We start from the raw sequence: 140,519 nt of genomic DNA on the forward strand, positions 1-140,519 counted from the left end.
TCAGAGCCCGCACTCTATTGAGCAGCAACGGAGTGTATAGCAGGAATGTTTAGACCGGGCTAAAACAGCAGAAGAGCCTTGCAAAAAAGCTCCTGCTTTTCATGTTTAGCGCACAGTGAGCATTAAACTGAGACACAAACATTGCTGTCATTCACTTTATCTCCTAAAAGTGCATTTGAACCCATCGTTTCTGGTGCGCTCTCTCGTTTCGAGAGGAGTTTTGACAGGGGAGGACGAGCGCTTGGACTCTAATCGCACAGCCGAAGGGCCAGCAGGGAAACTCCTGCTGGGCATCTTCAGCACACAGTGAGCTTTGCAACTCTGAAACACATATAGCTGTCACCTCTCACTTTCCTACCTGAAAGTCCAATTGAATCCTACATCTCCTGTGCTTGCTCCTTGTGAGCAGTAGCAGAATATAGCACTTACGTTTGCACTCTGCTGAAACAGCAGAAGACACAGTCCAGAAAGTTCCCACTGATCATCTTCAGCGCACAGCGAGCTTTGCAACTGTGCAACACACATTGCTGTCACTCCTCCCTTTCCTGCATGAATGAAAAGCTGAAACCACCATCTCTGTGCCCGCTCTCTGCTTAGCAGCAACACGGAGTGTATAGCAGGAATGTTTACACTGGGCTAAAACAGCAGAAGAGCCTTGCAAAAAAGCTCCTGCTGATCATGTTTAGCACACAGTGAGCTTTGAAGCTGTGACACAAACATTGCTGTCACTCCTCACTTTATCTCCTAAAAGTGCATTTGAGTCCAACGTTTTTGGTGCCCCCTCTCCTTTCAAGAGCAGATGTGACAGGGGAGGACGAGCGCTTGGACTCTAATCCCACAGCCGAAGGGCGTGCAGGGAAACTCCTGCTGGGCATCTTCAGCACACAGTGAGCTTTGCAACTCTGAAACACATATAGCTGTCACCTCTCACTTTCCTACCTGAAAGTCCAATTGAATCCTTCTTCTCCTGTGCTTGCTCTTTGTGAGCAGTAGCAGAATATAGCACTTACGTTCAGATTCTGCCGAAACAGCAGAAGAGACAGTCCAGAAAGTTAACACTGATCATCTTCAGCGCACAGCGAGCTTTGCAGCTCTGCAGCACACATTGCTGTCACACCTCCCTTTCCTGCCTGAAAGACCAATTGATTCCACCATCTCTGTGCCCGAACTCTATTGAGCAGCAACAGGGAGAGTATAGCAGGAATGTTTAGACTGGGCTAAAACAGCAGAAGAGCCTTGCAAAAAAGCTCCAGCTTTTCATGTTTAGCGCACAGTGAGCTTTACACAGCGACACAAACATTGCTGCCACTCACTTTATCTCCTAAAAGTGCATTTGAATCTATCGTTTCTGGGGCGCTCTCTCGTTTCAAGAGCAGATGTGACAGGGGAGGACGAGCGCTTGGACTCTAATCCCACAGCCGAAGGGCGTGCAGGGAAACTCCTGCTGGGCATCTTCAGCACACAGTGAGCTTTGCAACTCTGAAACACATATAGCTGTCACCTCTCACTTTCCTACCTGAAAGTCCAATTGAATCCTACTTCTCCCGTGCTTTGCTCCTTGTGAGCAGTAGCAGAATATAGCCCATACGTTTGCACTCTGCTGAAACAGCAGAAGAGACAGTCCTGAAAGTTCCCACTGATCATCTTCAGCGCACAGCGAGTTTGCAACTCTGCAGCACACATTGCTGTCACTCCTCCCTTTCCTGCCTCAAAGACCAACTGATTCCACCATCTCTGAGCCCGCACTCTATTGAGCAGCAACAGGGAGTGTATAGCAGGAATGTTTAGACTGGGCTAAAACAGCAGAAGAGCCTTGCAAAAAAGCTCCTGCTTTTCATGTTTAGCGCACAGTGAGCATTAAACTGAGACACAAACATTGCTGTCATTCACTTTATCTCCTAAAAGTGCATTTGAACCCATCGTTTCTGGTGCGCTCTCTCGTTTCGAGAGGAGTTGTGACAGGGGAGGACGAGCGCTTGGACTCTAATCGCACAGCCGAAGGGCGTGCAGGGAAACTCCTGCTGGGCATCTTCAGCACACAGTGAGCTTTGCAACTCTGAAACACATATAGCTGTCACCTCTCACTTTCCTACCTGAAAGTCCAATTGAATCCTACATCTCCTGTGCTTGCTCCTTGTGAGCAGTAGCAGAATATAGCACTTACGTTTGCACTCTGCTGAAACAGCAGAAGACACAGTCCAGAAAGTTCCCACTGATCATCTTCAGCGCACACCGAGCTTTGCAACTGTGCAACACACATTGCTGTCACTCCTCCCTTTCCTGCATGAATGACCAGCTGAAACCACCATCTCTGTGCCCGCTCTCTGCTTAGCAGCAACACGGAGAGTATAGCAGGAATGTTTACACTGGGCTAAAACAGCAGAAGAGCCTTGCAAAAAAGCTCCTACTGATCATGTTTAGCACACAGTGAGCGTTGAGGCTGTGACACAAACATTGCTGTCACTCCTCACTTTATATCCTAAAAGTGCATTTGAGTCCAACGTTTTTGGTGCCCTCTCTCGTTTCAAGAGCATATGTGACAGGGGAGATCGAGCGCTTGGACTCTAATCCCACAGCCGAAGGGCCAGCAGGGAAACTCCTGCTGGGCATCTTCAGCACACAGTGAGCTTTGCAACTCGGAAACACACATTGCTGTCACCTCTCACTTTCCTACCTGAAAGTCCAATTGAATCCTACTTCTCCTGTGCTTTGCTCCTTGTGAGCAGTAGCAGAATATAGCCCATACGTTTGCACTCTGCTGAAACAGCAGAAGATACAGTCCAGAAAGTTAACACTGATCATCTTCAGCGCACAGCGAGCTTTGCAACTCTGCACCACACACATTGCTGTCACTCCTCCCTTTCCTGCCTGAAAGACCAACTGATTCCACCATCTCTGAGCCCGCACTCTATTAAGCAGCAACAGGGAGTGTATAGCAGGAATGTTTAGACCGGGCTAAAACAGCAGAAGAGCCTTGCAAAAAAGCTCCTGCTTTTCATGTTTAGCGCACAGTGTGCATTAAACTGAGACACAAACATTGCTGTCATTCACTTTATCTCCTAAAAGTGCATATGAACCCATCGTTTATGGTGCGCTCTCTCGTTTCGAGAGGAGTTGTGACAGGGGAGGACGAGCGCTTGGACTCTAATCGCACAGCCGAAGGGCGTGCAGGGAAACTCCTGCTGGCCATCTTCAGCACACAGTGATCTTTGCAACCCTGAACACATATAGCTGTCACCTCTCCCTTTCTTACCTGAAAGTCCAATTGAATCCTACTTCTCCTGTGCTTTGCTCCTCGTGAGCAGTAGCAGAATATAGCCCATACGTTTGCACTCTGCTGAAACAGCAGAAGAGAAAGTTTAGAAAGTTCCCACTGGTCATCTTCAGAACACTGAGAGCTTTGCAACTCTGCAACACACATTGCTGTCACTCCTCCTTTTCCTGCCTGAAAGACCAAAAGATTCCACCATCTCTGTGTCTGCTCTCTGCTGAGCAGCAACAGGGAGAGATGAGCAATAATGTTTAGACTGAGCTAAAACAGCAGAAGAGCCTTGCAAAAAAGCTCCTGCTGATCATGATTAGCACACAGTGAGCTTTGAGGCTGTGACACAAACATTGCTGTCACTCCTCACTTCATCTCCTAAAAGTGCTTTTGAGTCCAACGTTTTTGGTGCCCTCTCTCGTTTCAAGAGCAGATGTGACAGGGGAGGACGAGCGCTTGGACTCTAATCCCACAGCCGAAGGGCGTGCAGGGAAACTCCTGCTGGGCATCTTCAGCACACAGTGAGCTTTGCAACTCGGAAACACACATTGCTGTCACCTCTCTCTTTCCTACCTGAAAGTCCAATTGAATCCTACTTCTCCTGTGCTTTGCTCCTTGTGAGCAGTAGCAGAATATAGCCCATACGTTTGCACTCTGCTGAAACAGCAGAAGAGACAGTCATGAAAGTTCCCACTGATCATCTTCAGAGCACAGCGAGTTTGCAACTCTGCAGCACACATTGCTGTCACTCCTCCCTTTCCTGCCTGAAAGACCAACTGATTCCACCATCTCAGAGCCCGCACTCTATTGAGCAGCAACGGAGTGTATAGCAGGAATGTTTAGACCGGGCTAAAACAGCAGAAGAGCCTTGCAAAAAAGCTCCTGCTTTTCATGTTTAGCGCACAGTGAGCATTAAACTGAGACACAAACATTGCTGTCATTCACTTTATCTCCTAAAAGTGCATTTGAACCCATCGTTTCTGGTGCGCTCTCTCGTTTCGAGAGGAGTTTTGACAGGGGAGGACGAGCGCTTGGACTCTAATCGCACAGCCGAAGGGCCAGCAGGGAAACTCCTGCTGGGCATCTTCAGCACACAGTGAGCTTTGCAACTCTGAAACACATATAGCTGTCACCTCTCACTTTCCTACCTGAAAGTCCAATTGAATCCTACATCTCCTGTGCTTGCTCCTTGTGAGCAGTAGCAGAATATAGCACTTACGTTTGCACTCTGCTGAAACAGCAGAAGACACAGTCCAGAAAGTTCCCACTGATCATCTTCAGCGCACAGCGAGCTTTGCAACTGTGCAACACACATTGCTGTCACTCCTCCCTTTCCTGCATGAATGAAAAGCTGAAACCACCATCTCTGTGCCCGCTCTCTGCTTAGCAGCAACACGGAGTGTATAGCAGGAATGTTTACACTGGGCTAAAACAGCAGAAGAGCCTTGCAAAAAAGCTCCTGCTGATCATGTTTAGCACACAGTGAGCTTTGAAGCTGTGACACAAACATTGCTGTCACTCCTCACTTTATCTCCTAAAAGTGCATTTGAGTCCAACGTTTTTGGTGCCCTCTCTCCTTTCAAGAGCAGATGTGACAGGGGAGGACGAGCGCTTGGACTCTAATCCCACAGCCGAAGGGCGTGCAGGGAAACTCCTGCTGGGCATCTTCAGCACACAGTGAGCTTTGCAACTCTGAAACACATATAGCTGTCACCTCTCACTTTCCTACCTGAAAGTCCAATTGAATCCTTCTTCTCCTGTGCTTGCTCTTTGTGAGCAGTAGCAGAATATAGCACTTACGTTCAGATTCTGCCGAAACAGCAGAAGAGACAGTCCAGAAAGTTAACACTGATCATCTTCAGCGCACAGCGAGCTTTGCAGCTCTGCAGCACACATTGCTGTCACACCTCCCTTTCCTGCCTGAAAGACCAATTGATTCCACCATCTCTGTGCCCGAACTCTATTGAGCAGCAACAGGGAGAGTATAGCAGGAATGTTTAGACTGGGCTAAAACAGCAGAAGAGCCTTGCAAAAAAGCTCCAGCTTTTCATGTTTAGCGCACAGTGAGCTTTACACAGCGACACAAACATTGCTGCCACTCACTTTATCTCCTAAAAGTGCATTTGAATCTATCGTTTCTGGGGCGCTCTCTCGTTTCAAGAGCAGATGTGACAGGGGAGGACGAGCGCTTGGACTCTAATCCCACAGCCGAAGGGCGTGCAGGGAAAGTCCTGCTGGGCATCTTCAGCACACAGTGAGCTTTGCAACTCGGAAACACATATAGCTGTCACCTCTGACTTTCCTAGTTGAAAGTCCAATTGAATCATACATCTCCAGTGCTTGCTCCTTGTGAGCAGTAGCAGAATATAGCACTTACGTTTGCACTCTGCTGAAACAGCAGAAGAGACAGTCCAGAAAGTTACCACTGATCATCTTCAGCGCACAGCGAGCTTTGCAACTCTGCAACACACATTGCTGTCACTCCTCCCTTTCCTGCCTGAATGACCAACTGAATCCACCATCTCTGTGCCCGCTCTCTGATGAGCAGCAACAGGGAGAGTATAGCAGGAATGTTTAGACTGTGCAAAAACAGCAGAAGAGCCTTGCAAAAAAGCTCCTGCTGATCATGATTAGCACACAGTGAGCTTTGAGGCTGTGACACAAACATTGCTGTCACTCCTCACTTTATCTCCTAAAAGTGCATATGAGTCCAACGTTTTTGGTGCCCTCTCTCGTTTCAAGAGCAGATGTGACAGGGGAGGACGAGCGCTTGTTCTCTAATCCCACAGCCGAAGGGCTAGCAGGGAGACTCCTGCTGGGCATCTTCAGCACAGAGTGAGCTTTGCAACTCTGAAACACACATTGCTGTCACCTCTCACTTTCCTACCTGAAAGTCCAATTGAATCCTACTTCTCCTGTGCTTTGCTCCTTGTGAGCAGTAGCAGAATATAGCCCATACGTTTGCACTCTGCTGAAACAGCAGAAGAGACAGTCCTGAAAGTTCCCACTGATCATCTTCAGCGCACAGCGAGTTTGCAACTCTGCAGCACACATTGCTGTCACTCTTCCCTTTCCTGCCTGAAAGACCAACTGATTCCACCATCTCAGAGCCCGCACTCTATTGAGCAGCAACAGGGAGTGTATAGCAGGAATGTTTAGACCGGGCTAAAACAGCAGAAGAGCCTTGCAAAAAAGCTCCTGCTTTTCATGTTTAGCGCACAGTGAGCATTAAACTGAGACACAAACATTGCTGTCATTCACTTTATCTCCTAAAAGTGCATTTGAACCCAACGTTTCTGGTGCGCTCTCTCGTTTCGAGAGGAGTTGTGACAGGGGAGGACGAGCGCTTGGACTCTAATCCCACAGCCGAAGGGCGTGCAGGGAAAGTCCTGCTGGGCATCTTCAGCACACAGTGAGCTTTGCAACTCTGAAACACATATAGCTGTCACCTCTCACTTTCCTACCTGAAAGTCCAATTGAATCCTACATCTCCTGTGCTTGCTCCTTGTGAGCAGCAGCAGAATATAGCACTTACGTTTGCACTCTGCTGAAACAGCAGAAGACACAGTCCAGAAAGTTCCCACTGATCATCTTCAGCACACAGCGAGCTTTGCAACTGTGCAACACACATTTCTGTCACTCCTCCCTTTCCTGCATGAATGAAAAGCTGAAACCACCATCTCTGTGCCCGTTCTCTGCTTAGCAGCAACACGGAGAGTATAGCAGGAATGTTTACACTGGGCTAAAACAGCAGAAGAGCCTTGCAAAAAAGCTCCTGCTGATCATGTTTAGCACACAGTGAGCTTTGAAGCTGTGACACAAACATTGCTGTCACTCCTCACTTTATCTCCTAAAAGTGCATTTGAGTCCAACGTTTTTGGTGCCCTCTCTCGTTTCAAGAGCAGATGTGACAGGGGAGGACGAGCGCTTGGACTCTAATCCCACAGCCGAAGAACTAGCAGGGAAACTCCTGCTGGGCATCTTCAGCACACAGTGAGCTTTGCAACTCTGAAACACATATAGCTGTCACCTCTCACTTTCCTACCTGAAAGTCCAATTGAATCCTTCTTCTCCTGTGCTTGCTCTTTGTGAGCAGTAGCAGAATATAGCACTTACGTTCAGATTCTGCCGAAACAGCAGAAGAGACAGTCCAGAAAGTTAACACTGATCATCTTCAGCGCACAGCGAGCTTTGCAGCTCTGCAGCACACATTGCTGTCACACCTCCCTTTCCTGCCTGAAAGACCAATTGATTCCACCATCTCTGTGCCCGAACTCTATTGAGCAGCAACAGGGAGAGTATAGCAGGAATGTTTAGACTAGGCTAAAACAGCAGAAGAGCCTTGCAAAAAAACTCCAGCTTTTCATGTTTAGCGCACAGTGAGCTTTACACAGCGACACAAACATTGCTGCCACTCACTTTATCTCCTAAAAGTGCATTTGAATCTATCGTTTCTGTTGCGCTCTCTCGTTTCGAGAGGAGTTGTGACAGGGGAGGACGAGCGCTTGGACTCTAATCCCACAGCCGAAGGGCGTGCAGGGAAAGTCCTGCTGGGCATCTTCAGCACACAGTGAGCTTTGCAACTCTGAAACACATATAGCTGTCACCTCTCACTTTCCTACCTGAAAGTCCAATTGAATCATACATCTCCAGTGCTTGCTCCTTGTGAGCAGTAGCAGAATATAGCACTTACGTTTGCACTCTGCTGAAACAGCAGAAGAGACAGTCCAGAAAGTTACCACTGATCATCTTCAGCGCACAGCGAGCTTTGCAACTCTGCAACACACATAGCTGTCACTCCTCCCTTTCCTGCCTGAATGACCAACTGAATCCACCATCTCTGTGCCCGCTCTCTGATGAGCAGCAACAGGGAGAGTATAGCAGGAATGTTTAGACTGTGCAAAAACAGCAGAAGAGCCTTGCAAAAAAGCTCCTGCTGATCATGATTAGCACACAGTGAGCTTTGAGGCTGTGACACAAACATTGCTGTCACTCCTCACTTTATATCCTAAAAGTGCATTTGAGTCCAACGTTTTTGGTGCCCTCTCTCGTTTCAAGAGCAGATGTGACAGGGGAGGACGAGCGCTTGGACTCTAATCCCACAGCCGAAGGGCGTGCAGGGAAACTCCTGCTGGGCATCTTCAGCACACAGTGAGCTTTGCAACTCGGAAACACACATTGCTGTCACCTCTCACTTTCCTACCTGAAAGTCCAATTGAATCCTACTTCTCCCGTGCTTTGCTCCTTGTGAGCAGTAGCAGAATATAGCCCATACGTTTGCACTCTGCTGAAACAGCAGAAGAGACAGTCCTGAAAGTTCCCACTGATCATCTTCAGCGCACAGCGAGTTTGCAACTCTGCAGCACACATTGCTGTCACTCCTCCCTTTCCTGCCTCAAAGACCAACTGAATCCACCATCTCTGAGCCCGCACTCTATTGAGCAGCAACAGGGAGTGTATAGCAGGAATGTTTAGACTGGGCTAAAACAGCAGAAGAGCCTTGCAAAAAAGCTCCTGCTTTTCATGTTTAGCGCACAGTGAGCATTAAACTGAGACACAAACATTGCTGTCATTCACTTTATCTCCTAAAAGTGCATTTGAACCCATCGTTTCTGGTGCGCTCTCTCGTTTCGAGAGGAGTTGTGACAGGGGAGGACGAGCGCTTGGACTCTAATCGCACAGCCGAAGGGCGTGCAGGGAAACTCCTGCTGGGCATCTTCAGCACACAGTGAGCTTTGCAACTCTGAAACACATATAGCTGTCACCTCTCACTTTCCTACCTGAAAGTCCAATTGAATCCTACATCTCCTGTGCTTGCTCCTTGTGAGCAGTAGCAGAATATAGCACTTACGTTTGCACTCTGCTGAAACAGCAGAAGACACAGTCCAGAAAGTTCCCACTGATCATCTTCAGCGCACAGCGAGCTTTGCAACTGTGCAACACACATTGCTGTCACTCCTCCCTTTCCTGCATGAATGACCAGCTGAAACCACCATCTCTGTGCCCGCTCTCTGCTTAGCAGCAACACGGAGAGTATAGCAGGAATGTTTACACTGGGCTAAAACAGCAGAAGAGCCTTGCAAAAAAGCTCCTACTGATCATGTTTAGCACACAGTGAGCTTTGAGGCTGTGACACAAACATTGCTGTCACTCCTCACTTTATATCCTAAAAGTGCATTTGAGTCCAACGTTTTTGGTGCCCTCTCTCGTTTCAAGAGCAGATGTGACAGGGGAGGACGAGCGCTTGGACTCTAATCCCACAGCCGAAGGGCCAGCAGGGAAACTCCTGCTGGGCATCTTCAGCACACAGTGAGCTTTGCAACTCTGAAACACATATAGCTGTCACCTCTCACTTTGCTACCTGAAAGTCCAATTGAATCCTTCTTCTCCTGTGCTTGCTCTTTGTGAGCAGTAGCAGAATATAGCACTTAGGTTCAGATTCTGCTGAAACAGCAGAAGAGACAGTCCAGAAAGTTAACACTGATCATCTTCAGCGCACAGCGAGCTTTGCAGCTCTGCAGCACACATTGCTGTCACTCCTCCCTTTCCTGCCTGAAAGACCAATTGATTCAAGCAGGAGATTTTTTGCAAGGCTCTTCTGCTGTTTTAGGCAGGTCTAAAAATTCCTGCTCTACTCTCTCTGTTGCTGCTCAGCAGAGAGCGGGCACAGAGATGGTGGATTCAGCTGGTCTTTCAGGCAAAAAGGGAGGAGTGACAGCAATGTGTGTTGCAGAGTTGCAAAGCTCGCTGTGCGCTGAAGATGATCAGTGGGAACTTTCTGGACTGTCTCTTCTGCTCTTTTAGCATTGGCTAAAGGTTCCTGCTCTACTCTCTCTGCTTCTGCCCAGCAGAGAAAGGGCACAGAGATTTTGGATTCAATTGGACTTTGAGGTAGGAAAGTGCGGAGCGAGAGCAATATATGTGTCACAGTTGCAAAGCTGACTGCGTGCTGAAGATGCCCTGCCGGAGCTTTCACTCCGGGCTCTTCGGCTGTGGGAGCAGAGGCCAAGAGATCGTGTTCACCTGTCACTGCTGCTGTTCAAACGAGAGAGGGCGGGAGAGACCATGGATTCAAACGGATTATTAGGAGATGAAGTGAGGAGTGACAGCAATGTGTGTTTCAGAGTTGCAAAGCTCACTGTGCGCTGAAGATGATCTGCAAGGACTTTCCCTCCCTGCCCTTCGGAACTGGGAGCGGATTCCAAGCGCTCGTGCTCACCTTCCTCTGCTGCTCTTGAAACGAGAGTGGAGACCAGAAACGCTGGATTCAAATGCACTTTTAGGAGCTACAATGAGGAGTGACAACAGTGTGTGTGTCAAAGTTGTAAAGCTCAGTGTGTTGAAGAAGCACAAGAGCAGCCTTCAGGCCTGTCTCTTCCACTGCCTTACAGATTGCAGACATTCCTGCTCACTCTGCTGCTCAGCAGAGTGCTGGCAACGGAGTTCTTGGATTGAAATGGTCTTTTAGGAGAAAGAGTGAAGAGTGACAGCAATGTTTGTGTCACAGTTTAAAGCTCACTGTGTGCTAAACATGATCAGGAGGAGCTTTTTTGCAAGGCTCTTCTGCTGTTTTAGCCCAGTCTAAACATTCCTTCTCTCTGTTGCTGCTCAGCAGAGAGTGGGCACAGAGATGTTGGAATCAATTGGTCTTTCAGGCAGGAAAAGGAGGAGTGACAGCAATGTGTGTTGCAGAATTGCAAAGCTCACTGTGTGCTGAAGATGCCCTGCAGGAGTTTCCCTGCTGGCCCTTCGTCTGTGGGATTAGAGCCCAAGCGCTGCTCCTCCCTTTCACAACTCCTCTCGAAACGAGAGGGCGCACCAGAAACGTTGGCTTCAAATGCACTTTTAGGAGATAAAGTGAGGAGTGACAGCAATGTTTGTGTCACAGTTTAAAGATCACTGTGTGCTAAAATGATTAGCAGGAGCTTTTTTTGCAATGCTCTTCTGCTGTTTTAGCCCAGGCTAAACATTCCTGCTCTACTCTCTCTGTTGCTGCTCAGTAGAGAGCGGGCACAGAGATGGTGGATTCAGTTGGTCTTTCTTTCAGGCAGGAAAGGGAGGAGTGACAGCAATGCGTGTTGCTGAGTTGCAAAGCTCGCTGTGCGCTGAAGATGATCAGTGGGAACTTTCTGGACTGTCTCTTCTGCTGTTTCAGCAGAGTCCAAACGTAAGTGCTATATTCTGCTACTGCTCACAAAGAGCAAGCACAGGAGAAGTAGGATTCAATTGGACTTTCAGGTAGGAAAGTGAGAGGCGACAGCAATATGTGTTTCAGAGTTGCGAATCTCAATGTGTGCTGAAGATGCCCAGCAGGAGTTTCCATGCTGGCCCTTCGGCTGTGAAATTAGAATCCAAGCGCTCGTCCTCCCCTGTCACAACTGCTCTCGAAGCGAGAGAGCGCACCAGAAACGTTGGCTTCAAATGGACTTTTAGGAGATAAAGTGAGGAGTGACAGCAATGTTTGTGTCACAGTTTAAAGATCACTGTGTGCAAAACATGATTAGCAGGAGCTTTTTTGCAAGGCTCTTCTGCTGTTTTAGCCCAGTCTAAACATTCCTGCTCTACTCTCTCTGTTGCTGCTCAGCAGAGAGTGGGCGCAGAGATGTTGGAATCAATTGGTCTTCCAGGCAGGAAAATGAGGAGTTACAGCAATGTGTTTTGCAGAGTTGCAAAGCTCACTGTGCGCTGAAGATGCCCTGCAGGAGTTTCCCTGCTGGCCCTTCGTCTGTGGGATTAGAGTCCAAGCGCTCCTCCTCCCCTGTCACAACTCCTCTCGAAACGAGAGAGAGCACCAGAAACTTTGGATTCAAATGCACTTTTAGGAGATAAAGTGAGGAGTGACAGCAATGTTTGTGTCACAGTTTCAAAGCTCACTGTGTGCTAAACATGATTAGCAGGAGCTTTTTTGCAAAGCTCTTCTGCTGTTTTAGCCCAGGCTAAACATTCCTGCTCTACTCTCTCTGTTGCTGCTCAGCAGAGAGCGGGCACAGAGATGGTGGAATCAGTTGGTCTTTCAGGTAGGAAAGGGAGGAGTGACAGCAATGTGTGTTGCAGAGTTGCAAAGCTCGCTGTGCGCTGAAGATGAACAGTGGGAACTTTCTGGACTGTCTCTTCTGCTCTTTTAGCATTGGCTTAAGGTTCCTGCTCTACTCTCTCTGCTTCTGCCCAGCAGAGAAAGGGCACAGAGATTTTGGATTCAATTGGACTTTGAGGTAGGAAAGTGCGGAGCGAGAGCAATATATGTGTCACAGTTGCAAAGCTGACTGCGTGCTTAAGATGCCCTGCCGGAGCTTTCACTCCGGGCTCTTCGGCTGTGGGAGCAGAGGCCAAGAGATCGTGTTCACCTGTCACTGCTGCTGTTCAAACGAGAGAGGGCGGGAGAGAGCATGGATTCAAATGGATTATGAGGAGATGAAGTGAGGAGTGACAGCAATGTGTGTTTCAGTGTTGCTAAGCTCACTGTGCACTGAAGATGATCTGCAAGGACTTTCCCTCCCTGCCCTTCGGAACTGGGAGCGGATTCCAAGCGCTCGTGCTCACCTTCCTCTGCTGCTCTTGAAACGAGAGTGGAGACCAGAAACGCTGGATTCAAATGCACTTTTAGGAGCTACAATGAGGAGTGACAACAGTGTGTGTGTCAAAGTTGTAAAGCTCAGTGTGTTGAAGAAGCACAAGAGCAGCCTTCAGGCCTGTCTCTTCCACTGCCTTACAGATTGCAGACATTCCTGCCCACTCTGCTGCTCAGCAGAGTGCTGGCAACGGAGTTCTTGGATTGAAATGGTCTTTTAGGAGAAAGAGTGAAGAGTGACAGCAATGTTTGTGTCACAGTTTAAAGCTCACTGTGTGCTAAACATGATCAGGAGGAGCTTTTTTGCAAGGCTCTTCTGCTGTTTTAGCCCAGTCTAAACATTCCTTCTCTCTGTTGCTGCTCAGCAGAGAGGGGGCACAGAGATGTTGGAATCACTTGGTCTTTCAGGCAGGAAAAGGAGGAGTGACAGCAATGTGTGTTACTGAGTTGCAAAGCTCACTGTGTGCTGAAGATGATCAGTGGGAACTTTCTGGACTGTCTCTTCTGCTGTTTCTGCAGAGTCCAAACGTAGAGTGCTATATTCTGCTACTGCTTACAAAGAGCAAGCACAGGAGCTGTATTATTCAATTGGACTTTCAGGTAGGAAAGTGAGAGGTGACAGCAATATGTGTTTCAGAGTTGCGAATCTCAATGTGTGCTGAAGATGCCCAGCAGGAGTTTCCATGCTGGCCCTTCGGCTGTGAAATTAGAATCCATGCGCTCGTCCTCCCCTGTCACAACTGCTCTCGAAGCGAGAGAGCGCGCCAGAAACTTTGGCTTCAAATGGACTTTTAGGAGATAAAGTGAGGAGTGACAGCAATGTTTGTGTCACAGTTTCAAAGCTCACTGTGTGCTAAACATGATTAGCAGGAGCTTTTTTGCAAGGCTCTTCTGCTGTTTTAGGCCAGGCTAAACATTCCTGCTCTACTCTCTCTGTTGCTGCTCAGCAGAGAGTGGGCACAGAGATGTTGGAATCAATTGGTCTTCCAGGCAAAAAGGGAGGAGTGACAGTAATGTGTGTTGCAGAGTTGCAAAGCTCGCTGTGTGCTGAAGATGCCCTGCAGGAGTTTCCATGCTGGCCCTTCGTCTGTGGGATTAGAGTCCAAGCGCTCCTCCTCCCCTGTCTCAACTCCTCTCGAAACGAGACAGAGCACCAGAAACTTTGGATTCAAATGCACTTTTAGGAGATAAAGTGAGGAGTGACAGCAATGTTTGTGTCACAGTTTCAAAGCTCACTGTGTGCTAAACATGATTAGCAGGAGCTTTTTTGCAAGGCTCTTCTGCTGTTTTAGCCCAGGCTAAACATTCCTGCTCTACTCTCTCTGTTGCTGCTCAGCAGAGAGGGGGCACAGAGATGGTGGAATCAATTGGTCTTTCAGGCAAAAAGGGAGGAGTGACAGCAATGTGTGTTGCAGAGTTGCAAAGCTCGCTGTGCGCTGAAGATGATCAGTGGGAACTTTCTGGACTGTCTCTTCTGCTGTTTCTGCAGAGTCCAAACGTAGAGTGCTATATTCTGCTACTGCTCACAAAGAGCAAGCACAGGAGCTGTATTATTCAATTGGACTTTCAGATAGGAAAGTGAGAGGTGACAGCTATATGTGTTTCAGAGTTGCAAAGCTCGCTGTGTGCTGAAGATGCCCTGCAGGAGTTTCCATGCTGGCCCTTCGGCTGTGAAATTAGAATCTATGCGCTGCTCCTCCCCTGTCACAACTCCTCTCGAAACGTGAGAGCGCACCAGAAACTTTGGATTCAAATGCACTTTTAGGAGATAAAGTGAGGAGTGACAGCAATGTTTGTGTCACAGTTTAAAGCTCACTGTGTGCAAAACATGATCAAGCAGGAGATTTTTTGCAAGGCTCTTCTGCTGTTTTAGCCCAGGCTAAACATTCCTGCTCTACTCTCTCTGTTGCTGCTCAGCAGAGAGTGGGCACAGAGATGTTGGAATCAATAGGTCTTCCAGGCAGGAAAAGGAGGAGTGACAGCAATGTGTTTTGCAGAGTTGCAAAGCTCACTGTGTGCTGAAGATGCCCTGCAGGAGTTTCCCTGCTGGCCCTTCATCTGTTGGATTAGAGTCCAAGCGCTGCTCCTCCCCTGTCACAACTCCTCTCCAAACGAGTGTGCGTACCAGAAACTTTGGATTCAAATGCACTTTTAGGAGATAAAGTGAGGAGTGACAGCAATGTTTGTGTCACAGTTTAAAGCTCACTGTGTGCAAAACATGATCAAGCAGGAGATTTTTTGCAAGGCTCTTCTGCTGTTTTAGCCCAGGCTAAACATTCCTGCTCAACTCTCTGTTGCTGCTCAGCAGAGAGCGGGCACAGAGATGTTGGAATCAATTGGTCTTTCAGGCAGGAAAAGAAGTGACAGCAATGTGTGTTGCAGAGTTGCAAAGCTCGCTGTTCGCTGAAGATGATCAGTGGGAACTTTCTGGACTGTCTCTTCTGCTGTTTCTTCAGAGTCCAAATGTAAGTGCTATATTCTGCTACTGCTCACAAAGAGCAAGCACAGGAGATGTAGGATTCAATTGGACCTTCAGGTAGGAAAGTGAGAGGTGACAGCTATTTGTGTTTCAGAGTTGCGAAGCTCACTGGGTGCTGAAGATGCCCTGCAGGAGTTTCCATGCTGGCAATTCGTCTGTGAAATTAGAGTCCAAAAGCTCGTCCTCCCCTGCGACATCTGCTCTCGAAACGAGAGAGCGCACCATAAACTTTGCATTCAAATTCACTTTTAGGAGATAAAGTGAGGAGTGACAGCAATGTTTGTGTCACAGTTTGAAGCTCACTGAGTGCAAAACATGATCAAGCAGGAGATTTTTTGCAAGGCTCTTCTGCTGTTTTAGCCCAGGCTAAACATTCCTGCTCTGCTCTCTCTGTTGTTGCTCAGCAGAGAGCGGGCACAGAGATGGTGGATTCAGTTGGTCTTTCAGGCAGGAAAGGGAGGAGCGACAGCAATGTGTGTTGCAGAGTTGCAAAGCTCACTGTGTGCTGAAGATGATCAGTGGGAACTTTCTGGACTGTCTCTTCTGCTGTTTCAGCAGAGTCCAAACGTAAGTGCTATATTCTGCTACTGCTCACAAAGAGCAAGCACAGGAGATGTATTATTCAATTGGACTTTCAGGTAGGAAAGTGAGAGGTGACAGCAATATGTGTTTCAGAGTTGTGAATCTCAATGTGTGCTGAAGATGCCCAGCAGTAGTTTCCATGCTGGCCCTTCGGCTGTGGGATTAGAATCCAAGCGCTCGTCCTCCCCTGTCACAACTGCTCTCGAAGCGAGAGAGCGCACCAGAAACGTTGGCTTGAAATGCACTTTTAGGAGATAAAGTGAGGAGTGACAGCAATGTGTGTTTCAGAGTTGCAAAGCTCACTGTGCGCTGAAGATGATCTGCAAGGACTTTCCCTCCCTGCCCTTCGGAACTGGGAGCGGATTCCAAGCGCTCGTGCTCACCTGCCTCTGGTGCACTGGAAACGAGAGTGGAGACCAGAAACGCTGGATTCAAATGCACTTTTAGGAGCTACAATGAGGAGTGACAACAGTGTGTGTGTCACAGTTGTAAAGCTCAGTGTGTTGAAGAAGCACAAGAGCAGCCTTCAGGCCTGTCTCTTCCACTGCCTTACAGATTGCAGACATCCCTGCTCACTCTGCTGCTCAGCAGAGTGCTGGCAACGGAGTTCTTGGATTGAAATGGTCTTTTAGGAGAAAGAGTGAAGAGTGACAGCAATGTTTGTGTCACAGTTTAAAGCTCACTGTGTGCTAAACATGATCAGGAGGAGCTTTTTTGCAAGGCTCTTCTGCTGTTTTAGCCCAGTCTAAACATTCCTTCTCTCTGTTGCTGCTCAGCAGAGAGTGGGCACAGAGATGTTGGAATCAATTGGTCTTCCAGGCAGGAAAAGGAGTTACAGCAATGTGTGTTGCAGAATTGCAAAGCTCACTGTGTGCTGAAGATGCCCTGCAGGAGTTTCCCTGCTGGCCCTTCGTCTGTGGGATTAGAGTCCAAGCGCTGCTCCTCCCCTGTCACAACTCCTCTCGAAACGTGAGAGCGCACCAGAAACTTTGGATTCAAATGCACTTTTATTAGATAAAGTGAGGAGTGACAGCAATGTTTGTGTCACAGTTTAAAGCTCACTGTGTGCAAAACATGATCAAGCAGGAGATTTTTTGCAAGGCTCTTCTGCTGTTTTAGCCCAGGCTAAACATTCCTGCTCTACTCTCTCTGTTGCTGCTCAGCAGAGAGCGGGCACAGAGGTGTTGGAATCAATTGGTCTTTCAGGCAGGAAAAGAAGAGACAGCAATGTGTGTTGCAGAGTTGCAAAGCTCACTGTGTGCTGAAGATGATCAGTGGGAACTTTCTGGACTGTCTCTTCTGCTGTTTCAGCAGAGTCCAAACGTAAGTGCTATATTCTGCTACTGCTCACAAAGAGCAAGCACAGGAGATGTATTATTCAATTGGACTTTCAGGTAGGAAAGTGAGAGGTGACAGCAATATGTGTTTCAGAGTTGTGAATCTCAATGTGTGCTGAAGATGCCCAGCAGTAGTTTCCATGCTGGCCCTTCGGCTGTGAAATTAGAATCCAAGCGCTCGTCCTCCCCTGTCACAACTGCTCTCGAAGCGAGAGAGCGCACCAGAAACGTTGGCTTGAAATGCACTTTTAGGAGATAAAGTGAGGAGTGACAGCAATGTTTGTGTCACAGTTTAAAGCTCACTGTGTGAAAAACATGATCAAGCAGGAGATTTTTTTCAAGGCTCTTCTGCTGTTTTAGGCAGGTCTAAAAATTCCTGCTCTACTCTCTCTGTTGCTGCTCAGCAGAGAGCGGGCACAGAGATGGTGGATTCAGCTGGTCTTTCAGGCAAAAAGGGAGGAGTGACTGCAATGTGTGTTGCAGAGTTGCAAAGCTCGCTGTGCGCTGAAGATGATCAGTGGGAACTTTCTGGACTGTCTCTTCTGCTCTTTTAGCATTGGCTAAAGGTTCCTGCTCTACTCTCTCTGCTTCTGCCCAGCAGAGAAAGGGCACAGAGATTTTGGATTCAATTGGACTTTGAGGTAGGAAAGTGCGGAGCGAGAGCAATATATGTGTCACAGTTGCAAAGCTGACTGCGTGCTGAAGATGCCCTGCCGGAGCTTTCACTCCGGGCTCTTCGGCTGTGGGAGCAGAGGCCAAGAGATCGTGTTCACCTGTCACTGCTGCTGTTCAAACGAGAGAGGGCGGGAGAGACCATGGATTCAAACGGATTATTAGGAGATGAAGTGAGGAGTGACAGCAATGTGTGTTTCAGAGTTGCAAAGCTCACTGTGCGCTGAAGATGATCTGCAAGGACTTTCCCTCCCTGCCCTTCGGAACTGGGAGCGGATTCCAAGCGCTCGTGCTCACCTTCCTCTGCTGCTCTTGAAACGAGAGTGGAGACCAGAAACGCTGGATTCAAATGCACTTTTAGGAGCTACAATGAGGAGTGACAACAGTGTGTGTGTCACAGTTGTAAAGCTCAGTGTGTTGAAGAAGCACAAGAGCAGCCTTCAGGCCTGTCTCTTCCACTGCCTTACAGATTGCAGACATTCCTGCTCACTCTGCTGCTCAGCAGAGTGCTGGCAACGGAGTTCTTGGATTGAAATGGTCTTTTAGGAGAAAGAGTGAAGAGTGACAGCAATGTTTGTGTCACAGTTTAAAGCTCACTGTGTGCTAAACATGATCAGGAGGAGCTTTTTTGCAAGGCTCTTCTGCTGTTTTAGCCCAGTCTAAACATTCCTTCTCTCTGTTGCTGCTCAGCAGAGAGTGGGCACAGAGATGTTGGAATCAATTGGTCTTCCAGGCAGGAAAAGGAGTTACAGCAATGTGTGTTGCAGAATTGCAAAGCTCACTGTGTGCTGAAGATGCCCTGCAGGAGTTTCCCTGCTGGCCCTTCGTCTGTGGGATTAGAGTCCAAGCGCTGCTCCTCCCCTGTCACAACTCCTCTCGAAACGTGAGAGCGCACCAGAAACTTTGGATTCAAATGCACTTTTAGGAGATAAAGTGAGGAGTGACATCAATGTTTGTGTCACAGTTTAAAGCTCACTGTGTGCAAAACATGATCAAGCAGGAGATTTTTTGCAAGGCTCTTCTGCTGTTTTAGCCCAGGCTAAACATTCCTGCTCTACTCTCTCTGTTGCTGCTCAGCAGAGAGTGGGCACAAAGATGTTGGAATCAATAGGTCTTCCAGGCAGGAAAAGGAGGAGTGACAGCAATGTGTTTTGCAGAGTTGCAAAGCTCACTGTGTGCTGAAGATGCCCAGCAGTAGTTTCCATGCTGGCCCTTCGGCTGTGAAATTAGAATCCAAGCGCTCGTCCTCCCCTGTCACAACTGCTCTCGAAGCGAGAGAGCGCACCAGAAACGTTGGCTTGAAATGCACTTTTAGGAGATAAAGTGAGGAGTGACAGCAATGTTTGTGTCACAGTTTAAAGCTCACTGTGTGAAAAACATGATCAAGCAGGAGATTTTTTTCAAGGCTCTTCTGCTGTTTTAGGCAGGTCTAAAAATTCCTGCTCTACTCTCTCTGTTGCTGCTCAGCAGAGAGCGGGCACAGAGATGGTGGATTCAGCTGGTCTTTCAGGCAAAAAGGGAGGAGTGACTGCAATGTGTGTTGCAGAGTTGCAAAGCTCGCTGTGCGCTGAAGATGATCAGTGGGAACTTTCTGGACTGTCTCTTCTGCTCTTTTAGCATTGGCTAAAGGTTCCTGCTCTACTCTCTCTGCTTCTGCCCAGCAGAGAAAGGGCACAGAGATTTTGGATTCAATTGGACTTTGAGGTAGGAAAGTGCGGAGCGAGAGCAATGTATGTGTCACAGTTGCAAAGCTGACTGCGTGCTGAAGATGCCCTGCCGGAGCTTTCACTCCGGGCTCTTCGGCTGTGGGAGCAGAGGCCAAGAGATCGTGTTCACCTGTCACTGCTGCTGTTCAAACGAGAGAGGGCGGGAGAGACCATGGATTCAAACGGATTATTAGGAGATGAAGTGAGGAGTGACAGCAATGTGTGTTTCAGAGTTGCAAAGCTCACTGTGCGCTGAAGATGATCTGCAAGGACTTTCCCTCCCTGCCCTTCGGAACTGGGAGCGGATTCCAAGCGCTCGTGCTCACCTTCCTCTGCTGCTCTTGAAACGAGAGTGGAGACCAGAAACGTTGGATTCAAATGCACTTTTAGGAGCTACAATGAGGAGTGACAACAGTGTGTGTGTCACAGTTGTAAAGCTCAGTGTGTTGAAGAAGCACAAGAGCAGCCTTCAGGCCTGTCTCTTCCACTGCCTTACAGATTGCAGACATTCCTGCTCACTCTGCTGCTCAGCAGAGTGCTGGCAACGGAGTTCTTGGATTGAAATGGTCTTTTAGGAGAAAGAGTGAAGAGTGACAGCAATGTTTGTGTCACAGTTTAAAGCTCACTGTGTGCTAAACATGATCAGGAGGAGCTTTTTTGCAAGGCTCTTCTGCTGTTTTAGCCCAGTCTAAACATTCCTTCTCTCTGTTGCTGCTCAGCAGAGAGTGGGCACAGAGATGTTGGAATCAATTGGTCTTCCAGGCAGGAAAAGGAGTTACAGCAATGTGTGTTGCAGAATTGCAAAGCTCACTGTGTGCTGAAGATGCCCTGCAGGAGTTTCCCTGCTGGCCCTTCGTCTGTGGGATTAGAGTCCAAGCGCTGCTCCTCCCCTGTCACAACTCCTCTCGAAACGTGAGAGCGCACCAGAAACTTTGGATTCAAATGCACTTTTAGGAGATAAAGTGAGGAGTGACATCAATGTTTGTGTCACAGTTTAAAGCTCACTGTGTGCAAAACATGATCAAGCAGGAGATTTTTTGCAAGGCTCTTCTGCTGTTTTAGCCCAGGCTAAACATTCCTGCTCTACTCTCTCTGTTGCTGCTCAGCAGAGAGTGGGCACAAAGATGTTGGAATCAATAGGTCTTCCAGGCAGGAAAAGGAGGAGTGACAGCAATGTGTTTTGCAGAGTTGCAAAGCTCACTGTGTGCTGAAGATGCCCAGCAGTAGTTTCCATGCTGGCCCTTCGGCTGTGAAATTAGAATCCAAGCGCTCGTCCTCCCCTGTCACAACTGCTCTCGAAGCGAGAGAGCGCACCAGAAACGTTGGCTTGAAATGCACTTTTAGGAGATAAAGTGAGGAGTGACAGCAATGTTTGTGTCACAGTTTAAAGCTCACTGTGTGAAAAACATGATCAAGCAGGAGATTTTTTTCAAGGCTCTTCTGCTGTTTTAGGCAGGTCTAAAAATTCCTGCTCTACTCTCTCTGTTGCTGCTCAGCAGAGAGCGGGCACAGAGATGGTGGATTCAGCTGGTCTTTCAGGCAAAAAGGGAGGAGTGACTGCAATGTGTGTTGCAGAGTTGCAAAGCTCGCTGTGCGCTGAAGATGATCAGTGGGAACTTTCTGGACTGTCTCTTCTGCTCTTTTAGCATTGGCTAAAGGTTCCTGCTCTACTCTCTCTGCTTCTGCCCAGCAGAGAAAGGGCACAGAGATTTTGGATTCAATTGGACTTTGAGGTAGGAAAGTGCGGAGCGAGAGCAATGTATGTGTCACAGTTGCAAAGCTGACTGCGTGCTGAAGATGCCCTGCCGGAGCTTTCACTCCGGGCTCTTCGGCTGTGGGAGCAGAGGCCAAGAGATCGTGTTCACCTGTCACTGCTGCTGTTCAAACGAGAGAGGGCGGGAGAGACCATGGATTCAAACGGATTATTAGGAGATGAAGTGAGGAGTGACAGCAATGTGTGTTTCAGAGTTGCAAAGCTCACTGTGCGCTGAAGATGATCTGCAAGGACTTTCCCTCCCTGCCCTTCGGAACTGGGAGCGGATTCCAAGCGCTCGTGCTCACCTTCCTCTGCTGCTCTTGAAACGAGAGTGGAGACCAGAAACGTTGGATTCAAATGCACTTTTAGGAGCTACAATGAGGAGTGACAACAGTGTGTGTGTCACAGTTGTAAAGCTCAGTGTGTTGAAGAAGCACAAGAGCAGCCTTCAGGCCTGTCTCTTCCACTGCCTTACAGATTGCAGACATTCCTGCTCACTCTGCTGCTCAGCAGAGTGCTGGCAACGGAGTTCTTGGATTGAAATGGTCTTTTAGGAGAAAGAGTGAAGAGTGACAGCAATGTTTGTGTCACAGTTTAAAGCTCACTGTGTGCTAAACATGATCAGGAGGAGCTTTTTTGCAAGGCTCTTCTGCTGTTTTAGCCCAGTCTAAACATTCCTTCTCTCTGTTGCTGCTCAGCAGAGAGTGGGCACAGAGATGTTGGAATCAATTGGTCTTGCAGGCAGGAAAAGGAGTTACAGCAATGTGTGTTGCAGAATTGCAAAGCTCACTGTGTGCTGAAGATGCCCTGCAGGAGTTTCCCTGCTGGCCCTTCGTCTGTGGGATTAGAGTCCAAGCGCTGCTCCTCCCCTGTCACAACTCCTCTCGAAACGTGAGAGCGCACCAGAAACTTTGGATTCAAATGCACTTTTATTAGATAAAGTGAGGAGTGACAGCAATGTTTGTGTCACAGTTTAAAGCTCACTGTGCGCAAAACATGATCAAGCAGGAGATTTTTTGCAAGGCTCTTCTGCTGTTTTAGCCCAGGCTAAACATTCCTGCTCTACTCTCTCTGTTGCTGCTCAGCAGAGAGCGGGCACAGAGGTGTTGGAATCAATTGGTCTTTCAGGCAGGAAAAGAAGAGACAGCAATGTGTGTTGCAGAGTTGCAAAGCTCACTGTGTGCTGAAGATGATCAGTGGGAACTTTCTGGACTGTCTCTTCTGCTGTTTCAGCAGAGTCCAAACATAAGTGCTATATTCTGCTACTGCTCACAAAGAGCAAGCACAGGAGATGTATTATTCAATTGGACTTTCAGGTAGGAAAGTGAGAGGTGACAGCAATATGTGTTTCAGAGTTGTGAATCTCAATGTGTGCTGAAGATGCCCAGCAGTAGTTTCCATGCTGGCCCTTCGGCTGTGAAATTAGAATCCAAGCGCTCGTCCTTCCTTGTCACAACTGCTCTCGAAGCGAGAGAGCGCACCAGAAACATTGGCTTGAAATGCACTTTTAGGAGATAAAGTGAGGAGTGACAGCAATGTGTGTTTCAGAGTTGCAAAGCTCACTGTGCGCTGAAGATGATCTGCAAGGACTTTCCCTCCCTGCCCTTCGGAACTGGGAGCGGATTCCAAGCGCTCGTGCTCACCTTCCTCTGCTGCTCTTGAAACGAGAGTGGAGACCAGAAACGCTGGATTCAAATGCAATTTAGGAGCTACAATGAGGAGTGACAACAGTGTGTGTGTCAAAGTTGTAAAGCTAAGTGTGTTGAAGAAGCACAAGAGCAGCCTTCAGGCCTGTCTCTTCCACTGCCTTACAGATTGCAGACATCCCTGCTCACTCTGCTGCTCAGCAGAGTGCTGGCAACGGAGTTCTGGGATTGAAATGGTCTTTTAGGAGAAAGAGTGAAGAGTGACAGCAATGTTTGTGTCACAGTTTAAAGCTCACTGTGTGCTAAACATGATCAGGAGGAGCTTTTTTGCAAGGCTCTTCTGCTGTTTTAGCCCAGTCTAAACATTCCTGCTCTACTCTCTCTGTTGCTGCTCAGCAGAGAGTGGGCACAGAGATGTTGGAATCAATTGGTCTTTCAGGCAAGAAAAGGAGGAGTGACAGCAATGTGTGTTTCAGAATTGTAAAGCTCACTGTGCGCTGAAGATGCCCTGCAGGAGTTTCCCTGCTGGCCCTTCGTCTGTGGGATTAGAGTCCAAGCGCTGCTCCTCCCCTGTCACAACTCCTCTCGAAACGAGAGAGCGCACCAGAAACTTTGGATTCAAATGCACTTTTAGGAGAAAAAGTGAGGAGTGACAGCAATGTTTGTGTCACAGTTTAAAGCTCACTGTGTGCAAAACATGATCAAGCAGGAGATTTTTTGCAAGGCTCTTCTGCTGTTTTAGGCAGGTCTAAAAATTCCTGCTCTACTCTCTCTGTTGCTGCTCAGCAGAGAGCGGGCACAGAGATGGTGGATTCAGCTGGTCTTTCAGGCAAAAAGGGAGGAGTGACAGCAATGTGTGTTGCAGAGTTGCAAAGCTCGCTGTGCGCTGAAGATGATCAGTGGGAACTTTCTGGACTGTCTCTTCTGCTCTTTTAGCATTGGCTAAAGGTTCCTGCTCTACTCTCTCTGCTTCTGCCCAGCAGAGAAAGGGCACAGAGATTTTGGATTCAATTGGACTTTGAGGTAGGAAAGTGCGGAGCGAGAGCAATATATGTGTCACAGTTGCAAAGCTGACTGCGTGCTGAAGATGCCCTGCCGGAGCTTTCACTCCGGGCTCTTCGGCTGTGGGAGCAGAGGCCAACAGATCGTGTTCACCTGTCACTGCTGCTGTTCAAACGAGAGAGGGCGGGAGAGACCATGGATTCAAACGGATTATTAGGAGATGAAGTGAGGAGTGACAGCAATGTGTGTTTCAGAGTTGCAAAGCTCACTGTGCGCTGAAGATGATCTGCAAGGACTTTCCCTCCCTGCCCTTCGGAACTGGGAGCGGATTCCAAGCGCTCGTGCTCACCTTCCTCTGCTGCTCTTGAAACGAGAGTGGAGACCAGAAACGCTGGATTCAAATGCACTTTTAGGAGCTACAATGAGGAGTGACAACAGTGTGTGTGTCACAGTTGTAAAGCTCAGTGTGTTGAAGAAGCACAAGAGCAGCCTTCAGGCCTGTCTCTTCCACTGCCTTACAGATTGCAGACATTCCTGCTCACTCTGCTGCTCAGCAGAGTGCTGGCAACGGAGTTCTTGGATTGAAATGGTCTTTTAGGAGAAAGAGTGAAGAGTGACAGCAATGTTTGTGTCACAGTTTAAAGCTCACTGTGTGCTAAACATGATCAGGAGGAGCTTTTTTGCAAGGCTCTTCTGCTGTTTTAGCCCAATCTAAACATTCCTTCTCTCTGTTGCTGCTCAGCAGAGAGTGGGCACAGAGATGTTGGAATCAATTGGTCTTCCAGGCAGGAAAAGGAGTTACAGCAATGTGTGTTGCAGAATTGCAAAGCTCACTGTGTGCTGAAGATGCCCTGCAGGAGTTTCCCTGCTGGCCCTTCGTCTGTGGGATTAGAGTCCAAGCGCTGCTCCTCCCCTGTCACAACTCCTCTCGAAACGTGAGAGCGCACCAGAAACTTTGGATTCAAATGCACTTTTAGGAGATAAAGTGAGGAGTGACAGCAATGTTTGTGTCACAGTTTAAAGCTCACTGTGTGCAAAACATGATCAAGCAGAAGATTTTTTGCAAGGCTCTTCTGCTGTTTTAGCCCAGGCTAAACATTCCTGCTCTACTCTCTCTGTTGCTGCTCAGCAGAGAGCGGGCACAGAGGTGTTGGAATCAATTGGTCTTTCAGGCAGGAAAAGAAGAGACAGCAATGTGTGTTGCAGAGTTGCAAAGCTCACTGTGTGCTGAAGATGATCAGTGGGAACTTTCTGGACTGTCTCTTCTGCTGTTTCAGCAGAGTCCAAACGTAAGTGCTATATTCTGCTACTGCTCACAAAGAGCAAGCACAGGAGATGTATTATTCAATTGGACTTTCAGGTAGGAAAGTGAGAGGTGACAGCAATATGTGTTTCAGAGTTGTGAATCTCAATGTGTGCTGAAGATGCCCAGCAGTAGTTTCCATGCTGGCCCTTCGGCTGTGAAATTAGAATCCAAGCGCTCGTCCTCCCCTGTCACAACTGCTCTCGAAGCGAGAGAGCGCACCAGAAACGTTGGCTTGAAATGCACTTTTAGGAGATAAAGTGAGGAGTGACAGCAATGTTTGTGTCACAGTTTAAAGCTTACTGTGTGCAAAACATGATCAAGCAGGAGATTTTTTTCAAGGCTCTTCTGCTGTTTTAGGCAGGTCTAAAAATTCCTGCTCTACTCTCTCTGTTGCTGCTCAGCAGAGAGCGGGCACAGAGATGGTGGATTCAGCTGGTCTTTCAGGCAAAAAGGGAGGAGTGACAGCAATGTGTGTTGCAGAGTTGCAAAGCTCGCTGTGCGCTGAAGATGATCAGTGGGAACTTTCTGGACTGTCTCTTCTGCTCTTTTAGCATTGGCTAAAGGTTCCTGCTCTACTCTCTCTGCTTCTGCCCAGCAGAGAAAGGGCACAGAGATTTTGGATTCAATTGGACTTTGAGGTAGGAAAGTGCGGAGCGAGAGCAATATATGTGTCACAGTTGCAAAGCTGACTGCGTGCTGAAGATGCCCTGCCGGAGCTTTCACTCCGGGCTCTTCGGCTGTGGGAGCAGAGGCCAAGAGATCGTGTTCACCTGTCACTGCTGCTGTTCAAACGAGAGAGGGCGGGAGAGACCATGGATTCAAACGGATTATTAGGAGATGAAGTGAGGAGTGACAGCAATGTGTGTTTCAGAGTTGCAAAGCTCACTGTGCGCTGAAGATGATCTGCAAGGACTTTCCCTCCCTGCCCTTCGGAACTGGGAGCGGATTCCAAGCGCTCGTGCTCACCTTCCTCTGCTGCTCTTGAAACGAGAGTGGAGACCAGAAACGCTGGATTCAAATGCACTTTTAGGAGCTACAATGAGGAGTGACAACAGTGTGTGTGTCACAGTTGTAAAGCTCAGTGTGTTGAAGAAGCACAAGAGCAGCCTTCAGGCCTGTCTCTTCCACTGCCTTACAGATTGCAGACATCCCTGCTCACTCTGCTGCTCAGCAGAGTGCTGGCAACGGAGTTCTTGGATTGAAATGGTCTTTTAGGAGAAAGAGTGAAGAGTGACAGCAATGTTTGTGTCACAGTTTAAAGCTCACTGTGTGCTAAAAATGATCAGGAGGAGCTTTTTTGCAAGGCTCTTCTGCTGTTTTAGCCCAATCTAAACATTCCTTCTCTCTGTTGCTGCTCAGCAGAGAGTGGGCACAGAGATGTTGGAATCAATTGGTCTTCCAGGCAGGAAAAGGAGTTACAGCAATGTGTGTTGCAGAATTGCAAAGCTCACTGTGTGCTGAAGATGCCCTGCAGGAGTTTCCCTGCTGGCCCTTCGTCTGTGGGATTAGAGTCCAAGCGCTGCTCCTCCCCTGTCACAACTCCTCTCGAAACGTGAGAGCGCACCAGAAACTTTGGATTCAAATGCACTTTTAGGAGATAAAGTGAGGAGTGACATCAATGTTTGTGTCACAGTTTAAAGCTCACTGTGTGCAAAACATGATCAAGCAGGAGATTTTTTGCAAGGCTCTTCTGCTGTTTTAGCCCAGGCTAAACATTCCTGCTCTACTCTCTCTGTTGCTGCTCAGCAGAGAGCGGGCACAGAGGTGTTGGAATCAATTGGTCTTTCAGGCAGGAAAAGAAGAGACAGCAATGTGTGTTGCAGAGTTGCAAAGCTCGCTGTTCGCTGAAGATGATCAGTGGGAATTTTCTGGACTGTCTCTTCTGCTGTTTCTTCAGAGTCCAAACGTAAGTGCTATATTCTGCTACTGCTCACAAAGAGCAAGCACAGGAGATGTAGGATTCAATTGTACTTTCAGGTAGGAAAGTGAGAGGTGACAGCAATGTGTGTTTCAGAGTTGCAAAGCTCACTGGGTGCTGAAGATGCCCAGCTGGATTTTCCATGCTGGCAATTCGTCTGTGAAATTAGAATCCAAGCGCTCGTCCTCCCCTGTCACAACTGCTCTCGAAGCGAGAGAGCGCACCAGAAACGTTGGCTTGAAATGCACTTTTAGGAGATAAAGTGAGGAGTGACAGCAATGTGTGTTTCAGAGTTGCAAAGCTCACTGTGCGCTGAAGATGATCTGCAAGGACTTTCCCTCCCTGCCCTTCGGAACTGGGAGCGGATTCCAAGCGCTCGTGCTCACCTGCCTCTGCTGCACTGGAAACGAGAGTGGAGACCAGAAACGCTGGATTCAAATGCACTTTTAGGAGCTACAATGAGGAGTGACAACAGTGTGTGTGTCACAGTTGTAAAGCTCAGTGTGTTGAAGAAGCACAAGAGCAGCCTTCAGGCCTGTCTCTTCCACTGCCTTACAGATTGCAGACATTCCTGCTCACTCTGCTGCTCAGCAGAGTGCTGGCAACGGAGTTCTTGGATTGAAATGGTCTTTTAGGAGAAAGAGTGAAGAGTGACAGCAATGTTTGTGTCACAGTTTAAAGCTCACTGTGTGCTAAACATGATCAGGAGGAGCTTTTTTGCAAGGCTCTTCTGCTGTTTTAGCCCAGGCTAAACATTCCTGCTCTACTCTCTCTGTTGCTGCTCAGCAGAGAGCGGGCACAGAGGTGTTGGAATCAATTGGTCTTTCAGGCAGGAAAAGAAGAGACAGCAATGTGTGTTGCAGAGTTGCAAAGCTCACTGTGTGCTGAAGATGATCAGTGGGAACTTTCTGGACTGTCTCTTCTGCTGTTTCAGCAGAGTCCAAACGTAAGTGCTATATTCTGCTACTGCTCACAAAGAGCAAGCACAGGAGATGTATTATTCAATTGGACTTTCAGGTAGGAAAGTGAGAGGTGACAGCAATATGTGTTTCAGAGTTGTGAATCTCAATGTGTGCTGAAGATGCCCAGCAGTAGTTTCCATGCTGGCCCTTCGGCTGTGAAATTAGAATCCAAGCGCTCGTCCTCCCCTGTCACAACTGCTCTCGAAGCGAGAGAGCGCACCAGAAACGTTGGCTTGAAATGCACTTTTAGGAGATAAAGTGAGGAGTGACAGCAATGTGTGTTTCAGAGTTGCAAAGCTCACTGTGCGCTGAAGATGATCTGCAAGGACTTTCCCTCCCTGCCCTTCGGAACTGGGAGCGGATTCCAAGCGCTCGTGCTCACCTGCCTCTGCTGCACTGGAAACGAGAGTGGAGACCAGAAACGCTGGATTCAAATGCACTTTTAGGAGCTACAATGAGGAGTGACAACAGTGTGTGTGTCAAAGTTGTAAAGCTCAGTGTGTTGAAGAAGCACAAGAGCAGCCTTCAGGCCTGTCTCTTCCACTGCCTTACAGATTGCAGACATCCCTGCTCACTCTGCTGCTCAGCAGAGTGCTGGCAACGGAGTTCTGGGATTGAAATGGTCTTTTAGGAGAAAGAGTGAAGAGTGACACCAATGTTTGTGTCACAGTTTAAAGCTCACTGTGTGCTAAACATGATCAGGAGGAGCTTTTTTGCAAGGCTCTTCTGCTGTTTTAGCCCAATCTAAACATTCCTTCTCTCTGTTGCTGCTCAGCAGAGAGTGGGCACAGAGATGTTGGAATCAATTGGTCTTCCAGGCAGGAAAAGGAGTTACAGCAATGTGTGTTGCAGAATTGCAAAGCTCACTGTGTGCTGAAGATGCCCTGCAGGAGTTTCCCTGCTGGCCCTTCGTCTGTGGGATTAGAGTCCAAGCGCTGCTCCTCCCCTGTCACAACTCCTCTCCAAACGTGAGAGCGCACCAGAAACTTTGGATTCAAATGCACTTTTAGGAGATAAAGTGAGGAGTGACAGCAATGTTTGTGTCACAGTTTAAAGCTCACTGTGTGCAAAACATGATCAAGCAGGAGATTTTTTGCAAGGCTCTTCTGCTGTTTTAGCCCAGGCTAAACATTCCTGCTCTACTCTCTCTGTTGCTGCTCAGCAGAGAGCGGGCACAGAGGTGTTGGAATCAATTGGTCTTTCAGGCAGGAAAAGAAGAGGCAGCAATGTGTGTTGCAGAGTTGCAAAGCTCACTGTGTGCTGAAGATGATCAGTGGGAACTTTCTGGACTGTCTCTTCTGCTGTTTCAGCAGAGTCCAAACGTAAGTGCTATATTCTGCTACTGCTCACAAAGAGCAAGCACAGGAGATGTATTATTCAATTGGACTTTCAGGTAGGAAAGTGAGAGGTGACAGCAATATGTGTTTCAGAGTTGTGAATCTCAATGTGTGCTGAAGATGCCCAGCAGTAGTTTCCATGCTGGCCCTTCGGCTGTGAAATTAGAATCCAAGCGCTCGTCCTCCCCTGTCACAACTGCTCTCGAAGCGAGAGAGCGCACCAGAAACGTTGGCTTGAAATGCACTTTTAGGAGATAAAGTGAGGAGTGACAGCAATGTGTGTTTCAGAGTTGCAAAGCTCACTGTGCGCTGAAGATGATCTGCAAGGACTTTCCCTCCCTGCCCTTCGGAACTGGGAGCGGATTCCAAGCGCTCGTGCTCACCTGCCTCTGCTGCACTGGAAACGAGAGTGGAGACCAGAAACGCTGGATTCAAATGCACTTTTAGGAGCTACAATGAGGAGTGACAACAGTGTGTGTGTCAAAGTTGTAAAGCTCAGTGTGTTGAAGAAGCACAAGAGCAGCCTTCAGGCCTGTCTCTTCCACTGCCTTACAGATTGCAGACATCCCTGCTCACTCTGCTGCTCAGCAGAGTGCTGGCAACGGAGTTCTGGGATTGAAATGGTCTTTTAGGAGAAAGAGTGAAGAGTGACACCAATGTTTGTGTCACAGTTTAAAGCTCACTGTGTGCTAAACATGATCAGGAGGAGCTTTTTTGCAAGGCTCTTCTGCTGTTTTAGCCCAATCTAAACATTCCTTCTCTCTGTTGCTGCTCAGCAGAGAGTGGGCACAGAGATGTTGGAATCAATTGGTCTTCCAGGCAGGAAAAGGAGTTACAGCAATGTGTGTTGCAGAATTGCAAAGCTCACTGTGTGCTGAAGATGCCCTGCAGGAGTTTCCCTGCTGGCCCTTCGTCTGTGGGATTAGAGTCCAAGCGCTGCTCCTCCCCTGTCACAACTCCTCTCGAAACGTGAGAGCGCACCAGAAACTTTGGATTCAAATGCACTTTTATTAGATAAAGTGAGGAGTGACAGCAATGTTTGTGTCACAGTTTAAAGCTCACTGTGTGCAAAACATGATCAAGCAGGAGATTTTTTGCAAGGCTCTTCTGCTGTTTTAGCCCAGGCTAAACATTCCTGCTCTACTCTCTCTGTTGCTGCTCAGCAGAGAGCGGGCACAGAGGTGTTGGAATCAATTGGTCTTTCAGGCAGGAAAAGAAGAGGCAGCAATGTGTGTTGCAGAGTTGCAAAGCTCACTGTGTGCTGAAGATGATCAGTGGGAACTTTCTGGACTGTCTCTTCTGCTGTTTCAGCAGAGTCCAAACGTAAGTGCTATATTCTGCTACTGCTCACAAAGAGCAAGCACAGGAGATGTATTATTCAATTGGACTTTCAGGTAGGAAAGTGAGAGGTGACAGCAATATGTGTTTCAGAGTTGTGAATCTCAATGTGTGCTGAAGATGCCCAGCAGTAGTTTCCATGCTGGCCCTTCGGCTGTGAAATTAGAATCCAAGCGCTCGTCCTCCCCTGTCACAACTGCTCTCGAAGCGACAGAGCGCACCAGAAACGTTGGCTTGAAATGCACTTTTAGGAGATAAAGTGAGGAGTGACAGCAATGTGTGTTTCAGAGTTGCAAAGCTCACTGTGCGCTGAAGATGATCTGCAAGGACTTTCCCTCCCTGCCCTTCGGAACTGGGAGCGGATTCCAAGCGCTCGTGCTCACCTGCCTCTGCTGCACTGGAAACGAGAGTGGAGACCAGAAACGCTGGATTCAAATGCACTTTTAGGAGCTACAATGAGGAGTGACAACAGTGTGTGTGTCAAAGTTGTAAAGCTCAGTGTGTTGAAGAAGCACAAGAGCAGCCTTCAGGCCTGTCTCTTCCACTGCCTTACAGATTGCAGACATCCCTGCTCACTCTGCTGCTCAGCAGAGTGCTGGCAACGGAGTTCTGGGATTGAAATGGTCTTTTAGGAGAAAGAGTGAAGAGTGACAGCAATGTTTGTGTCACAGTTTAAAGCTCACTGTGTGCTAAACATGATCAGGAGGAGCTTTTCTGCAAGGCTCTTCTGCTGTTTTAGCCCAGTCTAAACATTCCTGCTCTACTCTCTCTGTTGCTGCTCAGCAGAGAGTGGGCACAGAGATGTTGGAATCAATTGGTCTTTCAGGCAAGAAAAGGAGGAGTGACAGCAATGTGTGTTTCAGAATTGTAAAGCTCACTGTGCGCTGAAGATGCCCTGCAGGAGTTTCCCTGCTGGCCCTTCCTCTGTGGGATTAGAGTCCAAGAGCTGCTCCTCCCCTGTCACAACTCCTCTCGAAACGAGAGAGCGCACCAGAAACTTTGGATTCAAATGCACTTTTAGGAGATAAAGTGAGGAGTGACAGCAATGTTTGTGTCACAGTTTAAAGCTCACTGTGTGCAAAACATGATCAAGCAGGAGATTTTTTTCAAGGCTCTTCTGCTGTTTTAGGCAGGTCTAAAAATTCCTGCTCTACTCTCTCTGTTGCTGCTCAGCAGAGAGCGGGCACAGAGATGGTGGATTCAGCTGGTCTTTCAGGCAAAAAGGGAGGAGTGACAGCAATGTGTGTTGCAGAGTTGCAAAGCTCGCTGTGCGCTGAAGATGATCAGTGGGAACTTTCTGGACTGTCTCTTCTGCTCTTTTAGCATTGGCTAAAGGTTCCTGCTCTACTCTCTCTGCTTCTGCCCAGCAGAGAAAGGGCACAGAGATTTTGGATTCAATTGGACTTTGAGGTAGGAAAGTGCGGAGCGAGAGCAATATATGTGTCACAGTTGCAAAGCTGACTGCGTGCTGAAGATGCCCTGCCGGAGCTTTCACTCCGGGCTCTTCGGCTGTGGGAGCAGAGGCCAAGAGATCGTGTTCACCTGTCACTGCTGCTGTTCAAACGAGAGAGGGCGGGAGAGACCATGGATTCAAACGGATTATTAGGAGATGAAGTGAGGAGTGACAGCAATGTGTGTTTCAGAGTTGCAAAGCTCACTGTGCGCTGAAGATGATCTGCAAGGACTTTCCCTCCCTGCCCTTCGGAACTGGGAGCGGATTCCAAGCGCTCGTGCTCACCTTCCTCTGCTGCTCTTGAAACGAGAGTGGAGACCAGAAACGCTGGATTCAAATGCACTTTTAGGAGCTACAATGAGGAGTGACAACAGTGTGTGTGTCACAGTTGTAAAGCTCAGTGTGTTGAAGAAGCACAAGTGCAGCCTTCAGGCCTGTCTCTTCCACTGCCTTACAGATTGCAGACATTCCTGCTCACTCTGCTGCTCAGCAGAGTGCTGGCAACGGAGTTCTTGGATTGAAATGGTCTTTTAGGAGAAAGAGTGAAGAGTGACAGCAATGTTTGTGTCACAGTTTAAAGCTCACTGTGTGCTAAACATGATCAGGAGGAGCTTTTTTGCAAGGCTCTTCTGCTGTTTTAGCCCAATCTAAACATTCCTTCTCTCTGTTGCTGCTCAGCAGAGAGTGGGCACAGAGATGTTGGAATCAATTGGTCTTCCAGGCAGGAAAAGGAGTTACAGCAATGTGTGTTGCAGAATTGCAAAGCTCACTGTGTGCTGAAGATGCCCTGCAGGAGTTTCCCTGCTGGCCCTTCGTCTGTGGGATTAGAGTCCAAGCGCTGCTCCTCCCCTGTCACAACTCCTCTCGAAACGTGAGAGCGCACCAGAAACTTTGGATTCAAATGCACTTTTAGGAGATAAAGTGAGGAGTGACAGCAATGTTTGTGTCACAGTTTAAAGCTCACTGTGTGCAAAACATGATCAAGCAGGAGATTTTTTGCAAGGCTCTTCTGCTGTTTTAGCCCAGGCTAAACATTCCTGCTCTACTCTCTCTGTTGCTGCTCAGCAGAGAGCGGGCACAGAGATGGTGGATTCAGCTGGTCTTTCAGGCAGGAAAAGAAGAGACAGCAATGTGTGTTGCAGAGTTGCAAAGCTCACTGTGTGCTAAAGATGATCAGTGGGAACTTTCTGGACTGTCTCTTCTGCTGTTTCAGCAGAGTCCAAACGTAAGTGCTATATTCTGCTACTGCTCACAAAGAGCAAGCACAGGAGATGTATTATTCAATTGGACTTTCAGGTAGGAAAGTGAGAGGTGACAGCAATATGTGTTTCAGAGTTGTGAATCTCAATGTGTGCTGAAGATGCCCAGCAGTAGTTTCCATGCTGGCCCTTCGGCTGTGAAATTAGAATCCAAGCGCTCGTCCTCCCCTGTCACAACTGCTCTCGAAGCGAGAGAGCGCACCAGAAACGTTGGCTTGAAATGCACTTTTAGGAGATAAAGTGAGGAGTGACAGCAATGTGTGTTTCAGAGTTGCAAAGCTCACTGTGCGCTGAAGATGATCTGCAAGGACTTTCCCTCCCTGTCCTTCGGAACTGGGAGCGGATTCCAAGCGCTCGTGCTCACCTGCCTCTGCTGCACTGGAAACGAGAGTGGAGACCAGAAACGCTGGATTCAAATGCACTTTTAGGAGCTACAATGAGGAGTGACAACAGTGTGTGTGTCAAAGTTGTAAAGCTCAGTGTGTTGAAGAAGCACAAGAGCAGCCTTCAGGCCTGTCTCTTCCACTGCCTTACAGATTGCAGACATCCCTGCTCACTCTGCTGCTCAGCAGAGTGCTGGCAACGGAGTTCTGGGATTGAAATGGTCTTTTAGGAGAAAGAGTGAAGACTGACACCAATGTTTGTGTCACAGTTTAAAGCTCACTGTGTGCTAAACATGATCAGGAGGAGCTTTTCTGCAAGGCTCTTCTGCTGTTTAAGCCCAGTCTAAACATTCCTGCTCTACTCTCTCTGTTGCTGCTCAGCAGAGAGTGGGCACAGAGATGTTGGAATCAATTGGTCTTTCAGGCAAGAAAAGGAGGAGTGACAGCAATATGTGTTTCAGAATTGTAAAGCTCACTGTGCGCTGAAGATGCCCTGCAGGAGTTTCCCTGCTGGCCCTTCCTCTGTGGGATTAGAGTCCAAGAGCTGCTCCTCCCCTGTCACAACTCCTCTCGAAACGAGAGAGCGCACCAGAAACTTTGGATTCAAATGCACTTTTAGGAGATAAAGTGAGGAGTGACAGCAATGTTTGTGTCACAGTTTAAAGCTCACTGTGTGCAAAACATGATCAAGCAGGAGATTTTTTTCAAGGCTCTTCTGCTGTTTTAGGCAGGTCTAAAAATTCCTGCTCTACTCTCTCTGTTGCTGCTCAGCAGAGAGCGGGCACAGAGATGGTGGATTCAGCTGGTCTTTCAGGCAAAAAGGGAGGAGTGACAGCAATGTGTGTTGCAGAGTTGCAAAGCTCGCTGTGCGCTGAAGATGATCAGTGGGAACTTTCTGGACTGTCTCTTCTGCTCTTTTAGCATTGGCTAAAGGTTCCTGCTCTACTCTCTCTGCTTCTGCCCAGCAGAGAAAGGGCACAGAGATTTTGGATTCAATTGGACTTTGAGGTAGGAAAGTGCGGAGCGAGAGCAATATATGTGTCACAGTTGCAAAGCTGACTGCGTGCTGAAGATGCCCTGCCGGAGCTTTCACTCCGGGCTCTTCGGCTGTGGGAGCAGAGGCCAAGAGATCGTGTTCACCTGTCACTGCTGCTGTTCAAACGAGAGAGGGCGGGAGAGACCATGGATTCAAACGGATTATTAGGAGATGAAGTGAGGAGTGACAGCAATGTGTGTTTCAGAGTTGCAAAGCTCACTGTGCGCTGAAGATGATCTGCAAGGACTTTCCCTCCCTGCCCTTCGGAACTGGGAGCGGATTCCAAGCGCTCGTGCTCACCTTCCTCTGCTGCTCTTGAAACGAGAGTGGAGACCAGAAACGCTGGATTCAAATGCACTTTTAGGAGCTACAATGAGGAGTGACAACAGTGTGTGTGTCACAGTTGTAAAGCTCAGTGTGTTGAAGAAGCACAAGAGCAGCCTTCAGGCCTGTCTCTTCCACTGCCTTACAGATTGCAGACATTCCTGCTCACTCTGCTGCTCAGCAGAGTGCTGGCAACGGAGTTCTTGGATTGAAATGGTCTTTTAGGAGAAAGAGTGAAGAGTGACAGCAATGTTTGTGTCACAGTTTAAAGCTCACTGTGTGCTAAACATGATCAGGAGGAGCTTTTTTGCAAGGCTCTTCTGCTGTTTTAGCCCAATCTAAACATTCCTTCTCTCTGTTGCTGCTCAGCAGAGAGTGGGCACAGAGATGTTGGAATCAATTGGTCTTCCAGTCAGGAAAAGGAGTGACAGCAATGTGTGTTGCAGAATTGCAAAGCTCACTGTGTGCTGAAGATGCCCTGCAGGAGTTTCCCTGCTGGCCCTTCGTCTGTGGGATTAGAGTCCAAGCGCTGCTCCTCCCCTGTCACAACTCCTCTCGAAACGTGAGAGCGCACCAGAAACTTTGGATTCAAATGCACTTTTAGGAGATAAAGTGAGGAGTGACAGCAATGTTTGTGTCACAGTTTAAAGCTCACTGTGTGCAAAACATGATCAAGCAGGAGATTTTTTGCAAGGCTCTTCTGCTGTTTTAGCCCAGGCTAAACATTCCTGCTCTACTCTCTCTGTTGCTGCTCAGCAGAGAGCGGGCACAGAGATGGTGGATTCAGCTGGTCTTTCAGGCAGGAAAAGAAGAGACAGCAATGTGTGTTGCAGAGTTGCAAAGCTCACTGTGTGCTAAAGATGATCAGTGGGAACTTTCTGGACTGTCTCTTCTGCTCTTTTAGCATTGGCTAAAGGTTCCTGCTCTACTCTCTCTGCTTCTGCCCAGCAGAGAAAGGGCACAGAGATTTTGGATTCAATTGGACTTTGAGGTAGGAAAGTGCGGAGCGAGAGCAATATATGTGTCACAGTTGCAAAGCTGACTGCGTGCTGAAGATGCCCTGCCGGAGCTTTCACTCCGGGCTCTTCGGCTGTGGGAGCAGAGGCCAAGAGATCGTGTTCACCTGTCACTGCTGCTGTTCAAACGAGAGAGGGCGGGAGAGACCATGGATTCAAACGGATTATTAGGAGATGAAGTGAGGAGTGACAGCAATGTGTGTTTCAGAGTTGCAAAGCTCACTGTGCGCTGAAGATGATCTGCAAGGACTTTCCCTCCCTGCCCTTCGGAACTGGGAGCGGATTCCAAGCGCTCGTGCTCACCTTCCTCTGCTGCTCTTGAAACGAGAGTGGAGACCAGAAACGCTGGATTCAAATGCACTTTTAGGAGCTACAATGAGGAGTGACAACAGTGTGTGTGTCACAGTTGTAAAGCTCAGTGTGTTGAAGAAGCACAAGAGCAGCCTTCAGGCCTGTCTCTTCCACTGCCTTACAGATTGCAGACATTCCTGCTCACTCTGCTGCTCAGCAGAGTGCTGGCAACGGAGTTCTTGGATTGAAATGGTCTTTTAGGAGAAAGAGTGAAGAGTGACAGCAATGTTTGTGTCACAGTTTAAAGCTCACTGTGTGCTAAACATGATCAGGAGGAGCTTTTTTGCAAGGCTCTTCTGCTGTTTTAGCCCAGTCTAAACATTCCTTCTCTCTGTTGCTGCTCAGCAGAGAGTGGGCACAGAGATGTTGGAATCAATTGGTCTTCCAGGCAGGAAAAGGAGTTACAGCAATGTGTGTTGCAGAATTGCAAAGCTCACTGTGTGCTGAAGATGCCCTGCAGGAGTTTCCCTGCTGGCCCTTCGTCTGTGGGATTAGAGTCCAAGCGCTGCTCCTCCCCTGTCACAACTCCTCTTGAAACGTGAGAGCGCACAAGAAACTTTGGATTCAAATGCACTTTTAGGAGATAAAGTGAGGAGTGACAGCAATGTTTGTGTCACAGTTTAAAGCTCACTGTGTGCAAAACATGATCAAGCAGGAGATTTTTTGCAAGGCTCTTCTGCTGTTTTAGCCCAGGCTAAACATTCCTGCTCTACTCTCTCTGTTGCTGCTCAGCAGAGAGTGGGCACAGAGATGTTGGAATCAATAGGTCTTCCAGGCAGGAAAAGGAGGAGTGACAGCAATGTGTTTTGCAGAGTTGCAAAGCTCACTGTGTGCTGAAGATGCCCTGCAGGAGTTTCCCTGCTGGCCCTTCATCTGTTGGATTAGAGTCCGAGCGCTGCTCCTCCCCTGTCACAACTCCTCTCCAAACGAGAGTGCGTACCAGAAACTTTGGATTCAAATGCACTTTTAGGAGATAAAGTGAGGAGTGACATCAATGTTTGTGTCACAGTTTAAAGCTCACTGTGTGCAAAACATGATCAAGCAGGAGATTTTTTGCAAGGCTCTTCTGCTGTTTTAGCCCAGGCTAAACATTCCTGCTCAACTCTCTGTTGCTGCTCAGCAGAGAGCGGGCACAGAGATGTTGGAATCAATTGGTCTTTCAGGCAGGAAAAGAAGTGACAGCAATGTGTGTTGCAGAGTTGCAAAGCTCGCTGTTCGCTGAAGATGATCAGTGGGAACTTTCTGGACTGTCTCTTCTGCTGTTTCTTCAGAGTCCAAACGTAAGTGCTATATTCTGCTACTGCTCACAAAGAGCAAGCACAGGAGATGTATTATTCAATTGGACTTTCAGGTAGGAAAGTGAGAGGTGACAGCAATATGTGTTTCAGAGTTGTGAATCTCAATGTGTGCTGAAGATGCCCAGCAGTAGTTTCCATGCTGGCCCTTCGGCTGTGAAATTAGAATCCAAGCGCTCGTCCTCCCCTGTCACAACTGCTCTCGAAGCGAGAGAGCGCACCAGAAACGTTGGCTTGAAATGCACTTTTAGGAGATAAAGTGAGGAGTGACAGCAATGTGTGTTTCAGAGTTGCAAAGCTCACTGTGCGCTGAAGATGATCTGCAAGGACTTTCCCTCCCTGCCCTTCGGAACTGGGAGCGGATTCCAAGCGCTCGTGCTCACCTGCCTCTGCTGCACTGGAAACGAGAGTGGAGACCAGAAACGCTGGATTCAAATGCACTTTTAGGAGCTACAATGAGGAGTGACAACAGTGTGTGTGTCAAAGTTGTAAAGCTCAGTGTGTTGAAGAAGCACAAGAGCAGCCTTCAGCCGGTCTCTTCCACTGCCTTACAGATTGCAGACATCCCTGCTCACTCTGCTGCTCAGCAGAGTGCTGGCAACGGAGTTCTTGGATTGAAATGGTCTTTTAGGAGAAAGAGTGAAGAGTGACAGCAATGTTTGCGTCACAGTTTAAAGCACACTGTGTGCTAAACATGATCAGGAGGAGCTTTTTTGCTAGGCTCTTCTGCTGTTTTAGCCCAGTCTAAACATTCCTGCTCTACTCTCTCTGTTGCTGCTCAGCAGAGAGTGGGCACAGAGATGTTGGAATCAATTGGTCTTCCAGGCAGGAAAAGGAGTTACAGCAATGTGTGTTGCAGAATTGCAAAGCTCACTGTGTGCTGAAGATGCCCTGCAGGAGTTTCCCTGCTGGCCCTTCGTCTGTGGGATTAGAGTCCAAGCGCTGCTCCTCCCCTGTCACAACTCCTCTCGAAACGTGAGAGCGCACCAGAAACTTTGGATTCAAATGCACTTTTAGGAGATAAAGTGAGGAGTGACAGCAATGTTTGTGTCACAGTTTAAAGCTCACTGTGTGCAAAACATGATCAAGCAGGAGATTTTTTGCAAGGCTCTTCTGCTGTTTTAGCCCAGGCTAAACATTCCTGCTCTACTCTCTCTGTTGCTGCTCAGCAGAGAGCGGGCACAGAGGTGTTGGAATCAATTGGTCTTTCAGGCAGGAAAAGAAGAGGCAGCAATGTGTGTTGCAGAGTTGCAAAGCTCACTGTGTGCTGAAGATGATCAGTGGGAACTTTCTGGACTGTCTCTTCTGCTGTTTCAGCAGAGTCCAAACGTAAGTGCTATATTCTGCTACTGCTCACAAAGAGCAAGCACAGGAGATGTATTATTCAATTGGACTTTCAGGTAGGAAAGTGAGAGGTGACAGCAATATGTGTTTCAGAGTTGTGAATCTCAATGTGTGCTGAAGATGCCCAGCAGTAGTTTCCATGCTGGCCCTTCGGCTGTGAAATTAGAATCCAAGCGCTCGTCCTCCCCTGTCACAACTGCTCTCGAAGCGAGAGAGCGCACCAGAAACGTTGGCTTGAAATGCACTTTTAGGAGATAAAGTGAGGAGTGACAGCAATGTGTGTTTCAGAGTTGCAAAGCTCACTGTGCGCTGAAGATGATCTGCAAGGACTTTCCCTCCCTGCCCTTCGGAACTGGGAGCGGATTCCAAGCGCTCGTGCTCACCTGCCTCTGCTGCACTGGAAACGAGAGTGGAGACCAGAAACGCTGGATTCAAATGCACTTTTAGGAGCTACAATGAGGAGTGACAACAGTGTGTGTGTCACAGTTGTAAAGCTCAGTGTGTTGAAGAAGCACAAGAGCAGCCTTCAGGCCTGTCTCTTCCACTGCCTTACAGATTGCAGACATCCCTGCTCACTCTGCTGATCAGCAGAGTGCTGACAACGGAGTTCTTGGATTGAAATGGTCTTTTAGGAGAAAGAGTGAAGAGTGACAGCAATGTTTGTGTCACCGTTTAAAGCTCACTGTGTGCTAAACATGATCAGGAGGAGCTTTTTTGCAAGGCTCATCTGCTGTTTTAGCCCAGTCTGAACATTCCTGCTCTACTCTCTCTGTTGCTGCTCAGCAGAGAGTGGGCACAGAGATGTTGGAATCAATTGGTCTTTCAGTCAAGAAAAGGAGGAGTGACAGCAATGTGTGTTGCAGAATTGCAAAGCTCACTGTGTGCTGAAGATGCCCTGCAGGAGTTTCCCTGCTGGCCCTTCGTCTGTGGGATTAGAGTCCAAGCGCTGCTCCTCCCCTGTCACAACTGCTCTCGAAGCGAGAGAGCGCACCAGAAACGTTGGCTTGAAATGCACTTTTAGGAGATAAAGTGAGGAGTGACAGCAATGTTTGTGTCACAGTTTAAAGCTCACTGTGTGCAAAACATGATCAAGCAGGAGATTTTTTTCAAGGCTCTTCTGCTGTTTTAGGCAGGTCTAAAAATTCCTGCTCTACTCTCTCTGTTGCTGCTCAGCAGAGAGCGGGCACAGAGATGGTGGATTCAGCTGGTCTTTCAGGCAAAAAGGGAGGAGTGACAGCAATGTGTGTTGCAGAGTTGCAAAGCTCGCTGTGCGCTGAAGATGATCAGTGGGAACTTTCTGGACTGTCTCTTCTGCTCTTTTAGCATTGGCTAAAGGTTCCTGCTCTACTCTCTCTGCTTCTGCCCAGCAGAGAAAGGGCACAGAGATTTTGGATTCAATTGGACTTTGAGGTAGGAAAGTGCGGAGCGAGAGCAATATATGTGTCACAGTTGCAAAGCTGACTGCGTGCTGAAGATGCCCTGCCGGAGCTTTCACTCCGGGCTCTTCGGCTGTGGGAGCAGAGGCCAAGAGATCGTGTTCACCTGTCACTGCTGCTGTTCAAACGAGAGAGGGCGGGAGAGACCATGGATTCAAACGGATTATTAGGAGATGAAGTGAGGAGTGACAGCAATGTGTGTTTCAGAGTTGCAAAGCTCACTGTGCGCTGAAGATGATCTGCAAGGACTTTCCCTCCCTGCCCTTCGGAACTGGGAGCGGATTCCAAGCGCTCGTGCTCACCTTCCTCTGCTGCTCTTGAAATGAGAGTGGAGACCAGAAACGCTGGATTCAAATGCACTTTTAGGAGCTACAATGAGGAGTGACAACAGTGTGTGTGTCACAGTTGTAAAGCTCAGTGTGTTGAAGAAGCACAAGAGCAGCCTTCAGGCCTGTCTCTTCCACTGCCTTACAGATTGCAGACATTCCTGCTCACTCTGCTGCTCAGCAGAGTGCTGGCAACGGAGTTCTTGGATTGAAATGGTCTTTTAGGAGAAAGAGTGAAGAGTGACAGCAATGTTTGTGTCACAGTTTAAAGCTCACTGTGTGCTAAACATGATCAGGAGGAGCTTTTTGCAAGGCTCTTCTGCTGTTTTAGCCCAGTCTAAACATTCCTTCTCTCTGTTGCTGCTCAGCAGAGAGTGGGCACAGAGATGTTGGAATCAATTGGTCTTCCAGGCAGGAAAAGGAGTTACAGCAATGTGTGTTGCAGAATTGCAAAGCTCACTGTGTGCTGAAGATGCCCTGCAGGAGTTTCCCTGCTGGCCCTTCGTCTGTGGGATTAGAGTCCAAGCGCTGCTCCTCCCCTGTCACAACTCCTCTCGAAACGTGAGAGCGCACCAGAAACTTTGGATTCAAATGCACTTTTAGGAGATAAAGTGAGGAGTGACATCAATGTTTGTGTCACAGTTTAAAGCTCACTGTGTGCAAAACATGATCAAGCAGGAGATTTTTTGCAAGGCTCTTCTGCTGTTTTAGCCCAGGCTAAACATTCCTGCTCTACTCTCTCTGTTGCTGCTCAGCAGAGAGCGGGCACAGAGGTGTTGGAATCAATTGGTCTTTCAGGCAGGAAAAGAAGAGACAGCAATGTGTGTTGCAGAGTTGCAAAGCTCACTGTGTGCTGAAGATGATCAGTGGGAACTTTCTGGACTGTCTCTTCTGCTGTTTCAGCAGAGTCCAAACGTAAGTGCTATATTCTGCTACTGCTCACAAAGAGCAAGCACAGGAGATGTATTATTCAATTGGACTTTCAGGTAGGAAAGTGAGAGGTGACAGCAATATGTGTTTCAGAGTTGTGAATCTCAATGTGCGCTGAAGATGCCCAGCAGTAGTTTCCATGCTGGCCCTTCGGCTGTGAAATTAGAATCCAAGCGCTCGTCCTCCCCTGTCACAACTGCTCTCGAAGCGAGAGAGCGCACCAGAAACGTTGGCTTGAAATGCACTTTTAGGAGATAAAGTGAGGAGTGACAGCAATGTGTGTTTCAGAGTTGCAAAGCTCACTGTGCGCTGAAGATGATCTGCAAGGACTTTCCCTCCCTGCCCTTCGGAACTGGGAGCGGATTCCAAGCGCTCGTGCTCACCTGCCTCTGCTGCACTGGAAACGAGAGTGGAGACCAGAAACGCTGGATTCAAATGCACTTTTAGGAGCTACAATGAGGAGTGACAACAGTGTGTGTGTCACAGTTGTAAAGCTCAGTGTGTTGAAGAAGCACAAGAGCAGCCTTCAGGCCTGTCTCTTCCACTGCCTTACAGATTGCAGACATCCCTGCTCACTCTGCTGATCAGCAGAGTGCTGACAACGGAGTTCTTGGATTGAAATGGTCTTTTAGGAGAAAGAGTGAAGAGTGACAGCAATGTTTGTGTCACCGTTTAAAGCTCACTGTGTGCTAAACATGATCAGGAGGAGCTTTTTTGCAAGGCTCATCTGCTGTTTTAGCCCAGTCTGAACATTCCTGCTCTACTCTCTCTGTTGCTGCTCAGCAGAGAGTGGGCACAGAGATGTTGGAATCAATTGGTCTTTCAGTCAAGAAAAGGAGGAGTGACAGCAATGTGTGTTGCAGAATTGCAAAGCTCACTGTGTGCTGAAGATGCCCTGCAGGAGTTTCCCTGCTGGCCCTTCGTCTGTGGGATTAGAGTCCAAGCGCTGCTCCTCCCCTGTCACAACTGCTCTCGAAGCGAGAGAGCGCACCAGAAACGTTGGCTTGAAATGCACTTTTAGGAGATAAAGTGAGGAGTGACAGCAATGTTTGTGTCACAGTTTAAAGCTCACTGTGTGCAAAACATGATCAAGCAGGAGATTTTTTTCAAGGCTCTTCTGCTGTTTTAGGCAGGTCTAAAAATTCCTGCTCTACTCTCTCTGTTGCTGCTCAGCAGAGAGCGGGCACAGAGATGGTGGATTCAGCTGATCTTTCAGGCAAAAAGGGAGGAGTGACAGCAATGTGTGTTGCAGAGTTGCAAAGCTCGCTGTGCGCTGAAGATGATCAGTGGGAACTTTCTGGACTGTCTCTTCTGCTCTTTTAGCATTGGCTAAAGGTTCCTGCTCTACTCTCTCTGCTTCTGCCCAGCAGAGAAAGGGCACAGAGATTTTGGATTCAATTGGACTTTGAGGTAGGAAAGTGCGGAGCGAGAGCAATATATGTGTCACAGTTGCAAAGCTGACTGCGTGCTGAAGATGCCCTGCCGGAGCTTTCACTCCGGGCTCTTCGGCTGTGGGAGCAGAGGCCAAGAGATCGTGTTCACCTGTCACTGCTGCTGTTCAAACGAGAGAGGGCGGGAGAGACCATGGATTCAAACGGATTATTAGGAGATGAAGTGAGGAGTGACAGCAATGTGTGTTTCAGAGTTGCAAAGCTCACTGTGCGCTGAAGATGATCTGCAAGGACTTTCCCTCCCTGCCCTTCGGAACTGGGAGCGGATTCCAAGCGCTCGTGCTCACCTTCCTCTGCTGCTCTTGAAACGAGAGTGGAGACCAGAAACGCTGGATTCAAATGCACTTTTAGGAGCTACAATGAGGAGTGACAACAGTGTTTGTGTCACAGTTGTAAAGCTCAGTGTGTTGAAGAAGCACAAGAGCAGCCTTCAGGCCTGTCTCTTCCACTGCCTTACAGATTGCAGACATTCCTGCTCACTCTGCTGCTCAGCAGAGTGCTGGCAACGGAGTTCTTGGATTGAAATGGTCTTTTAGGAGAAAGAGTGAAGAGTGACAGCAATGTTTGTGTCACAGTTTAAAGCTCACTGTGTGCTAAACATGATCAGGAGGAGCTTTTTTGCAAGGCTCTTCTGCTGTTTTAGCCCAATCTAAACATTCCTTCTCTCTGTTGCTGCTCAGCAGAGAGTGGGCACAGAGATGTTGGAATCAATTGGTCTTCCAGGCAGGAAAAGGAGTTACAGCAATGTGTGTTGCAGAATTGCAAAGCTCACTGTGTGCTGAAGATGCCCTGCAGGAGTTTCCCTGCTGGCCCTTCGTCTGTGGGATTAGAGTCCAAGCGCTGCTCCTCCCCTGTCACAACTCCTCTCGAAACGTGAGAGCGCACCAGAAACTTTGGATTCAAATGCACTTTTAGGAGATAAAGTGAGGAGTGACATCAATGTTTGTGTCACAGTTTAAAGGTCACTGTGTGCAAAACATGATCAAGCAGGAGATTTTTTGCAAGGCTCTTCTGCTGTTTTAGCCCAGGCTAAACATTCCTGCTCTACTCTCTCTGTTGCTGCTCAGCAGAGAGCGGGCACAGAGGTGTTGGAATCAATTGGTCTTTCAGGCAGGAAAAGAAGAGACAGCAATGTGTGTTGCAGAGTTGCAAAGCTCACTGTGTGCTGAAGATGATCAGTGGGAACTTTCTGGACTGTCTCTTCTGCTGTTTCAGCAGAGTCCAAACGTAAGTGCTATATTCTGCTACTGCTCACAAAGAGCAAGCACAGGAGATGTATTATTCAATTGGACTTTCAGGTAGGAAAGTGAGAGGTGACAGCAATATGTGTTTCAGAGTTGTGAATCTCAATGTGTGCTGAAGATGCCCAGCAGTAGTTTCCATGCTGGCCCTTCGGCTGTGAAATTAAAATCCAAGCGCTCGTCCTCCCCTGTCACAACTGCTCTCGAAGCGAGAGAGCGCACCAGAAACGTTGGCTTGAAATGCACTTTTAGGAGATAAAGTGAGGAGTGACAGCAATGTTTGTGTCACAGTTTAAAGCTCACTGTGTGCAAAACATGATCAAGCAGGAGATTTTTTTCAAGGCTCTTCTGCTGTTTTAGGCAGGTCTAAAAATTCCTGCTCTACTCTCTCTGTTGCTGCTCAGCAGAGAGCGGGCACAGAGATGGTGGATTCAGCTGGTCTTTCAGGCAAAAAGGGAGGAGTGACAGCAATGTGTGTTGCAGAGTTGCAAAGCTCGCTGTGCGCTGAAGATGATCAGTGGGAACTTTCTGGACTGTCTCTTCTGCTCTTTTAGCATTGGCTAAAAGTTCCTGCTCTACTCTCTCTGCTTCTGCCCAGCAGAGAAAGGGCACAGAGATTTTGGATTCAATTGGACTTTGAGGTAGGAAAGTGCGGAGCGAGAGCAATATATGTGTCACAGTTGCAAAGCTGACTGCGTGCTGAAGATGCCCTGCCGGAGCTTTCACTCCGGGCTCTTCGGCTGTGGGAGCAGAGGCCAAGAGATCGTGTTCACCTGTCACTGCTGCTGTTCAAACGAGAGAGGGCGGGAGAGACCATGGATTCAAACGGATTATTAGGAGATGAAGTGAGGAGTGACAGCAATGTGTGTTTCAGAGTTGCAAAGCTCACTGTGCGCTGAAGATGATCTGCAAGGACTTTCCCTCCCTGCCCTTCGGAACTGGGAGCGGATTCCAAGCGCTCGTGCTCACCTTCCTCTGCTGCTCTTGAAACGAGAGTGGAGACCAGAAACGCTGGATTCAAATGCACTTTTAGGAGCTACAATGAGGAGTGACAACAGTGTGTGTGTCACAGTTGTAAAGCTCAGTGTGTTGAAGAAGCACAAGAGCAGCCTCCAGGCCTGTCTCTTCCACTGCCTTACAGATTGCAGACATTCCTGCTCACTCTGCTGCTCAGCAGAGTGCTGGCAACGGAGTTCTTGGATTGAAATGGTCTTTTAGGAGAAAGAGTGAAGAGTGACAGCAATGTTTGTGTCACAGTTTAAAGCTCACTGTGTGCTAAACATGATCAGGAGGAGCTTTTTTGCAAGGCTCTTCTGCTGTTTTAGCCCAGTCTAAACATTCCTTCTCTCTGTTGCTGCTCAGCAGAGAGTGGGCACAGAGATGTTGGAATCAATTGGTCTTCCAGGCAGGAAAAGGAGTTACAGCAATGTGTGTTGCAGAATTGCAAAGCTCACTGTGTGCTGAAGATGCCCTGCAGGAGTTTCCCTGCTGGCCCTTCGTCTGTGGGATTAGAGTCCAAGCGCTGCTCCTCCCCTGTCACAACTCCTCTCCAAACGTGAGAGCGCACCAGAAACTTTGGATTCAAATGCACTTTTAGGAGATAAAGTGAGGAGTGACATCAATGTTTGTGTCACAGTTTAAAGCTCACTGTGTGCAAAACATGATCAAGCAGGAGATTTTTTGCAAGGCTCTTCTGCTGTTTTAGCCCAGGCTAAACATTCCTGCTCTACTCTCTCTGTTGCTGCTCAGCAGAGAGTGGGCACAGAGATGTTGGAATCAATAGGTCTTCCAGGCAGGAAAAGGAGGAGTGACAGCAATGTGTTTTGCAGAGTTGCAAAGCTCACTGTGTGCTGAAGATGCCCTGCAGGAGTTTCCCTGCTGGCCCTTCATCTGTTGGATTAGAGTCCAAGCGCTGCTCCTCCCCTGTCACAACTCCTCTCCAAACGAGAGTGCGTACCAGAAACTTTGGATTCAAATGCACTTTTAGGAGATAAAGTGAGGAGTGACAGCAATGTTTGTGTCACAGTTTAAAGCTCACTGTGTGCAAAACATGATCAAGCAGGAGATTTTTTGCAAGGCACTTCTGCTGTTTTAGCCCAGGCTAAACATTCCTGCTCAACTCTCTGTTGCTGCTCAGCAGAGAGCGGGCACAGAGATGTTGGAATCAATTGGTCTTTCAGGCAGGAAAAGAAGTGACAGCAATGTGTGTTGCAGAGTTGCAAAGCTCGCTGTTCGCTGAAGATGATCAGTGGGAACTTTCTGGACTGTCTCTTCTGCTGTTTCTTCAGAGTCCAAACGTAAGTGCTATATTCTGCTACTGCTCACAAAGAGCAAGCACAGGAGATGTAGGATTCAAATGGACTTTCAGGTAGGAAAGTGAGAGGTGACAGCTATTTGTGTTTCAGAGTTGCGAAGCTCACTGGGTGCTGAAGATGCCCTGCAGGAGTTTCCATGCTGGCAATTCGTCTGTGAAATTAGAGCCCAAAAGCTCGTCCTCCCCTGCGACATCTGCTCTCGAAACGAGAGAGCGCACCATAAACTTTGCATTCAAATTCACTTTTAGGAGATAAAGTGAGGAGTGACAGCAATGTTTGTGTCACAGTTTGAAGCTCACTGAGTGCAAAACATGATCAAGCAGGAGATTTTTTGCAAGGCTCTTCTGCTGTTTTAGCCCAGGCTAAACATTCCTGCTCTACTCTCTCTGTTGCTGCTCAGCAGAGAGCGGGCACAGAGGTGTTGGAATCAATTGGTCTTTCAGGCAGGAAAAGAAGAGACAGCAATGTGTGTTGCAGAGTTGCAAAGCTCACTGTGTGCTGAAGTTGATCAGTGGGAACTTTCTGGACTGTCTCTTCTGCTGTTTCAGCAGAGTCCAAACGTAAGTGCTATATTCTGCTACTGCTCACAAGGAGCAAGCACAGGAGATGTATTATTCAATTGGACTTTCAGGTAGGAAAGTGAGAGGTGACAGCAATATGTGTTTCAGAGTTGTGAATCTCAATGTGTGCTGAAGATGCCCAGCAGTAGTTTCCATGCTGGCCCTTCGGCTGTGAAATTAGAATCCAAGCGCTCGTCCTCCCCTGTCACAACTGCTCTCGAAGCGAGAGAGCGCACCAGAAACGTTGGCTTGAAATGCACTTTTAGGAGATAAAGTGAGGAGTGACAGCAATGTTTGTGTCACAGTTTAAAGCTCACTGTGTGCAAAACATGATCAAGCAGGAGATTTTTTTCAAGGCTCTTCTGCTGTTTTAGGCAGGTCTAAAAATTCCTGCTCTACTCTCTCTGTTGCTGCTCAGCAGAGAGCGGGCACAGAGATGGTGGATTCAGCTGGTCTTTCAGGCAAAAAGGGAGGAGTGACAGCAATGTGTGTTGCAGAGTTGCAAAGCTCGCTGTGCGCTGAAGATGATCAGTGGGAACTTTCTGGACTGTCTCTTCTGCTCTTTTAGCATTGGCTAAAGGTTCCTGCTCTACTCTCTCTGCTTCTGCCCAGCAGAGAAAGGGCACAGAGATTTTGGATTCAATTGGACTTTGAGGTAGGAAAGTGCGGAGCGAGAGCAATATATGTGTCACAGTTGCAAAGCTGACTGCGTGCTGAAGATGCCCTGCCGGAGCTTTCACTCCGGGCTCTTCGGCTGTGGGAGCAGAGGCCAAGAGATCGTGTTCACCTGTCACTGCTGCTGTTCAAACGAGAGAGGGCGGGAGAGACCATGGATTCAAACGGATTATTAGGAGATGAAGTGAGGAGTGACAGCAATGTGTGTTTCAGAGTTGCAAAGCTCACTGTGCGCTGAAGATGATCTGCAAGGACTTTCCCTCCCTGCCCTTCGGAACTGGGAGCGGATTCCAAGCGCTCGTGCTCACCTGCCTCTGCTGCTCTTGAAACGAGAGTGGAGACCAGAAACGCTGGATTCAAATGCACTTTTAGGAGCTACAATGAGGAGTGACAACAGTGTGTGTGTCAGAGTTGTAAAGCTCAGTGTGTTGAAGAAGCACAAGAGCAGCCTTCAGGCCTGTCTCTTCCACTGCCTTACAGATTGCAGACATTCCTGCTCACTCTGCTGCTCAGCAGAGTGCTGGCAACGGAGTTCTTGGATTGAAATGGTCTTTTAGGAGAAAGAGTGAAGAGTGACAGCAATGTTTGTGTCACAGTTTAAAGCTCACTGTGTGCTAAACATGATCAGGAGGAGCTTTTTTGCAAGGCTCTTCTGCTGTTTTAGCCCAGTCTAAACATTCCTTCTCTCTGTTGCTGCTCAGCAGAGAGTGGGCACAGAGATGTTGGAATCAATTGGTCTTCCAGGCAGGAAAAGGAGTTACAGCAATGTGTGTTGCAGAATTGCAAAGCTCACTGTGTGCTGAAGATGCCCTGCAGGAGTTTCCCTGCTGGCCCTTCGTCTGTGGGATTAGAGTCCAAGCGCTGCTCCTCCCCTGTCACAACTCCTCTCCAAACGTGAGAGCGCACCAGAAACTTTGGATTCAAATGCACTTTTAGGAGATAAAGTGAGGAGTGACAGCAATGTTTGTGTCACAGTTTAAAGCTCACTGTGTGCAAAACATGATCAAGCAGGAGATTTTTTGCAAGGCTCTTCTGCTGTTTTAGCCCAGGCTAAACATTCCTGCTCTACTCTCTCTGTTGCTGCTCAGCAGAGAGTGGGCACAGAGATGTTGGAATCAATAGGTCTTCCAGGCAGGAAAAGGAGGAGTGACAGCAATGTGTTTTGCAGAGTTGCAAAGCTCACTGTGTGCTGAAGATGCCCTGCAGGAGTTTCCCTGCTGGCCCTTCATCTGTTGGATTAGAGTCCAAGCGCTGCTCCTCCCCTGTCACAACTCCTCTCCAAACGAGAGTGCGTACCAGAAACTTTGGATTCAAATGCACTTTTAGGAGATAAAGTGAGGAGTGACAGCAATGTTTGTGTCACAGTTTAAAGCTCACTGTGTGCAAAACATGATCAAGCAGGAGATTTTTTGCAAGGCACTTCTGCTGTTTTAGCCCAGGCTAAACATTCCTGCTCAACTCTCTGTTGCTGCTCAGCAGAGAGCGGGCACAGAGATGTTGGAATCAATTGGTCTTTCAGGCAGGAAAAGAAGTGACAGCAATGTGTGTTGCAGAGTTGCAAAGCTCGCTGTTCGCTGAAGATGATCAGTGGGAACTTTCTGGACTGTCTCTTCTGCTGTTTCTTCAGAGTCCAAACGTAAGTGCTATATTCTGCTACTGCTCACAAAGAGCAAGCACAGGAGATGTAGGATTCAATTGGACTTTCAGGTAGGAAAGTGAGAGGTGACAGCTATTTGTGTTTCAGAGTTGCGAAGCTCACTGGGTGCTGAAGATGCCCTGCAGGAGTTTCCATGCTGGCAATTCGTCTGTGAAATTAGAGCCCAAAAGCTCGTCCTCCCCTGCGACATCTGCTCTCGAAACGAGAGAGCGCACCATAAACTTTGCATTCAAATTCACTTTTAGGAGATAAAGTGAGGAGTGACAGCAATGTTTGTGTCACAGTTTGAAGCTCACTGAGTGCAAAACATGATCAAGCAGGAGATTTTTTGCAAGGCTCTTCTGCTGTTTTAGCCCAGGCTAAACATTCCTGCTCTACTCTCTCTGTTGCTGCTCAGCAGAGAGCGGGCACAGAGGTGTTGGAATCAATTGGTCTTTCAGGCAGGAAAAGAAGAGACAGCAATGTGTGTTGCAGAGTTGCAAAGCTCACTGTGTGCTGAAGATGATCAGTGGGAACTTTCTGGACTGTCTCTTCTCCTGTTTCAGCAGAGTCCAAACGTAAGTGCTATATTCTGCTACTGCTCACAAAGAGCAAGCACAGGAGATGTATTATTCAATTGGACTTTCAGGTAGGAAAGTGAGAGGTGACAGCAATATGTGTTTCAGAGTTGTGAATCTCAATGTGTGCTGAAGATGCCCAGCAGTAGTTTCCATGCTGGCCCTTCGGCTGTGAAATTAGAATCCAAGCGCTCGTCCTCCCCTGTCACAACTGCTCTCGAAGCGAGAGAGCGCACCAAAAACGTTGGACTCATATGCACTTTTAGGAGATAAAGTGAGGAGTGACAGCAATGTTTGTGTCACAGTTTAAAGCTCACTGTGTGCAAAACATGATCAAGCAGGAGATTTTTTTCAAGGCTCTTCTGCTGTTTTAGGCAGGTCTAAAAATTCCTGCTCTACTCTCTCTGATGCTGCTCAGCAGAGAGCGGGCACAGAGATGGTGGATTCAGCTGGTCTTTCAGGCAAAAAGGGAGGAGTGGCAGCAATGTGTGTTGCAGAGTTGCAAAGCTCGCTGTGCGCTGAAGATGATCAGTGGGAACTTTCTGGACTGTCTCTTCTGCTCTTTTAGCATTGGCTAAAGGTTCCTGCTCTACTCTCTCTGCTTCTGCCCAGCAGAGAAAGGGCACAGAGATTTTGGATTCAATTGGACTTTGAGGTAGGAAAGTGCGGAGCGAGAGCAATATATGTGTCACAGTTGCAAAGCTGACTGCGTGCTGAAGATGCCCTGCCGGAGCTTTCACTCCGGGCTCTTCGGCTGTGGGAGCAGAGGCCAAGAGATCGTGTTCACCTGTCACTGCTGCTGTTCAAACGAGAGAGGGCGGGAGAGACCATGGATTCAAACGGATTATTAGGAGATGAAGTGAGGAGTGACAGCAATGTGTGTTTCAGAGTTGCAAAGCTCACTGTGCGCTGAAGATGATCTGCAAGGACTTTCCCTCCCTGCCCTTCGGAACTGGGAGCGGATTCCAAGCGCTCGTGCTCACCTGCCTCTGCTGCTCTTGAAACGAGAGTGGAGACCAGAAACGCTGGATTCAAATGCACTTTTAGGAGCTACAATGAGGAGTGACAACAGTGTGTGTGTCACAGTTGTAAAGCTCAGTGTGTTGAAGAAGCACAAGAGCAGCCTTCAGGCCTGTCTCTTCCACTGCCTTACAGATTGCAGACATTCCTGCTCACTCTGCTGCTCAGCAGAGTGCTGGCAACGGAGTTCTTGGATTGAAATGGTCTTTTAGGAGAAAGAGTGAAGAGTGACAGCAATGTTTGTGTCACAGTTTAAAGCTCACTGTGTGCTAAACATGATCAGGAGGAGCTTTTTTGCAAGGCTCTTCTGCTGTTTTAGCCCAGTCTAAACATTCCTTCTCTCTGTTGCTGCTCAGCAGAGAGTGGGCACAGAGATGTTGGAATCAATTGGTCTTCCAGGCAGGAAAAGGAGTTACAGCAATGTGTGTTGCAGAATTGCAAAGCTCACTGTGTGCTGAAGATGCCCTGCAGGAGTTTCCCTGCTGGCCCTTCGTCTGTGGGATTAGAGTCCAAGCGCTGCTCCTCCCCTGTCACAACTCCTCTCGAAACGTGAGAGCGCACCAGAAACTTTGGATTCAAATGCACTTTTAGGAGATAAAGTGAGGAGTGACATCAATGTTTGTGTCACAGCTTAAAGCTCACTGTGTGCAAAACATGATCAAGCAGGAGATTTTTTGCAAGGCTCTTCTGCTGTTTTAGCCCAGGCTAAACATTCCTGCTCTACTCTCTCTGTTGCTGCTCAGCAGAGAGTGGGCACAGAGATGTTGGAATCAATAGGTCTTCCAGGCAGGAAAAGGAGGAGTGACAGCAATGTGTTTTGCAGAGTTGCAAAGCTCACTGTGTGCTGAAGATGCCCTGCAGGAGTTTCCCTGCTGGCCCTTCATCTGTTGGATTAGAGTCCAAGCGCTGCTCCTCCCCTGTCACAACTCCTCTCCAAACGAGAGTGCGTACCAGAAACTTTGGATTCAAATGCACTTTTAGGAGATAAAGTGAGGAGTGACAGCAATGTTTGTGTCACAGTTTAAAGCTCACTGGGTGCAAAACATGATCAAGCAGGAGATTTTTTGCAAGGCTCTTCTGCTGTTTTAGCCCAGGCTAAACATTCCTGCTCAACTCTCTGTTCCTGCTCAGCAGAGAGCGGGCGCAGAGATGTTGGAATCAATTGGTCTTTCAGGCAGGAAAAGAAGTGACAGCAATGTGTGTTGCAGAGTTGCAAAGCTCGCTGTTCTCTGAAGATGATCAGTGGGAACTTTCTGGACTGTCTCTTCTGCTGTTTCTTCAGAGTCCAAACGTAAGTGCTATATTCTGCTACTGCTCACAAAGAGCAAGCACAGGAGATGTAGGATTCAATTGGACTTTCAGGTAGGAAAGTGAGAGGTGACAGCTATTTGTGTTTCAGAGTTGCGAAGCTCACTGGGTGCTGAAGATGCCCTGCAGGAGTTTCCATGCTGGCAATTCGTCTGTGAAATTAGAGTCCAAAAGCTCGTCCTCCCCTGCGACATCTGCTCTCGAAACGAGAGAGCGCACCATAAACTTTGCATTCAAATTCACTTTTAGGAGATAAAGTGAGGAGTGACAGCAATGTTTGTGTCACAGTTTGAAGCTCACTGAGTGCAAAACATGATCAAGCAGGAGATTTTTTGCAAGGCTCTTCTGCTGTTTTAGCCCAGTCTAAACATTCCTGCTCTGCTCTCTCTGTTGTTGCTCAGCAGAGAGCGGGCACAGAGGTGTTGGAATCAATTGGTCTTTCAGGCAGGAAAGGGAGGAGCGACAGCAATGTGTGTTGCAGAGTTGCAAAGCTCACTGTGTGCTGAAGATGATCAGTGGGAACTTTCTGGACTGTCTCTTCTGCTGTTTCAGCAGAGTCCAAACGTAAGTGCTATATTCTGCTACTGCTCACAAAGAGCAAGCACAGGAGATGTATTATTCAATTGGACTTTCAGGTAGGAAAGTGAGAGGTGACAGCAATATGTGTTTCAGAGTTGTGAATCTCAATGTGTGCTGAAGATGCCCAGCAGTAGTTTCCATGCTGGCCCTTCGGCTGTGAAATTAGAATCCAAGCGCTCGTCCTCCCCTGTCACAACTGCTCTCGAAGCGAGAGAGCGCACCAGAAACGTTGGCTTGAAATGCACTTTTAGGAGATGAAGTGAGGAGTGACAGCAATGTGTGTTTCAGAGTTGCAAAGCTCACTGTGCGCTGAAGATGATCTGCAAGGACTTTCCCTCCCTGCCCTTCGGAACTGGGAGCGGATTCCAAGCGCTCGTGCTCACCTGCCTCTGCTGCACTGGAAACGAGAGTGGAGACCAGAAACGCTGGATTCAAATGCACTTTTAGGAGCTACAATGAGGAGTGACAACAGTGTGTGTGTCACAGTTGTAAAGCTCAGTGTGTTGAAGAAGCACAAGAGCAGCCTTCAGGCCTGTCTCTTCCACTGCCTTACAGATTGCAGACATTCCTGCTCACTCTGCTGCTCAGCAGAGTGCTGGCAACGGAGTTCTTGGATTGAAATGGTCTTTTAGGAGAAAGAGTGAAGAGTGACAGCAATGTTTGTGTCACAGTTTAAAGCTCACTGTGTGCTAAACATGATCAGGAGGAGCTTTTTGCAAGGCTCTTCTGCTGTTTTAGCCCAGTCTAAACATTCCTTCTCTCTGTTGCTGCTCAGCAGAGAGTGGGCACAGAGATGTTGGAATCAATTGGTCTTCCAGGCAGGAAAAGGAGTTACAGCAATGTGTGTTGCAGAATTGCAAAGCTCACTGTGCGCTGAAGATGCCCTGCAGGAGTTTCCCTGCTGGCCCTTCGTCTGTGGGATTAGAGTCCAAGCGCTGCTCCTCCCCTGTCACAACTCCTCTCGAAACGTGAGAGCGCACCAGAAACTTTGGATTCAAATGCACTTTTAGGAGATAAAGTGAGGAGTGACATCAATGTTTGTGTCACAGTTTAAAGCTCACTGTGTGCAAAACATGATCAAGCAGGAGATTTTTTGCAAGGCTCTTCTGCTGTTTTAGCCCAGGCTAAACATTCCTGCTCTACTCTCTCTGTTGCTGCTCAGCAGAGAGCGGGCACAGAGGTGTTGGAATCAATTGGTCTTTCAGACAGGAAAAGAAGAGACAGCAATGTGTGTTGCAGAGTTGCAAAGCTCACTGTGTGCTGAAGATGATCTGTGGGAACTTTCTGGACTGTCTCTTCTGCTGTTTCAGCAGAGTCCAAACATAAGTGCTATATTCTGCTACTGCTCACAAAGAGCAAGCACAGGAGATGTATTATTCAATTGGACTTTCAGGTAGGAAAGTGAGAGGTGACAGCAATATGTGTTTCAGAGTTGTGAATCTCAATGTGTGCTGAAGATGCCCAGCAGTAGTTTCCATGCTGGCCCTTCGGCTGTGAAATTAGAATCCAAGCGCTCGTCCTCCCCTGTCACAACTGCTCTCGAAGCGAGAGAGCGCACCAGAAACGTTGGCTTGAAATGCACTTTTAGGAGATAAAGTGAGGAGTGACAGCAATGTGTGTTTCAGAGTTGCAAAGCTCACTGTGCGCTGAAGATGATCTGCAAGGACTTTCCCTCCCTGCCCTTCGGAACTGGGAGCGGATTCCAAGCGCTCGTGCTCACCTGCCTCTGCTGCACTGGAAACGAGAGTGGAGACCAGAAACGCTGGATTCAAATGCACTTTTAGGAGCTACAATGAGGAGTGACAACAGTGTGTGTGTCAAAGTTGTAAAGCTCAGTGTGTTGAAGAAGCACAAGAGCAGCCTTCAGCCTGTCTCTTCCACTGCCTTACAGATTGCAGACATCCCTGCTCACTCTGCTGCTCAGCAGAGTGCTGGCAACGGAGTTCTTGGATTGAAATGGTCTTTTAGGAGAAAGAGTGAAGAGTGACAGCAATGTTTGTGTCACAGTTTAAAGCACACTGTGTGCTAAACATGATCAGGAGGAGCTTTTTTGCTAGGCTCTTCTGCTGTTTTAGCCCAGTCTAAACATTCCTGCTCTACTCTCTCTGTTGCTGCTCAGCAGAGAGTGGGCACAGAGATGTTGGAATCAATTGGTCTTCCAGGCAGGAGAAGGAGGAGTGACAGCAATGTGTGTTGCAGAATTGTAAAGCTCACTGTGTGCTGAAGATGCCCTGCAGGAGTTTCCCTGCTGGCCCTTCGTCTGTGGGATTAGAGTCCAAGCGCTGCTCCTCCCCTGTCACAACTCCTCTCGAAACGTGAGAGCGCACCAGAAACTTTGGATTCAAATGCACTTTTAGGAGATAAAGTGAGGAGTGACATCAATGTTTGTGTCACAGCTTAAAGCTCACTGTGTGCAAAACATGATCAAGCAGGAGATTTTTTGCAAGGCTCTTCTGCTGTTTTAGCCCAGGCTAAACATTCCTGCTCTACTCTCTCTGTTGCTGCTCAGCAGAGAGCGGGCACAGAGGTGTTGGAATCAATTGGTCTTTCAGGCAGGAAAAGAAGAGACAGCAATGTGTGTTGCAGAGTTGCAAAGCTCACTGTGTGCTGAAGATGATCAGTGGGAACTTTCTGGACTGTCTCTTCTGCTGTTTCAGCAGAGTCCAAACGTAAGTGCTATATTCTGCTACTGCTCACAAAGAGCAAGCACAGGAGATGTATTATTCAATTGGACTTTCAGGTAGGAAAGTGAGAGGTGACAGCAATATGTGTTTCAGAGTTGTGAATCTCAATGTGTGCTGAAGATGCCCAGCAGTAGTTTCCATGCTGGCCCTTCGGCTGTGAAATTAGAATCCAAGCGCTCGTCCTCCCCTGTCACAACTGCTCTCGAAGCGAGAGAGCGCACCAGAAACGTTGGCTTGAAATGCACTTTTAGGAGATAAAGTGAGGAGTGACAGCAATGTGTGTTTCAGAGTTGCAAAGCTCACTGTGCGCTGAAGATGATCTGCAAGGACTTTCCCTCCCTGCCCTTCGGAACTGGGAGCGGATTCCAAGCGCTCGTGCTCACCTTCCTCTGCTGCTCTTGAAACGAGAGTGGAGACCAGAAACGCTGGATTCAAATGCACTTTTAGGAGCTACAATGAGGAGTGACAACAGTGTGTGTGTCACAGTTGTAAAGCTCAGTGTGTTGAAGAAGCACAAGAGCAGCCTTCAGGCCTGTCTCTTCCACTGCCTTACAGATTGCAGACATTCCTGCTCACTCTGCTGCTCAGCAGAGTGCTGGCAACGGAGTTCTTGGATTGAAATGGTCTTTTAGGAGAAAGAGTGAAGAGTGACAGCAATGTTTGTGTCACAGTTTAAAGCTCACTGTGTGCTAAACATGATCAGGAGGAGCTTTTTTGCAAGGCTCTTCTGCTGTTTTAGCCCAGTCTAAACATTCCTTCTCTCTGTTGCTGCTCAGCAGAGAGTGGGCACAGAGATGTTGGAATCAATTGGTCTTCCAGGCAGGAAAAGGAGTTACAGCAATGTGTGTTGCAGAATTGCAAAGCTCACTGTGTGCTAAAGATGCCCTGCTGGAGTTTCCCTGCTGGCCCTTCGTCTGTGGGATTAGAGTCCAAGCGCTGCTCCTCCCCTGTCACAACTCCTCTCGAAACGAGAGAGAGCACCAGAAACTTTGGATTCAAATGCACTTTTAGGAGATAAAGTGAGGAGTGACATCAATGTTTGTGTCACAGTTTAAAGCTCACTGTGTGCAAAACATGATCAAGCAGGAGATTTTTTGCAAGGCTCTTCTGCTGTTTTAGCCCAGGCTAAACATTACTGCTCTACTCTCTCTGTTGCTGCTCAGCAGAGAGCGGGCACAGAGGTGTTGGAATCAATTGGTCTTTCAGGCAGGAAAAGAAGAGACAGCAATGTGTGTTGCAGAGTTGCAAAGCTCACTGTGTGCTGAAGATGATCAGTGGGAACTTTCTGGACTGTCTCTTCTGCTGTTTCAGCAGAGTCCAAACGTAAGTGCTATATTCTGCTACTGCTCACAAAGAGCAAGCACAGGAGATGTATTATTCAATTGGACTTTCAGGTAGGAAAGTGAGAGGTGACAGCAATATGTGTTTCAGAGTTGTGAATCTCAATGTGTGCTGAAGATGCCCAGCAGTAGTTTCCATGCTGGCCCTTCGGCTGTGAAATTAGAATCCAAGCGCTCGTCCTCCCCTGTCACAACTGCTCTCGAAGCGAGAGAGCGCACCAGAAACGTTGGCTTGAAATGCACTTTTAGGAGATAAAGTGAGGAGTGACAGCAATGTGTGTTTCAGAGTTGCAAAGCTCACTGTGCGCTGAAGATGATCTGCAAGGACTTTCCCTCCCTGCCCTTCGGAACTGGGAGCGGATTCCAAGCGCTCGTGCTCACCTGCCTCTGCTGCACTGGAAACGAGAGTGGAGACCAGAAACGCTGGATTCAAATGCACTTTTAGGAGCTACAATGAGGAGTGACAACAGTGTGTGTGTCAAAGTTGTAAAGCTCAGTGTGTTGAAGAAGCACAAGAGCAGCCTTCAGCCTGTCTCTTCCACTGCCTTACAGATTGCAGACATCCCTGCTCACTCTGCTGCTCAGCAGAGTGCTGGCAACGGAGTTCTTGGATTGAAATGGTCTTTTAGGAGAAAGAGTGAAGAGTGACAGCAATGTTTGTGTCACAGTTTAAAGCACACTGTGTGCTAAACATGATCAGGAGGAGCTTTTTTGCTAGGCTCTTCTGCTGTTTTAGCCCAGTCTAAACATTCCTGCTCTACTCTCTCTGTTGCTGCTCAGCAGAGAGTGGGCACAGAGATGTTGGAATCAATTGGTCTTCCAGGCAGGAGAAGGAGGAGTGACAGCAATGTGTGTTGCAGAATTGTAAAGCTCACTGTGTGCTGAAGATGCCCTGCAGGAGTTTCCCTGCTGGCCCTTCGTCTGTGGGATTAGAGTCCAAGCGCTGCTCCTCCCCTGTCACAACTCCTCTCGAAACGTGAGAGCGCACCAGAAACTTTGGATTCAAATGCACTTTTAGGAGATAAAGTGAGGAGTGACATCAATGTTTGTGTCACAGCTTAAAGCTCACTGTGTGCAAAACATGATCAAGCAGGAGATTTTTTGCAAGGCTCTTCTGCTGTTTTAGCCCAGGCTAAACATTCCTGCTCTACTCTCTCTGTTGCTGCTCAGCAGAGAGCGGGCACAGAGGTGTTGGAATCAATTGGTCTTTCAGGCAGGAAAAGAAGAGACAGCAATGTGTGTTGCAGAGTTGCAAAGCTCACTGTGTGCTGAAGATGATCAGTGGGAACTTTCTGGACTGTCTCTTCTGCTGTTTCAGCAGAGTCCAAACGTAAGTGCTATATTCTGCTACTGCTCACAAAGAGCAAGCACAGGAGATGTATTATTCAATTGGACTTTCAGGTAGGAAAGTGAGAGGTGACAGCAATATGTGTTTCAGAGTTGTGAATCTCAATGTGTGCTGAAGATGCCCAGCAGTAGTTTCCATGCTGGCCCTTCGGCTGTGAAATTAGAATCCAAGCGCTCGTCCTCCCCTGTCACAACTGCTCTCGAAGCGAGAGAGCGCACCAGAAACGTTGGCTTGAAATGCACTTTTAGGAGATAAAGTGAGGAGTGACAGCAATGTGTGTTTCAGAGTTGCAAAGCTCACTGTGCGCTGAAGATGATCTGCAAGGACTTTCCCTCCCTGCCCTTCGGAACTGGGAGCGGATTCCAAGCGCTCGTGCTCACCTTCCTCTGCTGCTCTTGAAACGAGAGTGGAGACCAGAAACGCTGGATTCAAATGCACTTTTAGGAGCTACAATGAGGAGTGACAACAGTGTGTGTGTCACAGTTGTAAAGCTCAGTGTGTTGAAGAAGCACAAGAGCAGCCTTCAGGCCTGTCTCTTCCACTGCCTTACAGATTGCAGACATTCCTGCTCACTCTGCTGCTCAGCAGAGTGCTGGCAACGGAGTTCTTGGATTGAAATGGTCTTTTAGGAGAAAGAGTGAAGAGTGACAGCAATGTTTGTGTCACAGTTTAAAGCTCACTGTGTGCTAAACATGATCAGGAGGAGCTTTTTTGCAAGGCTCTTCTGCTGTTTTAGCCCAGTCTAAACATTCCTTCTCTCTGTTGCTGCTCAGCAGAGAGTGGGCACAGAGATGTTGGAATCAATTGGTCTTCCAGGCAGGAAAAGGAGTTACAGCAATGTGTGTTGCAGAATTGCAAAGCTCACTGTGTGCTAAAGATGCCCTGCTGGAGTTTCCCTGCTGGCCCTTCGTCTGTGGGATTAGAGTCCAAGCGCTGCTCCTCCCCTGTCACAACTCCTCTCGAAACGAGAGAGAGCACCAGAAACTTTGGATTCAAATGCACTTTTAGGAGATAAAGTGAGGAGTGACATCAATGTTTGTGTCACAGTTTAAAGCTCACTGTGTGCAAAACATGATCAAGCAGGAGATTTTTTGCAAGGCTCTTCTGCTGTTTTAGCCCAGGCTAAACATTACTGCTCTACTCTCTCTGTTGCTGCTCAGCAGAGAGCGGGCACAGAGGTGTTGGAATCAATTGGTCTTTCAGGCAGGAAAAGAAGAGACAGCAATGTGTGTTGCAGAGTTGCAAAGCTCACTGTGTGCTGAAGATGATCAGTGGGAACTTTCTGGACTGTCTCTTCTGCTGTTTCAGCAGAGTCCAAACGTAAGTGCTATATTCTGCTACTGCTCACAAAGAGCAAGCACAGGAGATGTATTATTCAATTGGACTTTCAGGTAGGAAAGTGAGAGGTGACAGCAATATGTGTTTCAGAGTTGTGAATCTCAATGTGTGCTGAAGATGCCCAGCAGTAGTTTCCATGCTGGCCCTTCGGCTGTGAAATTAGAATCCAAGCGCTCGTCCTCCCCTGTCACAACTGCTCTCGAAGCGAGAGAGCGCACCAGAAACGTTGGCTTGAAATGCACTTTTAGGAGATAAAGTGAGGAGTGACAGCAATGTGTGTTTCAGAGTTGCAAAGCTCACTGTGCGCTGAAGATGATCTGCAAGGACTTTCCCTCCCTGCCCTTCGGAACTGGGAGCGGATTCCAAGCGCTCGTGCTCACCTTCCTCTGCTGCTCTTGAAACGAGAGTGGAGACCAGAAACGCTGGATTCAAATGCACTTTTAGGAGCTACAATGAGGAGTGACAACAGTGTGTGTGTCACAGTTGTAAAGCTCAGTGTGTTGAAGAAGCACAAGAGCAGCCTTCAGGCCTGTCTCTTCCACTGCCTTACAGATTGCAGACATTCCTGCTCACTCTGCTGCTCAGCAGAGTGCTGGCAACGGAGTTCTTGGATTGAAATGGTCTTTTAGGAGAAAGAGTGAAGAGTGACAGCAATGTTTGTGTCACAGTTTAAAGCTCACTGTGTGCTAAACATGATCAGGAGGAGCTTTTTTGCAAGGCTCTTCTGCTGTTTTAGCCCAGTCTAAACATTCCTTCTCTCTGTTGCTGCTCAGCAGAGAGTGGGCACAGAGATGTTGGAATCAATTGGTCTTCCAGGCAGGAAAAGGAGTTACAGCAATGTGTGTTGCAGAATTGCAAAGCTCACTGTGTGCTAAAGATGCCCTGCTGGAGTTTCCCTGCTGGCCCTTCGTCTGTGGGATTAGAGTCCAAGCGCTGCTCCTCCCCTGTCACAACTCCTCTCGAAACGAGAGAGAGCACCAGAAACTTTGGATTCAAATGCACTTTTAGGAGATAAAGTGAGGAGTGACATCAATGTTTGTGTCACAGTTTAAAGCTCACTGTGTGCAAAACATGATCAAGCAGGAGATTTTTTGCAAGGCTCTTCTGCTGTTTTAGCCCAGGCTAAACATTACTGCTCTACTCTCTCTGTTGCTGCTCAGCAGAGAGCGGGCACAGAGGTGTTGGAATCAATTGGTCTTTCAGGCAGGAAAAGAAGAGACAGCAATGTGTGTTGCAGAGTTGCAAAGCTCACTGTGTGCTGAAGATGATCAGTGGGAACTTTCTGGACTGTCTCTTCTGCTGTTTCAGCAGAGTCCAAACGTAAGTGCTATATTCTGCTACTGCTCACAAAGAGCAAGCACAGGAGATGTATTATTCAATTGGACTTTCAGGTAGGAAAGTGAGAGGTGACAGCAATATGTGTTTCAGAGTTGTGAATCTCAATGTGTGCTGAAGATGCCCAGCAGTAGTTTCCATGCTGGCCCTTCGGCTGTGAAATTAGAATCCAAGCGCTCGTCCTCCCCTGTCACAACTGCTCTCGAAGCGAGAGAGCGCACCAGAAACGTTGGCTTGAAATGCACTTTTAGGAGATAAAGTGAGGAGTGACAGCAATGTTTGTGTCACAGTTTAAAGCTCACTGTGTGCAAAACATGATCAAGCAGGAGATTTTTTTCAAGGCTCTTCTGCTGTTTTAGGCAGGTCTAAAAATTCCTGCTCTACTCTCTCTGTTGCTGCTCAGCAGAGAGCGGGCACAGAGATGGTGGATTCAGCTGGTCTTTCAGGCAAAAAGGGAGGAGTGACAGCAATGTGTGTTGCAGAGTTGCAAAGCTCGCTGTGCGCTGAAGATGATCAGTGGGAACTTTCTGGACTGTCTCTTCTGCTCTTTTAGCATTGGCTAAAGGTTCCTGCTCTACTCTCTCTGCTTCTGCCCAGCAGAGAAAGGGCACAGAGATTTTGGATTCAATTGGACTTTGAGGTAGGAAAGTGCGGAGCGAGAGCAATATATGTGTCACAGTTGCAAAGCTGACTGCGTGCTGAAGATGCCCTGCCGGAGCTTTCACTCCGGGCTCTTCGGCTGTGGGAGCAGAGGCCAAGAGATCGTGTTCACCTGTCACTGCTGCTGTTCAAACGAGAGAGGGCGGGAGAGACCATGGATTCAAACGGATTATTAGGAGATGAAGTGAGGAGTGACAGCAATGTGTGTTTCAGAGTTGCAAAGCTCACTGTGCGCTGAAGATGATCTGCAAGGACTTTCCCTCCCTGCCCTTCGGAACTGGGAGCGGATTCCAAGCGCTCGTGCTCACCTTCCTCTGCTGCTCTTGAAACGAGAGTGGAGACCAGAAACGCTGGATTCAAATGCACTTTTAGGAGCTACAATGAGGAGTGACAACAGTGTGTGTGTCACAGTTGTAAAGCTCAGTTTGTTGAAGAAGCACAAGAGCAGCCTTCAGGCCTGTCTCTTCCACTGCCTTACAGATTGCAGACATTCCTGCTCACTCTGCTGCTCAGCAGAGTGCTGGCAACGGAGTTCTTGGATTGAAATGGTCTTTTAGGAGAAAGAGTGAAGAGTGACACCAATGTTTGTGTCACAGTTTAAAGCTCACTGTGTGCTAAACATGATCAGGAGGAGCTTTTTGCAAGGCTCTTCTGCTGTTTTAGCCCAGTCTAAACATTCCTTCTCTCTGTTGCTGCTCAGCAGAGAGTGGGCACAGAGATGTTGGAATCAATTGGTCTTCCAGGCAGGAAAAGGAGTTACAGCAATGTGTGTTGCAGAATTGCAAAGCTCACTGTGTGCTGAAGATGCCCTGCAGGAGTTTCCCTGCTGGCCCTTCATCTGTGGGATTAGAGTCCAAGCGCTGCTCCTCCCCTGTCACAACTCCTCTCCAAACGTGAGAGCGCACCAGAAACTTTGGATTCAAATGCACTTTTAGGAGATAAAGTGAGGAGTGACAGCAATGTTTGTGTCACAGTTTAAAGCTCACTGTGTGCAAAACATGATCAAGCAGGAGATTTTTTGCAAGGCTCTTCTGCTGTTTTAGCCCAGGCTAAACATTCCTGCTCTACTCTCTCTGTTGCTGCTCAGCAGAGAGCGGGCACAGAGGTGTTGGAATCAATTGGTCTTTCAGGCAGGAAAAGAAGAGACAGCAATGTGTGTTGCAGAGTTGCAAAGCTCACTGTGTGCTGAAGATGATCAGTGGGAACTTTCTGGACTGTCTCTTCTGCTGTTTCAGCAGAGTCCAAACGTAAGTGCTATATTCTGCTACTGCTCACAAAGAGCAAGCACAGGAGATGTATTATTCAATTGGACTTTCAGGTAGGAAAGTGAGAGGTGACAGCAATATGTGTTTCAGAGTTGTGAATCTCAATGTGTGCTGAAGATGCCCAGCAGTAGTTTCCATGCTGGCCCTTCGGCTGTGAAATTAGAATCCAAGCGCTCGTCCTCCCCTGTCACAACTGCTCTCGAAGCGAGAGAGCGCACCAGAAACGTTGGCTTGAAATGCACTTTTAGGAGATAAAGTGAGGAGTGACAGCAATGTGTGTTTCAGAGTTGCAAAGCTCACTGTGCGCTGAAGATGATCTGCAAGGACTTTCCCTCCCTGCCCTTCGGAACTGGGAGCGGATTCCAAGCGCTCGTGCTCACCTTCCTCTGCTGCTCTTGAAACGAGAGTGGAGACCAGAAACGCTGGATTCAAATGCACTTTTAGGAGCTACAATGAGGAGTGACAACAGTGTGTGTGTCACAGTTGTAAAGCTCAGTGTGTTGAAGAAGCACAAGAGCAGCCTTCAGGCCTGTCTCTTCCACTGCCTTACAGATTGCAGACATTCCTGCTCACTCTGCTGCTCAGCAGAGTGCTGGCAACGGAGTTCTTGGATTGAAATGGTCTTTTAGGAGAAAGAGTGAAGAGTGACAGCAATGTTTGTGTCACAGTTTAAAGCTCACTGTGTGCTAAACATGATCAGGAGGAGCTTTTTTGCAAGGCTCTTCTGCTGTTTTAGCCCAGTCTAAACATTCCTTCTCTCTGTTGCTGCTCAGCAGAGAGTGGGCACAGAGATGTTGGAATCAATTGGTCTTCCAGGCAGGAAAAGGAGTTACAGCAATGTGTGTTGCAGAATTGCAAAGCTCACTGTGTGCTGAAGATGCCCTGCTGGAGTTTCCCTGCTGGCCCTTCGTCTGTGGGATTAGAGTCCAAGCGCTGCTCCTCCCCTGTCACAACTCCTCTCGAAACGTGAGAGCGCACCAGAAACTTTGGATTCAAATGCACTTTTAGGAGATAAAGTGAGGAGTGACAGCAATGTTTGTGTCACAGTTTAAAGCTCACTGTGTGCAAAACATGATCAAGCAGGAGATTTTTTGCAAGGCTCTTCTGCTGTTTTAGCCCAGGCTAAACATTCCTGCTCTACTCTCTCTGTTGCTGCTCAGCAGAGAGCGGGCACAGAGGTGTTGGAATCAATTGGTCTTTCAGGCAGGAAAAGAAGAGACAGCAATGTGTGTTGCAGAGTTGCAAAGCTCACTGTGTGCTGAAGATGATCAGTGGGAACTTTCTGGACTGTCTCTTCTGCTGTTTCAGCAGAGTCCAAACGTAAGTGCTATATTCTGCTACTGCTCACAAAGAGCAAGCACAGGAGATGTATTATTCAATTGGACTTTCAGGTAGGAAAGTGAGAGGTGACAGCAATATGTGTTTCAGAGTTGTGAATCTCAATGTGTGCTGAAGATGCCCAGCTGTAGTTTCCATGCTGGCCCTTCGGCTGTGAAATTAGAATCCAAGCGCTCGTCCTCCCCTGTCACAACTGCTCTCGAAGCGAGAGAGCGCACCAGAAACGTTGGCTTGAAATGCACTTTTAGGAGATCAAGTGAGGAGTGACAGCAATGTTTGTGTCACAGTTTAAAGCTCACTGTGTGCAAAACATGATCAAGCAGGAGATTTTTTTCAAGGCTCTTCTGCTGTTTTAGGCAGGTCTAAAAATTCCTGCTCTACTCTCTCTGTTGCTGCTCAGCAGAGAGCGGGCACAGAGATGGTCGATTCAGCTGGTCTTTCAGGCAAAAAGGGAGGAGTGACAGCAATGTGTGTTGCAGAGTAGCAAAGCTCGCTGTGCGCTGAAGATGATCAGTGGGAACTTTCTGGACTGTCTCTTCTGCTCTTTTAGCATTGGCTAAAGGTTCCTGCTCTACTCTCTCTGCTTCTGCCCAGCAGAGAAAGGGCACAGAGATTTTGGATTCAAATGGACTTTGAGGTAGGAAAGTGCGGAGCGAGAGCAATATATGTGTCACAGTTGCAAAGCTGACTGCGTGCTGAAGATGCCCTGCCGGAGCTATCACTCCGGCCTCTTCGGCTGTGGGAGCAGAGGCCAAGAGATCGTGTTCACCTGTCACTGCTGCTGTTCAAACGAGAGAGGGCGGGAGAGACCATGGATTCAAACGGATTATTAGGAGATGAAGTGAGGAGTGACAGCAATGTGTGTTTCAGAGTTGCAAAGCTCACTGTGCGCTGAAGATGATCTGCAAGGACTTTCCCTCCCTGCCCTTCGGAACTGGGAGCGGATTCCAAGCGCTCGTGCTCACCTTCCTCTGCTGCTCTTGAAACGAGAGTGGAGACCAGAAACGCTGGATTCAAATGCACTTTTAGGAGCTACAATGAGGAGTGACAACAGTGTGTGTGTCACAGTTGTAAAGCTCAGTGTGTTGAAGAAGCACAAGAGCAGCCTTCAGGCCTGTCTCTTCCACTGCCTTACAGATTGCAGACATTCCTGCTCACTCTGCTGCTCAGCAGAGTGCTGGCAACGGAGTTCTTGGATTGAAATGGTCTTTTAGGAGAAAGAGTGAAGAGTGACAGCAATGTTTGTGTCACAGTTTAAAGCTCACTGTGTGCTAAACATGATCAGGAGGAGCTTTTTGCAAGGCTCTTCTGCTGTTTTAGCCCAGTCTAAACATTCCTTCTCTCTGTTGCTGCTCAGCAGAGAGTGGGCACAGAGATGTCGGAATCAATTGGTCTTCCAGGCAGGAAAAGGAGTTACAGCAATGTGTGTTGCAGAATTGCAAAGCTCACTGTGTGCTGAAGATGCCCTGCAGGAGTTTCCCTGCTGGCCCTTCGTCTGTGGGATTAGAGTCCAAGCGCTGCTCCTCCCCTGTCACAACTCCTCTCCAAACGTGAGAGCGCACCAGAAACTTTGGATTCAAATGCACTTTTAGGAGATAAAGTGAGGAGTGACATCAATGTTTGTGTCACAGTTTAAAGCTCACTGTGTGCAAAACATGATCAAGCAGGAGATTTTTTGCAAGGCTCTTCTGCTGTTTTAGCCCAGGCTAAACATTCCTGCTCTACTCTCTCTGTTGCTGCTCAGCAGAGAGTGGGCACAGAGATGTTGGAATCAATAGGTCTTCCAGGCAGGAAAAGGAGGAGTGACAGCAATGTGTTTTGCAGAGTTGCAAAGCTCACTGTGTGCTGAAGATGCCCTGCAGGAGTTTCCCTGCTGGCCCTTCATCTGTTGGATTAGAGTCCAAGCGCTGCTCCTCCCCTGTCACAACTCCTCTCCAAACGAGAGTGCGTACCAGAAACTTTGGATTCAAATGCACTTTTAGGAGATAAAGTGAGGAGTGACAGCAATGTTTGTGTCACAGTTTAAAGCTCACTGTGTGCAAAACATGATCAAGCAGGAGATTTTTTGCAAGGCTCTTCTGCTGTTTTAGCCCAGGCTAAACATTCCTGCTCAACTCTCTGTTGCTGCTCAGCAGAGAGCGGGCACAGAGATGTTGGAATCAATTGGTCTTTCAGGCAGGAAAAGAAGTGACAGCAATGTGTGTTGCAGAGTTGCAAAGCTCGCTGTTCGCTGAAGATGATCAGTGGGAACTTTCTGGACTGTCTCTTCTGCTGTTTCTTCAGAGTCCAAACGTAAGTGCTATATTCTGCTACTGCTCACAAAGAGCAAGCACAGGAGATGTAGGATTCAATTGGACTTTCAGGAAGGAAAGTGAGAGGTGACAGCTATTTGTGTTTCAGAGTTGCGAAGCTCACTGGGTGCTGAAGATGCCCTGCAGGAGTTTCCATGCTGGCAATTCGTCTGTGAAATTAGAGTCCAAAAGCTCGTCCTCCCCTGCGACATCTGCTCTCGAAACGAGAGAGCGCACCATAAACTTTGCATTCAAATTCACTTTTAGGAGATAAAGTGAGGAGTGACAGCAATGTTTGTGTCACAGTTTGAAGCTCACTGAGTGCAAAACATGATCAAGCAGGAGATTTTTTGCAAGGCTCTTCTGCTGTTTTAGCCCAGGCTAAACATTCCTGCTCTGCTCTCTCTGTTGTTGCTCAGCAGAGAGCGGGCACAGAGATGGTGGATTCAGTTAGTCCTTCAGGCAGGAAAGGGAGGAGCGACAGCAATGTGTGTTGCAGAGTTGCAAAGCTCACTGTGTGCTGAAGATGATCAGTGGGAACTTTCTGGACTGTCTCTTCTGCTGTTTCAGCAGAGTCCAAACGTAAGTGCTATATTCTGCTACTGCTCACAAAGAGCAAGCACAGGAGATGTATTATTCAATTGGACTTTCAGGTAGGAAAGTGAGAGGTGACAGCAATATGTGTTTCAGAGTTGTGAATCTCAATGTGTGCTGAAGATGCCCAGCAGTAGTTTCCATGCTGGCCCTTCGGCTGTGAAATTAGAATCCAAGCGCTCGTCCTCCCCTGTCACAACTGCTCTCGAAGCGAGAGAGCGCACCAGAAACGTTGGCTTGAAATGCACTTTTAGGAGATAAAGTGAGGAGTGACAGCAGTGTGTGTTTCAGAGTTGCAAAGCTCACTGTGCGCTGAAGATGATCTGCAAGGACTTTCCCTCCCTGCCCTTCGGAACTGGGAGCGGATTCCAAGCGCTCGAGCTCACCTGCCTCTGGTGCACTGGAAACGAGAGTGGAGACCAGAAACGCTGGATTCAAATGCACTTTTAGGAGCTACAATGAGGAGTGACAACAGTGTGTGTGTCAAAGTTGTAAAGCTCAGTGTGTTGAAGAATCACAGAATCCCAAGGGTTGGAAGGGACCTAAAAAGATCATCTAGTCCAACCCCCCTGCAAGAGCAGGGTAACCTACAGTACATCACACAGGAACCTGTCCAGGCGGGCCTTGAATATCTCCAGTGTAGGAGACTCCACAACCCCCCTGGGCAGCCTGTTCCAGTGCTCTGTCACTCTTACAGTAAAGAAGTTCTTCCTGATGTTAACGTGGAACTTCCTATGTTCCAGTTTACACCCATTGCCCCTTGCCCTATCACTAGATATCACTGAAAAAAGCCTAGCTCCATCATCCTGACACCTACCCTTCACATATTTGTAAACATTGATGAGGTCACCCCTCAGTCTCCTCTTCTCCAAGCTAAAGAGACCCAGCTCCCTCAGCCTCTCCTCATAAGGGAGATGTTCCACTCCCTTAATCATCTTTGTGGCTCTGCGCTGGACTCCTTCAAGCAATTCCCTGTCCTTCTTGAACAGAGGGGCCCAGAACTGGACGCAATATTCCAGATGCGGCCTCACCAAGGCTGAGTAGAGGGGGAGGAGAACCTCTCTTGACCTACTAACCACTCCCTTTCTAATGCACCCTAAGATGCCATTTGCCTTCTTGGCCACAAGAGCACATTGCTGGCTCATGGTCATCCTCCTATCCACCAGGACCCCCAGGTCCCTTTCCCCTTCACTACTTTCCAGCAGGTCAACCCCCAACCTGTACTGGTACATGGGGTTGTTCTTCCCCAGATGCAAGACTCTACACTTGCCCTTGTTAAATTTCATCAAGTTTCTCCCCGCCCAACTCTCCAGCCTGTCCAGGTCTCGCTGAATGGCAGCACAGTCCAGCCTTCAGGCCTGTCTCTTCCACTGCCTTACAGATTGCAGACATCCCTGCTCACTCTGCTGCTCAGCAGAGTGCTGGCAACGGAGTTCTGGGATTGAAATGGTCTTTTAGGAGAAAGAGTGAAGAGTGACAGCAATGTTTGTGTCACAGTTTAAAGCTCACTGTGTGCTAAACATGATCAGGAGGAGCTTTTTTGCAAGGCTCTTCTGCTGTTTTAGCCCAGTCTAAACATTCCTGCTCTACTCTCTCTGTTGCTGCTCAGCAGAGAGTGGGCACAGAGATGTTGGAATCAATTGGTCTTTCAGGCAAGAAAAGGAGGAGTGACAGCAATGTGTGTTTCAGAATTGTAAAGCTCACTGTGTGCTGAAGATGCCCTGCAGGAGTTTCCCTGCTGGCCCTTCGTCTGTGGGATTAGAGTCCAAGCGCTGCTCCTCCCCTGTCACAACTCCTATCGAAACGAGAGAGTGCACCAGTAACTTTGGATTCAAATGCACTTTTAGGAGATAAAGTGAGGAGTGACATCAATGTTTGTGTCACAGATTAAAGCTCACTGTGTGCAAAACATGATCAAGCAGGAGATTTTTTTCAAGGCTCTTCTGCTGTTTTAGCCCAGGCTAAACATTCCTGCTCTACTCTCTCTGTTGCTGCTCAGCAGAGAGCGGGCACAGAGATGGTGGATTCAGCTGGTCTTTCAGGCAGGAAAATAAGAGACAGCAATGTGTGTTGCAGAGTTGCAAAGCTCACTGTGTGCTGAAGATGATCAGTGGGAACTTTCTGGACTGTCTCTTCTGCTGTTTCAGCAGAGTCCAAACGTAAGTGCTATATTCTGCTACTGCTCAGAAAGAGCAAGCACAGGAGATGTATTATTCAATTGGACTTTCAGGTAGGAAAGTGAGAGGTGACAGCAATATGTGTTTCAGAGTTGCGAATCTCAATGTGTGCTGAAGATGCCCAGCAGTAGTTTCCATGCTGGCCCTTCGGCTGTGAAATTAGAATCCAAGCGCTCGTCCTCCCCTGTCACAACTGCTCTCGAAGCGAGAGAGCGCACCAGAAACGTTGGCTTGAAATGCACTTTTAGGAGATAAAGTGAGGAGTGACAGCAATGTGTGTTTCAGAGTTGCAAAGCTCACTGTGCGCTGAAGATGATCTGCAAGGACTTTCCCTCCCTGCCCTTCGGAACTGGGAGCGGATTCCAAGCGCTCGTGCTCACCTGCCTCTGCTGCACTGGAAACGAGAGTGGAGACCAGAAACGCTGGATTCAAATGCACTTTTAGGAGCTACAATGAGGAGTGACAACAGTGTGTGTGTCACAGTTGTAAAGCTCAGTGTGTTGAAGAAGCACAAGAGCAGCCTTCAGGCCTGTTTCTTCCACTGCCTTACAGATTGCAGACATCCCTGCTCACTCTGCTGCTCAGCAGAGTGCTGGCAACGGAGTTCTTGGATTGAAATGGTCTTTTAGGAGAAAGAGTGAAGAGTGACAGCAATGTTTGTGTCACAGTTTAAAGCTCACTGTGTGCTAAACATGATCAGGAGGAGCTTTTTTGCAAGGCTCTTCTGCTGTTTTAGCCCAGTCTAAACATTCCTTCTCTCTGTTGCTGCTCAGCAGAGAGTGGGCACAGAGATGTTGGAATCAATTGGTCTTCCAGGCAGGAAAAGGAGTTACAGCAATGTGTGTTGCAGAATTGCAAAGCTCACTGTGTGCTGAAGATGCCCTGCTGGAGTTTCCCTGCTGGCCCTTCGTCTGTGGGATTAGAGTCCAAGCGCTGCTCCTCCCCTGTCACAACTCCTCTCGAAACGTGAGAGCGCACCAGAAACTTTGGATTCAAATGCACTTTTAGGAGATAAAGTGAGGAGTGACAGCAATGTTTGTGTCACAGTTTAAAGCTCACTGTGTGCAAAACATGATCAAGCAGGAGATTTTTTGCAAGGCTCTTCTGCTGTTTTAGCCCAGGCTAAACATTCCTGCTCTACTCTCTCTGTTGCTGCTCAGCAGAGAGCGGGCACAGAGGTGTTGGAATCAATTGGTCTTTCAGGCAGGAAAAGAAGAGACAGCAATGTGTGTTGCAGAGTTGCAAAGCTCACTGTGTGCTGAAGATGATCAGTGGGAACTTTCTGGACTGTCTCTTCTGCTGTTTCAGCAGAGTCCAAACGTAAGTGCTATATTCTGCTACTGCTCACAAAGAGCAAGCACAGGAGATGTATTATTCAATTGGACTTTCAGGTAGGAAAGTGAGAGGTGACAGCAATATGTGTTTCAGAGTTGTGAATCTCAATGTGTGCTGAAGATGCCCAGCTGTAGTTTCCATGCTGGCCCTTCGGCTGTGAAATTAGAATCCAAGCGCTCGTCCTCCCCTGTCACAACTGCTCTCGAAGCGAGAGAGCGCACCAGAAACGTTGGCTTGAAATGCACTTTTAGGAGATCAAGTGAGGAGTGACAGCAATGTTTGTGTCACAGTTTAAAGCTCACTGTGTGCAAAACATGATCAAGCAGGAGATTTTTTTCAAGGCTCTTCTGCTGTTTTAGGCAGGTCTAAAAATTCCTGCTCTACTCTCTCTGTTGCTGCTCAGCAGAGAGCGGGCACAGAGATGGTCGATTCAGCTGGTCTTTCAGGCAAAAAGGGAGGAGTGACAGCAATGTGTGTTGCAGAGTAGCAAAGCTCGCTGTGCGCTGAAGATGATCAGTGGGAACTTTCTGGACTGTCTCTTCTGCTCTTTTAGCATTGGCTAAAGGTTCCTGCTCTACTCTCTCTGCTTCTGCCCAGCAGAGAAAGGGCACAGAGATTTTGGATTCAAATGGACTTTGAGGTAGGAAAGTGCGGAGCGAGAGCAATATATGTGTCACAGTTGCAAAGCTGACTGCGTGCTGAAGATGCCCTGCCGGAGCTATCACTCCGGCCTCTTCGGCTGTGGGAGCAGAGGCCAAGAGATCGTGTTCACCTGTCACTGCTGCTGTTCAAACGAGAGAGGGCGGGAGAGACCATGGATTCAAACGGATTATTAGGAGATGAAGTGAGGAGTGACAGCAATGTGTGTTTCAGAGTTGCAAAGCTCACTGTGCGCTGAAGATGATCTGCAAGGACTTTCCCTCCCTGCCCTTCGGAACTGGGAGCGGATTCCAAGCGCTCGTGCTCACCTTCCTCTGCTGCTCTTGAAACGAGAGTGGAGACCAGAAACGCTGGATTCAAATGCACTTTTAGGAGCTACAATGAGGAGTGACAACAGTGTGTGTGTCACAGTTGTAAAGCTCAGTGTGTTGAAGAAGCACAAGAGCAGCCTTCAGGCCTGTCTCTTCCACTGCCTTACAGATTGCAGACATTCCTGCTCACTCTGCTGCTCAGCAGAGTGCTGGCAACGGAGTTCTTGGATTGAAATGGTCTTTTAGGAGAAAGAGTGAAGAGTGACAGCAATGTTTGTGTCACAGTTTAAAGCTCACTGTGTGCTAAACATGATCAGGAGGAGCTTTTTGCAAGGCTCTTCTGCTGTTTTAGCCCAGTCTAAACATTCCTTCTCTCTGTTGCTGCTCAGCAGAGAGTGGGCACAGAGATGTCGGAATCAATTGGTCTTCCAGGCAGGAAAAGGAGTTACAGCAATGTGTGTTGCAGAATTGCAAAGCTCACTGTGTGCTGAAGATGCCCTGCAGGAGTTTCCCTGCTGGCCCTTCGTCTGTGGGATTAGAGTCCAAGCGCTGCTCCTCCCCTGTCACAACTCCTCTCCAAACGTGAGAGCGCACCAGAAACTTTGGATTCAAATGCACTTTTAGGAGATAAAGTGAGGAGTGACATCAATGTTTGTGTCACAGTTTAAAGCTCACTGTGTGCAAAACATGATCAAGCAGGAGATTTTTTGCAAGGCTCTTCTGCTGTTTTAGCCCAGGCTAAACATTCCTGCTCTACTCTCTCTGTTGCTGCTCAGCAGAGAGTGGGCACAGAGATGTTGGAATCAATAGGTCTTCCAGGCAGGAAAAGGAGGAGTGACAGCAATGTGTTTTGCAGAGTTGCAAAGCTCACTGTGTGCTGAAGATGCCCTGCAGGAGTTTCCCTGCTGGCCCTTCATCTGTTGGATTAGAGTCCAAGCGCTGCTCCTCCCCTGTCACAACTCCTCTCCAAACGAGAGTGCGTACCAGAAACTTTGGATTCAAATGCACTTTTAGGAGATAAAGTGAGGAGTGACAGCAATGTTTGTGTCACAGTTTAAAGCTCACTGTGTGCAAAACATGATCAAGCAGGAGATTTTTTGCAAGGCTCTTCTGCTGTTTTAGCCCAGGCTAAACATTCCTGCTCAACTCTCTGTTGCTGCTCAGCAGAGAGCGGGCACAGAGATGTTGGAATCAATTGGTCTTTCAGGCAGGAAAAGAAGTGACAGCAATGTGTGTTGCAGAGTTGCAAAGCTCGCTGTTCGCTGAAGATGATCAGTGGGAACTTTCTGGACTGTCTCTTCTGCTGTTTCTTCAGAGTCCAAACGTAAGTGCTATATTCTGCTACTGCTCACAAAGAGCAAGCACAGGAGATGTAGGATTCAATTGGACTTTCAGGAAGGAAAGTGAGAGGTGACAGCTATTTGTGTTTCAGAGTTGCGAAGCTCACTGGGTGCTGAAGATGCCCTGCAGGAGTTTCCATGCTGGCAATTCGTCTGTGAAATTAGAGTCCAAAAGCTCGTCCTCCCCTGCGACATCTGCTCTCGAAACGAGAGAGCGCACCATAAACTTTGCATTCAAATTCACTTTTAGGAGATAAAGTGAGGAGTGACAGCAATGTTTGTGTCACAGTTTGAAGCTCACTGAGTGCAAAACATGATCAAGCAGGAGATTTTTTGCAAGGCTCTTCTGCTGTTTTAGCCCAGGCTAAACATTCCTGCTCTGCTCTCTCTGTTGTTGCTCAGCAGAGAGCGGGCACAGAGATGGTGGATTCAGTTAGTCCTTCAGGCAGGAAAGGGAGGAGCGACAGCAATGTGTGTTGCAGAGTTGCAAAGCTCACTGTGTGCTGAAGATGATCAGTGGGAACTTTCTGGACTGTCTCTTCTGCTGTTTCAGCAGAGTCCAAACGTAAGTGCTATATTCTGCTACTGCTCACAAAGAGCAAGCACAGGAGATGTATTATTCAATTGGACTTTCAGGTAGGAAAGTGAGAGGTGACAGCAATATGTGTTTCAGAGTTGTGAATCTCAATGTGTGCTGAAGATGCCCAGCAGTAGTTTCCATGCTGGCCCTTCGGCTGTGAAATTAGAATCCAAGCGCTCGTCCTCCCCTGTCACAACTGCTCTCGAAGCGAGAGAGCGCACCAGAAACGTTGGCTTGAAATGCACTTTTAGGAGATAAAGTGAGGAGTGACAGCAGTGTGTGTTTCAGAGTTGCAAAGCTCACTGTGCGCTGAAGATGATCTGCAAGGACTTTCCCTCCCTGCCCTTCGGAACTGGGAGCGGATTCCAAGCGCTCGAGCTCACCTGCCTCTGGTGCACTGGAAACGAGAGTGGAGACCAGAAACGCTGGATTCAAATGCACTTTTAGGAGCTACAATGAGGAGTGACAACAGTGTGTGTGTCAAAGTTGTAAAGCTCAGTGTGTTGAAGAATCACAGAATCCCAAGGGTTGGAAGGGACCTAAAAAGATCATCTAGTCCAACCCCCCTGCAAGAGCAGGGTAACCTACAGTACATCACACAGGAACCTGTCCAGGCGGGCCTTGAATATCTCCAGTGTAGGAGACTCCACAACCCCCCTGGGCAGCCTGTTCCAGTGCTCTGTCACTCTTACAGTAAAGAAGTTCTTCCTGATGTTAACGTGGAACTTCCTATGTTCCAGTTTACACCCATTGCCCCTTGCCCTATCACTAGATATCACTGAAAAAAGCCTAGCTCCATCATCCTGACACCTACCCTTCACATATTTGTAAACATTGATGAGGTCACCCCTCAGTCTCCTCTTCTCCAAGCTAAAGAGACCCAGCTCCCTCAGCCTCTCCTCATAAGGGAGATGTTCCACTCCCTTAATCATCTTTGTGGCTCTGCGCTGGACTCCTTCAAGCAATTCCCTGTCCTTCTTGAACAGAGGGGCCCAGAACTGGACGCAATATTCCAGATGCGGCCTCACCAAGGCTGAGTAGAGGGGGAGGAGAACCTCTCTTGACCTACTAACCACTCCCTTTCTAATGCACCCTAAGATGCCATTTGCCTTCTTGGCCACAAGAGCACATTGCTGGCTCATGGTCATCCTCCTATCCACCAGGACCCCCAGGTCCCTTTCCCCTTCACTACTTTCCAGCAGGTCAACCCCCAACCTGTACTGGTACATGGGGTTGTTCTTCCCCAGATGCAAGACTCTACACTTGCCCTTGTTAAATTTCATCAAGTTTCTCCCCGCCCAACTCTCCAGCCTGTCCAGGTCTCGCTGAATGGCAGCACAGTCCAGCCTTCAGGCCTGTCTCTTCCACTGCCTTACAGATTGCAGACATCCCTGCTCACTCTGCTGCTCAGCAGAGTGCTGGCAACGGAGTTCTGGGATTGAAATGGTCTTTTAGGAGAAAGAGTGAAGAGTGACAGCAATGTTTGTGTCACAGTTTAAAGCTCACTGTGTGCTAAACATGATCAGGAGGAGCTTTTTTGCAAGGCTCTTCTGCTGTTTTAGCCCAGTCTAAACATTCCTGCTCTACTCTCTCTGTTGCTGCTCAGCAGAGAGTGGGCACAGAGATGTTGGAATCAATTGGTCTTTCAGGCAAGAAAAGGAGGAGTGACAGCAATGTGTGTTTCAGAATTGTAAAGCTCACTGTGTGCTGAAGATGCCCTGCAGGAGTTTCCCTGCTGGCCCTTCGTCTGTGGGATTAGAGTCCAAGCGCTGCTCCTCCCCTGTCACAACTCCTATCGAAACGAGAGAGTGCACCAGTAACTTTGGATTCAAATGCACTTTTAGGAGATAAAGTGAGGAGTGACATCAATGTTTGTGTCACAGATTAAAGCTCACTGTGTGCAAAACATGATCAAGCAGGAGATTTTTTTCAAGGCTCTTCTGCTGTTTTAGCCCAGGCTAAACATTCCTGCTCTACTCTCTCTGTTGCTGCTCAGCAGAGAGCGGGCACAGAGATGGTGGATTCAGCTGGTCTTTCAGGCAGGAAAATAAGAGACAGCAATGTGTGTTGCAGAGTTGCAAAGCTCACTGTGTGCTGAAGATGATCAGTGGGAACTTTCTGGACTGTCTCTTCTGCTGTTTCAGCAGAGTCCAAACGTAAGTGCTATATTCTGCTACTGCTCAGAAAGAGCAAGCACAGGAGATGTATTATTCAATTGGACTTTCAGGTAGGAAAGTGAGAGGTGACAGCAATATGTGTTTCAGAGTTGCGAATCTCAATGTGTGCTGAAGATGCCCAGCAGTAGTTTCCATGCTGGCCCTTCGGCTGTGAAATTAGAATCCAAGCGCTCGTCCTCCCCTGTCACAACTGCTCTCGAAGCGAGAGAGCGCACCAGAAACGTTGGCTTGAAATGCACTTTTAGGAGATAAAGTGAGGAGTGACAGCAATGTGTGTTTCAGAGTTGCAAAGCTCACTGTGCGCTGAAGATGATCTGCAAGGACTTTCCCTCCCTGCCCTTCGGAACTGGGAGCGGATTCCAAGCGCTCGTGCTCACCTGCCTCTGCTGCACTGGAAACGAGAGTGGAGACCAGAAACGCTGGATTCAAATGCACTTTTAGGAGCTACAATGAGGAGTGACAACAGTGTGTGTGTCACAGTTGTAAAGCTCAGTGTGTTGAAGAAGCACAAGAGCAGCCTTCAGGCCTGTTTCTTCCACTGCCTTACAGATTGCAGACATCCCTGCTCACTCTGCTGCTCAGCAGAGTGCTGGCAACGGAGTTCTTGGATTGAAATGGTCTTTTAGGAGAAAGAGTGAAGAGTGACAGCAATGTTTGTGTCACAGTTTAAAGCTCACTGTGTGCTAAACATGATCAGGAGGAGCTTTTTTGCAAGGCTCTTCTGCTGTTTTAGCCCAGTCTAAACATTCCTGCTCTACTCTCTCTGTTGCTGCTCAGCAGAGAGTGGGCACAGAGATGTTGGAATCAATTGGTCTTTCAGGCAAGAAAAGGAGGAGTGACAGCAATCTGAGTTGCAGAATTGTAAAGCTCACTGTGTGCTGAAGATGCCCTGCAGGAGTTTCCCTGCTGGCCCTTCGTCTGTGGGATTAGAGTCCAAGCGCTGCTCCTCCCCTGTCACAACTCCTCTCGAAACGTGAGAGCGCACCAGAAACTTTGGATTCAAATGCACTTTTAGGAGATAAAGTGAGGAGTGATATCAATGTTTGTGTCACAGTTTAAAGCTCACTGTGTGCAAAACATGATCAAGCAGGAGATTTTTTGCAAGGCTCTTCTGCTGTTTTAGCCCAGGCTAAACATTCCTGCTCTACTCTCTCTGTTGCTGCTCAGCAGAGAGTGGGCACAAAGATGTTGGAATCAATAGGTCTTCCAGGCAGGAAAAGGAGGAGTGACAGCAATGTGTTTTGCAGAGTTGCAAAGCTCACTGTGTGCTGAAGATGCCCTGCAGGAGTTTCCCTGCTGGCCCTTCATCTGTGGGATTAGAGTCCAAGCGCTGCTCCTCCCCTGTCACAACTCCTCTCCAAAAGAGAGTGCGTACCAGAAACTTTGGATTCAAATGCACTTTTAGGAGAAAAAGTGAGGAGTGACAGCAATGTTTGTGTCACAGTTTAAAGCTCACTGTGTGCAAAACATGATCAAGCAGGAGATTTTTTGCAAGGCTCTTCTGCTGTTTTAGGCAGGTCTAAAAATTCCTGCTCTACTCTCTCTGTTGCTGCTCAGCAGAGAGCGGGCACAGAGATGGTGGATTCAGCTGGTCTTTCAGGCAAAAAGGGAGGAGTGACAGCAATGTGTGTTGCAGAGTTGCAAAGCTCGCTGTGCGCTGAAGATGATCAGTGGGAACTTTCTGGACTGTCTCTTCTGCTCTTTTAGCATTGGCTAAAGGTTCCTGCTCTACTCTCTCTGCTTCTGCCCAGCAGAGAAAGGGCACAGAGATTTTGGATTCAATTGGACTTTGAGGTAGGAAAGTGCGGAGCGAGAGCAATATATGTGTCACAGTTGCAAAGCTGACTGCGTGCTGAAGATGCCCTGCCGGAGCTTTCACTCCGGGCTCTTCGGCTGTGGGAGCAGAGGCCAAGAGATCGTGTTCACCTGTCACTGCTGCAGTTCAAACGAGAGAGGGCGGGAGAGACCATGGATTCAAACGGATTATTAGGAGATGAAGTGAGGAGTGACAGCAATGTGTGTTTCAGAGTTGCAAAGCTCACTGTGCGCTGAAGATGATCTGCAAGGACTTTCCCTCCCTGCCCTTCGGAACTGGGAGCGGATTCCAAGCGCTCGTGCTCACCTTCCTCTGCTGCTCTTGAAACGAGAGTGGAGACCAGAAACGCTGGATTCAAATGCACTTTTAGGAGCTACAATGAGGAGTGACAACAGTGTGTGTGTCACAGTTGTAAAGCTCAGTGTGTTGAAGAAGCACAAGAGCAGCCTTCAGGCCTGTTTCTTCCACTGCCTTACAGATTGCAGACATTCCTGCTCACTCTGCTGCTCAGCAGAGTGCTGGCAACGGAGTTCTTGGATTGAAATGGTCTTTTAGGAGAAAGAGTGAAGAGTGACAGCAATGTTTGTGTCACAGTTTAAAGCTCACTGTGTGCTAAACATGATCAGGAGGAGCTTTTTTGCAAGGCTCTTCTGCTGTTTTAGCCCAATCTAAACATTCCTTCTCTCTGTTGCTGCTCAGCAGAGAGTGGGCACAGAGATGTTGGAATCAATTGGTCTTCCAGGCAGGAAAAGGAGTTACAGCAATGTGTGTTGCAGAATTGCAAAGCTCACTGTGTGCTGAAGATGCCCTGCAGGAGTTTCCCTGCTGGCCCTTCGTCTGTGGGATTAGAGTCCAAGCGCTGCTCCTCCCCTGTCACAACTCCTCTCCAAACGAGAGAGCGCACCAGAAACTTTGGATTCAAATGCACTTTTAGGAGATAAAGTGAGGAGTGACATCAATGTTTGTGTCACAGTTTAAAGCTCACTGTGTGCAAAACATGATCAAGCAGGAGATTTTTTGCAAGGCTCTTCTGCTGTTTTAGCCCAGGCTAAACATTCCTGCTCTACTCTCTCTGTTGCTGCTCAGCAGAGAGCGGGCACAGAGGTGTTGGAATCAATTGGTCTTTCAGGCAGGAAAAGAAGAGACAGCAATGTGTGTTGCAGAGTTGCAAAGCTCACTGTGTGCTGAAGATGATCAGTGGGAACTTTCTGGACTGTCTCTTCTCCTGTTTCAGCAGAGTCCAAACGTAAGTGCTATATTCTGCTACTGCTCACAAAGAGCAAGCACAGGAGATGTATTATTCAATTGGACTTTCAGGTAGGAAAGTGAGAGGTGACAGCAATATGTGTTTCAGAGTTGTGAATCTCAATGTGTGCTGAAGATGCCCAGCAGTAGTTTCCATGCTGGCCCTTCGTCTGTGAAATTAGAATCCAAGCGCTCGTCCTCCCCTGTCACAACTGCTCTCGAAGCGAGAGAGCGCACCAGAAACGTTGGCTTGAAATGCACTTTTAGGAGATAAAGTGAGGAGTGACAGCAATGTGTGTTTCAGAGTTGCAAAGCTCACTGTGCGCTGAAGATGATCTGCAAGGACTTTCCCTCCCTGCCCTTCGGAACTGGGAGCGGATTCCAAGCGCTCGTGCTCACCTGCCTCTGCTGCACTGGAAACGAGAGTGGAGACCAGAAACGCTGGATTCAAATGCACTTTTAGGAGCTACAATGAGGAGTGACAACAGTGTGTGTGTCAAAGTTGTAAAGCTCAGTGTGTTGAAGAAGCACAAGAGCAGCCTTCAGCCTGTCTCTTCCACTGCCTTACAGATTGCAGACATCCCTGCTCACTCTGCTGCTCAGCAGAGTGCTGGCAACGGAGTTCTTGGATTGAAATGGTCTTTTAGGAGAAAGAGTGAAGAGTGACAGCAATGTTTGTGTCACAGTTTAAAGCTCACTGTGTGCTAAACATGATCAGGAGGAGCTTTTTTGCAAGGCTCTTCTGCTGTTTTAGCCCAGTCTAAACATTCCTGCTCTACTCTCTCTGTTGCTGCTCAGCAGAGAGTGGGCACAGAGATGTTGGAATCAATAGGTCTTCCAGGCAGGAAAAGGAGGAGTTACAGCAATGTGTTTTGCAGAGTTGCAAAGCTCACTGTGTGCTGAAGATGCCCTGCAGGCGTTTCCCTGCTGGCCCTTCGTCTGTGGGATTAGAGTCCAAGCGCTGCTCCTCCCCTGTCACAACTCCTCTCGAAACGAGAGAGCGCACCAGAAACTTTGGATTCAAATGCACTTTTAGGAGATAAAGTGAGGAGTGACAGCAATGTTTGTGTCACAGTTTAAAGCTCACTGTGTGCAAAACATGATCAAGCAGGAGATTTTTTTCAAGGCTCTTCTGCTGTTTTAGGCAGGTCTAAAAATTCCTGCTCTACTCTCTCTGTTGCTGCTCAGCAGAGAGCGGGCACAGAGATGGTGGATTCAGCTGGTCTTTCAGGCAAAAAGGGAGGAGTGACAGCAATGTGCGTTGCAGTGTTGCAAAGCTCGCTGTGCGCTGAAGATGATCAGTGGGAACTTTCTGGACTGTCTCTTCTGCTCTTTTAGCATTGGCTAAAGGTTCCTGCTCTACTCTGCTTCTGCCCAGCAGAGAAAGGGCACAGAGATTTTGGATTCAATTGGACTTTGAGGTATGAAAGTGCGGAGCGAGAGCAATATATGTGTCACAGTTGCAAAGCTGACTGCGTGCTGAAGATGCCCTGCCGGAGCTTTCACTCCGGGCTCTTCGGCTGTGGGAGCAGAGGCCAAGAGATCGTGTTCACCTGTCACTGCTGCTGTTCAAACGAGAGAGGGCGGGAGAGACCATGGATTCAAACGGATTATTAGGAGATGAAGTGAGGAGTGACAGCAATGTGTGTTTCAGAGTTGCAAAGCTCACTGTGCGCTGAAGATGATCTGCAAGGACTTTCCCTCCCTGCCCTTCGGAACTGGGAGCGGATTCCAAGCGCTCGTGCTCACCTGCCTCTGCTGCTCTTGAAACGAGAGTGGAGACCAGAAACGCTGGATTCAAATGCACTTTTAGGAGCTACAATGAGGAGTGACAACAGTGTGTGTGTCACAGTTGTAAAGCTCAGTGTGTTGAAGAAGCACAAGAGCAGCCTTCAGGCCTGTCTCTTCCACTGCCTTACAGATTGCAGACATTCCTGCTCACTCTGCTGCTCAGCAGAGTGCTGGCAACGGAGTTCTTGGATTGAAATGGTCTTTTAGGAGAAAGAGTGAAGAGTGACAGCAATGTTTGTGTCACAGTTTAAAGCTCACTGTGTGCTAAACATGATCAGGAGGAGCTTTTTTGCAAGGCTCTTCTGCTGTTTTAGCCCAGTCTAAACATTCCTGCTCTCTGTTGCTGCTCAGCAGAGAGTGGGCAGAGAGATGTTGGAATCAATTGGTCTTCCAGGCAGGAAAAGGAGGAGTTACAGCAATGTGTGTTGCAGAATTGCAAAGCTCACTGTGTGCTGAAGATGCCCTGCAGGAGTTTCCCTGCTGGCCCTTCGTCTGTGGGATTAGAGTCCAAGCGCTGCTCCTCCCCTGTCACAACTCCTCTCGAAACGTGAGAGCGCACCAGAAACTTTGGATTCAAATGCACTTTTAGGAGATAAAGTGAGGAGTGACAGCAATGTTTGTGTCACAGTTTAAAGCTCACTGTGTGCAAAACATGATCAAGCAGGAGATTTTTTTCAAGGCTCTTCTGCTGTTTTAGGCAGGTCTAAAAATTCCTGCTCTACTCTCTCTGTTGCTGCTCAGCAGAGAGCGGGCACAGAGGTGTTGGAATCAATTGGTCTTTCAGGCAAAAAGGGAGGAGTGACAGCAATGTGTGTTGCAGAGTTGCAAAGCTCGCTGTGCGCTGAAGATGATCAGTGGGAACTTTCTGGACTGTCTCTTCTGCTCTTTTAGCATTGGCTAAAGGTTCCTGCTCTACTCTCTCTGCTTCTGCCCAGCAGAGAAAGGGCACAGAGATTTTGGATTCAATTGGACTTTGAGGTAGGAAAGTGCGGAGCGAGAGCAATATATGTGTCACAGTTGCAAAGCTGACTGCGTGCTGAAGATGCCCTGCCGGAGCTTTCACTCCGGGCTCTTCGGCTGTGGGAGCAGAGGCCAAGAGATCGTGTTCACCTGTCACTGCTGCTGTTCAAACGAGAGAGGGCGGGAGAGACCATGGATTCAAACGGATTATTAGGAGATGAAGTGAGGAGTGACAGCAATGTGTGTTTCAGAGTTGCAAAGCTCACTGTGCGCTGAAGATGATCTGCAAGGACTTTCCCTCCCTGCCCTTCGGAACTGGGAGCGGATTCCAAGCGCTCGTGCTCACCTGCCTCTGCTGCACTGGAAACGAGAGTGGAGACCAGAAACGCTGGATTCAAATGCACTTTTAGGAGCTACAATGAGGAGTGACAACAGTGTGTGTGTCAAAGTTGTAAAGCTCAGTGTGTTGAAGAAGCACAAGAGCAGCCTTCAGCCTGTCTCTTCCACTGCCTTACAGATTGCAGACATCCCTGCTCACTCTGCTGCTCAGCAGAGTGCTGGCAACGGAGTTCTTGGATTGAAATGGTCTTTTAGGAGAAAGAGTGAAGAGTGACAGCAATGTTTGTGTCACAGTTTAAAGCACACTGTGTGCTAAACATGATCAGGAGGAGCTTTTTTGCAAGGCTCTTCTGCTGTTTTAGCCCAGTCTAAACATTCCTGCTCTACTCTCTCTGTTGCTGCTCAGCAGAGAGTGGGCACAGAGATGTTGGAATCAATTGGTCTTCCAGGCAGGAGAAGGAGGAGTTACAGCAATGTGTGTTGCAGAATTGTAAAGCTCACTGTGTGCTGAAGATGCCCTGCAGGAGTTTCCCTGCTGGCCCTTCGTCTGTGGGATTAGAGTCCAAGCGCTGCTCCTCCCCTGTCACAACTCCTCTCGAAACGCGAGAGCGCACCAGAAACTTTGGATTCAAATGCACTTTTAGGAGATAAAGTGAGGAGTGACAGCAATGTTTGTGTCACAGTTTAAAGCTCACTGTGTGCAAAACATGATCAAGCAGGAGATTTTTTGCAAGGCTCTTCTGCTGTTTTAGCCCAGGCTAAACATTCCTGCTCTACTCTCTCTGTTGCTGCTCAGCAGAGAGCGGGCACAGAGGTGTTGGAATCAATTGGTCTTTCAGGCAGGAAAAGAAGAGACAGCAATGTGTGTTGCAGAGTTGCAAAGCTCACTGTGTGCTGAAGATGATCAGTGGGAACTTTCTGGACTGTCTCTTCTGCTGTTTCAGCAGAGTCCAAACGTAAGTGCTATATTCTGCTACTGCTCACAAAGAGCAAGCACAGGAGATGTATTATTCAATTGGACTTTCAGGTAGGAAAGTGAGAGGTGACAGCAATATGTGTTTCAGAGTTGTGAATCTCAATGTGTGCTGAAGATGCCCAGCAGTAGTTTCCATGCTGGCCCTTCGGCTGTGAAATTAGAATCCAAGCGCTCATCCTCCCCTGTCACAACTGCTCTCGAAGCGAGAGAGCGCACCAGAAACGTTGGCTTGAAATGCACTTTTAGGAGATAAAGTGAGGAGTGACAGCAATGTGTGTTTCAGAGTTGCAAAGCTCACTGTGCGCTGAAGATGATCTGCAAGGACTTTCCCTCCCTGCCCTTCGGAACTGGGAGCGGATTCCAAGCGCTCGTGCTCACCTGCCTCTGCTGCACTGGAAACGAGAGTGGAGACCAGAAACGCTGGATTCAAATGCACTTTTAGGAGCTACAATGAGGAGTGACAACAGTGTGTGTGTCAAAGTTGTAAAGCTCAGTGTGTTGAAGAAGCACAAGAGCAGCCTTCAGGCCTGTCTCTTCCACTGCCTTACAGATTGCAGACATCCCTGCTCACTCTGCTGCTCAGCAGAGTGCTGGCAACGGAGTTCTGGGATTGAAATGGTCTTTTAGGAGAAAGAGTGAAGAGTGACAGCAATGTTTGTGTCACAGTTTAAAGCTCACTGTGTGCTAAACATGATCAGGAGGAGCTTTTTTGCAAGGCTCTTCTGCTGTTTTAGCCCAGTCTAAACATTCCTGCTCTACTCTCTCTGTTGCTGCTCAGCAGAGAGTGGGCACAGAGATGTTGGAATCAATTGGTCTTTCAGGCAAGAAAAGGAGGAGTGACAGCAATGTGTGTTTCAGAATTGTAAAGCTCACTGTGTGCTGAAGATGCCCTGCAGGAGTTTTCCTGCTGGCCCTTCGTCTGTGGTATTAGAGTCCAAGCGCTGCTCCTCCCCTGTCACAACTCCTCTCGAAACGAGAGAGCGCACCAGAAACTTTGGATTCAAATGCACTTTTAGGAGATAAAGTGAGGAGTGACAGCAATGTTTGTGTCACAGTTTAAAGCTCACTGTGTGCAAAACATGATCAAGCAGGAGATTTTTTTCAAGGCTCTTCTGCTGTTTTAGGCAGGTCTAAAAATTCCTGCTCTACTATCTCTGTTGCTGCTCAGCAGAGAGCGGGCACAGAGATGGTGGATTCAGCTGGTCTTTCAGGCAAAAAGGGAGGAGTGACAGCAATGTGTGTTGCAGAGTTGCAAAGCTCGCTGTGCGCTGAAGATGATCAGTGGGAACTTTCTGGACTGTCTCTTCTGCTCTTTTAGCATTGGCTAAAGGTTCCTGCTCTACTCTGCTTCTGCCCAGCAGAGAAAGGGCACAGAGATTTTGGATTCAATTGGACTTTGAGGTAGGAAAGTGCGGAGCGAGAGCAATATATGTGTCACAGTTGCAAAGCTGACTGCGTGCTGAAGATGCCCTGCCGGAGCTTTCACTCCGGGCTCTTCGGCTGTGGGAGCAGAGGCCAAGAGATCGTGTTCACCTGTCACTGCTGCTGTTCAAACGAGAGAGGGCGGGAGAGACCATGGATTCAAACGGATTATTAGGAGATGAAGTGAGGAGTGACAGCAATGTGTGTTTCAGAGTTGCAAAGCTCACTGTGCGCTGAAGATGATCTGCAAGGACTTTCCCTCCCTGCCCTTCGGAACTGGGAGCGGATTCCAAGCGCTCGTGCTCACCTGCCTCTGCTGCACTGGAAACGAGAGTGGAGACCAGAAACGCTGGATTCAAATGCACTTTTAGGAGCTACAATGAGGAGTGACAACAGTGTGTGTGTCAAAGTTGTAAAGCTCAGTGTGTTGAAGAAGCACAAGAGCAGCCTTCAGCCTGTCTCTTCCACTGCCTTACAGATTGCAGACATTCCTGCTCACTCTGCTGCTCAGCAGAGTGCTGGCAACGGAGTTCTTGGATTGAAATGGTCTTTTAGGAGAAAGAGTGAAGAGTGACAGCAATGTTTGTGTCACAGTTTAAAGCTCACTGTGTGCTAAACATGATCAGGAGGAGCTTTTTTGCAAGGCTCTTCTGCTGTTTTAGCCCAGTCTAAACATTCCTGCTCTACTCTCTCTGATGCTGCTCAGCAGAGAGTGGGCACAGAGATGTTGGAATCAATTGGTCTTCCAGGCAGGAGAAGGAGGAGTTACAGCAATGTGTTTTGCAGAGTTGCAAAGCTCACTGTGTGCTGAAGATGCCCTGCAGGCGTTTCCCTGCTGGCCCTTCGTCTGTGGGATTAGAGTCCAAGCGCTGCTCCTCCCCTGTCACAACTGCTCTCGAAACGAGAGAGCGCACCAGAAACTTTGGATTCAAATGCACTTTTAGGAGATAAAGTGAGGAGTGACAGCAATGTTTGTGTCACAGTTTAAAGCTCACTGTGTGCAAAACATGATCAAGCAGGAGATTTTTTTCAAGGCTCTTCTGCTGTTTTAGGCAGGTCTAAAAATTCCTGCTCTACTCTCTCTGTTGCTGCTCAGCAGAGAGCGGGCACAGAGATGGTGGATTCAGCTGGTCTTTCAGGCAAAAAGGGAGGAGTGACAGCAATGTGTGTTGCAGAGTTGCAAAGCTCGCTGTGCGCTGAAGATGATCACTGGGAACTTTCTGGACTGTCTCTTCTGCTCTTTTAGCATTGGCTAAAGGTTCCTGCTCTACTCTGCTTCTGCCCAGCAGAGAAAGGGCACAGAGATTTTGGATTCAATTGGACTTTGAGGTAGGAAAGTGCGGAGCGAGAGCAATATATGTGTCACAGTTGCAAAGCTGACTGCGTGCTGAAGATGCCCTGCCGGAGCTTTCACTCCGGGCTCTTCGGCTGTGGGAGCAGAGGCCAAGAGATCGTGTTCACCTGTCACTGCTGCTGTTCAAACGAGAGAGGGCGGGAGAGACCATGGATTCAAACGGATTATTAGGAGATGAAGTGAGGAGTGACAGCAATGTGTGTTTCAGAGTTGCAAAGCTCACTGTGCGCTGAAGATGATCTGCAAGGACTTTCCCTCCCTGCCCTTCGGAACTGGGAGCGGATTCCAAGCGCTCGTGCTCACCTGCCTCTGCTGCACTGGAAACGAGAGTGGAGACCAGAAACGCTGGATTCAAATGCACTTTTAGGAGCTACAATGAGGAGTGACAACAGTGTGTGTGTCAAAGTTGTAAAGCTCAGTGTGTTGAAGAAGCACAAGAGCAGCCTTCAGCCTGTCTCTTCCACTGCCTTACAGATTGCAGACATTCCTGCTCACTCTGCTGCTCAGCAGAGTGCTGGCAACGGAGTTCTTGGATTGAAATGGTCTTTTAGGAGAAAGAGTGAAGAGTGACAGCAATGTTTGTGTCACAGTTTAAAGCTCACTGTGTGCTAAACATGATCAGGAGGAGCTTTTTTGCAAGGCTCTTCTGCTGTTTTAGCCCAGTCTAAACATTCCTGCTCTACTCTCTCTGATGCTGCTCAGCAGAGAGTGGGCACAGAGATGTTGGAATCAATTGGTCTTCCAGGCAGGAGAAGGAGGAGTTACAGCAATGTGTTTTGCAGAGTTGCAAAGCTCACTGTGTGCTGAAGATGCCCTGCAGGAGTTTCCCTGCTGGCCCTTCGTCTGTGGGATTAGAGTCCAAGCGCTGCTCCTCCCCTGTCACAACTCCTCTCGAAACGAGAGAGCGCACAAGAAACTTTGGATTCAAATGCACTTTTAGGAGATAAAGTGAGGAGTGACAGCAATGTTTGTGTCACAGTTTAAAGCTCACTGTGTGCAAAACATGATCAAGCAGGAGATTTTTTTCAAGGCTCTTCTGCTGTTTTAGGCAGGTCTAAAAATTCCTGCTCTACTATCTCTGTTGCTGCTCAGCAGAGAGCGGGCACAGAGATGGTGGATTCAGCTGGTCTTTCAGGCAAAAAGGGAGGAGTGACAGCAATGTGTGTTGCAGAGTTGCAAAGCTCGCTGTGCGCTGAAGATGATCAGTGGGAACTTTCTGGACTGTCTCTTCTGCTCTTTTAGCATTGGCTAAAGGTTCCTGCTCTACTCTGCTTCTGCCCAGCAGAGAAAGGGCACAGAGATTTTGGATTCAATTGGACTTTGAGGTAGGAAAGTGCGGAGCGAGAGCAATATATGTGTCACAGTTGCAAAGCTGACTGCGTGCTGAAGATGCCCTGCCGGAGCTTTCACTCCGGGCTCTTCGGCTGTGGGAGCAGAGGCCAAGAGATCGTGTTCACCTGTCACTGCTGCTGTTCAAACGAGAGAGGGCGGGAGAGACCATGGATTCAAACGGATTATTAGGAGATGAAGTGAGGAGTGACAGCAATGTGTGTTTCAGAGTTGCAAAGCTCACTGTGCGCTGAAGATGATCTGCAAGGACTTTCCCTCCCTGCCCTTCGGAACTGGGAGCGGATTCCAAGCGCTCGTGCTCACCTGCCTCTGCTGCACTGGAAACGAGAGTGGAGACCAGAAACGCTGGATTCAAATGCACTTTTAGGAGCTACAATGAGGAGTGACAACAGTGTGTGTGTCAAAGTTGTAAAGCTCAGTGTGTTGAAGAAGCACAAGAGCAGCCTTCAGCCTGTCTCTTCCACTGCCTTACAGATTGCAGACATTCCTGCTCACTCTGCTGCTCAGCAGAGTGCTGGCAACGGAGTTCTTGGATTGAAATGGTCTTTTAGGAGAAAGAGTGAAGAGTGACAGCAATGTTTGTGTCACAGTTTAAAGCTCACTGTGTGCTAAACATGATCAGGAGGAGCTTTTTTGCAAGGCTCTTCTGCTGTTTTAGCCCAGTCTAAACATTCCTGCTCTACTCTCTCTGATGCTGCTCAGCAGAGAGTGGGCACAGAGATGTTGGAATCAATTGGTCTTCCAGGCAGGAGAAGGAGGAGTTACAGCAATGTGTTTTGCAGAGTTGCAAAGCTCACTGTGTGCTGAAGATGCCCTGCAGGAGTTTCCCTGCTGGCCCTTCGTCTGTGGTATTAGAGTCCAAGCGCTGCTCCTCCCCTGTCACAACTCCTCTCGAAACGAGAGAGCGCACCAGAAACGTTGGATTCAAATGCACTTTTAGGAGATAAAGTGAGGAGTGACAGCAATGTTTGTGTCACAGTTTAAAGCTCACTGTGTGCAAAACATGATCAAGCAGGAGATTTTTTTCAAGGCTCTTCTGCTGTTTTAGGCAGGTCTAAAAATTCCTGCTCTACTCTCTCTGTTGCTGCTCAGCAGAGAGCGGGCACAGAGATGGTGGATTCAGCTGGTCTTTCAGGCAAAAAGGGAGGAGTGACAGCAATGTGTGTTGCAGAGTTGCAAAGCTCGCTGTGCGCTGAAGATGATCAGTGGGAACTTTCTGGACTGTCTCTTCTGCTCTTTTAGCATTGGCTAAAGGTTCCTGCTCTACTCTGCTTCTGCCCAGCAGAGAAAGGGCACAGAGATTTTGGATTCAATTGGACTTTGAGGTAGGAAAGTGCGGAGCGAGAGCAATATATGTGTCACAGTTGCAAAGCTGACTGCGTGCTGAAGATGCCCTGCCGGAGCTTTCACTCCGGGCTCTTCGGCTGTGGGAGCAGAGGCCAAGAGATCGTGTTCACCTGTCACTGCTGCTGTTCAAACGAGAGAGGGCGGGAGAGACCATGGATTCAAACGGATTATTAGGAGATGAAGTGAGGAGTGACAGCAATGTGTGTTTCAGAGTTGCAAAGCTCACTGTGCGCTGAAGATGATCTGCAAGGACTTTCCCTCCCTGCCCTTCGGAACTGGGAGCGGATTCCAAGCGCTCGTGCTCACCTGCCTCTGCTGCACTGGAAACGAGAGTGGAGACCAGAAACGCTGGATTCAAATGCACTTTTAGGAGCTACAATGAGGAGTGACAACAGTGTGTGTGTCAAAGTTGTAAAGCTCAGTGTGTTGAAGAAGCACAAGAGCAGCCTTCAGCCTGTCTCTTCCACTGCCTTACAGATTGCAGACATTCCTGCTCACTCTGCTGCTCAGCAGAGTGCTGGCAACGGAGTTCTTGGATTGAAATGGTCTTTTAGGAGAAAGAGTGAAGAGTGACAGCAATGTTTGTGTCACAGTTTAAAGCTCACTGTGTGCTAAACATGATCAGGAGGAGCTTTTTTGCAAGGCTCTTCTGCTGTTTTAGCCCAGTCTAAACATTCCTGCTCTACTCTCTCTGATGCTGCTCAGCAGAGAGTGGGCACAGAGATGTTGGAATCAATTGGTCTTCCAGGCAGGAGAAGGAGGAGTTACAGCAATGTGTTTTGCAGAGTTGCAAAGCTCACTGTGTGCTGAAGATGCCCTGCAGGAGTTTCCCTGCTGGCCCTTCGTCTGTGGTATTAGAGTCCAAGCGCTGCTCCTCCCCTGTCACAACTCCTCTCGAAACGAGAGAGCGCACCAGAAACGTTGGATTCAAATGCACTTTTAGGAGATAAAGTGAGGAGTGACAGCAATGTTTGTGTCACAGTTTAAAGCTCACTGTGTGCAAAACATGATCAAGCAGGAGATTTTTTTCAAGGCTCTTCTGCTGTTTTAGGCAGGTCTAAAAATTCCTGCTCTACTATCTCTGTTGCTGCTCAGCAGAGAGCGGGCACAGAGATGGTGGATTCAGCTGGTCTTTCAGGCAAAAAGGGAGGAGTGACAGCAATGTGTGTTGCAGAGTTGCAAAGCTCGCTGTGCGCTGAAGATGATCAGTGGGAACTTTCTGGACTGTCTCTTCTGCTCTTTTAGCATTGGCTAAAGGTTCCTGCTCTACTCTGCTTCTGCCCAGCAGAGAAAGGGCACAGAGATTTTGGATTCAATTGGACTTTGAGGTAGGAAAGTGCGGAGCGAGAGCAATATATGTGTCACAGTTGCAAAGCTGACTGCGTGCTGAAGATGCCCTGCCGGAGCTTTCACTCCGGGCTCTTCGGCTGTGGGAGCAGAGGCCAAGAGATCGTGTTCACCTGTCACTGCTGCTGTTCAAACGAGAGAGGGCGGGAGAGACCATGGATTCAAACGGATTATTAGGAGATGAAGTGAGGAGTGACAGCAATGTGTGTTTCAGAGTTGCAAAGCTCACTGTGCGCTGAAGATGATCTGCAAGGACTTTCCCTCCCTGCCCTTCGGAACTGGGAGCGGATTCCAAGCGCTCGTGCTCACCTGCCTCTGCTGCACTGGAAACGAGAGTGGAGACCAGAAACGCTGGATTCAAATGCACTTTTAGGAGCTACAATGAGGAGTGACAACAGTGTGTGTGTCAAAGTTGTAAAGCTCAGTGTGTTGAAGAAGCACAAGAGCAGCCTTCAGCCTGTCTCTTCCACTGCCTTACAGATTGCAGACATTCCTGCTCACTCTGCTGCTCAGCAGAGTGCTGGCAACGGAGTTCTTGGATTGAAATGGTCTTTTAGGAGAAAGAGTGAAGAGTGACAGCAATGTTTGTGTCACAGTTTAAAGCTCACTGTGTGCTAAACATGATCAGGAGGAGCTTTTTTGCAAGGCTCTTCTGCTGTTTTAGCCCAGTCTAAACATTCCTGCTCTACTCTCTCTGATGCTGCTCAGCAGAGAGTGGGCACAGAGATGTTGGAATCAATTGGTCTTCCAGGCAGGAGAAGGAGGAGTTACAGCAATGTGTTTTGCAGAGTTGCAAAGCTCACTGTGTGCTGAAGATGCCCTGCAGGAGTTTCCCTGCTGGCCCTTCGTCTGTGGGATTAGAGTCCAAGCGCTGCTCCTCCCCTGTCACAACTCCTCTCGAAACGAGAGAGCGCACAAGAAACTTTGGATTCAAATGCACTTTTAGGAGATAAAGTGAGGAGTGACAGCAATGTTTGTGTCACAGTTTAAAGCTCACTGTGTGCAAAACATGATCAAGCAGGAGATTTTTTTCAAGGCTCTTCTGCTGTTTTAGGCAGGTCTAAAAATTCCTGCTCTACTCTCTCTGTTGCTGCTCAGCAGAGAGCGGGCACAGAGATGGTGGATTCAGCTGGTCTTTCAGGCAAAAAGGGAGGAGTGACAGCAATGTGTGTTGCAGAGTTGCAAAGCTCGCTGTGCGCTGAAGATGATCAGTGGGAACTTTCTGGACTGTCTCTTCTGCTCTTTTAGCATTGGCTAAAGGTTCCTGCTCTACTCTGCTTCTGCCCAGCAGAGAAAGGGCACAGAGATTTTGGATTCAATTGGACTTTGAGGTAGGAAAGTGCGGAGCGAGAGCAATATATGTGTCACAGTTGCAAAGCTGACTGCGTGCTGAAGATGCCCTGCCGGAGCTTTCACTCCGGGCTCTTCGGCTGTGGGAGCAGAGGCCAAGAGATCGTGTTCACCTGTCACTGCTGCTGTTCAAACGAGAGAGGGCGGGAGAGACCATGGATTCAAACGGATTATTAGGAGATGAAGTGAGGAGTGACAGCAATGTGTGTTTCAGAGTTGCAAAGCTCACTGTGCGCTGAAGATGATCTGCAAGGACTTTCCCTCCCTGCCCTTCGGAACTGGGAGCGGATTCCAAGCGCTCGTGCTCACCTGCCTCTGCTGCACTGGAAACGAGAGTGGAGACCAGAAACGCTGGATTCAAATGCACTTTTAGGAGCTACAATGAGGAGTGACAACAGTGTGTGTGTCAAAGTTGTAAAGCTCAGTGTGTTGAAGAAGCACAAGAGCAGCCTTCAGCCTGTCTCTTCCACTGCCTTACAGATTGCAGACATTCCTGCTCACTCTGCTGCTCAGCAGAGTGCTGGCAACGGAGTTCTTGGATTGAAATGGTCTTTTAGGAGAAAGAGTGAAGAGTGACAGCAATGTTTGTGTCACAGTTTAAAGCTCACTGTGTGCTAAACATGATCAGGAGGAGCTTTTTTGCAAGGCTCTTCTGCTGTTTTAGCCCAGTCTAAACATTCCTGCTCTACTCTCTCTGATGCTGCTCAGCAGAGAGTGGGCACAGAGATGTTGGAATCAATTGGTCTTCCAGGCAGGAGAAGGAGGAGTTACAGCAATGTGTTTTGCAGAGTTGCAAAGCTCACTGTGTGCTGAAGATGCCCTGCAGGAGTTTCCCTGCTGGCCCTTCGTCTGTGGGATTAGAGTCCAAGCGCTGCTCCTCCCCTGTCACAACTCCTCTCGAAACGAGAGAGCGCACAAGAAACTTTGGATTCAAATGCACTTTTAGGAGATAAAGTGAGGAGTGACAGCAATGTTTGTGTCACAGTTTAAAGCTCACTGTGTGCAAAACATGATCAAGCAGGAGATTTTTTTCAAGGCTCTTCTGCTGTTTTAGGCAGGTCTAAAAATTCCTGCTCTACTCTCTCTGTTGCTGCTCAGCAGAGAGCGGGCACAGAGATGGTGGATTCAGCTGGTCTTTCAGGCAAAAAGGGAGGAGTGACAGCAATGTGTGTTGCAGAGTTGCAAAGCTCGCTGTGCGCTGAAGATGATCAGTGGGAACTTTCTGGACTGTCTCTTCTGCTCTTTTAGCATTGGCTAAAGGTTCCTGCTCTACTCTGCTTCTGCCCAGCAGAGAAAGGGCACAGAGATTTTGGATTCAATTGGACTTTGAGGTAGGAAAGTGCGGAGCGAGAGCAATATATGTGTCACAGTTGCAAAGCTGACTGCGTGCTGAAGATGCCCTGCCGGAGCTTTCACTCCGGGCTCTTCGGCTGTGGGAGCAGAGGCCAAGAGATCGTGTTCACCTGTCACTGCTGCTGTTCAAACGAGAGAGGGCGGGAGAGACCATGGATTCAAACGGATTATTAGGAGATGAAGTGAGGAGTGACAGCAATGTGTGTTTCAGAGTTGCAAAGCTCACTGTGCGCTGAAGATGATCTGCAAGGACTTTCCCTCCCTGCCCTTCGGAACTGGGAGCGGATTCCAAGCGCTCGTGCTCACCTTCCTCTGCTGCTCTTGAAACGAGAGTGGAGACCAGAAACGCTGGATTCAAATGCACTTTTAGGAGCTACAATGAGGAGTGACAACAGTATGTGTGTCACAGTTGTAAAGCTCAGTGTGTTGAAGAAGCACAAGAGCAGCCTTCAGGCCTGTCTCTTCCACTGCCTTACAGATTGCAGACATTCCTGCTCACTCTGCTGCTCAGCAGAGTGCTGGCAACGGAGTTCTTGGATTGAAATGGTCTTTTAGGAGAAAGAGTGAAGAGTGACAGCAATGTTTGTGTCACAGTTTAAAGCTCACTGTGTGCTAAACATGATCAGGAGGAGCTTTTTTGCAAGGCTCTTCTGCTGTTTTAGCCCAGTCTAAACATTCCTGCTCTACTCTCTCTGATGCTGCTCAGCAGAGAGTGGGCACAGAGATGTTGGAATCAATTGGTCTTCCAGGCAGGAGAAGGAGGAGTTACAGCAATGTGTTTTGCAGAGTTGCAAAGCTCACTGTGTGCTGAAGATGCCCTGCAGGCGTTTCCCTGCTGGCCCTTCGTCTGTGGTATTAGAGTCCAAGCGCTGCTCCTCCCCTGTCACAACTCCTCTCGAAACGAGAGAGCGCACCAGAAACTTTGGATTCAAATGCACTTTTAGGAGATAAAGTGAGGAGTGACAGCAATGTTTGTGTCACAGTTTAAAGCTCACTGTGTGCAAAACATGATCAAGCAGGAGATTTTTTTCAAGGCTCTTCTGCTGTTTTAGGCAGGTCTAAAAATTCCTGCTCTACTCTCTCTGTTGCTGCTCAGCAGAGAGCGGGCACAGAGATGGTGGATTCAGCTGGTCTTTCAGGCAAAAAGGGAGGAGTGACAGCAATGTGTGTTGCAGAGTTGCAAAGCTCGCTGTGCGCTGAAGATGATCAGTGGGAACTTTCTGGACTGTCTCTTCTGCTCTTTTAGCATTGGCTAAAGGTTCCTGCTCTACTCTGCTTCTGCCCAGCAGAGAAAGGGCACAGAGATTTTGGATTCAATTGGACTTTGAGGTAGGAAAGTGCGGAGCGAGAGCAATATATGTGTCACAGTTGCAAAGCTGACTGCGTGCTGAAGATGCCCTGCCGGAGCTTTCACTCCGGGCTCTTCGGCTGTGGGAGCAGAGGCCAAGAGATCGTGTTCACCTGTCACTGCTGCTGTTCAAACGAGAGAGGGCGGGAGAGACCATGGATTCAAACGGATTATTAGGAGATGAAGTGAGGAGTGACAGCAATGTGTGTTTCAGAGTTGCAAAGCTCACTGTGCGCTGAAGATGATCTGCAAGGACTTTCCCTCCCTGCCCTTCGGAACTGGGAGCGGATTCCAAGCGCTCGTGCTCACCTGCCTCTGCTGCACTGGAAACGAGAGTGGAGACCAGAAACGCTGGATTCAAATGCACTTTTAGGAGCTACAATGAGGAGTGACAACAGTGTGTGTGTCAAAGTTGTAAAGCTCAGTGTGTTGAAGAAGCACAAGAGCAGCCTTCAGCCTGTCTCTTCCACTGCCTTACAGATTGCAGACATTCCTGCTCACTCTGCTGCTCAGCAGAGTGCTGGCAACGGAGTTCTTGGATTGAAATGGTCTTTTAGGAGAAAGAGTGAAGAGTGACAGCAATGTTTGTGTCACAGTTTAAAGCTCACTGTGTGCTAAACATGATCAGGAGGAGCTTTTTTGCAAGGCTCTTCTGCTGTTTTAGCCCAGTCTAAACATTCCTGCTCTACTCTCTCTGATGCTGCTCAGCAGAGAGTGGGCACAGAGATGTTGGAATCAATTGGTCTTCCAGGCAGGAGAAGGAGGAGTTACAGCAATGTGTTTTGCAGAGTTGCAAAGCTCACTGTGTGCTGAAGATGCCCTGCAGGAGTTTCCCTGCTGGCCCTTCGTCTGTGGTATTAGAGTCCAAGCGCTGCTCCTCCCCTGTCACAACTCCTCTCGAAACGAGAGAGCGCACCAGAAACGTTGGATTCAAATGCACTTTTAGGAGATAAAGTGAGGAGTGACAGCAATGTTTGTGTCACAGTTTAAAGCTCACTGTGTGCAAAACATGATCAAGCAGGAGATTTTTTTCAAGGCTCTTCTGCTGTTTTAGGCAGGTCTAAAAATTCCTGCTCTACTATCTCTGTTGCTGCTCAGCAGAGAGCGGGCACAGAGATGGTGGATTCAGCTGGTCTTTCAGGCAAAAAGGGAGGAGTGACAGCAATGTGTGTTGCAGAGTTGCAAAGCTCGCTGTGCGCTGAAGATGATCAGTGGGAACTTTCTGGACTGTCTCTTCTGCTCTTTTAGCATTGGCTAAAGGTTCCTGCTCTACTCTGCTTCTGCCCAGCAGAGAAAGGGCACAGAGATTTTGGATTCAATTGGACTTTGAGGTAGGAAAGTGCGGAGCGAGAGCAATATATGTGTCACAGTTGCAAAGCTGACTGCGTGCTGAAGATGCCCTGCCGGAGCTTTCACTCCGGGCTCTTCGGCTGTGGGAGCAGAGGCCAAGAGATCGTGTTCACCTGTCACTGCTGCTGTTCAAACGAGAGAGGGCGGGAGAGACCATGGATTCAAACGGATTATTAGGAGATGAAGTGAGGAGTGACAGCAATGTGTGTTTCAGAGTTGCAAAGCTCACTGTGCGCTGAAGATGATCTGCAAGGACTTTCCCTCCCTGCCCTTCGGAACTGGGAGCGGATTCCAAGCGCTCGTGCTCACCTGCCTCTGCTGCACTGGAAACGAGAGTGGAGACCAGAAACGCTGGATTCAAATGCACTTTTAGGAGCTACAATGAGGAGTGACAACAGTGTGTGTGTCAAAGTTGTAAAGCTCAGTGTGTTGAAGAAGCACAAGAGCAGCCTTCAGCCTGTCTCTTCCACTGCCTTACAGATTGCAGACATTCCTGCTCACTCTGCTGCTCAGCAGAGTGCTGGCAACGGAGTTCTTGGATTGAAATGGTTTTTTAGGAGAAAGAGTGAAGAGTGACAGCAATGTTTGTGTCACAGTTTAAAGCTCACTGTGTGCTAAACATGATCAGGAGGAGCTTTTTTGCAAGGCTCTTCTGCTGTTTTAGCCCAGTCTAAACATTCCTGCTCTACTCTCTCTGATGCTGCTCAGCAGAGAGTGGGCACAGAGATGTTGGAATCAATTGGTCTTCCAGGCAGGAGAAGGAGGAGTTACAGCAATGTGTTTTGCAGAGTTGCAAAGCTCACTGTGTGCTGAAGATGCCCTGCAGGAGTTTCCCTGCTGGCCCTTCGTCTGTGGTATTAGAGTCCAAGCGCTGCTCCTCCCCTGTCACAACTCCTCTCGAAACGAGAGAGCGCACCAGAAACGTTGGATTCAAATGCACTTTTAGGAGATAAAGTGAGGAGTGACAGCAATGTTTGTGTCACAGTTTAAAGCTCACTGTGTGCAAAACATGATCAAGCAGGAGATTTTTTTCAAGGCTCTTCTGCTGTTTTAGGCAGGTCTAAAAATTCCTGCTCTACTATCTCTGTTGCTGCTCAGCAGAGAGCGGGCACAGAGATGGTGGATTCAGCTGGTCTTTCAGGCAAAAAGGGAGGAGTGACAGCAATGTGTGTTGCAGAGTTGCAAAGCTCGCTGTGCGCTGAAGATGATCAGTGGGAACTTTCTGGACTGTCTCTTCTGCTCTTTTAGCATTGGCTAAAGGTTCCTGCTCTACTCTGCTTCTGCCCAGCAGAGAAAGGGCACAGAGATTTTGGATTCAATTGGACTTTGAGGTAGGAAAGTGCGGAGCGAGAGCAATATATGTGTCACAGTTGCAAAGCTGACTGCGTGCTGAAGATGCCCTGCCGGAGCTTTCACTCCGGGCTCTTCGGCTGTGGGAGCAGAGGCCAAGAGATCGTGTTCACCTGTCACTGCTGCTGTTCAAACGAGAGAGGGCGGGAGAGACCATGGATTCAAACGGATTATTAGGAGATGAAGTGAGGAGTGACAGCAATGTGTGTTTCAGAGTTGCAAAGCTCACTGTGCGCTGAAGATGATCTGCAAGGACTTTCCCTCCCTGCCCTTCGGAACTGGGAGCGGATTCCAAGCGCTCGTGCTCACCTGCCTCTGCTGCACTGGAAACGAGAGTGGAGACCAGAAACGCTGGATTCAAATGCACTTTTAGGAGCTACAATGAGGAGTGACAACAGTGTGTGTGTCAAAGTTGTAAAGCTCAGTGTGTTGAAGAAGCACAAGAGCAGCCTTCAGCCTGTCTCTTCCACTGCCTTACAGATTGCAGACATTCCTGCTCACTCTGCTGCTCAGCAGAGTGCTGGCAACGGAGTTCTTGGATTGAAATGGTCTTTTAGGAGAAAGAGTGAAGAGTGACAGCAATGTTTGTGTCACAGTTTAAAGCTCACTGTGTGCTAAACATGATCAGGAGGAGCTTTTTTGCAAGGTTCTTCTGCTGTTTTAGCCCAGTCTAAACATTCCTGCTCTACTCTCTCTGATGCTGCTCAGCAGAGAGTGGGCACAGAGATGTTGGAATCAATTGGTCTTCCAGGCAGGAGAAGGAGGAGTTACAGCAATGTGTTTTGCAGAGTTGCAAAGCTCACTGTGTGCTGAAGATGCCCTGCAGGAGTTTCCCTGCTGGCCCTTCGTCTGTGGTATTAGAGTCCAAGCGCTGCTCCTCCCCTGTCACAACTCCTCTCGAAACGAGAGAGCGCACAAGAAACTTTGGATTCAAATGCACTTTTAGGAGATAAAGTGAGGAGTGACAGCAATGTTTGTGTCACAGTTTAAAGCTCACTGTGTGCAAAACATGACCAAGCAGGAGATTTTTTTCAAGGCTCTTCTGCTGTTTTAGGCAGGTCTAAAAATTCCTGCTCTACTATCTCTGTTGCTGCTCAGCAGAGAGCGGGCACAGAGATGGTGGATTCAGCTGGTCTTTCAGGCAAAAAGGGAGGAGTGACAGCAATGTGTGTTGCAGAGTTGCAAAGCTCGCTGTGCGCTGAAGATGATCAGTGGGAACTTTCTGGACTGTCTCTTCTGCTCTTTTAGCATTGGCTAAAGGTTCCTGCTCTACTCTGCTTCTGCCCAGCAGAGAAAGGGCACAGAGATTTTGGATTCAATTGGATTTTGAGGTAGGAAAGTGCGGAGCGAGAGCAATATATGTGTCACAGTTGCAAAGCTGACTGCGTGCTGAAGATGCCCTGCCGGAGCTTTCACTCCGGGCTCTTTGGCTGTGGGAGCAGAGGCCAAGAGATCGTGTTCACCTGTCACTGCTGCTGTTTAAACGAGAGAGGGCGGGAGAGACCATGGATTCAAACGGATTATTAGGAGATGAAGTGAGGAGTGACAGCAATGTGTGTTTCAGAGTTGCAAAGCTCACTGTGCGCTGAAGATGATCTGCAAGGACTTTCCCTCCCTGCCCTTCGGAACTGGGAGCGGATTCCAAGCGCTCGTGCTCACCTTCCTCTGCTGCTCTTGAAACGAGAGTGGAGACCAGAAACGCTGGATTCAAATGCACTTTTAGGAGCTACAATGAGGAGTGACAACAGTGTGTGTGTCACAGTTGTAAAGCTCAGTGTGTTGAAGAAGCACAAGAGCAGCCTTCAGGCCTGTCTCTTCCACTGCCTTACAGATTGCAGACATTCCTGCTCACTCTGCTGCTCAGCAGAGTGCTGGCAACGGAGTTCTTGGATTGAAATGGTCTTTTAGGAGAAAGAGTGAAGAGTGACAGCAATGTTTGTGTCACAGTTTAAAGCTCACTGTGTGCTAAACATGATCAGGAGGAGCTTTTTTGCAAGGCTCTTCTGCTGTTTTAGCCCAGTCTAAACATTCCTTCTCTCTGTTGCTGCTCAGCAGAGAGTGGGCACAGAGATGTTGGAATCAATTGGTCTTCCAGGCAGGAAAAGGAGGAGTTACAGCAATGTGTGTTGCAGAATTGCAAAGCTCACTGTGTGCTGAAGATGCCCTGCAGGAGTTTCCCTGCTGGCCCTTCGTCTGTGGGATTAGAGTCCAAGCGCTGCTCCTCCCCTGTCACAACTCCTCTCGAAACGAGAGAGCGCACCAGAAACTTTGGATTCAAATGCACTTTTAGGAGATAAAGTGAGGAGTGACAGCAATGTTTGTGTCACAGTTTAAAGCTCACTGTGTGCAAAACATGATCAAGCAGGAGATTTTTTTCAAGGCTCTTCTGCTGTTTTAGGCAGGTCTAAAAATTCCTGCTCTACTCTCTCTGTTGCTGCTCAGCAGAGAGCGGGCACAGAGATGGTGGATTCAGCTGGTCTTTCAGGCAAAAAGGGAGGAGTGACAGCAATGTGTGTTGCAGAGTTGCAAAGCTCGCTGTGCGCTGAAGATGATCAGTGGGAACTTTCTGGACTGTCTCTTCTGCTCTTTTAGCATTGGCTAAAGGTTCCTGCTCTACTCTGCTTCTGCCCAGCAGAGAAAGGGCACAGAGATTTTGGATTCAATTGGACTTTGAGGTAGGAAAGTGCGGAGCGAGAGCAATATATGTGTCACAGTTGCAAAGCTGACTGCGTGCTGAAGATGCCCTGCCGGAGCTTTCACTCCGGGCTCTTCGGCTGTGGGAGCAGAGGCCAAGAGATCGTGTTCACCTGTCACTGCTGCTGTTCAAACGAGAGAGGGCGGGAGAGACCATGGATTCAAACGGATTATTAGGAGATGAAGTGAGGAGTGACAGCAATGTGTGTTTCAGAGTTGCAAAGCTCACTGTGCGCTGAAGATGATCTGCAAGGACTTTCCCTCCCTGCCCTTCGGAACTGGGAGCGGATTCCAAGCGCTCGTGCTCACCTTCCTCTGCTGCTCTTGAAACGAGAGTGGAGACCAGAAACGCTGGATTCAAATGCACTTTTAGGAGCTACAATGAGGAGTGACAACAGTGTGTGTGTCACAGTTGTAAAGCTCAGTGTGTTGAAGAAGCACAAGAGCAGCCTTCAGGCCTGTCTCTTCCACTGCCTTACAGATTGCAGACATTCCTGCTCACTCTGCTGCTCAGCAGAGTGCTGGCAACGGAGTTCTTGGATTGAAATGGTCTTTTAGGAGAAAGAGTGAAGAGTGACAGCAATGTTTGTGTCACAGTTTAAAGCTCACTGTGTGCTAAACATGATCAGGAGGAGCTTTTTTGCAAGGCTCTTCTGCTGTTTTAGCCCAGTCTAAACATTCCTGCTCTACTCCCTCTGATGCTGCTCAGCAGAGAGTGGGCACAGAGATGTTGGAATCAATTGGTCTTCCAGGCAGGAGAAGGAGGAGTTACAGCAATGTGTTTTGCAGAGTTGCAAAGCTCACTGTGTGCTGAAGATGCCCTGCAGGCGTTTCCCTGCTGGCCCTTCGTCTGTGGTATTAGAGTCCAAGCGCTGCTCCTCCCCTGTCACAACTCCTCTCGAAACGAGAGAGCGCACCAGAAACTTTGGATTCAAATGCACTTTTAGGAGATAAAGTGAGGAGTGACAGCAATGTTTGTGTCACAGTTTAAAGCTCACTGTGTGCAAAACATGATCAAGCAGGAGATTTTTTTCAAGGCTCTTCTGCTGTTTTAGGCAGGTCTAAAAATTCCTGCTCTACTATCTCTGTTGCTGCACAGCAGAGAGCGGGCACAGAGATGGTGGATTCAGCTGGTCTTTCAGGCAAAAAGGGAGGAGTGACAGCAATGTGTGTTGCAGAGTTGCAAAGCTCGCTGTGCGTTGAAGATGATCAGTGGGAACTTTTTGGACTGTCTCTTCTGCTCTTTTAGCATTGGCTAAAGGTTCCTGCTCTACTCTGCTTCTGCCCAGCAGAGAAAGGGCACAGAGTTTTGGATTCAATTGGACTTTGAGGTAGGAAAGTGCGGAGCGAGAGCAATATATGTGTCACAGTTGCAAAGCTGACTGCGTGCTGAAGATGCCCTGCCGGAGCTTTCACTCCGGGCTCTTCGGCTGTGGGAGCAGAGGCCAAGAGATCGTGTTCACCTGTCACTGCTGCTGTTCAAACGAGAGAGGGCGGGAGAGACCATGGATTCAAACGGATTATTAGGAGATGAAGTGAGGAGTGACAGCAATGTGTGTTTCAGAGTTGCAAAGCTCACTGTGCGCTGAAGATGATCTGCAAGGACTTTCCCTCCCTGCCCTTCGGAACTGGGAGCGGATTCCAAGCGCTCGTGCTCACCTGCCTCTGCTGCACTGGAAACGAGAGTGGAGACCAGAAACGCTGGATTCAAATGCACTTTTAGGAGCTACAATGAGGAGTGACAACAGTGTGTGTGTCAAAGTTGTAAAGCTCAGTGTGTTGAAGAAGCACAAGAGCAGCCTTCAGCCTGTCTCTTCCACTGCCTTACAGATTGCAGACATTCCTGCTCACTCTGCTGCTCAGCAGAGTGCTGGCAACGGAGTTCTTGGATTGAAATGGTCTTTTAGGAGAAAGAGTGAAGAGTGACAGCAATGTTTGTGTCACAGTTTAAAGCTCACTGTGTGCTAAACATGATCAGGAGGAGCTTTTTTGCAAGGCTCTTCTGCTGTTTTAGCCCAGTCTAAACATTCCTGCTCTACTCTCTCTGATGCTGCTCAGCAGAGAGTGGGCACAGAGATGTTGGAATCAATTGGTCTTCCAGGCAGGAGAAGGAGGAGTTACAGCAATGTGTTTTGCAGAGTTGCAAAGCTCACTGTGTGCTGAAGATGCCCTGCAGGAGTTTCCCTGCTGGCCCTTCGTCTGTGGTATTAGAGTCCAAGCGCTGCTCCTCCCCTGTCACAACTCCTCTCGAAACGAGAGAGCGCACAAGAAACTTTGGATTCAAATGCACTTTTAGGAGATAAAGTGAGGAGTGACAGCAATGTTTGTGTCACAGTTTAAAGCTCACTGTGTGCAAAACATGACCAAGCAGGAGATTTTTTTCAAGGCTCTTCTGCTGTTTTAGGCAGGTCTAAAAATTCCTGCTCTACTATCTCTGTTGCTGCTCAGCAGAGAGCGGGCACAGAGATGGTGGATTCAGCTGGTCTTTCAGGCAAAAAGGGAGGAGTGACAGCAATGTGTGTTGCAGAGTTGCAAAGCTCGCTGTGCGCTGAAGATGATCAGTGGGAACTTTCTGGACTGTCTCTTCTGCTCTTTTAGCATTGGCTAAAGGTTCCTGCTCTACTCTGCTTCTGCCCAGCAGAGAAAGGGCACAGAGATTTTGGATTCAATTGGATTTTGAGGTAGGAAAGTGCGGAGCGAGAGCAATATATGTGTCACAGTTGCAAAGCTGACTGCGTGCTGAAGATGCCCTGCCGGAGCTTTCACTCCGGGCTCTTTGGCTGTGGGAGCAGAGGCCAAGAGATCGTGTTCACCTGTCACTGCTGCTGTTTAAACGAGAGAGGGCGGGAGAGACCATGGATTCAAACGGATTATTAGGAGATGAAGTGAGGAGTGACAGCAATGTGTGTTTCAGAGTTGCAAAGCTCACTGTGCGCTGAAGATGATCTGCAAGGACTTTCCCTCCCTGCCCTTCGGAACTGGGAGCGGATTCCAAGCGCTCGTGCTCACCTTCCTCTGCTGCTCTTGAAACGAGAGTGGAGACCAGAAACGCTGGATTCAAATGCACTTTTAGGAGCTACAATGAGGAGTGACAACAGTGTGTGTGTCACAGTTGTAAAGCTCAGTGTGTTGAAGAAGCACAAGAGCAGCCTTCAGGCCTGTCTCTTCCACTGCCTTACAGATTGCAGACATTCCTGCTCACTCTGCTGCTCAGCAGAGTGCTGGCAACGGAGTTCTTGGATTGAAATGGTCTTTTAGGAGAAAGAGTGAAGAGTGACAGCAATGTTTGTGTCACAGTTTAAAGCTCACTGTGTGCTAAACATGATCAGGAGGAGCTTTTTTGCAAGGCTCTTCTGCTGTTTTAGCCCAGTCTAAACATTCCTTCTCTCTGTTGCTGCTCAGCAGAGAGTGGGCACAGAGATGTTGGAATCAATTGGTCTTCCAGGCAGGAAAAGGAGGAGTTACAGCAATGTGTGTTGCAGAATTGCAAAGCTCACTGTGTGCTGAAGATGCCCTGCAGGAGTTTCCCTGCTGGCCCTTCGTCTGTGGGATTAGAGTCCAAGCGCTGCTCCTCCCCTGTCACAACTCCTCTCGAAACGAGAGAGCGCACCAGAAACTTTGGATTCAAATGCACTTTTAGGAGATAAAGTGAGGAGTGACAGCAATGTTTGTGTCACAGTTTAAAGCTCACTGTGTGCAAAACATGATCAAGCAGGAGATTTTTTTCAAGGCTCTTCTGCTGTTTTAGGCAGGTCTAAAAATTCCTGCTCTACTCTCTCTGTTGCTGCTCAGCAGAGAGCGGGCACAGAGATGGTGGATTCAGCTGGTCTTTCAGGCAAAAAGGGAGGAGTGACAGCAATGTGTGTTGCAGAGTTGCAAAGCTCGCTGTGCGCTGAAGATGATCAGTGGGAACTTTCTGGACTGTCTCTTCTGCTCTTTTAGCATTGGCTAAAGGTTCCTGCTCTACTCTGCTTCTGCCCAGCAGAGAAAGGGCACAGAGATTTTGGATTCAATTGGACTTTGAGGTAGGAAAGTGCGGAGCGAGAGCAATATATGTGTCACAGTTGCAAAGCTGACTGCGTGCTGAAGATGCCCTGCCGGAGCTTTCACTCCGGGCTCTTCGGCTGTGGGAGCAGAGGCCAAGAGATCGTGTTCACCTGTCACTGCTGCTGTTCAAACGAGAGAGGGCGGGAGAGACCATGGATTCAAACGGATTATTAGGAGATGAAGTGAGGAGTGACAGCAATGTGTGTTTCAGAGTTGCAAAGCTCACTGTGCGCTGAAGATGATCTGCAAGGACTTTCCCTCCCTGCCCTTCGGAACTGGGAGCGGATTCCAAGCGCTCGTGCTCACCTTCCTCTGCTGCTCTTGAAACGAGAGTGGAGACCAGAAACGCTGGATTCAAATGCACTTTTAGGAGCTACAATGAGGAGTGACAACAGTGTGTGTGTCACAGTTGTAAAGCTCAGTGTGTTGAAGAAGCACAAGAGCAGCCTTCAGGCCTGTCTCTTCCACTGCCTTACAGATTGCAGACATTCCTGCTCACTCTGCTGCTCAGCAGAGTGCTGGCAACGGAGTTCTTGGATTGAAATGGTCTTTTAGGAGAAAGAGTGAAGAGTGACAGCAATGTTTGTGTCACAGTTTAAAGCTCACTGTGTGCTAAACATGATCAGGAGGAGCTTTTTTGCAAGGCTCTTCTGCTGTTTTAGCCCAGTCTAAACATTCCTGCTCTACTCCCTCTGATGCTGCTCAGCAGAGAGTGGGCACAGAGATGTTGGAATCAATTGGTCTTCCAGGCAGGAGAAGGAGGAGTTACAGCAATGTGTTTTGCAGAGTTGCAAAGCTCACTGTGTGCTGAAGATGCCCTGCAGGCGTTTCCCTGCTGGCCCTTCGTCTGTGGTATTAGAGTCCAAGCGCTGCTCCTCCCCTGTCACAACTCCTCTCGAAACGAGAGAGCGCACCAGAAACTTTGGATTCAAATGCACTTTTAGGAGATAAAGTGAGGAGTGACAGCAATGTTTGTGTCACAGTTTAAAGCTCACTGTGTGCAAAACATGATCAAGCAGGAGATTTTTTTCAAGGCTCTTCTGCTGTTTTAGGCAGGTCTAAAAATTCCTGCTCTACTATCTCTGTTGCTGCACAGCAGAGAGCGGGCACAGAGATGGTGGATTCAGCTGGTCTTTCAGGCAAAAAGGGAGGAGTGACAGCAATGTGTGTTGCAGAGTTGCAAAGCTCGCTGTGCGTTGAAGATGATCAGTGGGAACTTTTTGGACTGTCTCTTCTGCTCTTTTAGCATTGGCTAAAGGTTCCTGCTCTACTCTGCTTCTGCCCAGCAGAGAAAGGGCACAGAGTTTTGGATTCAATTGGACTTTGAGGTAGGAAAGTGCGGAGCGAGAGCAATATATGTGTCACAGTTGCAAAGCTGACTGCGTGCTGAAGATGCCCTGCCGGAGCTTTCACTCCGGGCTCTTCGGCTGTGGGAGCAGAGGCCAAGAGATCGTGTTCACCTGTCACTGCTGCTGTTCAAACGAGAGAGGGCGGGAGAGACCATGGATTCAAACGGATTATTAGGAGATGAAGTGAGGAGTGACAGCAATGTGTGTTTCAGAGTTGCAAAGCTCACTGTGCGCTGAAGATGATCTGCAAGGACTTTCCCTCCCTGCCCTTCGGAACTGGGAGCGGATTCCAAGCGCTCGTGCTCACCTGCCTCTGCTGCTCTTGAAACGAGAGTGGAGACCAGAAACGCTGGATTCAAATGCACTTTTAGGAGCTACAATGAGGAGTGACAACAGTGTGTGTGTCACAGTTGTAAAGCTCAGTGTGTTGAAGAAGCACAAGAGCAGCCTTCAGGCCTGTCTCTTCCACTGCCTTACAGATTGCAGACATTCCTGCTCACTCTGCTGCTCAGCAGAGTGCTTGCAACGGAGTTCTTGGATTGAAATGGTCTTTTAGGAGAAAGAGTGAAGAGTGACAGCAATGTTTGTGTCACAGTTTAAAGCTCACTGTGTGCTAAACATGATCAGGAGGAGCTTTTTTGCAAGGCTCTTCTGCTGTTTTAGCCCAGTCTAAACATTCCTGCTCTACTCTCTCTGATGCTGCTCAGCAGAGAGTGGGCACAGAGATGTTGGAATCAATTGGTCTTCCAGGCAGGAGAAGGAGGAGTTACAGCAATGTGTTTTGCAGAGTTGCAAAGCTCACTGTGTGCTGAAGATGCCCTGCAGGCGTTTCCCTGCTGGCCCTTCGTCTGTGGGATTAGAGTCCAAGCGCTGCTCCTCCCCTGTCACAACTCCTCTCGAAACGAGAGAGCGCACAAGAAACTTTGGATTCAAATGCACTTTTAGGAGATAAAGTGAGGAGTGACAGCAATGTTTGTGTCACAGTTTAAAGCTCACTGTGTGCAAAACATGATCAAGCAGGAGATTTTTTTCAAGGCTCTTCTGCTGTTTTAGGCAGGTCTAAAAATTCCTGCTCTACTATCTCTGTTGCTGCACAGCAGAGAGCGGGCACAGAGATGGTGGATTCAGCTGGTCTTTCAGGCAAAAAGGGAGGAGTGACAGCAATGTGTGTTGCAGAGTTGCAAAGCTCGCTGTGCGCTGAAGATGATCAGTGGGAACTTTCTGGACTGTCTCTTCTGCTCTTTTAGCATTGGCTAAAGGTTCCTGCTCTACTCTGCTTCTGCCCAGCAGAGAAAGGGCACAGAGTTTTGGATTCAATTGGACTTTGAGGTAGGAAAGTGCGGAGCGAGAGCAATATATGTGTCACAGTTGCAAAGCTGACTGCGTGCTGAAGATGCCCTGCCGGAGCTTTCACTCCGGGCTCTTCGGCTGTGGGAGCAGAGGCCAAGAGATCGTGTTCACCTGTCACTGCTGCTGTTCAAACGAGAGAGGGCGGGAGAGACCATGGATTCAAACGGATTATTAGGAGATGAAGTGAGGAGTGACAGCAATGTGTGTTTCAGAGTTGCAAAGCTCACTGTGCGCTGAAGATGATCTGCAAGGACTTCCCTCCCTGCCCTTCGGAACTGGGAGCGGATTCCAAGCGCTCGTGCTCACCTGCCTCTGCTGCTCTTGAAACGAGAGTGGAGACCAGAAACGCTGGATTCAAATGCACTTTTAGGAGCTACAATGAGGAGTGACAACAGTGTGTGTGTCACAGTTGTAAAGCTCAGTGTGTTGAAGAAGCACAAGAGCAGCCTTCAGGCCTGTCTCTTCCACTGCCTTACAGATTGCAGACATTCCTGCTCACTCTGCTGCTCAGCAGAGTGCTGGCAACGGAGTTCTTGGATTGAAATGGTCTTTTAGGAGAAAGAGTGAAGAGTGACAGCAATGTTTGTGTCACAGTTTAAAGCTCACTGTGTGCTAAACATGATCAGGAGGAGCTTTTTTGCAAGGCTCTTCTGCTGTTTTAGCCCAGTCTAAACATTCCTGCTCTACTCTCTCTGTTGCTGCTCCGCAGAGAGTGGGCACAGAGATGTTGGAATCAATAGGTCTTCCAGGCAGGAAAAGGAGGAGTTACAGCAATGTGTTTTGCAGAGTTGCAAAGCTCACTGTGTGCTGAAGATGCCCTGCAGGAGTTTCCCTGCTGGCCCTTCGTCTGTGGGATTAGAGTCCAAGCGCTGCTCCTCCCCTGTCACAACTCCTCTCCAAACGAGAGAGCGCACCAGAAACTTTGGATTCAAATGCACTTTTAGGAGATAAAGTGAGGAGTGACAGCAATGTTTGTGTCACAGTTTAAAGCTCACTGTGTGCAAAACATGATCAAGCAGGAGATTTTTTTCAAGGCTCTTCTGCTGTTTTAGGCAGGTCTAAAAATTCCTGCTCTACTCTCTCTGTTGCTGCTCAGCAGAGAGCGGGCACAGAGATGGTGGATTCAGCTGGTCTTTCAGGCAAAAAGGGAGGAGTGACAGCAATGTGTGTTGCAGAGTTGCAAAGCTCGCTGTGCGCTGAAGATGATCAGTGGGAACTTTCTGGACTGTCTCTTCTGCTCTTTTAGCATTGGCTAAAGGTTCCTGCTCTACTCTGCTTCTGCCCAGCAGAGAAAGGGCACAGAGTTTTGGATTCAATTGGACTTTGAGGTAGGAAAGTGCGGAGCGAGAGCAATATATGTGTCACAGTTGCAAAGCTGACTGCGTGCTGAAGATGCCCTGCCGGAGCTTTCACTCCGGGCTCTTCGGCTGTGGGAGCAGAGGCCAAGAGATCGTGTTCACCTGTCACTGCTGCTGTTCAAACGAGAGAGGGCGGGAGAGACCATGGATTCAAACGGATTATTAGGAGATGAAGTGAGGAGTGACAGCAATGTGTGTTTCAGAGTTGCAAAGCTCACTGTGCGCTGAAGATGATCTGCAAGGACTTTCCCTCCCTGCCCTTCGGAACTGGGAGCGGATTCCAAGCGCTCGTGCTCACCTGCCTCTGCTGCACTGGAAACGAGAGTGGAGACCAGAAACGCTGGATTCAAATGCACTTTTAGGAGCTACAATGAGGAGTGACAACAGTGTGTGTGTCACAGTTGTAAAGCTCAGTGTGTTGAAGAAGCACAAGAGCAGCCTTCAGGCCTGTCTCTTCCACTGCCTTACAGATTGCAGACATTCCTGCTCACTCTGCTGCTCAGCAGAGTGCTGGCAACGGAGTTCTTGGATTGAAATGGTCTTTTAGGAGAAAGAGTGAAGAGTGACAGCAATGTTTGTGTCACAGTTTAAAGCTCACTGTGTGCTAAACATGATCAGGAGGAGCTTTTTTGCAAGGCTCTTCTGCTGTTTTAGCCCAGTCTAAACATTCCTGCTCTACTCTCTCTGATGCTGCTCAGCAGAGAGTGGGCACAGAGATGTTGGAATCAATTGGTCTTCCAGGCAGGAAAAGGAGGAGTTACAGCAATGTGTTTTGCAGAGTTGCAAAGCTCATTGTGTGCTGAAGATGCCCTGCAGGCGTTTCCCTGCTGGCCCTTCGTCTGTGGGATTAGAGTCCAAGCGCTGCTCCTCCCCTGTCACAACTCCTCTCCAAACGAGAGAGCGCACCAGAAACTTTGGATTCAAATGCACTTTTAGGAGATAAAGTGAGGAGTGACAGCAATGTTTGTGTCACAGTTTAAAGCTCACTGTGTGCAAAACATGATCAAGCAGGAGATTTTTTTCAAGGCTCTTCTGCTGTTTTAGGCAGGTCTAAAAATTCCTGCTCTAGTATCTCTGTTGCTGCTCAGCAGAGAGCGGGCACAGAGATGGTGGATTCAGCTGGTCTTTCAGGCAAAAAGGGAGGAGTGACAGCAATGTGTGTTGCAGAGTTGCAAAGCTCGCTGTGCGCTGAAGATGATCAGTGGGAACTTTCTGGACTGTCTCTTCTGCTCTTTTAGCATTGGCTAAAGGTTCCTGCTCTACTCTGCTTCTGCCCAGCAGAGAAAGGGCACAGAGTTTTGGATTCAATTGGACTTTGAGGTAGGAAAGTGCGGAGCGAGAGCAATATATGTGTCACAGTTGCAAAGCTGACTGCGTGCTGAAGATGCCCTGCCGGAGCTTTCACTCCGGGCTCTTCGGCTGTGGGAGCAGAGGCCAAGAGATCGTGTTCACCTGTCACTGCTGCTGTTCAAACGAGAGAGGGCGGGAGAGACCATGGATTCAAACGGATTATTAGGAGATGAAGTGAGGAGTGACAGCAATGTGTGTTTCAGAGTTGCAAAGCTCACTGTGCGCTGAAGATGATCTGCAAGGACTTTCCCTCCCTGCCCTTCGGAACTGGGAGCGGATTCCAAGCGCTCGTGCTCACCTGCCTCTGCTGCACTGGAAACGAGAGTGGAGACCAGAAACGCTGGATTCAAATGCACTTTTAGGAGCTACAATGAGGAGTGACAACAGTGTGTGTGTCAAAGTTGTAAAGCTCAGTGTGTTGAAGAAGCACAAGAGCAGCCTTCAGCCTGTCTCTTCCACTGCCTTACAGATTGCACACATTCCTGCTCACTCTGCTGCTCAGCAGAGTGCTGGCAACGGAGTTCTTGGATTGAAATGGTCTTTTAGGAGAAAGAGTGAAGAGTGACAGCAATGTTTGTGTCACAGTTTAAAGCTCACTGTGTGCTAAACATGATCAGGAGGAGCTTTTTTGCAAGGCTCTTCTGCTGTTTTAGCCCAGTCTAAACATTCCTGCTCTACTCTCTCTGATGCTGCTCAGCAGAGAGTGGGCACAGAGATGTTGGAATCAATTGGTCTTCCAGGCAGGAGAAGGAGGAGTTACAGCAATGTGTTTTGCAGAGTTGCTAAGCTCACTGTGTGCTGAAGATTCCCTGCAGGAGTTTCCCTGCTGGCCCTTCGTCTGTGGTATTAGAGTCCAAGCGCTGCTCCTCCCCTGTCACAACTCCTCTCCAAACGAGAGAGCGCACAAGAAACTTTGGATTCAAATGCACTTTTAGGAGATAAAGTGAGGAGTGACAGCAATGTTTGTGTCACAGTTTAAAGCTCACTGTGTGCAAAACATGATCAAGCAGGAGATTTTTTTCAAGGCTCTTCTGCTGTTTTAGGCAGGTCTAAAAATTCCTGCTCTACTCTCTCTGTTGCTGCTCAGCAGAGAGCGGGCACAGAGATGGTGGATTCAGCTGGTCTTTCAGGCAAAAAGGGAGGAGTGACAGCAATGTGTGTTGCAGAGTTGCAAAGCTCGCTGTGCGCTGAAGATGATCAGTGGGAACTTTCTGGACTGTCTCTTCTGCTCTTTTAGCATTGGCTAAAGGTTCCTGCTCTACTCTGCTTCTGCCCAGCAGAGAAAGGGCACAGAGATTTTGGATTCAATTGGACTTTGAGGTAGGAAAGTGCGGAGCGAGAGCAATATATGTGTCACAGTTGCAAAGCTGACTGCGTGCTGAAGATGCCCTGCCGGAGCTTTCACTCCAGGCTCTTCGGCTGTGGGAGCAGAGGCCAAGAGATCGTGTTCACCTGTCACTGCTGCTGTTCAAACGAGAGAGGGCGGGAGAGACCATGGATTCAAACGGATTATTAGGAGATGAAGTGAGGAGTGACAGCAATGTGTGTTTCAGAGTTGCAAAGCTCACTGTGCGCTGAAGATGATCTGCAAGGACTTTCCCTCCCTGCCCTTCGGAACTGGGAGCGGATTCCAAGCGCTCGTGCTCACCTGCCTCTGCTGCACTGGAAACGAGAGTGGAGACCAGAAACGCTGGATTCAAATGCACTTTTAGGAGCTACAATGAGGAGTGACAACAGTGTGTGTGTCACAGTTGTAAAGCTCAGTGTGTTGAAGAAGCACAAGAGCAGCCTTCAGCCTGTCTCTTCCACTGCCTTACAGATTGCAGACATTCCTGCTCACTCTGCTGCTCAGCAGAGTGCTGGCAACGGAGTTCTTGGATTGAAATGGTCTTTTAGGAGAAAGAGTGAAGAGTGACAGCAATGTTTGTGTCACAGTTTAAAGCTCACTGTGTGCTAAACATGATCAGGAGGAGCTTTTTTGCAAGGCTCTTCTGCTGTTTTAGCCCAGTCTAAACATTCCTGCTCTACTCTCTCTGATGCTGCTCAGCAGAGAGTGGGCACAGAGATGTTGGAATCAATTGGTCTTCCAGGCAGGAGAAGGAGGAGTTACAGCAATGTGTTTTGCAGAGTTGCAAAGCTCACTGTGTGCTGAAGATGCCCTGCAGGAGTTTCCCTGCTGGCCCTTCGTCTGTGGGATTAGAGTCCAAGCGCTGCTCCTCCCCTGTCACAACTCCTCTCGAAACGAGAGAGCGCACAAGAAACTTTGGATTCAAATGCACTTTTAGGAGATAAAGTGAGGAGTGACAGCAATGTTTGTGTCACAGTTTAAAGCTCACTGTGTGCAAAACATGATCAAGCAGGAGATTTTTTTCAAGGCTCTTCTGCTGTTTTAGGCAGGTCTAAAAATTCCTGCTCTACTATCTCTGTTGCTGCTCAGCAGAGAGCGGGCACAGAGATGGTGGATTCAGCTGGTCTTTCAGGCAAAAAGGGAGGAGTGACAGCAATGTGTGTTGCAGAGTTGCAAAGCTCGCTGTGCGCTGAAGATGATCAGTGGGAACTTTCTGGACTGTCTCTTCTGCTCTTTTAGCATTGGCTAAAGGTTCCTGCTCTACTCTGCTTCTGCCCAGCAGAGAAAGGGCACAGAGATTTTGGATTCAATTGGACTTTGAGGTAGGAAAGTGCGGAGCGAGAGCAATATATGTGTCACAGTTGCAAAGCTGACTGCGTGCTGAAGATGCCCTGCCGGTGCTTTCACTCCGGGCTCTTCGGCTGTGGGAGCAGAGGCCAAGAGATCGTGTTCACCTGTCACTGCTGCTGTTCAAACGAGAGAGGGCGGGAGAGACCATGGATTCAAACGGATTATTAGGAGATGAAGTGAGGAGTGACAGCAATGTGTGTTTCAGAGTTGCAAAGCTCACTGTGCGCTGAAGATGATCTGCAAGGACTTTCCCTCCCTGCCCTTCGGAACTGGGAGCGGATTCCAAGCGCTCGTGCTCACCTGCCTCTGCTGCACTGGAAACGAGAGTGGAGACCAGAAACGCTGGATTCAAATGCACTTTTAGGAGCTACAATGAGGAGTGACAACAGTGTGTGTGTCACAGTTGTAAAGCTCAGTGTGTTGAAGAAGCACAAGAGCAGCCTTCAGGCCTGTCTCTTCCACTGCCTTACAGATTGCAGACATTCCTGCTCACTCTGCTGCTCAGCAGAGTGCTGGCAACGGAGTTCTTGGATTGAAATGGTCTTTTAGGAGAAAGAGTGAAGAGTTACAGCAATGTTTGTGTCACAGTTTAAAGCTCACTGTGTGCTAAACATGATCAGGAGGAGCTTTTTTGCAAGGCTCTTCTGCTGTTTTAGCCCAGTCTAAACATTCCTGCTCTACTCTCTCTGATGCTGCTCAGCAGAGAGTGGGCACAGAGATGTTGGAATCAATTGGTCTTCCAGGCAGGAGAAGGAGGAGTTACAGCAATGTGTTTTGCAGAGTTGCAAAGCTCACTGTGTGCTGAAGATGCCCTGCAGGAGTTTCCCTGCTGGCCCTTCGTCTGTGGGATTAGAGTCCAAGCGCTGCTCCTCCCCTGTCACAACTGCTCTCGAAACGAGAGAGCGCACCAGAAACTTTGGATTCAAATGCACTTTTAGGAGATAAAGTGAGGAGTGACAGCAATGTTTGTGTCACAGTTTAAAGCTCACTGTGTGCAAAACATGATCAAGCAGGAGATTTTTTTCAAGGCTCTTCTGCTGTTTTAGGCAGGTCTAAAAATTCCTGCTCTACTCTCTCTGTTGCTGCTCAGCAGAGAGCGGGCACAGAGATGGTGGATTCAGCTGGTCTTTCAGGCAAAAAGGGAGGAGTGACAGCAATGTGTGTTGCAGAGTTGCAAAGCTCGCTGTGCGCTGAAGATGATCAGTGGGAACTTTCTGGACTGTCTCTTCTGCTCTTTTAGCATTGGCTAAAGGTTCCTGCTCTACTCTGCTTCTGCCCAGCAGAGAAAGGGCACAGAGATTTTGGATTCAATTGGACTTTGAGGTAGGAAAGTGCGGAGCGAGAGCAATATATGTGTCACAGTTGCAAAGCTGACTGCGTGCTGAAGATGCCCTGCCGGAGCTTTCACTCCGGGCTCTTCGGCTGTGGGAGCAGAGGCCAAGAGATCGTGTTCACCTGTCACTGCTGCTGTTCAAACGAGAGAGGGCGGGAGAGACCATGGATTCAAACGAATTATTAGGAGATGAAGTGAGGAGTGACAGCAATGTGTGTTTCAGAGTTGCAAAGCTCACTGTGCGCTGAAGATGATCTGCAAGGACTTTCCCTCCCTGCCCTTCGGAACTGGGAGCGGATTCCAAGCGCTCGTGCTCACCTGCCTCTGCTGCTCTTGAAACGAGAGTGGAGACCAGAAACGCTGGATTCAAATGCACTTTTAGGAGCTACAATGAGGAGTGACAACAGTGTGTGTGTCACAGTTGTAAAGCTCAGTGTGTTGAAGAAGCACAAGAGCAGCCTTCAGGCCTGTCTCTTCCACTGCCTTACAGATTGCAGACATTCCTGCTCACTCTGCTGCTCAGCAGAGTGCTGGCAACGGAGTTCTTGGATTGAAATGGTCTTTTAGGAGAAAGAGTGAAGAGTGACAGCAATGTTTGTGTCACAGTTTAAAGCTCACTGTGTGCTAAACATTATCAGGAGGAGCTTTTTTGCAAGGCTCTTCTGCTGTTTTAGCCCAGTCTAAACATTCCTGCTCTACTCTCTCTGATGCTGCTCAGCAGAGAGTGGGCACAGAGATGTTGGAATCAATTGGTCTTCCAGGCAGGAGAAGGAGGAGTTACAGCAATGTGTTTTGCAGAGTTGCAAAGCTCACTGTGTGCTGAAGATGCCCTGCAGGAGTTTCCCTGCTGGCCCTCCGTCTGTGGGATTAGAGTCCAAGCGCTGCTCCTCCCCTGTCACAACTCCTCTCGAAACGAGAGAGCGCACCAGAAACTTTGGATTCAAATGCACTTTTAGGAGATAAAGTGAGGAGTGACAGCAATGTTTGTGTCACAGTTTAAAGCTCACTGTGTGCAAAACATGATCAAGCAGGAGATTTTTTTCAAGGCTCTTCTGCTGTTTTAGGCAGGTCTAAAAATTCCTGCTCTACTCTCTCTGTTGCTGCTCAGCAGAGAGCGGGCACAGAGATGGTGGATTCAGCTGGTCTTTCAGGCAAAAAGGGAGGAGTGACAGCAATGTGTGTTGCAGAGTTGCAAAGCTCGCTGTGCGCTGAAGATGATCAGTGGGAACTTTCTGGACTGTCTCTTCTGCTCTTTTAGCATTGGCTAAAGGTTCCTGCTCTACTCTGCTTCTGCCCAGCAGAGAAAGGGCACAGAGATTTTGGATTCAATTGGACTTTGAGGTAGGAAAGTGCGGAGCGAGAGCAATATATGTGTCACAGTTGCAAAGCTGACTGCGTGCTGAAGATGCCCTGCCGGAGCTTTCACTCCGGGCTCTTCGGCTGTGGGAGCAGAGGCCAAGAGATCGTGTTCACCTGTCACTGCTGCTGTTCAAACGAGAGAGGGCGGGAGAGACCATGGATTCAAACGGATTATTAGGAGATGAAGTGAGGAGTGACAGCAATGTGTGTTTCAGAGTTGCAAAGCTCACTGTGCGCTGAAGATGATCTGCAAGGACTTTCCCTCCCTGCCCTTCGGAACTGGGAGCGGATTCCAAGCGCTCGTGCTCACCTGCCTCTGCTGCACTGGAAACGAGAGTGGAGACCAGAAACGCTGGATTCAAATGCACTTTTAGGAGCTACAATGAGGAGTGACAACAGTGTGTGTGTCACAGTTGTAAAGCTCAGTGTGTTGAAGAAGCACAAGAGCAGCCTTCAGGCCTGTCTCTTCCACTGCCTTACAGATTGCAGACATTCCTGCTCACTCTGCTGCTCAGCAGAGTGCTGGCAACGGAGTTCTTGGATTGAAATGGTCTTTTAGGAGAAAGAGTGAAGAGTGACAGCAATGTTTGTGTCACAGTTTAAAGCTCACTGTGTGCTAAACATGATCAGGAGGAGCTTTTTTGCAAGGCTCTTCTGCTGTTTTAGCCCAGTCTAAACATTCCTGCTCTACTCTCTCTGATGCTGCTCAGCAGAGAGTGGGCACAGAGATGTTGGAATCAATTGGTCTTCCAGGCAGGAGAAGGAGGAGTTACAGCAATGTGTTTTGCAGAGTTGCAAAGCTCACTGTGTGCTGAAGATGCCCTGCAGGAGTTTCCCTGCTGGCCCTTCGTCTGTGGTATTAGAGTCCAAGCGCTGCTCCTCCCCTGTCACAACTCCTCTCGAAACGAGAGAGCGCACCAGAAACTTTGGATTCAAATGCACTTTTAGGAGATAAAGTGAGGAGTGACAGCAATGTTTGTGTCACAGTTTAAAGCTCACTGTGTGCAAAACATGATCAAGCAGGAGATTTTTTTCAAGGCTCTTCTGCTGTTTTAGGCAGGTCTAAAAATTCCTGCTCTACTATCTCTGTTGCTGCTCAGCAGAGAGCGGGCACAGAGATGGTGGATTCAGCTGGTCTTTCAGGCAAAAAGGGAGGAGTGACAGCAATGTGTGTTGCAGAGTTGCAAAGCTCGCTGTGCGCTGAAGATGATCAGTGGGAACTTTCTGGACTGTCTCTTCTGCTCTTTTAGCATTGGCTAAAGGTTCCTGCTCTACTCTGCTTCTGCCCAGCAGAGAAAGGGCACAGAGATTTTGGATTCAATTGGACTTTGAGGTAGGAAAGTGCGGAGCGAGAGCAATATATGTGTCACAGTTGCAAAGCTGACTGCGTGCTGAAGATGCCCTGCCGGAGCTTTCACTCCGGGCTCTTCGGCTGTGGGAGCAGAGGCCAAGAGATCGTGTTCACCTGTCACTGCTGCTGTTCAAACGAGAGAGGGCGGGAGAGACCATGGATTCAAACGGATTATTAGGAGATGAAGTGAGGAGTGACAGCAATGTGTGTTTCAGAGTTGCAAAGCTCACTGTGCGCTGAAGATGATCTGCAAGGACTTTCCCTCCCTGCCCTTCGGAACTGGGAGCGGATTCCAAGCGCTCGTGCTCACCTGCCTCTGCTGCTCTTGAAACGAGAGTGGAGACCAGAAACGCTGGATTCAAATGCACTTTTAGGAGCTACAATGAGGAGTGACAACAGTGTGTGTGTCACAGTTGTAAAGCTCAGTGTGTTGAAGAAGCACAAGAGCAGCCTTCAGGCCTGTCTCTTCCACTGCCTTACAGATTGCAGACATTCCTGCTCACTCTGCTGCTCAGCAGAGTGCTGGCAACGGAGTTCTTGGATTGAAATGGTCTTTTAGGAGAAAGAGTGAAGAGTGACAGCAATGTTTGTGTCACAGTTTAAAGCTCACTGTGTGCTAAACATGATCAGGAGGAGCTTTTTTGCAAGGCTCTTCTGCTGTTTTAGCCCAGTCTAAACATTCCTGCTCTACTCTCTCTGATGCTGCTCAGCAGAGAGTGGGCACAGAGATGTTGGAATCAATTGGTCTTCCAGGCAGGAGAAGGAGGAGTTACAGCAATGTGTTTTGCAGAGTTGCAAAGCTCACTGTGTGCTGAAGATGCCCTGCAGGAGTTTCCCTGCTGGCCCTTCGTCTGTGGTATTAGAGTCCAAGCGCTGCTCCTCCCCTGTCACAACTGCTCTCGAAACGAGAGAGCGCACCAGAAACTTTGGATTCAAATGCACTTTTAGGAGATAAAGTGAGGAGTGACAGCAATGTTTGTGTCACAGTTTAAAGCTCACTGTGTGCAAAACATGATCAAGCAGGAGATTTTTTTCAAGGCTCTTCTGCTGTTTTAGGCAGGTCTAAAAATTCCTGCTCTACTATCTCTGTTGCTGCTCAGCAGAGAGCGGGCACAGAGATGGTGGATTCAGCTGGTCTTTCAGGCAAAAAGGGAGGAGTGACAGCAATGTGTGTTGCAGAGTTGCAAAGCTCGCTGTGCGCTGAAGATGATCAGTGGGAACTTTCTGGACTGTCTCTTCTGCTCTTTTAGCATTGGCTAAAGGTTCCTGCTCTACTCTGCTTCTGCCCAGCAGAGAAAGGGCACAGAGATTTTGGATTCAATTGGACTTTGAGGTAGGAAAGTGCGGAGCGAGAGCAATGTATGTGTCACTTGTTGCAAAGCTGACTGCGTGCTGAAGATGCCCTGCCGGAGCTTTCACTCCGGGCTCTTCGGCTGTGGGAGCAGAGGCCAAGAGATCGTGTTCACCTGTCACTGCTGCTGTTCAAACGAGAGAGGGCGGGAGAGACCATGGATTCAAACGGATTATTAGGAGATGAAGTGAGGAGTGACAGCAATGTGTGTTTCAGAGTTGCAAAGCTCACTGTGCGCTGAAGATGATCTGCAAGGACTTTCCCTCCCTGCCCTTCGGAACTGGGAGCGGATTCCAAGCGCTCGTGCTCACCTTCCTCTGCTGCTCTTGAAACGAGAGGGGAGACCAGAAACGCTGGATTCAAATGCACTTTTAGGAGCTACAATGAGGAGTGACAACAGTGTGTGTGTCACAGTTGTAAAGCTCAGTGTGTTGAAGAAGCACAAGAGCAGCCTTCAGGCCTGTCTCTTCCACTGCCTTACAGATTGCAGACATTCCTGCTCACTCTGCTGCTCAGCAGAGTGCTGGCAACGGAGTTCTTGGATTGAAATGGTCTTTTAGGAGAAAGAGTGAAGAGTGACAGCAATGTTTGTGTCACAGTTTAAAGCTCACTGTGTGCTAAACATGATCAGGAGGAGCTTTTTTGCAAGGCTCTTCTGCTGTTTTAGCCCAGTCTAAACATTCCTTCTCTCTGTTGCTGCTCAGCAGAGAGTGGGCACAGAGATGTTGGAATCAATTGGTCTTCCAGGCAGGAAAAGGAGGAGTTACAGCAATGTGTGTTGCAGAATTGCAAAGCTCACTGTGTGCTGAAGATGCCCTGCAGGAGTTTCCCTGCTGGCCCTTCGTCTGTGGGATTAGAGTCCAAGCGCTGCTCCTCCCCTGTCACAACTCCTCTCCAAACGAGAGAGCGCACCAGAAACTTTGGATTCAAATGCACTTTTAGGAGATAAAGTGAGGAGTGACAGCAATGTTTGTGTCACAGTTTAAAGCTCACTGTGTGCAAAACATGATCAAGCAGGAGATTTTTTTCAAGGCTCTTCTGCTGTTTTAGGCAGGTCTAAAAATTCCTGCTCTACTATCTCTGTTGCTGCTCAGCAGAGAGCGGGCACAGAGATGGTGGATTCAGCTGGTCTTTCAGGCAAAAAGGGAGGAGTGACAGCAATGTGTGTTGCAGAGTTGCAAAGCTCGCTGTGCGCTGAAGATGATCAGTGGGAACTTTCTGGACTGTCTCTTCTGCTCTTTTAGCATTGGCTAAAGGTTCCTGCTCTACTCTGCTTCTGCCCAGCAGAGAAAGGGCACAGAGATTTTGGATTCAATTGGACTTTGAGGTAGGAAAGTGCGGAGCGAGAGCAATGTATGTGTCACATGTTGCAAAGCTGACTGCGTGCTGAAGATGCCCTGCCGGAGCTTTCACTCCGGGCTCTTCGGCTGTGGGAGCAGAGGCCAAGAGATCGTGTTCACCTGTCACTGCTGCTGTTCAAACGAGAGAGGGCGGGAGAGACCATGGATTCAAACGGATTATTAGGAGATGAAGTGAGGAGTGACAGCAATGTGTGTTTCAGAGTTGCAAAGCTCACTGTGCGCTGAAGATGATCTGCAAGGACTTTCCCTCCCTGCCCTTCGGAACTGGGAGCGGATTCCAAGCGCTCGTGCTCACCTGCCTCTGCTGCACTGGAAACGAGAGTGGAGACCAGAAACGCTGGATTCAAATGCACTTTTAGGAGCTACAATGAGGAGTGACAACAGTGTGTGTGTCAAAGTTGTAAAGCTCAGTGTGTTGAAGAAGCACAAGAGCAGCCTTCAGCCTGTCTCTTCCACTGCCTTACAGATTGCAGACATTCCTGCTCACTCTGCTGCTCAGCAGAGTGCTGGCAACGGAGTTCTTGGATTGAAATGGTCTTTTAGGAGAAAGAGTGAAGAGTGACAGCAATGTTTGTGTCACAGTTTAAAGCTCACTGTGTGCTAAACATGATCAGGAGGAGCTTTTTTGCAAGGCTCTTCTGCTGTTTTAGCCCAGTCTAAACATTCCTGCTCTACTCTCTCTGATGCTGCTCAGCAGAGAGTGGGCACAGAGATGTTGGAATCAATTGGTCTTCCAGGCAGGAGAAGGAGGAGTTACAGCAATGTGTTTTGCAGAGTTGCAAAGCTCATTGTGTGCTGAAGATGCCCTGCAGGAGTTTCCCTGCTGGCCCTTCGTCTGTGGGATTAGAGTCCAAGCGCTGCTCCTCCCCTGTCACACCTCCTCTCCAAACGAGAGAGCGCACCAGAAACTTTGGATTCAAATGCACTTTTAGGAGATAAAGTGAGGAGTGACAGCAATGTTTGTGTCACAGTTTAAAGCTCACTGTGTGCAAAACATGATCAAGCAGGAGATTTTTTTCAAGGCTCTTCTGCTGTTTTAGGCAGGTCTAAAAATTCCTGCTCTACTCTCTCTGTTGCTGCTCAGCAGAGAGCGGGCACAGAGATGGTGGATTCAGCTGGTCTTTCAGGCAAAAAGGGAGGAGTGACAGCAATGTGTGTTGCAGAGTTGCAAAGCTCGCTGTGCGCTGAAGATGATCAGTGGGAACTTTCTGGACTGTCTCTTCTGCTCTTTTAGCATTGGCTAAAGGTTCCTGCTCTACTCTGCTTCTGCCCAGCAGAGAAAGGGCACAGAGATTTTGGATTCAATTGGACTTTGAGGTAGGAAAGTGCGGAGCGAGAGCAATATATGTGTCACAGTTGCAAAGCTGACTGCGTGCTGAAGATGCCCTGCCGGAGCTTTCACTCCGGGCTCTTCGGCTGTGGGAGCAGAGGCCAAGAGATCGTGTTCACCTGTCACTGCTGCTGTTCAAACGAGAGAGGGCGGGAGAGACCATGGATTCAAACGGATTATTAGGAGATGAAGTGAGGAGTGACAGCAATGTGTGTTTCAGAGTTGCAAAGCTCACTGTGCGCTGAAGATGATCTGCAAGGACTTTCCCTCCCTGCCCTTCGGAACTGGGAGCGGATTCCAAGCGCTCGTGCTCACCTGCCTCTGCTGCACTGGAAACGAGAGTGGAGACCAGAAACGCTGGATTCAAATGCACTTTTAGGAGCTACAATGAGGAGTGACAACAGTGTGTGTGTCAAAGTTGTAAAGCTCAGTGTGTTGAAGAAGCACAAGAGCAGCCTTCAGCCTGTCTCTTCCACTGCCTTACAGATTGCAGACATTCCTGCTCACTCTGCTGCTCAGCAGAGTGCTGGCAACGGAGTTCTTGGATTGAAATGGTCTTTTAGGAGAAAGAGTGAAGAGTGACAGCAATGTTTGTGTCACAGTTTAAAGCTCACTGTGTGCTAAACATGATCAGGAGGAGCTTTTTTGCAAGGCTCTTCTGCTGTTTTAGCCCAGTCTAAACATTCCTGCTCTACTCTCTCTGATGCTGCTCAGCAGAGAGTGGGCACAGAGATGTTGGAATCAATTGGTCTTCCAGGCAGGAAAAGGAGGAGTTACAGCAATGTGTTTTGCAGAGTTGCAAAGCTCATTGTGTGCTGAAGATGCCCTGCAGGAGTTTCCCTGCTGGCCCTTCGTCTGTGGGATTAGAGTCCAAGCGCTGCTCCTCCCCTGTCACACCTCCTCTCCAAACGAGAGAGCGCACCAGAAACTTTGGATTCAAATGCACTTTTAGGAGATAAAGTGAGGAGTGACAGCAATGTTTGTGTCACAGTTTAAAGCTCACTGTGTGCAAAACATGATCAAGCAGGAGATTTTTTTCAAGGCTCTTCTGCTGTTTTAGGCAGGTCTAAAAATTCCTGCTCTACTCTCTCTGTTGCTGCTCAGCAGAGAGCGGGCACAGAGATGGTGGATTCAGCTGGTCTTTCAGGCAAAAAGGGAGGAGTGACAGCAATGTGTGTTGCAGAGTTGCAAAGCTCGCTGTGCGCTGAAGATGATCAGTGGGAACTTTCTGGACTGTCTCTTCTGCTCTTTTAGCATTGGCTAAAGGTTCCTGCTCTACTCTGCTTCTGCCCAGCAGAGAAAGGGCACAGAGATTTTGGATTCAATTGGACTTTGAGGTAGGAAAGTGCGGAGCGAGAGCAATATATGTGTCACAGTTGCAAAGCTGACTGCGTGCTGAAGATGCCCTGCCGGAGCTTTCACTCCGGGCTCTTCGGCTGTGGGAGCAGAGGCCAAGAGATCATGTTCACCTGTCACTGCTGCTGTTCAAACGAGAGAGGGCGGGAGAGACCATGGATTCAAACGGATTATTAGGAGATGAAGTGAGGAGTGACAGCAATGTGTGTTTCAGAGTTGCAAAGCTCACTGTGCGCTGAAGATGATCTGCAAGGACTTTCCCTCCCTGCCCTTCGGAACTGGGAGCGGATTCCAAGCGCTCGTGCTCACCTGCCTCTGCTGCACTGGAAACGAGAGTGGAGACCAGAAACGCTGGATTCAAATGCACTTTTAGGAGCTACAATGAGGAATGACAACAGTGTGTGTGTCAAAGTTGTAAAGCTCAGTGTGTTGAAGAAGCACAAGAGCAGCCTTCAGCCTGTCTCTTCCACTGCCTTACAGATTGCAGACATTCCTGCTCACTCTGCTGCTCAGCAGAGTGCTGGCAACGGAGTTCTTGGATTGAAATGGTCTTTTAGGAGAAAGAGTGAAGAGTGACAGCAATGTTTGTGTCACAGTTTAAAGCTCACTGTGTGCTAAACATTATCAGGAGGAGCTTTTTTGCTAGGCTCTTCTGCTGTTTTAGCCCAGTCTAAACATTCCTGCTCTACTCTCTCTGATGCTGCTCAGCAGAGAGTGGGCACAGAGATGTTGGAATCAATTGGTCTTCCAGGCAGGAGAAGGAGGAGTTACAGCAATGTGTTTTGCAGAGTTGCAAAGCTCACTGTGTGCTGAAGATGCCCTGCAGGAGTTTCCCTGCTGGCCCTTCGTCTGTGGTATTAGAGTCCAAGCGCTGCTCCTCCCCTGTCACAACTCCTCTCGAAACGAGAGAGCGCACAAGAAACTTTGGATTCAAATGCACTTTTAGGAGATAAAGTGAGGAGTGACAGCAATGTTTGTGTCACAGTTTAAAGCTCACTGTGTGCAAAACATGATCAAGCAGGAGATTTTTTTCAAGGCTCTTCTGCTGTTTTAGGCAGGTCTAAAAATTCCTGCTCTACTATCTCTGTTGCTGCTCAGCAGAGAGCGGGCACAGAGATGGTCGATTCAGCTGGTCTTTCAGGCAAAAAGGGAGGAGTGACAGCAATGTGTGTTGCAGAGTTGCAAAGCTCGCTGTGCGCTGAATCTGATCAGTGGGAACTTTCTGGACTGTCTCTTCTGCTCTTTTAGCATTGGCTAAAGGTTCCTGCTCTACTCTGCTTCTGCCCAGCAGAGAAAGGGCACAGAGATTTTGGATTCAATTGGACTTTGAGGTAGGAAAGTGCGGAGCGAGAGCAATATATGTGTCACAGTTGCAAAGCTGACTGCGTGCTGAAGATGCCCTGCCGGAGCTTTCACTCCGGGCTCTTCGGCTGTGGGAGCAGAGGCCAAGAGATCGTGTTCACCTGTCACTGCTGCTGTTCAAACGAGAGAGGGCGGGAGAGACCATGGATTCAAACGGATTATTAGGAGATGAAGTGAGGAGTGACAGCAATGTGTGTTTCAGAGTTGCAAAGCTCACTGTGCGCTGAAGATGATCTGCAAGGACTTTCCCTCCCTGCCCTTCGGAACTGGGAGCGGATTCCAAGCGCTCGTGCTCACCTGCCTCTGCTGCACTGGAAACGAGAGTGGAGACCAGAAACGCTGGATTCAAATGCACTTTTAGGAGCTACAATGAGGAGTGACAACAGTGTGTGTGTCAAAGTTGTAAAGCTCAGTGTGTTGAAGAAGCACAAGAGCAGCCTTCAGCCTGTCTCTTCCACTGCCTTACAGATTGCAGACATTCCTGCTCACTCTGCTGCTCAGCAGAGTGCTGGCAACGGAGTTCTTGGATTGAAATGGTTTTTTAGGAGAAAGAGTGAAGAGTGACAGCAATGTTTGTGTCACAGTTTAAAGCTCACTGTGTGCTAAACATTATCAGGAGGAGCTTTTTTGCAAGGCTCTTCTGCTGTTTTAGCCCAGTCTAAACATTCCTGCTCTACTCTCTCTGATGCTGCTCAGCAGAGAGTGGGCACAGAGATGTTGGAATCAATTGGTCTTCCAGGCAGGAGAAGGAGGAGTTACAGCAATGTGTTTTGCAGAGTTGCAAAGCTCACTGTGTGCTGAAGATGCCCTGCAGGAGTTTCCCTGCTGGCCCTTCGTCTGTGGTATTAGAGTCCAAGCGCTGCTCCTCCCCTGTCACAACTGCTCTCGAAACGAGAGAGCGCACCAGAAACTTTGGATTCAAATGCACTTTTAGGAGATAAAGTGAGGAGTGACAGCAATGTTTGTGTCACAGTTTAAAGCTCACTGTGTGCAAAACATGATCAAGCAGGAGATTTTTTTCAAGGCTCTTCTGCTGTTTTAGGCAGGTCTAAAAATTCCTGCTCTACTATCTCTGTTGCTGCTCAGCAGAGAGCGGGCACAGAGATGGTGGATTCAGCTGGTCTTTCAGGCAAAAAGGGAGGAGTGACAGCAATGTGTGTTGCAGAGTTGCAAAGCTCGCTGTGCGCTGAAGATGATCAGTGGGAACTTTCTGGACTGTCTCTTCTGCTCTTTTAGCATTGGCTAAAGGTTCCTGCTCTACTCTGCTTCTGCCCAGCAGAGAAAGGGCACAGAGATTTTGGATTCAATTGGACTTTGAGGTAGGAAAGTGCGGAGCGAGAGCAATATATGTGTCACAGTTGCAAAGCTGACTGCGTGCTGAAGATGCCCTGCCGGAGCTTTCACTCCGGGCTCTTCGGCTGTGGGAGCAGAGGCCAAGAGATCGTGTTCACCTGTCACTGCTGCTGTTCAAACGAGAGAGGGCGGGAGAGACCATGGATTCAAACGGATTATTAGGAGATGAAGTGAGGAGTGACAGCAATGTGTGTTTCAGAGTTGCAAAGCTCACTGTGCGCTGAAGATGATCTGCAAGGACTTTCCCTCCCTGCCCTTCGGAACTGGGAGCGGATTCCAAGCGCTCGTGCTCACCTGCCTCTGCTGCACTGGAAACGAGAGTGGAGACCAGAAACGCTGGATTCAAATGCACTTTTAGGAGCTACAATGAGGAGTGACAACAGTGTGTGTGTCAAAGTTGTAAAGCTCAGTGTGTTGAAGAAGCACAAGAGCAGCCTTCAGCCTGTCTCTTCCACTGCCTTACAGATTGCAGACATTCCTGCTCACTCTGCTGCTCAGCAGAGTGCTGGCAACGGAGTTCTTGGATTGAAATGGTCTTTTAGGAGAAAGAGTGAAGAGTGACAGCAATGTTTGTGTCACAGTTTAAAGCTCACTGTGTGCTAAACATGATCAGGAGGAGCTTTTTTGCAAGGCTCTTCTGCTGTTTTAGCCCAGTCTAAACATTCCTGCTCTACTCTCTCTGATGCTGCTCAGCAGAGAGTGGGCACAGAGATGTTGGAATCAATTGGTCTTCCAGGCAGGAGAAGGAGGAGTTACAGCAATGTGTTTTGCAGAGTTGCAAAGCTCACTGTGTGCTGAAGATGCCCTGCAGGCGTTTCCCTGCTGGCCCTTCATCTGTGGGATTAGAGTCCAAGCGCTGCTCCTCCCCTGTCACAACTCCTCTCGAAACGAGAGAGCGCACCAGAAACTTTGGATTCAAATGCACTTTTAGGAGATAAAGTGAGGAGTGACAGCAATGTTTGTGTCACAGTTTAAAGCTCACTGTGTGCAAAACATGATCAAGCAGGAGATTTTTTTCAAGGCTCTTCTGCTGTTTTAGGCAGGTCTAAAAATTCCTGCTCTACTCTCTCTGTTGCTGCTCAGCAGAGAGCGGGCACAGAGATGGTGGATTCAGCTGGTCTTTCAGGCAAAAAGGGAGGAGTGACAGCAATGTGTGTTGCAGAGTTGCAAAGCTCGCTGTGCGCTGAAGATGATCACTGGGAACTTTCTGGACTGTCTCTTCTGCTCTTTTAGCATTGGCTAAAGGTTCCTGCTCTACTCTGCTTCTGCCCAGCAGAGAAAGGGCACAGAGATTTTGGATTCAATTGGACTTTGAGGTAGGAAAGTGCGGAGCGAGAGCAATATATGTGTCACAGTTGCAAAGCTGACTGCGTGCTGAAGATGCCCTGCCGGAGCTTTCACTCCGGGCTCTTCGGCTGTGGGAGCAGAGGCCAAGAGATCGTGTTCACCTGTCACTGCTGCTGTTCAAACGAGAGAGGGCGGGAGAGACCATGGATTCAAACGGATTATTAGGAGATGAAGTGAGGAGTGACAGCAATGTGTGTTTCAGAGTTGCAAAGCTCACTGTGCGCTGAAGATGATCTGCAAGGACTTTCCCTCCCTGCCCTTCGGAACTGGGAGCGGATTCCAAGCGCTCGTGCTCACCTGCCTCTGCTGCACTGGAAACGAGAGTGGAGACCAGAAACGCTGGATTCAAATGCACTTTTAGGAGCTACAATGAGGAGTGACAACAGTGTGTGTGTCAAAGTTGTAAAGCTCAGTGTGTTGAAGAAGCACAAGAGCAGCCTTCAGCCTGTCTCTTCCACTGCCTTACAGATTGCAGACATTCCTGCTCACTCTGCTGCTCAGCAGAGTGCTGGCAACGGAGTTCTTGGATTGAAATGGTCTTTTAGGAGAAAGAGTGAAGAGTGACAGCAATGTTTGTGTCACAGTTTAAAGCTCACTGTGTGCTAAACATTATCAGGAGGAGCTTTTTTGCAAGGCTCTTCTGCTGTTTTAGCCCAGTCTAAACATTCCTGCTCTACTCTCTCTGATGCTGCTCAGCAGAGAGTGGGCACAGAGATGTTGGAATCAATTGGTCTTCCAGGCAGGAGAAGGAGGAGTTACAGCAATGTGTTTTGCAGAGTTGCAAAGCTCACTGTGTGCTGAAGATGCCCTGCAGGAGTTTCCCTGCTGGCCCTTCGTCTGTGGTATTAGAGTCCAAGCGCTGCTCCTCCCCTGTCACAACTCCTCTCGAAACGAGAGAGCGCACAAGAAACTTTGGATTCAAATGCACTTTTAGGAGATAAAGTGAGGAGTGACAGCAATGTTTGTGTCACAGTTTAAAGCTCACTGTGTGCAAAACATGATCAAGCAGGAGATTTTTTTCAAGGCTCTTCTGCTGTTTTAGGCAGGTCTAAAAATTCCTGCTCTACTATCTCTGTTGCTGCTCAGCAGAGAGCGGGCACAGAGATGGTGGATTCAGCTGGTCTTTCAGGCAAAAAGGGAGGAGTGACAGCAATGTGTGTTGCAGAGTTGCAAAGCTCGCTGTGCGCTGAATCTGATCAGTGGGAACTTTCTGGACTGTCTCTTCTGCTCTTTTAGCATTGGCTAAAGGTTCCTGCTCTACTCTGCTTCTGCCCAGCAGAGAAAGGGCACAGAGATTTTGGATTCAATTGGACTTTGAGGTAGGAAAGTGCGGAGCGAGAGCAATGTATGTGTCACAGTTGCAAAGCTGACTGCGTGCTGAAGATGCCCTGCCGGAGCTTTCACTCCGGGCTCTTCGGCTGTGGGAGCAGAGGCCAAGAGATCGTGTTCACCTGTCACTGCTGCTGTTCAAACGAGAGAGGGCGGGAGAGACCATGGATTCAAACGGATTATTAGGAGATGAAGTGAGGAGTGACAGCAATGTGTGTTTCAGAGTTGCAAAGCTCACTGTGCGCTGAAGATGATCTGCAAGGACTTTCCCTCCCTGCCCTTCGGAACTGGGAGCGGATTCCAAGCGCTCGTGCTCACCTGCCTCTGCTGCACTGGAAACGAGAGTGGAGACCAGAAACGCTGGATTCAAATGCACTTTTAGGAGCTACAATGAGGAGTGACAACAGTGTGTGTGTCAAAGTTGTAAAGCTCAGTGTGTTGAAGAAGCACAAGAGCAGCCTTCAGCCTGTCTCTTCCACTGCCTTACAGATTGCAGACATTCCTGCTCACTCTGCTGCTCAGCAGAGTGCTGGCAACGGAGTTCTTGGATTGAAATGGTCTTTTAGGAGAAAGAGTGAAGAGTGACAGCAATGTTTGTGTCACAGTTTAAAGCTCACTGTGTGCTAAACATGATCAGGAGGAGCTTTTTTGCAAGGCTCTTCTGCTGTTTTAGCCCAGTCTAAACATTCCTGCTCTACTCTCTCTGTTGCTGCTCAGCAGAGAGTGGGCACAGAGATGTTGGAATCAATAGGTCTTCCAGGCAGGAAAAGGAGGAGTTACAGCAATGTGTTTTGCAGAGTTGCAATGCTCACTGTGTGCTGAAGATGCCCTGCAGGAGTTTCCCTGCTGGCCCTCCGTCTGTGGGATTAGAGTCCAAGCGCTGCTCCTCCCCTGTCACAACTCCTCTCGAAACGAGAGAGCGCACCAGAAACTTTGGATTCAAATGCACTTTTAGGAGATAAAGTGAGGAGTGACAGCAATGTTTGTGTCACAGTTTAAAGCTCACTGTGTGCAAAACATGATCAAGCAGGAGATTTTTTTCAAGGCTCTTCTGCTGTTTTAGGCAGGTCTAAAAATTCCTGCTCTACTATCTCTGTTGCTGCTCAGCAGAGAGCGGGCACAGAGATGGTGGATTCAGCTGGTCTTTCAGGCAAAAAGGGAGGAGTGACAGCAATGTGTGTTGCAGAGTTGCAAAGCTCGCTGTGCGCTGAAGATGATCAGTGGGAACTTTCTGGACTGTCTCTTCTGCTCTTTTAGCATTGGCTAAAGGTTCCTGCTCTACTCTGCTTCTGCCCAGCAGAGAAAGGGCACAGAGATTTTGGATTCAATTGGACTTTGAGGTAGGAAAGTGCGGAGCGAGAGCAATATATGTGTCACAGTTGCAAAGCTGACTGCGTGCTGAAGATGCCCTGCCGGAGCTTTCACTCCGGGCTCTTCGGCTGTGGGAGCAGAGGCCAAGAGATCGTGTTCACCTGTCACTGCTGCTGTTCAAACGAGAGAGGGCGGGAGAGACCATGGATTCAAACGGATTATTAGGAGATGAAGTGAGGAGTGACAGCAATGTGTGTTTCAGAGTTGCAAAGCTCACTGTGCGCTGAAGATGATCTGCAAGGACTTTCCCTCCCTGCCCTTCGGAACTGGGAGCGGATTCCAAGCGCTCGTGCTCACCTGCCTCTGCTGCACTGGAAACGAGAGTGGAGACCAGAAACGCTGGATTCAAATGCACTTTTAGGAGCTACAATGAGGAGTGACAACAGTGTGTGTGTCAAAGTTGTAAAGCTCAGTGTGTTGAAGAAGCACAAGAGCAGCCTTCAGCCTGTCTCTTCCACTGCCTTACAGATTGCAGACATTCCTGCTCACTCTGCTGCTCAGCAGAGTGCTGGCAACGGAGTTCTTGGATTGAAATGGTCTTTTAGGAGAAAGAGTGAAGAGTGACAGCAATGTTTGTGTCACAGTTTAAAGCTCACTGTGTGCTAAACATGATCAGGAGGAGCTTTTTTGCAAGGCTCTTCTGCTGTTTTAGCCCAGTCTAAACATTCCTGCTCTACTCTCTCTGTTGCTGCTCAGCAGAGAGTGGGCACAGAGATGTTGGAATCAATAGGTCTTCCAGGCAGGAAAAGGAGGAGTTACAGCAATGTGTTTTGCAGAGTTGCAATGCTCACTGTGTGCTGAAGATGCCCTGCAGGAGTTTCCCTGCTGGCCCTCCGTCTGTGGGATTAGAGTCCAAGCGCTGCTCCTCCCCTGTCACAACTCCTCTCGAAACGAGAGAGCGCACCAGAAACTTTGGATTCAAATGCACTTTTAGGAGATAAAGTGAGGAGTGACAGCAATGTTTGTGTCACAGTTTAAAGCTCACTGTGTGCAAAACATGATCAAGCAGGAGATTTTTTTCAAGGCTCTTCTGCTGTTTTAGGCAGGTCTAAAAATTCCTGCTCTACTATCTCTGTTGCTGCTCAGCAGAGAGCGGGCACAGAGATGGTGGATTCAGCTGGTCTTTCAGGCAAAAAGGGAGGAGTGACAGCAATGTGTGTTGCAGAGTTGCAAAGCTCGCTGTGCGCTGAAGATGATCAGTGGGAACTTTCTGGACTGTCTCTTCTGCTCTTTTAGCATTGGCTAAAGGTTCCTGCTCTACTCTGCTTCTGCCCAGCAGAGAAAGGGCACAGAGATTTTGGATTCAATTGGACTTTGAGGTAGGAAAGTGCGGAGCGAGAGCAATATATGTGTCACAGTTGCAAAGCTGACTGCGTGCTGAAGATGCCCTGCCGGAGCTTTCACTCCGGGCTCTTCGGCTGTGGGAGCAGAGGCCAAGAGATCGTGTTCACCTGTCACTGCTGCTGTTCAAACGAGAGAGGGCGGGAGAGACCATGGATTCAAACGGATTATTAGGAGATGAAGTGAGGAGTGACAGCAATGTGTGTTTCAGAGTTGCAAAGCTCACTGTGCGCTGAAGATGATCTGCAAGGACTTTCCCTCCCTGCCCTTCGGAACTGGGAGCGGATTCCAAGCGCTCGTGCTCACCTGCCTCTGCTGCACTGGAAACGAGAGTGGAGACCAGAAACGCTGGATTCAAATGCACTTTTAGGAGCTACAATGAGGAGTGACAACAGTGTGTGTGTCAAAGTTGTAAAGCTCAGTGTGTTGAAGAAGCACAAGAGCAGCCTTCAGCCTGTCTCTTCCACTGCCTTACAGATTGCAGACATTCCTGCTCACTCTGCTGCTCAGCAGAGTGCTGGCAACGGAGTTCTTGGATTGAAATGGTCTTTTAGGAGAAAGAGTGAAGAGTGACAGCAATGTTTGTGTCACAGTTTAAAGCTCACTGTGTGCTAAACATGATCAGGAGGAGCTTTTTTGCAAGGCTCTTCTGCTGTTTTAGCCCAGTCTAAACATTCCTGCTCTACTCTCTCTGATGCTGCTCAGCAGAGAGTGGGCACAGAGATGTTGGAATCAATTGGTCTTCCAGGCAGGAGAAGGAGGAGTTACAGCAATGTGTTTTGCAGAGTTGCAAAGCTCACTGTGTGCTGAAGATGCCCTGCAGGAGTTTCCCTGCTGGCCCTTCGTCTGTGGTATTAGAGTCCAAGCGCTGCTCCTCCCCTGTCACAACTCCTCTCGAAACGAGAGAGCGCACCAGAAACTTTGGATTCAAATGCACTTTTAGGAGATAAAGTGAGGAGTGACAGCAATGTTTGTGTCACAGTTTAAAGCTCACTGTGTGCAAAACATGATCAAGCAGGAGATTTTTTTCAAGGCTCTTCTGCTGTTTTAGGCAGGTCTAAAAATTCCTGCTCTACTATCTCTGTTGCTGCTCAGCAGAGAGCGGGCACAGAGATGGTGGATTCAGCTGGTCTTTCAGGCAAAAAGGGAGGAGTGACAGCAATGTGTGTTGCAGAGTTGCAAAGCTCGCTGTGCGCTGAAGATGATCAGTGGGAACTTTCTGGACTGTCTCTTCTGCTCTTTTAGCATTGGCTAAAGGTTCCTGCTCTACTCTGCTTCTGCCCAGCAGAGAAAGGGCACAGAGATTTTGGATTCAATTGGACTTTGAGGTAGGAAAGTGCGGAGCGAGAGCAATGTATGTGTCACAGTTGCAAAGCTGACTGCGTGCTGAAGATGCCCTGCCGGAGCTTTCACTCCGGGCTCTTCGGCTGTGGGAGCAGAGGCCAAGAGATCGTGTTCACCTGTCACTGCTGCTGTTCAAACGAGAGAGGGCGGGAGAGACCATGGATTCAAACGGATTATTAGGAGATGAAGTGAGGAGTGACAGCAATGTGTGTTTCAGAGTTGCAAAGCTCACTGTGCGCTGAAGATGATCTGCAAGGACTTTCCCTCCCTGCCCTTCGGAACTGGGAGCGGATTCCAAGCGCTCGTGCTCACCTGCCTCTGCTGCACTGGAAACGAGAGTGGAGACCAGAAACGCTGGATTCAAATGCACTTTTAGGAGCTACAATGAGGAGTGACAACAGTGTGTGTGTCAAAGTTGTAAAGCTCAGTGTGTTGAAGAAGCACAAGAGCAGCCTTCAGCCTGTCTCTTCCACTGCCTTACAGATTGCAGACATTCCTGCTCACTCTGCTGCTCAGCAGAGTGCTGGCAACGGAGTTCTTGGATTGAAATGGTCTTTTAGGAGAAAGAGTGAAGAGTGACAGCAATGTTTTTGTCAAAGTTTAAAGCTCACTGTGTGCTAAACATGATCTGGAGGAGCTTTTTTGCAAGGCTCTTCTGCTGTTTTAGTCCAGTCTAAACATTCCTGCTCTACTCTCTCTGTTGCTGCTCAGCAGAGAGTGGGCACAGAGATGTTGGAATCAATAGGTCTTCCAGGCAGGAAAAGGAGGAGTTACAGCAATGTGTTTTGCAGAGTTGCAATGCTCACTGTGTGCTGAAGATGCCCTGCAGGAGTTTCCCTGCTGGCCCTCCGTCTGTGGGATTAGAGTCCAAGCGCTGCTCCTCCCCTGTCACAACTCCTCTCGAAACGAGAGAGCGCACCAGAAACTTTGGATTCAAATGCACTTTTAGGAGATAAAGTGAGGAGTGACAGCAATGTTTGTGTCACAGTTTAAAGCTCACTGTGTGCAAAACATGATCAAGCAGGAGATTTTTTTCAAGGCTCTTCTGCTGTTTTAGGCAGGTCTAAAAATTCCTGCTCTACTATCTCTGTTGCTGCTCAGCAGAGAGCGGGCACAGAGATGGTGGATTCAGCTGGTCTTTCAGGCAAAAAGGGAGGAGTGACAGCAATGTGTGTTGCAGAGTTGCAAAGCTCGCTGTGCGCTGAAGATGATCAGTGGGAACTTTCTGGACTGTCTCTTCTGCTCTTTTAGCATTGGCTAAAGGTTCCTGCTCTACTCTGCTTCTGCCCAGCAGAGAAAGGGCACAGAGATTTTGGATTCAATTGGACTTTGAGGTAGGAAAGTGCGGAGCGAGAGCAATATATGTGTCACAGTTGCAAAGCTGACTGCGTGCTGAAGATGCCCTGCCGGAGCTTTCACTCCGGGCTCTTCGGCTGTGGGAGCAGAGGCCAAGAGATCGTGTTCACCTGTCACTGCTGCTGTTCAAACGAGAGAGGGCGGGAGAGACCATGGATTCAAACGGATTATTAGGAGATGAAGTGAGGAGTGACAGCAATGTGTGTTTCAGAGTTGCAAAGCTCACTGTGCGCTGAAGATGATCTGCAAGGACTTTCCCTCCCTGCCCTTCGGAACTGGGAGCGGATTCCAAGCGCTCGTGCTCACCTGCCTCTGCTGCACTGGAAACGAGAGTGGAGACCAGAAACGCTGGATTCAAATGCACTTTTAGGAGCTACAATGAGGAGTGACAACAGTGTGTGTGTCAAAGTTGTAAAGCTCAGTGTGTTGAAGAAGCACAAGAGCAGCCTTCAGCCTGTCTCTTCCACTGCCTTACAGATTGCAGACATTCCTGCTCACTCTGCTGCTCAGCAGAGTGCTGGCAACGGAGTTCTTGGATTGAAATGGTCTTTTAGGAGAAAGAGTGAAGAGTGACAGCAATGTTTGTGTCACAGTTTAAAGCTCACTGTGTGCTAAACATGATCAGGAGGAGCTTTTTTGCAAGGCTCTTCTGCTGTTTTAGCCCAGTCTAAACATTCCTGCTCTACTCTCTCTGTTGCTGCTCAGCAGAGAGTGGGCACAGAGATGTTGGAATCAATTGGTCTTCCAGGCAGGAAAAGGAGGAGTTACAGCAATGTGTTTTGCAGAGTTGCAAAGCTCATTGTGTGCTGAAGATGCCCTGCAGGAGTTTCCCTGCTGGCCCTTCCTCTGTGGGATTAGAGTCCAAGCGCTGCTCCTCCCCTGTCACACCTCCTCTCCAAACGAGAGAGCGCACCAGAAACTTTGGATTCAAATGCACTTTTAGGAGATAAAGTGAGGAGTGACAGCAATGTTTGTGTCACAGTTTAAAGCTCACTGTGTGCAAAACATGATCAAGCAGGAGATTTTTTTCAAGGCTCTTCTGCTGTTTTAGGCAGGTCTAAAAATTCCTGCTCTACTATCTCTGTTGCTGCTCAGCAGAGAGCGGGCACAGAGATGGTGGATTCAGCTGGTCTTTCAGGCAAAAAGGGAGGAGTGACAGCAATGTGTGTTGCAGAGTTGCAAAGCTCGCTGTGCGCTGAAGATGATCAGTGGGAACTTTCTGGACTGTCTCTTCTGCTCTTTTAGCATTGGCTAAAGGTTCCTGCTCTACTCTGCTTCTGCCCAGCAGAGAAAGGGCACAGAGATTTTGGATTCAATTGGACTTTGAGGTAGGAAAGTGCGGAGCGAGAGCAATATATGTGTCACAGTTGCAAAGCTGACTGCGTGCTGAAGATGCCCTGCCGGAGCTTTCACTCCGGGCTCTTCGGCTGTGGGAGCAGAGGCCAAGAGATCGTGTTCACCTGTCACTGCTGCTGTTCAAACGAGAGAGGGCGGGAGAGACCATGGATTCAAACGGATTATTAGGAGATGAAGTGAGGAGTGACAGCAATGTGTGTTTCAGAGTTGCAAAGCTCACTGTGCGCTGAAGATGATCTGCAAGGACTTTCCCTCCCTGCCCTTCGGAACTGGGAGCGGATTCCAAGCGCTCGTGCTCACCTGCCTCTGCTGCACTGGAAACGAGAGTGGAGACCAGAAACGCTGGATTCAAATGCACTTTTAGGAGCTACAATGAGGAGTGACAACAGTGTGTGTGTCAAAGTTGTAAAGCTCAGTGTGTTGAAGAAGCACAAGAGCAGCCTTCAGCCTGTCTCTTCCACTGCCTTACAGATTGCAGACATTCCTGCTCACTCTGCTGCTCAGCAGAGTGCTGGCAACGGAGTTCTTGGATTGAAATGGTCTTTTAGGAGAAAGAGTGAAGAGTGACAGCAATGTTTGTGTCACAGTTTAAAGCTCACTGTGTGCTAAACATGATCAGGAGGAGCTTTTTTGCAAGGCTCTTCTGCTGTTTTAGCCCAGTCTAAACATTCCTGCTCTACTCTCTCTGTTGCTGCTCAGCAGAGAGTGGGCACAGAGATGTTGGAATCAATAGGTCTTCCAGGCAGGAAAAGGAGGAGTTACAGCAATGTGTTTTGCAGAGTTGCAATGCTCACTGTGTGCTGAAGATGCCCTGCAGGAGTTTCCCTGCTGGCCCTCCGTCTGTGGGATTAGAGTCCAAGCGCTGCTCCTCCCCTGTCACAACTCCTCTCGAAACGAGAGAGCGCACCAGAAACTTTGGATTCAAATGCACTTTTAGGAGATAAAGTGAGGAGTGACAGCAATGTTTGTGTCACAGTTTAAAGCTCACTGTGTGCAAAACATGATCAAGCAGGAGATTTTTTTCAAGGCTCTTCTGCTGTTTTAGGCAGGTCTAAAAATTCCTGCTCTACTATCTCTGTTGCTGCTCAGCAGAGAGCGGGCACAGAGATGGTGGATTCAGCTGGTCTTTCAGGCAAAAAGGGAGGAGTGACAGCAATGTGTGTTGCAGAGTTGCAAAGCTCGCTGTGCGCTGAAGATGATCAGTGGGAACTTTCTGGACTGTCTCTTCTGCTCTTTTAGCATTGGCTAAAGGTTCCTGCTCTACTCTGCTTCTGCCCAGCAGAGAAAGGGCACAGAGATTTTGGATTCAATTGGACTTTGAGGTAGGAAAGTGCGGAGCGAGAGCAATATATGTGTCACAGTTGCAAAGCTGACTGCGTGCTGAAGATGCCCTGCCGGAGCTTTCACTCCGGGCTCTTCGGCTGTGGGAGCAGAGGCCAAGAGATCGTGTTCACCTGTCACTGCTGCTGTTCAAACGAGAGAGGGCGGGAGAGACCATGGATTCAAACGGATTATTAGGAGATGAAGTGAGGAGTGACAGCAATGTGTGTTTCAGAGTTGCAAAGCTCACTGTGCGCTGAAGATGATCTGCAAGGACTTTCCCTCCCTGCCCTTCGGAACTGGGAGCGGATTCCAAGCGCTCGTGCTCACCTGCCTCTGCTGCACTGGAAACGAGAGTGGAGACCAGAAACGCTGGATTCAAATGCACTTTTAGGAGCTACAATGAGGAGTGACAACAGTGTGTGTGTCAAAGTTGTAAAGCTCAGTGTGTTGAAGAAGCACAAGAGCAGCCTTCAGCCTGTCTCTTCCACTGCCTTACAGATTGCAGACATTCCTGCTCACTCTGCTGCTCAGCAGAGTGCTGGCAACGGAGTTCTTGGATTGAAATGGTCTTTTAGGAGAAAGAGTGAAGAGTGACAGCAATGTTTGTGTCACAGTTTAAAGCTCACTGTGTGCTAAACATGATCAGGAGGAGCTTTTTTGCAAGGCTCTTCTGCTGTTTTAGCCCAGTCTAAACATTCCTGCTCTACTCTCTCTGATGCTGCTCAGCAGAGAGTGGGCACAGAGATGTTGGAATCAATTGGTCTTCCAGGCAGGAGAAGGAGGAGTTACAGCAATGTGTTTTGCAGAGTTGCAAAGCTCACTGTGTGCTGAAGATGCCCTGCAGGAGTTTCCCTGCTGGCCCTTCGTCTGTGGTATTAGAGTCCAAGCGCTGCTCCTCCCCTGTCACAACTCCTCTCGAAACGAGAGAGCGCACCAGAAACTTTGGATTCAAATGCACTTTTAGGAGATAAAGTGAGGAGTGACAGCAATGTTTGTGTCACAGTTTAAAGCTCACTGTGTGCAAAACATGATCAAGCAGGAGATTTTTTTCAAGGCTCTTCTGCTGTTTTAGGCAGGTCTAAAAATTCCTGCTCTACTATCTCTGTTGCTGCTCAGCAGAGAGCGGGCACAGAGATGGTGGATTCAGCTGGTCTTTCAGGCAAAAAGGGAGGAGTGACAGCAATGTGTGTTGCAGAGTTGCAAAGCTCGCTGTGCGCTGAAGATGATCAGTGGGAACTTTCTGGACTGTCTCTTCTGCTCTTTTAGCATTGGCTAAAGGTTCCTGCTCTACTCTGCTTCTGCCCAGCAGAGAAAGGGCACAGAGATTTTGGATTCAATTGGACTTTGAGGTAGGAAAGTGCGGAGCGAGAGCAATGTATGTGTCACAGTTGCAAAGCTGACTGCGTGCTGAAGATGCCCTGCCGGAGCTTTCACTCCGGGCTCTTCGGCTGTGGGAGCAGAGGCCAAGAGATCGTGTTCACCTGTCACTGCTGCTGTTCAAACGAGAGAGGGCGGGAGAGACCATGGATTCAAACGGATTATTAGGAGATGAAGTGAGGAGTGACAGCAATGTGTGTTTCAGAGTTGCAAAGCTCACTGTGCGCTGAAGATGATCTGCAAGGACTTTCCCTCCCTGCCCTTCGGAACTGGGAGCGGATTCCAAGCGCTCGTGCTCACCTGCCTCTGCTGCACTGGAAACGAGAGTGGAGACCAGAAACGCTGGATTCAAATGCACTTTTAGGAGCTACAATGAGGAGTGACAACAGTGTGTGTGTCAAAGTTGTAAAGCTCAGTGTGTTGAAGAAGCACAAGAGCAGCCTTCAGCCTGTCTCTTCCACTGCCTTACAGATTGCAGACATTCCTGCTCACTCTGCTGCTCAGCAGAGTGCTGGCAACGGAGTTCTTGGATTGAAATGGTCTTTTAGGAGAAAGAGTGAAGAGTGACAGCAATGTTTGTGTCACAGTTTAAAGCTCACTGTGTGCTAAACATGATCAGGAGGAGCTTTTTTGCAAGGCTCTTCTGCTGTTTTAGCCCAGTCTAAACATTCCTGCTCTACTCTCTCTGTTGCTGCTCAGCAGAGAGTGGGCACAGAGATGTTGGAATCAATAGGTCTTCCAGGCAGGAAAAGGAGGAGTTACAGCAATGTGTTTTGCAGAGTTGCAATGCTCACTGTGTGCTGAAGATGCCCTGCAGGAGTTTCCCTGCTGGCCCTCCGTCTGTGGGATTAGAGTCCAAGCGCTGCTCCTCCCCTGTCACAACTCCTCTCGAAACGAGAGAGCGCACCAGAAACTTTGGATTCAAATGCACTTTTAGGAGATAAAGTGAGGAGTGACAGCAATGTTTGTGTCACAGTTTAAAGCTCACTGTGTGCAAAACATGATCAAGCAGGAGATTTTTTTCAAGGCTCTTCTGCTGTTTTAGGCAGGTCTAAAAATTCCTGCTCTACTATCTCTGTTGCTGCTCAGCAGAGAGCGGGCACAGAGATGGTGGATTCAGCTGGTCTTTCAGGCAAAAAGGGAGGAGTGACAGCAATGTGTGTTGCAGAGTTGCAAAGCTCGCTGTGCGCTGAAGATGATCAGTGGGAACTTTCTGGACTGTCTCTTCTGCTCTTTTAGCATTGGCTAAAGGTTCCTGCTCTACTCTGCTTCTGCCCAGCAGAGAAAGGGCACAGAGATTTTGGATTCAATTGGACTTTGAGGTAGGAAAGTGCGGAGCGAGAGCAATATATGTGTCACAGTTGCAAAGCTGACTGCGTGCTGAAGATGCCCTGCCGGAGCTTTCACTCCGGGCTCTTCGGCTGTGGGAGCAGAGGCCAAGAGATCGTGTTCACCTGTCACTGCTGCTGTTCAAACGAGAGAGGGCGGGAGAGACCATGGATTCAAACGGATTATTAGGAGATGAAGTGAGGAGTGACAGCAATGTGTGTTTCAGAGTTGCAAAGCTCACTGTGCGCTGAAGATGATCTGCAAGGACTTTCCCTCCCTGCCCTTCGGAACTGGGAGCGGATTCCAAGCGCTCGTGCTCACCTGCCTCTGCTGCACTGGAAACGAGAGTGGAGACCAGAAACGCTGGATTCAAATGCACTTTTAGGAGCTACAATGAGGAGTGACAACAGTGTGTGTGTCAAAGTTGTAAAGCTCAGTGTGTTGAAGAAGCACAAGAGCAGCCTTCAGCCTGTCTCTTCCACTGCCTTACAGATTGCAGACATTCCTGCTCACTCTGCTGCTCAGCAGAGTGCTGGCAACGGAGTTCTTGGATTGAAATGGTCTTTTAGGAGAAAGAGTGAAGAGTGACAGCAATGTTTGTGTCACAGTTTAAAGCTCACTGTGTGCTAAACATGATCAGGAGGAGCTTTTTTGCAAGGCTCTTCTGCTGTTTTAGCCCAGTCTAAACATTCCTGCTCTACTCTCTCTGTTGCTGCTCAGCAGAGAGTGGGCACAGAGATGTTGGAATCAATAGGTCTTCCAGGCAGGAAAAGGAGGAGTTACAGCAATGTGTTTTGCAGAGTTGCAATGCTCACTGTGTGCTGAAGATGCCCTGCAGGAGTTTCCCTGCTGGCCCTCCGTCTGTGGGATTAGAGTCCAAGCGCTGCTCCTCCCCTGTCACAACTCCTCTCGAAACGAGAGAGCGCACCAGAAACTTTGGATTCAAATGCACTTTTAGGAGATAAAGTGAGGAGTGACAGCAATGTTTGTGTCACAGTTTAAAGCTCACTGTGTGCAAAACATGATCAAGCAGGAGATTTTTTTCAAGGCTCTTCTGCTGTTTTAGGCAGGTCTAAAAATTCCTGCTCTACTATCTCTGTTGCTGCTCAGCAGAGAGCGGGCACAGAGATGGTGGATTCAGCTGGTCTTTCAGGCAAAAAGGGAGGAGTGACAGCAATGTGTGTTGCAGAGTTGCAAAGCTCGCTGTGCGCTGAAGATGATCAGTGGGAACTTTCTGGACTGTCTCTTCTGCTCTTTTAGCATTGGCTAAAGGTTCCTGCTCTACTCTGCTTCTGCCCAGCAGAGAAAGGGCACAGAGATTTTGGATTCAATTGGACTTTGAGGTAGGAAAGTGCGGAGCGAGAGCAATGTATGTGTCACAGTTGCAAAGCTGACTGCGTGCTGAAGATGCCCTGCCGGAGCTTTCACTCCGGGCTCTTCGGCTGTGGGAGCAGAGGCCAAGAGATCGTGTTCACCTGTCACTGCCGCTGTTCAAACGAGAAAGGGCGGGAGAGACCATGGATTCAAACGGATTATTAGGAGATGAAGTGAGGAGTGACAGCAATGTGTGTTTCAGAGTTGCAAAGCTCACTGTGCGCTGAAGATGATCTGCAAGGACTTTCCCTCCCTGCCCTTCGGAACTGGGAGCGGATTCCAAGCGCTCGTGCTCACCTGCCTCTGCTGCACTGGAAACGAGAGTGGAGACCAGAAACGCTGGATTCAAATGCACTTTTAGGAGCTACAATGAGGAGTGACAACAGTGTGTGTGTCAAAGTTGTAAAGCTCAGTGTGTTGAAGAAGCACAAGAGCAGCCTTCAGCCTGTCTCTTCCACTGCCTTACAGATTGCAGACATTCCTGCTCACTCTGCTGCTCAGCAGAGTGCTGGCAACGGAGTTCTTGGATTGAAATGGTCTTTTAGGAGAAAGAGTGAAGAGTGACAGCAATGTTTGTGTCACAGTTTAAAGCTCACTGTGTGCTAAACATGATCAGGAGGTGCTTTTTTGCAAGGCTCTTCTGCTGTTTTAGCCCAGTCTAAACATTCCTGCTCTACTCTCTCTAATGCTGCTCAGCAGGGAGTGGGCACAGAGATGTTGGAATCAATTGGTCTTCCAGGCAGGAAAAGGAGGAGTTACAGCAATGTGTTTTGCAGAGTTGCAAAGCTCATTGTGTGCTGAAGATGCCCTGCAGGAGTTTCCCTGCTGGCCCTTCCTCTGTGGGATTAGAGTCCAAGCGCTGCTCCTCCCCTGTCACACCTCCTCTCCAAACGAGAGAGCGCACCAGAAACTTTGGATTCAAATGCACTTTTAGGAGATAAAGTGAGGAGTGACAGCAATGTTTGTGTCACAGTTTAAAGCTCACTGTGTGCAAAACATGATCAAGCAGGAGATTTTTTTCAAGGCTCTTCTGCTGTTTTAGGCAGGTCTAAAAATTCCTGCTCTACTCTCTCTGTTGCTGCTCAGCAGAGAGCGGGCACAGAGATGGTGGATTCAGCTGGTCTTTCAGGCAAAAAGGGAGGAGTGACAGCAATGTGTGTTGCAGAGTTGCAAAGCTCGCTGTGCGCTGAAGATGATCAGTGGGAACTTTCTGGACTGTCTCTTCTGCTCTTTTAGCATTGGCTAAAGGTTCCTGCTCTACTCTGCTTCTGCCCAGCAGAGAAAGGGCACAGAGATTTTGGATTCAATTGGACTTTGAGGTAGGAAAGTGCGGAGCGAGAGCAATATATGTGTCACAGTTGCAAAGCTGACTGCGTGCTGAAGATGCCCTGCCGGAGCTTTCACTCCGGGCTCTTCGGCTGTGGGAGCAGAGGCCAAGAGATCGTGTTCACCTGTCACTGCTGCTGTTCAAACGAGAGAGGGCGGGAGAGACCATGGATTCAAACGGATTATTAGGAGATGAAGTGAGGAGTGACAGCAATGTGTGTTTCAGAGTTGCAAAGCTCACTGTGCGCTGAAGATGATCTGCAAGGACTTTCCCTCCCTGCCCTTCGGAACTGGGAGCGGATTCCAAGCGCTCGTGCTCACCTGCCTCTGCTGCACTGGAAACGAGAGTGGAGACCAGAAACGCTGGATTCAAATGCACTTTTAGGAGCTACAATGAGGAGTGACAACAGTGTGTGTGTCAAAGTTGTAAAGCTCAGTGTGTTGAAGAAGCACAAGAGCAGCCTTCAGCCTGTCTCTTCCACTGCC

Source organism: Lathamus discolor, chromosome W (assembly GCF_037157495.1).
Source record: "Lathamus discolor isolate bLatDis1 chromosome W, bLatDis1.hap1, whole genome shotgun sequence".
NCBI classification, from domain to species: Eukaryota; Metazoa; Chordata; class Aves; order Psittaciformes; family Psittacidae; genus Lathamus; species Lathamus discolor.